The sequence below is a fragment of the Ylistrum balloti genome, unplaced genomic scaffold (genome assembly GCF_031769215.1).
Source record: "Ylistrum balloti isolate Yb309-2 unplaced genomic scaffold, AGI_CSIRO_Ybal_v1 Utg369720, whole genome shotgun sequence".
Classification (NCBI taxonomy): domain Eukaryota; kingdom Metazoa; phylum Mollusca; class Bivalvia; order Pectinida; family Pectinidae; genus Ylistrum; species Ylistrum balloti.
In genome coordinates, this window is record NW_026781940.1 from 215,295 (window position 1) to 359,473 (window position 144,179).

Below are 144,179 nucleotides of genomic sequence, written 5' to 3' on the forward strand. Positions count from 1 at the left end.
TAGAATTGTAAGAATGATATTAATGTTTGAATAGCTTTATTAGCTAGAAACATTAACACTCAAAGAAATATCTACCCCATATTTTTTTTCCTTATCTGCCTAGATCTTGCTTGAGGACGGTTTTCCAAACCATCACTTGAAAACTGATATAGTTATGTTGCCATGGAAACAAGGTCACAGATATACTAGAAATTATACCATTGGCATTTGAACATGAAACAGATATGTTTGTCATGACATTATATGGCTTTCACAGGTGCCTGTTGAGATAGATCATATATAGAAGAAAGGAATGAGGTGACTTAATAAATGTTTTAATATCTCATTCAGAAAAAGCAATTTATTGTTAGACAAGAAGATATCCATAAGAAATGATATAACTGATTACTTGTTAAATTTTGTTTGATATCATAAAATATTCATTTTTCAAAAAAAAATAAAGAATTTTTGTGCAAGACGTATTAAATTCTACTGTTACTATGTTGAAGATATACATACATTTAGGTGTAGACTATGGACTTTTGTAGGTGTAGCTCCCGTGATAGATTTCATAAATACACATAATTGGATGTAAATTGTAACTGTGTGTCAATAAATATAGGCAACAATGTATAATGGGAATTTATGATGCAAGGTGATCATAAAAGGAAATTTAACCTGCTTGAATTTGATTGGATATAACTGATTTAGAGCAGCCTTTCGATTGGTCGATGAATGAGACTTCTTATCTTGTATTTTCTGATTGGATATTTGCTACATGAGGTTTGATGTTTGATTTTTGAATTAATTTTTGTGGATGTTTTTTCTGCATATTGTTTAAAAAACAAGTGAACTTATTTTTTAATAATGATCTGTGTTTGGAAAAATTTTGAGAGCAGATATATAGTTCTTCAGGAATGGTTGAATGTGTGGTTCATTAGCAACTTGACATAGTAAATATGAATTTTGCTCAAAAACTAATCATATCACAGTGTTGTGTGTAAGTTCTACAGTCTTAATTAAGGATCTTGTGAAATTTTTGTAAAATTCTTATTTTCAATTAACAGTAAACAAACTCACAAAAAATAGATACATTTCAATGGATAACATATTTTTTTGGAGAATTGTTTTTGAATCTTTGAAATGTAGCTATGATATGATGTAAATATAACAAGAATAAATGTATTATGTTTCTGGCAATAGTTTGAATAAACAATTTTTCTTAGATTTATTTACCCACAAAAATATTGCTGCCTTTGATGAAAAAGAATATTTAATGGGCAAAATGATATTCATTCTTTGTGGTGTTTCTGCATTTTTTTAAGAGAATGTTGCTTTTGTAAACGTTTTTTGTTGTGTGCAGTTTAAGGAGAACATGTCTGAAAATATATTTTCTATTGTTTATTATTGTTGCTGTTAAATTCCTCAGTTTTCACTGTTGAATTGAAATTTAAAAAATACTTTTAATGTATTTTTGTATATGATTTTTTAAAAGTGAAATTTAGTTTTTGATTATGGAGAGAATCAGTGGATTCATATTTTTTTGATTCCTGTTTTGTAAAATTTGACATTTTTATACAACGAAAGGATTTTTTTTATCAAAACAGTAGATTTGATTTTTTAAGTGAAATTTTTGGTAAGAAATCATTGTGATAATGTTTCGAGCATTTAGTAATCACGGACCTGTGAGTTCGCAGGGCACGGTTGTTAGTCATACCTCAATGATTTCAACTGCGGATGCATCAATAAGCACGAACAGGGCGGTTTTTTGCTCCACACACCCCGGCCCACCCCAGGCTGTTATGGGGATGTACCCTGCCCTTGGAAATAGTAACCAAAGGGCCATCAAACCTGGAAACAGTGTTGTAGTTCTTGGACCACGACTAGATGCTCCCAAACCTGTTATCGATGCTAAAACTCCACAAAATGTTTTTGTGCCTTCATATTCAAATGCTCGAAGTCCGTCCATGCTTTCCACTGCCAATCACAGTGTCCGATGTTCAACAACAGGGGTCATCACAGGTCAAGGTCAGGGGTCGTTGAGTGGATCCCATCAGCATATGTCCAGATATTGGAACATGCAAACTTACTCTAATTTTTGGAAGAGGCTCAGGTACTTGTTTTGGATTTCAAGTCTTGATGTTGTTTGTGAGAAGTCAAAGTATTGTATTGTGTTGATTTGTAAATCATCAGCTTTGATATTCCTAAAAATTGTTGTGTGTTGCTGGAGAAAATTGAGATTTTGATATAACGACATACACAAAATGTTATACTGCCAAAATCAGAAAGTTGTGACATAACAGGAGACTAAAGTACTGATAAAGATTCAAGCGGATAGCAATGTAAATTCTATGGAACTTTCTCTAAATCTAAATGGGAGGTAACAGAGGATTTGCTGAAGTGAGCAAAGTTGACTGACAAAACTCGCATATAATTGATCACTTTCCATTCTGTTCATTGCATTAGTATAACCATTCTGTTACTTTGAGCATTTACTCAGATACATTGAGCATTTTCTCTGATACTTTGAGCAATTACTCAGATACATTGAGCATTTTCTCTGATACATTGAGCATTTTCTCTGATGCTTTGAGCATTTTCTCTGATACATTGAGCATTTTCTTTGATATGTTGAGCATTTACTCTGTGCTTGTTTTTATCATAATGCAGAAAGCAGCTCCATAGAGTAAAAGTATTGTGGTAAAGTGAGAGAGAGTAAAAAAAAATAAAACAACAATATGTCTACACAATATATTTTTCGCTTGGAAAGAAGTTTCGCATTGTCGGCACTCGGTACTTACGGAATACACAAGAGAATCCCTATTCCCAGTCAGTCAGTTTGTCTATTTTAAGAACTATTGTTTTTGTTGATCTGCATAATGAAATAAGGATTTTAAATAACACTCCATTAAAATTTTTCCATTTTATGTACATTTTGAAATAACTCACAAATAAGACCAGGAACTACTGCTTTCTAGCTCTGCATATTGTGTATAATGCCTAGACCCACTGACGACACATAATGTACCCAAGGCAGAAGCCTTTCACGGTCCGCAGATCAGAACTCAGGTCTTTATCCTTCAGGTAAGGCCTGAATTTTCAAAAGTAATTTAGGACATGAATCGGTTCAGTATCGAAAATTGAGAAGAATTGGAATCAGAAAGCTTTTCATTACTACAATGACAAGGTTATCATTCCATACATCCCTGTTTTGTTTGGTTTCAAGAGGTAATTTATTTTTAGAAGGATCAGTTGAGGCATGTTGCATTCTGCAAATGTGATATCGGATACAATATTTTTGAATAATCTTCTGGGACATAGCATCAATGTATGTAGTTAACTTGTGGAAATCTAGAAGTTGATTAAGCATAGGAAATAATTAAAATTTCAAAATTATGAAAAAACCAATCGGTAAGTCCAATAGATAAAATTATAACAAAAAATACAAAAGAAAATGAAATATGGAAAAATAAAATTATTGTAGCATGCATAAATTGTTAATTATATGTATGTGAATTTAATGTAAACTAACCTCATGATTTGAAGCATTTTCAGTTAATTTCATGTTTGAATGCTGTTAAAATATGTTGAGTATTGGTCTAATGTTTCCCATCATATCTAATCATTCATATGACTGAGGTCCACCAGGTGTCGACTGATGACTGCAGTATCAAAGGATTACTAGCACCTTTCATTACAAATTTAGTACAGAATATTGACAAATAGTGAATCAAACTACATCATATTATTGACCAGCTGTTTTTTATTTTCGGGGACTAGTCAGTGATGCGAGGGGACTAATTAGGAAACAGTTTAGAAAAATCAAAGTTACCCTTATTAGTTGTTGAAATAAAGATGATACAGGGCTATTATGACTTACCTTTGACCTTTTAAGAAGTCTGATCACAAATCGGAAACATAGGACAAAATTTATATGAAATAAACATATTCCTTGAAACTCAAAAATCAAAGTTTATTTTTCGGAGTCCAAAGAAATAGATAAGTATACTAGATAGGTCTACTGAGAGCTGTTATTATACATATATATAAAGTGCAGAAAAATGATTTTGAAATCTGTTGTGTTGGTTAAAAACCTTTTTTTGATTTGATTTGCTGTTAGTCCAAATAATTTAGTGAAGAGTTGGAATAGAATGTTCCATTTTGATTAAAGTTCTTTAAATCTGTCTGGTTTTTTTTTCAGATTTTTTAAAAAATTTTAAGAAAGAGGCATTAATTAAATGACAAAGCCATTGCATGATGGGACTGTCCTTTTAAGCTCTAATCAGTTCAGATACTCTAAACGTACAAATCTTTTAGCGATGATCCTATTTTATCACACTAAAATGTGACAATGCGACTTGCAGTTTCTATGAGCTGCCTAATAGTAATCATAGTGGATGCATGAATTTATCATTGTGCTAATTTGCCAAAAAGTGATGGTTCATTGAAATATAATTGCACCAAATTTAGTCCAGATTTTTGTACTGTATAAACATATTGGACTGACTTTTTGTAAAATGTCATGTTTTCAATTTCAGTCCGGTTTAAAAAAACAATCTTGACAGAAAGATTGCTGCAATAGTTGATTTTTATCAGGTTTTAAGAAACAGTGTCATTGTTGTGTAGATATTATATACATGTAGTGGTCTGGGAATAGGAGAATATGCAGGATTATTTTGAGATTAGTCTAAAACCTTGCCAATTTGATCTGAACATTGGTACATTAAGTATAGAATATTTGACTGTTGTCCAGTGTAATTAGATATTTTATTAATGATCTGTGATTTTCTCAGCTCAAGTGTCTATGCTAACAAAATTCCTATCCTTATAAACACACCCTGTTATTGTTCTGGTCACAACTTTTACATTCTTTTCTTTGATCATATAATTCATATATATTGTAACTGTAGACTTTTTGTCATTATGTATTTTTTGGAGGAAGAGGGTGGGTGGGTGGGTTGGGGGGGGGGATATATGTGCCTTCATCCTAGATTATCATAATTGTTCAGTGTCTATGATACTTCCAGCTTTCTGTGATAATTCTGTGGTAATTTTGTTCTGTTGAATTTGAAGATGATCATATGAAGTTTTATTGAAGTGGCAAGAGAAGTTTTGTCCATTTAAGAAAAAAAAAAAATCTCTTAAGAGTTATTAAGAGATTTTTTGATCTTGAAATATTTTTTGAATTCATTTAAATTTCAGTTGTGAATTCTTCAAAGAGTTCGTATATGACATTTGGTCATGTGAATGAATCTGTTCTCCCGGTAAAACTCCCAACAATCGCTGTCACCAGATTTAGACTGCAATCAGGTTTTTAGTAATACACATGTATTAGAGATCATGCTTTAAACAGGTGACTTAAACTAATTCAAAATAACCTTTGTGCAATGGGGCCAGAAGTACCACTGGTACGTGTTTGTGATCATGTGACTGCATGTGAACATGTGTTGTGTTTCGCTGATGGAAAGACTTGTAATATGCATTAAATTCTTTCAACAGAGTTCCAGAATTAGCTGATTGGCCGGTATTTATTGTGTGTCAATTTTCTCTGGGATATCTGATTATTACTTTTTTCAATTTCACATGTGTGTATACCTACAGGGATGGTGGTGTGTTGTGTGTAACATAGAGAGTTATGTCCCTTTGTACATTGCCACACTTCAACTTTTTCTTGTTTGTAGTTTCATTGTAAATATATGATCAACTTTAGCTGTTCTTTTTATTGACATAGGGGGCCTCCTGGTGCACAACATGATGTCAGCTCCCCATATAAAAGGGGACGTCCCCAGAGCCCTCCTCAGGTTCAGCGTTCTGGGTACCCTTATGGTCAAGAACCTCAATCCCATCCACGGTTCAGTGTCGCCCCAGGATATTATCCCCATTACCAACAGGTAAGTTGGACATTCATATTGATACAAAAATTGACAAAGATGTGACCTGTATATTAAAGAATATCATGTATTTCCAGTTTTATTTTAAATATAATCCTGAATCTATTTTTGTTTTCGTGAAATTTCCGTTTTGTCTGCATGTGAACAATTGACATTTCGACTTGTCTTCTCAAACATCCCTGAACCCATTTTCTTGCAATTTTGTGGAAATGTTCCATGGCCAAAGATACACCAAAATTGTGATTAATGTGAATTATAGGCAGGCTAAAATGGGTCAAATTGATTGAAATTTCAAAAACATTCTTTTCAAGACTTATAGTAGAACCAAATACTCTTCTTGACTGAAAAGTTATAAGGCGCTTTACCAAAATGATGAATTTCAAGACCCCAGGGTCTTACATTAACCCCTGGGAAGGGGTTAAGTTTACTGTGAATTTCAATACTATAGTTTACATGGGAATATGATTTTTTTTAGCATTACTTGTTTAAGTTTCAGTTGGAAATAATTCAAACTTCAGCATTCGTATTGCATTTTTGTTAAGAAAATTATTATGACACAGCAGCAAACCCACATTTGTTGTAGAATTCAGTAACCTTAAAAGCCCTGTGGGCCTCTTGTTTTTTTTTATATCAAATTTAGATTATTTCGTCACAGTGTAATTTAGTTTTGGTGTCAGGTCAACAAATATTTGTGATTTTTCTTATCAAATCAAGATTGCCAGGGAGCCAGTACACTGCATGTGTGTATGGGGTTTCTTCAGAGGTCACTGCAGTGTACCAAGCCTGTCTATAGTCTGTTTCAGAAATCTAAAAACTTGGCCTACTTTCGAGAGGTCATAGTTCTCCCAGTGGCCTTTGTTTGCTATCCCTGTCATGCATTACACTCAAGACAGTGACCTGTTTCTAAAATCTCTGTTTGGCTAGCTTTTGTTAATGAGAGTAATAGGGTGATTATAAAATGATTCTGAACGGGAATCGCCAAGACAGAAGGATGCCAGAGTTATTGGTTCAGAATGTCAAATCTGGTTAGTTATTGGTTTAGAATGGCATGTATGGTTAGCTTTCTTAAGATATTTTGTGGGAGAAAAATGGTGTTTCATGAAGTTTGAGAAAAATGAGAATGCCTTGTTACTTTTTTTCATTTTGTACTAAAACAAATACTAGAAAGAAAATGTGAATAAAAAAAAAACAAGAAAGGAAAGTTGGGTAATAGTTTTAAAATAATTGGTAGAATTAATAGAATCTTACACAAGTATGGTGTAAGAGTTTGGCTGGTTAGAAGGAGGCATGCTGAGCCAAACTCTTACATGGGGTTGAGATATCCCAGTCCACTGAACAGAACCATGGCAGATTACTTTTCTCACATAACATAAAACGGTAAATAATTCCAAGTTGTTGGGAAACCTTATTCATCAAGTCATCATCATTTTCCCATGAAATGTGAATGAAAAGTAATTCTGTATCTACAAGTGTGGTTAACTTTTGACTTTTTTAACTGACTAGAAATTTAGATTAAGCTTTTTAAGAGGATGTGTGTTCAGTCATGATAAAAACTAGTTTTGCTAGGTTAATCCTCCCACCAACAGCCAGGGCTATTTTTGAGTCTGGTCTCCAGTAGTAGAAGATGGCTATCGCACTGAACAACATAAGAGGCTCTTCAATTTTCAATCCAGAGCACTTAGGATAGAATTATTGCTTAATGACAAAACCACTACAATAATGGATGGTTCGTTTCTTCACACTCTGAGAAATGGATTATCAAACTGAATAATGCTGGTTTTTGTACGAGGTTTCCAATTGGACAAAATTTGCAAGAAATGCATAAAAAAAATTAATGGTATCAGATGAAGAAAAGGAAAACATGTTTAATGATAAGTAGGATGAGGATGATAGGGATGCTGAGGAGGATGATGGTGACATTTAAATTTGAGACTCATGCATGACTCTGCTGTATGAAAATCTTGAAAAATAAAAAAAAATTACGTAAAAAGAAAAAGAAAACTCTGGACTGTGGAATAGTCAAACCTGCATTTATAGACGAATATCTTTAGGATGTTACTTATAATTAATTTGCCATCAAAAAGTGACACAAAAAAAAGGGGGAGGGGAACATGATTAAAGATGAGATGATTAATGGGATTTATATTTTTGGAAATTTTGAAGGAGAAAAAAAAAAGACTTTTCAACTTTGATTTGTCGCGAGATTTCTGCAATTAAAATCAGCTGTAATATTGCAGTAAACATATATAAGCCACTAGCTAGTTGTTTATGAGTTAGCAGTATTACATTAGATACAATTATTTTATCCTAAAATTTCCAGTTTATAGAAAATACATGTACAAATTCAGTTTCGATACAAATTTTATGCAGTTCAATTTTGGTGGGTTTTTTCTTTCTTTCAAAAATAGATTTTTCATAGACACGTGATTTTGTGGATAAAAATAGCTCAATAAATCTACTTATACTGATTGGACGTTAATGACATATATATGGATTTAAAGTATCTACATAACCAATAAAAATAAATCCCAAATGAAAAGTAATGACTTTACTGTGATGCGTCTGTATGGTATGTGGCTGGCCTCCCTGATGTTGTTCAGTAAGGTAAGCACCAGCTACTACAACAAGATACCTCTGTATGGTATGTGGCAGGCCTCCCATATGTTGTTCAGTAAGGTAAGCACCAGCTACCACAACAAGATACCTCTGTATGGTATGTGGCAGGCCTCCCATATGTTGTTCAGTAAGGTAAGCACCAGCTACCACAACAAGATACCTCTGTTTGGTATGTGGCAGGACTCCCATATGTTGTTCAGTAAGGTAAGCACCAGCTACTACAACTAGAATCTGCCTCAAAATGATCCTGGCTGTTTATAGGGAAATAAACCAAGCAAACATTTTATATTAATATGTACATTCATAAAATTCATAAAAAAAATTCTACCTACAGGGAAAAATTGACTGTTGTTAAGTGGTGATTAGATATTCTTATTTTACAATCATTTAATTGATTGATTGATCGGAATATCATTTCCAGATGTTCAGTTTGGAGGTAAAATTGATATTGAACTCAAAAGTTTCATGTGTGCACTTGATTCACAGTTACATGAACAAGTATGCCAATACATATGTACCACAAGGGTGTGTGCTGCATAAATTTCAGACATTTTTTAAATCAACATGTTTACAAAACAACACCGAGGAACAAAGTAATTATGAAGGCAATGACCTGAATAAATAGAATTATTATACTATGAACGCTAGTCACAGATGACCTCTATCTCACTACTAGACATTCTTTCCCTCCCCCCACCTCTTGATCAAAATAGATATGACTGTGAGCATTGTTTAGGTCAAGGCCATAACTTTCTATGTGTGTGACTGAGTTCTGACGAGGTCTGACTTATACACTGACACAGGGAAGTGGATTTACTCCTTACACTATATACCCAGCCAAGGCACTCTGGACCCCTTTAAGGGCTTGTTTTTATCAGGTACTGATCCTCCACTTCCAGCGGGGAAGTTTGTGTTTGATGGAAATACACCTATGATACTCTCTTTTATAGTCTCATTCATGTAAACAGTGTTATGTAGTATACTATAATCTGTTTCAGAAAAGTGTTATTTATTTATTTCTTGCTCTATTTTTCTCATGTGATATTCATATGTTGTATCAATATTTTTGGACGAATTTAAGGGTTGAATTTTGAGATTATGAAAAATTATTAAAGATACTATTTATTTCATTTTGTGTAATTTTGACCAAGGACCATGATTTTCTTTCTTGGCAGTTTGAGTTTTTAACTTTACTGAACTTTTCACTCATGTGTATCTTATAAATAAACTGTGTAGTCAACATCTTAATTCAATAATCAAACCTTATTTGACATTGTGTCAAATACTAATTAATCATTGAATGTTTGACATGTCCCATGTCAGTACTATTTATCAAAATAAGTAGAAATTTGTCCCTGAGTTAGCTAACCTGGTTCGAAGGACTGATGAGCTTATACCATGTCTCTGTGTCTGTTGTCTTGCTGGTGTTTGTTATCCAACAACTTTTTACTAGAAATGCACATGAACGACTGAACGAATATTGAACAGATTTGGTCAGAGGCATAAGTTTCTTCTGTTGTAGAAATGATTGGATTTTACTCAAATTAGGTCTGAAGCATTCTTGTGGGAATGGGAGTCAATTTTAGACAATGGGTCTCGACCAACTTGGGGTGGGAGGGGCAGGGCACAAAACAGGAAATAAAGCAAATTCTTTAAAATCCATGAGGGTGTAGACCCAATGCTGTACTTCTCACAGTGGTGGTTGTTTAAAATCCATGAGGGTGTAGACCCAATGCTGTACATCTCACAGTGGTTGTTTAAAATCCATGAGGGTATAGACCCAATGCTGTACTTCTCACAGTGGTGGTGGTGTAAATTCCATGAGGGTGTAGACCCAATGCTGTAATTCTCACAGTGGTGGTGGTGTAAAATCCATGAGGGTATAGACCCAATGCTGTACTTCTCACAGTGGTGGTTGTTTAAAATCCATGAGGGTATAGACCCAATGCTGTACTTCTCACAGTGGTTGTTTAAAATCCATGAGGGTATAGACCCAATGCGGTACTTCTCACAGTGGTGGTGGTGTAAAATCCATGAGGGTATAGACCCAATGCTGTACTTCTCACAGTGGTGGTGGTGTAAAATCCATGAGGGTGTAGACCCAATGTCATACTTCTCACAGTGGTTTTGGTGTGGGTTCTGTTATCCCTTACTTGGATACCTCCAGGTATGCTGAGCGATTGAAAAGTAGTGGGAACTAAAAGATAAAAATCCTTCTTTAAAATCCTTTTTCTTGTGTAGGAATAGCAAGATTCTGTCTATTTGGTCTGATGATTAATGGTTTGGTTGACTCCTTTTTGGACAGAGGGTTGGGCTACAATAAGAAAATAAGTTGTGTTTTGTGTTTGGATATTTTGAATCCATTTTCATTTAGTTTTGATGAAGCAATTACAGCCAAGCAAAGCCAGGAGAGTGTTACAGGCCCTACACATTTATCTTTGCTATTGAATTTGAGAAAAGAATTAAAACTCAACTAATTTTCACATGTTACAGTATGATGGCAGTACCTACTGACACACTGACCACATAGAGACACATGAACATAGCAAATGCTATTTGACGCAATATAAAATAATCGGACGAGAAAAATTGCCTGCCTAAAGCTGAAACATGTCAGCAACCAGCTTCAGAATAACGTCGAATATACTAATAGGAAATCCAGAGGAGTTTCTCCTTTTTTTTCTCTCCCTCAAAAATACAAAAAATGAAATATCTTGATTGTAAATGTGTTTGTTGTCCCTATATGGCTTTCTTCTGCCTGTTGTATCTGAAGGGTAGAATGGTTTATGAAACGTCTTAAGCCAGTAAATATTGACAAATTACGGAAATGCATATTGGACTATGTAATTAGAGTATAAGGAAATGCAAGAATACTTCATGGCCGGTAATGATGACATAATTAATGGAGCTATTTTAAGCCATTTTTTCACAAGAATTTTCTTCAAAAGACATTGTGGCTTTTGTTAGTAATTTTCTTTGTCTTTAACCTCTGTACTTAATGAAGCACAGGGTATTGACAGAAGTTTAGATTATTTTGTTTCTACTGATGGTGTGTCTTAGCCTAAAAATTCTCAATATGCTACAGGGCGATCAACAGTCACAGGACCGTTACAGAGAAGCAGAGTATTTACATATCAGACGACGCCCATCCCTGCTGCCAGACTACCACGGGAGTCATGCTGCAGCCAATATAGAGCGACTGGAGAGATACAGGTAGGTATGGAAACCAAGCTGCAACCATGGAGCATGGAGAGATACAGGTAGGTATGGAAACCAAGCTGAAACCATGGAGCATGGAGAGATACAGGTAGGTATGGAAACCAAGCTGAAACCATGGAGCATGGAGAGGTACAGGTAGGTATGGAAACCAAGCTGAAACCATGGAGCATGGAGAGATACAGGTAGGTATTGAAACCAAGCTGATACCATGGAGAATGGAGAGATACAGGTAGGTATGGAAACCATGCTGAAACCATGGAGAATGGAAAGATACAGGTAGGTATGGAAACCAAGCTGATACCATGGAGAGATACAGGTAGGTATGGAAACCAAGCTGAAACCATGGAGAGATACAGGTGGATATGGAAACAAAGCTGAAACCATGGAGCATGGAGAGATACAGGTGGGTATGGAAACCAGACTGAAACCATGAGCATGGAGAGATACAGGTAGGTCTGGAAACCAAGCTGATACCATGAGCATGGAGAGATACAGGTAGGTATGGAAACCAAGCTGATACCATGAGCATGGCGAGATACAGGTAGGTATGGAAACCAAGCTGAAACCATGAAGAGATACAGGTGGGTATGGAAACCAAGCTGAAACCATGGAGCATGGAGAGATACAGGTGGGTATGGAAACCAGACTGAAACCATGAGCATGGAGAGATACAGGTAGGTTTGGAAACCAAGCTGATACCATGAGCATGGAGAGATACAGGTAGGTATGGAAACCAAGCTGAAACCATATGCACGGAGAGATACAGATAGGTTTTGAAATCTGCTGAAAGCGGTATTTAGAAATATAGTTAGGTATGGAAGCCATGCTGAAACCAGGGAGCATGGCGAGATACAGGTAGGTATGGAAACCAAGCTGAAACCATGAATAGATACAGGTGGGTATGGAAACCAAGCTGAAACCATGAAGCACGGAGAGATACAGGTAGGTTTGGAAATTCTGCTGAAAGCGGTATTTAGAAATATAGTTAGGTATGGAAACCATGCTGAAGTCATGGAGCACGGAGAGATACAGGTAGGTATGGAAACCAGACTGAAACCATGAGCACAGAGAGATACAGGTAGGTTTAGAAACCAAGTGAGACCAGCATTGTAACATAACTGACTGTTAAGGCCAGTTGGCTGCTTATGAAAGTGTCTTGTGTACCAGATATCTCAAGAATCCCTATAGAAATTTTGATTATCCTCAACACAGTAGATGTATTACGACATCAGGTTTTACATTTAACTAGATTTTCAAATTCATAGATCAAGGTTAAGATTGAAAAGGTCATACTTGGTCATTTTTGAAAAAAAAAATTTTTTAATGATTATCACATGAAGCCCCTCAACAGATTTAATTTCTATTCATAACCTCAATAAGACCCCAGTGCTAACTCATTTTTTTTAATCTACAAATGCTAATATGATGAAGTTTTTGTGTAAATTTAGATAAATTTTCATCTTAATCCTCCATTTTCTAAACATTGAATTTATTCTCAGCACAGAATTGTTTTCAATGTTGGGAAAAATGAAAAAATAAAACAAAAAAGTTGATCCCATATCAGTAGGGAAAAGGATGATACACAGTAATCTATTGTAATCCTAGGACAATGTTTATAAATACCAGGTTTGTAGGACAGATGAGTGGCTGATGTAGTAAGTAGGTCAAGTGGTAGATTATGTGAAGTTACACTGAATGTGTACACATTATACATGTTGTGTTTGGATGATGGAGGTAAGCTTGTTAAAGTCAAAACTTTGAAATATAGATATGCAGGTTTTTTTTCTCTCTAATTTATTTCTTTTTTCACCCTTTTAATTTTTTTCATTTTGAATAGGACCTTTTTGTCTCATTTTGGAAATTGAATAATTTGGAATCAGATTTTTAAGAGTAAGTCACAAATTTTGGGAAATATACAAAAAAATACGAAGGAGAGGTGTACTTCCCCATAACTCAATAAATTTTGTAATTTGTATATTGAGATATTTAGATTGGTGTCATTTTGTTATGTCATGTTTGATTTACCAATGAGGACGGGTAAGACCTGATTTACCAATGAGGAAGGGTAAGAAATGATTTACCAATGTGGACGGGTAAGAAATGATTTACCAATGAGGAAGGGTAAGAAATGATTTACCAATGAGGAAGGGTAAGAAATGATTTACCAATGAGGAAGGGTAAGAAATGATTTACCAATGAGGAAGGGTCAGAAATGATTTACCAATGAGGAAGGGTAAGAAATGATTTACCAATGAGGAAGGGTAAGAAATGATTTACCAATGAGGAAGGGTAAGAAATGATTTACCAATGAGGAAGGGTCAGAAATGATTTACCAATGAGGAAGGGTCAGAAATGATTTACCAATGAGGAAGGATAAGAAATGATTTACCAATGAGGAAGGATAAGAAATGATTTACCAATGAGGAAGGGTCAGAAATGATTTACCAATGAGGAAGGATAAGAAATGATTTACCAATGAGGACAGGTAAGAAATGATTTACCAATGAGGAAGGGTAAGAAATGATTTACCAATGAGGAAGGGTAAGAAATGATTTACCAATGAGGAAGGATAAGAAACAATCAAGAGAAACAGTCCATCATACATATCAAAAATATAGCATATATTGCAATTAACACATTAATCCTGGCTTTACTAATTTTTAATGTTTCTACTTTGTGGTTGATTAAGAGTACATTCAGGTTTCTGTTTTATCTATCAATTAATTAATTAATTAATATATATTAAGTAATTGGCCTGAATAGACCATGTAGATGTGATATGTAGCCTTAACATGTGGAATTCATAACACAAATGCAGTTGTATATATTTACTGTTGATAGACGAGGGGCTGCCGACGTTTTGCCATATGGACAGGAAAATATGGGTAACCTTCAGGCCCAAGCCCAAGCACAAGCCCAGGCCCAAGCTCAAGCCCAGGTTCAGGTCCAGGTGCCAGTGGGAGAGCCTGGACCAAGTCCTGGTCAGTCTCAGCACTCGCACCCTGGACCTCAGATGCCAAAGAGACCACGTTTGGCTATAGACCGACCAGAGCTACAGCAACCTCTTCATATTGATGTCAAAAAGGTCAGTAATGGCACACGTTGGTTTTAAGTATCAAAAATATTGAAAGAGATGTCAGTATTATTGGCCGGTGTGGAAATGTTTAAATCTACAACCTTAATACACTGTACTTATCCTCAAATAAGCCCACTCCCCGACTGTGAAAGTTTACTATTAAAGTTTCAGGAGACTTATTTTTGAACCAGCTTCAGCTCACAATTTTAGATTTGATCATTATGCAAAAATAAAGAAGGGAATTTTTTGCAGATAAGTAACACCCTGGCTGGTAGTTTGTGTAAAAGGGTAAAGAGTTTACTGGTAGTTTGTGTAAAAGGGTAAAAAGTTTACTGGTAGTTTGTGTAAAAGGGTAAAAAGTTTACTGGTAGTTTGTGTAAAAGGGTAAAAAGTTTACTGGTAGTTTGTGTAAAAGGGTAAAAAGTTTACCAATGGTAGTTTGTTTAAAAGGGTAAAAAGTTTACTGGTAGTTTGTGTAAAAGGGTAAAAAGTTTACTGGTATATTGTGTACAAAGGGTAAAAAGTTTACTGGTAGTTTGTGTAAAAGGGTAAAAAGTTTACTTAATATTATGTAAAAGGGTAAAAAGTTTACTGGTAGTTTGTGTAAAAGGGTAAAAAGTTTACTGGTAGTTTGTGTAAAAGGGTAAAAAGTTTACTGGTAGTTTGTGTGGGAGAAAAGGGTAAAAAGTTTACTGGTAGTTTGTGTAAAAGGGTAAAAAGTTTACTGGTAGTTTGTGTAAAAGCGGTGTGGAAATGTTTAAATCTACAACCTTAAAAGTTTACTCCCCGGTGAAAGTTTACTATTAAAGTTTGACTTATTTTTAACCAAGATTTGGCAAAAATAAAAAGTTTAACACCCTGGCTGGTAGTTTGTGTAAAAGGGTAAAAAGTTTACTGGTAGTTTGTGTAAAAGGGTAAAATGTTTACTGGTAGTTTGTGTAAAAGGGTAAAAAGTTTACTGGTAGTTTGTGTAAAAGGGTAAAAAGTTTACTGGTAGTTTGTGTAAAAGGGTAAAAAGTTTACTGGTAGTTTGTGTAAAAGGGTAAAAAGTTCACTGGTAGTTTATGTAAAAGGGTAAAAAGTTTACTGGTAGTGTGTGTAAAAGGGTAAAAAGTTTAGTGAAGTAAATTAGTTCATCTTTTCGTTTTATACTACTTCATACACAACATCAAATGCATAAGTCCTTCCTGTTATAACAATTGATATGTTTCTTGTTGGGAAAATGCTCTTTGTTGTTTTAGTGTAATATCTTACCTTCTTTTAAGGTTAAACATATTAAATGTGTGTTAATGTGAAGAATTTTTAAAGTCCATGGTAGATGTTTCGTCAGAGTAAATTGTATCATTGTCCTGTAATAAGCCCACCTCTGTGGAGTTTAAGTTGAAGTTAAATTAATCATTGACTTGTAATCCCAGCTATTGAATAGGAGTTAACTGTATCTTTGTCTCTTTCTAATCTCACCTCTTGAATTGAGTTGGTGTTAAGATGTAAATCTTCCTGAGTCAGAGTAAAGATGTTGGTGTACGTGGTTTGTTTACGGAAAAATACATGTATGATCTATAGAAATTGATCTCCACACAGTAAGTTTCAAAAAGGCATAATCTAGACTTTTGTGGAGTTCTCTTACATATTAAAAAGATGTATACAATAAGAAAGGTATGTTTGTGTTTTTTTAACAGGAGCCAACATACAACCCCCAAGTTGAGGCGATATCCCCAACACTGCCAGCCGATGAGAGTAACAGCCGCTCATCTAAAGATGAGCTGTTACAGGCCATTAGTCGTGTAGACAGGGAGATCTCTAAAGTGGAACAACAGATATTGAAACTGCAGAAAAAGCAGGTACTGACTAGGGTAAAAAATTGTCTAGATAGAGAAAAAACGGGTACTGACTAGGGTAAAAAATTAGTCTAGATAGTGAAAAAACCAGTACAGACCAGGGTAAAAGATTGACTAGATACAGAAAAAACCGGTACAGACCAGGGTAAAAGATTGACTAGATACAGAAAAAACCGGTACAGACCAGAGTAAAAGATCGACTAGATAGAGAAAAAACCGGTACAGACCAGGGTAAAAGATTGACTAGATACAGAAAAAACCGGTACAGACCAGAGTAAAAGATCGACTAGATAGAGAAAAAACCGGTACAGACCAGGGTAAAAGATTGACTAGATAGAGAAAAAATGAGTACCGACAGGCAGATACAGAGCATACAGAAAAAGCCGGTACAGACCAGGGTACAGACAGATACAGAGCATACAGAATAAACAGGTACAGACAGATACAGAGCGTACAGAATAAACAGGTACAGGCAGATACAGAGCGTTCAGAATAAACAGGTACAGACAGATACAGAGCATACAGAATAAACAGGTACAGGCAGATACATAGCATACAGAATAAATAGGTACAGACAGATACAGAGCGTACAGAATAAACAGGTACAGACAGATACAGAGCATACAGAATAAACAGGTACAGACAGATACATAGCATACAGAATAAACAGGTACAGACAGATACATAGCATACAGAATAAACAGGTACAGGCAGATACAGAGCATACAGAATAAACAGGTACAGACAGATACATAGCATACAGAATAAATAGGTACAGGCAGATACAGAGCATACAGAATAAACAGGTACAGACAGATACATAGCATACAGAATAAATAGGTACAGACAGATACAGAGCATACAGAATAAGTAGCAGTTGTCAACTCTGAATTATGTAGTTGAAGAAAACACAAAAGAAAAAGAAATATTGATCATTTGTAAAAGTTTGAGGCAGAAACTGCAGTAAAAAATTTTCATCACAAAAGAAATAGTCATCTCTCAACGTAGAGGAAAAAGAATACATAACATACACATCTTAACGATCACATTGATCAGTTGTTAGATCACCCTGATAAAATTTATACATAAGTTATCTGCAAGAATGGAATACTTACATATTTCTTTGTATTACTTCATTTTCCCTTTTATGTGTGTCCTTTTTTGGGTTTGTAAGATTAGGGTGTTATCTGATATCAAGCCATTGTGATTGTTAGTATGTGTTGCTATTGTCTGTCCTATTCTGGCCCATAGTAATACTGCAATGTAATTTGTTTTTTTCAGCATCAGATTGAAGAAGAAACATCTAAACCTCCAAGGGAGAAATCAGAGGCTCCAGAAATATCTTCTTCTGAAACGAAACACCAAAGCATTGCACAAATAATCTACGCTGAAAATAGGGTAATGTATTCAGACCATAGTTTGTAACAATAAGGAAAATGAGTCACTGATAACATGTTTGATTTAAATTTAATTTCAGTATATTTTTATTGTATCAAAAATATACAATAGGGATCACACACAAGTTTTTCAACTTTTATCAAGCCCTCTCCTAAAAATACAATTAAACACCTAGATATTTACACTAGATGACATAAATCTATTTGTATAAGGAGAGTAAAAATGTGAAGGTCTCCTTTATTCTCATTAAGATTCCTCTATGCCATATTTTTGACTTATCACAGTTCATAGTTCTTGCCTTGGTTTGTTTTCTCCTAATATCTGATGTAAATGTAGGTGACAAATTGACATGCCTTGCGGAATTGGCACATGTCAACATGTGTCGACAGTAGGTCTCGGCACTCGGAGTGGTCAACCAACAGAAACAGGCGTGTTTTTACGTTGTTATATATAGTCTTGATTGTACATGTCACCTGCGGTTCCAATACTTGTACTGTTATTTATGAATTACAGTGTGATTTATAAAACAATGTACAGTAGCAATGTGAAAAGTATAGTACTTAACTGTTATTTGTATATTTGGAAAAAAAAATGTTAAATTTACGGTAGTTTTTTTTGTGTACAAACATGATTTTATACCTTTAAAGGAAATGATACTCAAAGCAGAAATACACACTGAAATTCATAGTTTGTTTTCTGGATATTTCATAGAAAAAGGCAGAAGAAGCACATTCATTGTTTAGTAAACTTGGACCAAAGATTGAGCTGGTAAGTATACCTCATCACAATTGTTTACAGTAAACTATCCTTTTATCAAATTTATAAAAAAAATATACTTTACATTCTCGAGGAGAATACACAATTATTTTGTTGTAGATAGTCATCCCCTCCCAACCCCACTCGAAAAAAAAAAAAAAAAAAAAACTGAGGGGGAAAGAGTACTGCAAGAACCAGCTAGAAAGTGTACACTAGTGTCTTTAAAAAGTTTTATAACTTTTTAACTTATCAATAAAATTTTCTGCATTATGTTTGTTTCAAAACTTTCTGATTTAATGTGCTAAAAGTTCCATTTCATCAACTGAAAAAAATTGCTTTTGTTACAGCCCCTGTACAATCAGCCATCAGATACTTTAGTGTATCATGAGAACAAAAGAAAGTAAGTAGACATTGTACAAATCCTTATCGGAGAACATCTCAAAATATTCTCTTGAAGTTGTGTATTATAATTTTTTGGAAGCTTTACAAACTTTGTGATCAATTGTCAAATTTTTTCAAATGATTAATTCATCAATTTTGCATTTGAATGAAAATGTAAAGATAGTCATATTTTATTCCTTTCACTGAAATATGCAAAATGCAGTGTTTATTTCTTTAAAATGTCAAGCTGTCTTCAGTTTATTTTGTGTTCAATTAATTTGCAGGTCTGTTGTAAATCTCGGTAACAACACCTGTATGGTACTTAATTTCATATTGCAAGTTGATTGACGATACACAGGCTTACTCTTAAAATGTTAACTTTAACCAGATGTAACCCTGGTAAAATACTAGCCGTAATATACCACTTGGCTAGGGAGAACTTCTCTTTAGCTTGATTGGTTGGACGTCAGACTAGTAACTCAGGGGACCCGGGTTCGATTCCTAGTGGAAACATTGAAATAAAAAATGACCTCTGTTACACAGGGATAGTTGTTTAACCAGGATTAGTGATAGAAAATGATAAATGACTTGTTATACATATATAAGGCAAACACATCAAGCATTGATTGAATTGTAGATTGTGATTGAATTGATTTATGAAAACGACATTAAGGTATTTACTTTTCAGTTTTACAATGTCTGCTGTTGATTTCCTTTTTTTTTTCTAAACCTGGAATACTTATTCAATTGTTTGTTTTTCTAGACATGCTCTTTTCAAGAGTCGACTTATACTGCACTTCAAGAAGCGACACCAAGCTCGCAGGATCAGGGTATGCTTTCACTGATATGTATATTTACACTAAATTTGAGGTCATTTACATGGTAAAATCAGCTGTTTATAAAAACATTTTCAGTAAGTTTTAAATCTATTTCAGTATCAGAGGTTAAATGTTGAATAGTAAGTTTTCCTGAAAATGTTTTAGAATTTCTGTATTAAATCAATATTTGGATTTGTATTACCTTGATGGGTTCATGTTTCTCATCTTTTACCTGAAGGACTTCAGCCTGTAGTTGAACATTTTTTCTCTGTTTTTACCTGAAGGAACGTTACCTGACAGACAGATATGATCAGCTGATGCAGGTATGGCTGAAAAAGATGGAACGGGTGGAAAACAATGCTAAACGCAAGTAAGTACAGTAGTCCCTTCCCTCTAATTAAAAACAGTAGCTGTAATGATTATCAGGTGCCCTGTCATAGATGTAAAGTCAAAAGGATTTAGAGACTGGCTTGAACAAACTATCAAGACTTGTGTTGATACTCAGCCTGTAACTGACCTTTATTTATTTATTCAATTGGTTTTATTATGTCAACTATTACAGACTTACGACCTTTCAGCGAATTACTTGACTAGTCTTACATGTAGTCAGTTTTTATATGACTTAGTCAAGTTTGACAATGCTATGGAATACTGATGAAGTCTGTCTGTCCTTTGGTTTGTTTATGTCTTTTGATGTGTCATTAGAAAGACTAAAAAGATCCTATCAGGGCTTTTTAAAAAAATTCTGGGTTAAAGTGTACCCTGAGAGTAATTTTATATTTAGATATAATGTTAAGAATACCGTAAAAATAATAATAATGAAAACCCCGTCAAAATCCGTCGCCCCAGTGTCGAGTTATTAAAGCTCAAAGTTGTCGATTTTCACCTGTCCGCCCAGACCTTATCAGCCGAATCGTCATTTCCGCGGAATCGAGGCTCTTCTACTCGTGACGTCATAAGTTCAACAGAAATGGCAGTCAACATGACTGACAGTGACAACGACACGGCAACTGAGAGCGATTTGAGCATGAGTTTTGAGGAGTCTGATCATGGTGTGAATGATATGTCTGAAGACGGAATCCAGCCCTACCGATTTGAACTGGAATTACAAGACGATGTATCCAGTGAGGAGGAAAATGACCCTTCGAAAAGTGACGATCGCTTGGGCAACATAGATTGGCACGTACTTCACTGGGTCTCACCAGTAGTCGTGAAAGTAGTCGAACAGTGAATCGTTGTTTCAAAGAAACAAAATAAAACTGGGTGTGTTTTTGGACTAATTTTACTATCTTCAAGTCTCGATCAACAATTTCTGACGTCAGGAAATCGCGTTTGTGCAAGACTATGCATACATTCACGAGGTGACGGGAATTTTCTTACCGAAGAAGTTTCGTCCGAGGGGAATTTTTCTTTCCAGGGAATTTTCGTAGCACTATGGATATATATAGATAGGGTGTCAACAACCAATTATAACACCCTCCGCTGTGTTAATAATAAAAATTTGATGTTTTAGAAGTTTAAACAATTATTTGACTGGTTTTTATCCTAGCACTGGTACGCGTCTGTTGTTAGCCGACAGGCGTGTCGCCTCACAGGTGTCACAATTGTTTTTTCCATCCACAGAGGTACTAATTACCTAACCTGGCACAGGTGTGATTATGAGTTTAGATGACATCTCTACACTGTGAACTGTGTTTTCAAATCAAGATTGGTGATCTTATTGTTATTTTTACGATCGCAAAATTAATAACTAAACAACATCGTCTGCTGGAAGATCTAAAAACCAAATACACCTTATACAAACAACATACACACATAACCTATTCTATGAATTCTAATAATTCTATTCTATACTGTATAATAGTAGTATGAAAATTCTCGGGGTGAAAATTCCCGTGACCCATTCACGACTAGGCCTTCTCCGAGTATTAGGCGTTCACGATTACGAAGGAATAATATTCCTATGACCGCCCAAGTCATAGGCTAGCCTATCAATTTAAAATGTTTAGTAGTAGAATTAATAACAAAATATCAACCTAAGAAATATACTTTTATTTAATCAACAATCAGTTTTATTTATCGACGTCATGCATTGACACCCCATCCGTGTTAGTGTTAGGACAACCATACACACTGCTTCCCTCCTCGATAGGAAGCCATTTTAGCGGATTTAAGCGCTAATTCACCGACCCCTCGTTCACTACCTTAGATATTGCGAAGATGTGAAGTACTTTCACGTAAATAAACAAAGAAATTACCACGGAAAATCCCAAAATAGCTCACAATCACATGTAGCACAGTAAAGACAATATGGCTGCATGAACAAAAGCGTTGATCTTATGACGTCACAGGTTTGGGTGCCCGAAAACGAGGTCAACACCTCTCAGCCAAAGGTGTGTTTTTCAGAAAAGTCGCAATTTCTCAGTAACGGAACATTCCATGGCAATCGCGTTTTCGGCATAGTGTATTTTATGTGCAGAACTATTTTTCAAGGTCAACATAGCTGACCTCTCAGGGTACACTTAAAGAATAGAAAGATATTCTCTGATACAAATAGAGAAAAAAAATTCTGTTTTGAAAAATAGTTTTTCTTAGTAAGGTAATCCAGTGCTAGAGATGGACTGAATTACATTGAAATATCATCCATAAAATCATACTATTTAGTTGATTTCACATTTTTACTTTACAAAAAATGATTATTTTGAAATCTTTTTCATTTGCAGGGCCAAAGACGCAAAGATGAGGGAATATTATGAGAAAATTTTCCCAGAAATTAAAAAGTCCCGCGAAGACAAGGAGAGATTTTCCAGGTGTGTTTTTCTGTGTCAACCAGTCATTTTGGGATTCAGAGATAAATTCTTGGGTTCAGATTTAAAAGAAAGCAAATTTAATTTTGATCTTTTTGAATATACTGGGGTCTATCATTCTCATAGAGGTTTTCACTATAAATGGTTCTGATGGTTTGATGCAGGGCTGGTACAAGAAGTGGAAATATTGGCCCGTACGCCCGCAGTGAGGCAGAGTTTGAACAAATTGTTGATGGACTGCATGAACAAGAGGTATGTTGTGTTGTGAGATCCCAGCTGAGGTCTGCCATGAGATTTGAAAAAAAAAGATGCATTAATCTGATGTGACCAGTGCTGAATTAATTTTACAAAAAGTACACAAAAATGGCTGCATTTTCAGATGTTCGTTGATTTTGAAGTTAGTTTTGATATTGTGCTTACAGAATACAAGAGATATAACTGTAGTCGGTGTCATAGATATATTTGTATAAGCTGTGATACAGCCTTAACTCAATTTTAAAAATGTTGATTAAAGGCTTCTCTATAGAAGACATTAGGTCTCTATAGACCTTATTGTCAGTCCAGGCTAAGAAGGATATCGGTTCTGTCTTCTGACTGAGACTACCTACTCTGTACTGTTCAGCTGAAAATGAGTTAGTGGTAGGTACTGACTGGCCAGTTGTGAGACCTGGCAGGGTGTCATTTTATCATTTCCAAATTATGACATTAAAGTGCCATGGCACTTACACAGGATCAAAGTATCCATGGATACAGTCTTCTTATGACATATGCTGTTCTGAGGATGTCAAACAAACAAACAAACAAGCAAATGAAAACAAACAAACCAATGAACGACTGACTTATGACTATACTATAAACTTTTGTTTTCTTTCTTTGTTTACTAGGAGGATGACAAGAAGATGCGTAGCTACGCAGTCATCCCACCCATGATGCTGGATGCACGTCAAAGGAGTCTGCGTTACCTTAATAACAATGGACTGATCTTGGACGCTATGGAGGAGTGTAAGGAGCGTTCTAACATCAATGTGTGGACGCCCCAGGAGAAACAGATCTTTAAGGAGAAATATCTACAGCATCCTAAAAATTTCACCGTCATACAACAGTACTTAGAGCGCAAGGTAGACAAAAATCTTGTTATATTGCATATTTTGTAAATGCATCAATAGTCTTGAGATGTTCAAATGATTTTTGGAAATTGTGTGAGTTATGTGGAGAAAAATTGTTAGTCTGTTATTAAATGAAGTAAAATTTAGGAAGAATGTAACTAAAAAAAAAGGCATTATCTTGCTGAATAAAGTAAGATAAAGAAAATAAATTTTGTGAAGAAAAAAAAAAGGTATCATCTAGTTAAATAAATGAAATTGTGGGCAAAAATAGGTTGAGCTGGAAAAGGTGATATAATTACTTTTGACCACAAACAAATTCCTTCCCTGAGTGAAAATTTTCAGTCATATTTTGTATGTGATCATCATTGTGAACACGTTTCAATATCATTACCTCTGTTATATTGGATAGTCCCCTCTGATATTTGTCCGCCAAAAGTAAGATTTCACACGTAAATAAATCTTCCCATTTAAAAAATATTTATCAGAATACAGAAACTTGAATGGCAGAATTAGATACACTTGGGTTATACTCTAAAAATCATTGTTTCAGACTGTGGCTGACTGTGTGCAGTATTACTATCAGACCAAACGTAGTGAAAATTACAAACAACTGCTTCGTAAACAAACTGTGAAGAAAACAAAACGGCTTCAGAAACAGCAGGTGAGAAGCATTTCACACAAAAACAATACATTATTTCTTTTGTAATAGCTTATATTTCGAAGAGTATTACAAAGTTTTTTTCTGTTTTTGTCTGGCATGAAAATTAAATTTTTTCATCAAATATTCTTTGGAATTTAGCATTTCTTCTGTTTTTATTGTTTCATATCCTAAGGTATATGTTTAAACTGTTATTGAGCAATTTAAAATCATCTGCACATCTGAACCTATGTAAACTGACTCCTGAGTTATTCAACAGCTTCTCTAATCCAACATAATCCCATACTTTCAATGCAACTGATAACTACTTATTCTGTTGAATAGGTCAATGAACAGAAACAACTACAATATACACAGAGACAGATTTTAGAGTGGGTTATCATTAAAACTGATACTTTCTGCATGAAAAAGCCTGAAAAGTGGGTGTTTGATGGCAGTTATTTGGTTCTGTATGGCCTCGCTACTGTTTTGTGTCTTTGTTTAGCCGGCTGCTGCGATTAAGGAGGAACCTAAAGAGGAATTGGAGGAGCCAGCGTCTTCTGTACTGTCTATCACTGGTACAGCCATACCACCTCCCCCAGAACCTGCTGTTATCAAAAAAGAGGAAGAGAAGGTTGAAGATGATGACTCATCCGATGACAATGAGGTCTCTACTTCTGGTGCTGGTGAAGGTAAATACCGTTGGTGAAGAGAAAAAGAGAAAATCGCTAACAATCTATTAATTTTTTTTTTCTCCCCTTCAAATAATTTCTATTAAGGTTTTTTATTCTGGTCGTTCTATTAATTGATGATAATTAGGGTCAAAAGTCAAATAAGTATGAATTTTAGGGTCAAATAAGTATGAATATTTCAGTAAAAAGTTGTCTGGAAAATGAATTTTAACCATTACAGATAACTTAATAAAAGTTGCTGTACGCCTTATATCACCTAAAGCTGATGTACAGTGCACTGCTGTTAAGTCACACTGTGACCTTGACTCAAGATCAAAGGTCAAAATGGTGTGAATTTTTTCCATATATTCTTGTATTACAAACAACATTTAAACCATTTAAGATATCTTATGGAAAGTTACTGTACACATTTACCGCCTAAAGCTGATGAGCGGGTGTTATAGTTGTTTTATGGTCTTTTAATCTAACTATAATATGGTTGCTTAGTCAAAGATTTGATGTATGCGTGACTTTCACTCACTCACACGTGGGTATGTTTGTTTACTATTTTAGCACTATTACCTCTGATAACTTGCCTTGTTGTGAAGATCTGTGATGTAATAATTCTGTAACTGGTTCATAATGATAATACTGTACAGATAAATCTGTCTGGGGTTGAAGTGACAAAAAAAAAAAAAAAAAATACAAAAGCCGAATATCAAGACGTCTCAGAATTGATAAACTTTTTGTCAAATTTCATGATTTAATTGGAAAAAATTCAAAAACTCCTGTGAACCTCTTAGATTAAGTTTTGATAAAAACATTGATAAATTATCATTTATTTTCATAATTCTGCGGAATGTAAACATATTATTGATTATTTTTCAGGTGGAATACATCAGTGTGCGATATGCTCACAACAGTTGGAACACTATGGTCTGAGCCGACCCTTGACTCGTGCTAACTGTGAGCTGTATGGCATGACAGAGACTGATCTCAAACTAGACATGAGAGTGTGTAGTAGTTGTCGATGTAAATCTGTACGCCGTCGTTATACACAGTACGTATTTTATAAGATTTTCATCTCCATGTTCTGCTGCTTCATCAATTTATCAAAAGTTAGGAACATCTTTATATACTCCATGTGTAACCTGAGGTAAAGACCCTTAGTATGTGGTTTAACACTCCTTATCTGTGGTGGGTTGTGTTTCTCAGGAAGCTGAGAAACAGACTGGTCTATGCTGATATGGCTGTGTCTATGAGCAACACACCTTATCCTAATTGCTCTGTATGGTATATACAAGGCCTCCTGTATGTTGTTCAGTGAGGTAGCCACCAGCTACTACTAGGAATCCTCCTGTAAAATGACCTAAGCTGTTCATGGGACGAAAAAAACAAAATATCCCAAAAACATAGTTTACATCAATACATCAAAATTTATCAGCATTTGTCGTTGAATTATCAGAAGAATGTGAAAACAAAAATATTAAAAATTGGAAACAAGAGGTAGATAATGGTGATTATGAACTTAGAACTTTTCATATTGGGAACAATTTTCAAATTCAATATGGTGCGTGAGTACATTAGAAGAAGAACGATTGTATATCTGGCTGTAATCGTAGTTTTGTTGCTTGAAACTAGCTTAAATGAATTAAACCAATCAAATTTAAGATTCACTTTATAACTGCTTTACAACTTGAAGGTGTCCTGTTCCAACTTGTAAGACGCCCAAGAGAAAAGTTAAGCGGCTTCGACCGTTGCCTCCAAAATGGGCCGATCTGTCTGCAGATGTGAGGGAACCCATCATTAAAGATCTTCGTAAGTCTCGGCCTCTGTGATACAATAGAATAAGTAACACATTAAGATTTTTTTATAATTCTTTGGGATGCTAAGATATATTTTTAAGCAGTGAATATTACATTTTAGTCCTATGATACACAATTAATTTTTTGCTAATAAGTTTAATAGAGAGTGCTAGAGGTTTATGAGAGTTTGACAGCAGGAGCACTGAGGTTTACAGGATCATAACATTTTTTCATAAAATATTCATATGACGAGGTAACATTCAGAGATAATACTAACATATCATTATCGGGTTATTTCTCTCCTAGAACTCCAGTTTGTTAAATTCTAGGAACAGCAAAATAACAAGATGTATGCTATTATAATTTGAATTGTTTACAGCGAAAATAAAGTTTCACAATCTAATGATACAAATCTTCTCAAATTTACAGAGTTGACCGAAGAGATTACCAAGTGTTGTTCAGCTTGTTTCAACAGGATTGCGAGAAGACTTGGCACTAATCCACAGACTAACGAACCAATCGTTCCACTTGTACCAGAGTCAAATGATGGTAACTACCAGTAGATATTGATTTTTGATATAGCTATTGATTTATTGCCTATAATGTGTCGTCAGATTTCAATAAGTGATCAGTTTATGATTTGACTTATTTCTTTTCATTAAATGACGCTTGTACCAGCTTTGTCGTCCTGGTTCACCTTTGTTTATACATCCAGTTTGTCAAAAATGTAACTTTTCAGGTAAAAACCAAAATGAATATGCAAATATTAAAGCAGGCTGTTAGTTAATAAGTTAATAGATCAGTTTATATTTCATAAACAAGCTGGTTAAATTGGTAAACAAAACGGCATATGCACTATAGTTTTAGTGAGCAAAATTCTACAAAGCAAAAAGTTAGTGTCTCAGTAACGGATCAGCTTATAGTTTTGTTATCTTTATGAGTCTGACTAGAGATATGAGTTTGATCAGTGTTTATTTGCTCCAAAAATTAAGAAATGAAAGATGACAATAAGGAAAAGTGATTATGCAGTGTTTTTACAACAGCCTGTGTCTGTTTAAGTTGGGATAGTAAAGTTATCTTTATATTCAAGTTGGAAGATATTATTTTTTTGTTTTTTTTCTCTCTGGTTGTGGTTTTTGGTAGGGAAAAAATAGATAAAAAAAAGAGAAAGAAAAAGAAAATAGAAAATAAAAGAAAAAAAATCAGTGTTGTAACTGTTGTTATTGTTGACTTTTCTTTTATTTACAGCAGAAGTAGTGGAAACATCCAGATGGACAGAGGAAGAAATGGAAGTAGCCAAACAAGGCATGTCACATATTTTTTGAAGATTTTTAAGTGAGAAATCTGAAAAATAGAATTTCCTAAAATACTGCAAATCAATTTCAGATTTATATTTTTTAAACAATTTTTGGGGTTTTTTTTGGGTTGCTGTTGATAATTTTTACAATTGACTCATTTTTCAAGGAGAAAGTACAACAGGTGATAAGAAACTTGAACATACACTCATTTCATTTACAATAAGTTACATTACATATTTATCAAAAATTTCAGACTTTATCTGTGAAATAGAGATATAGAAGTTTTTAGCTCATTTATATCATTAATATTTTTTTCTAATTTATCAAAGTTTTTGAATTTAAAACTTTCAAATAATTGTTGTATTCAGGTCTGAGACAACATGGCCGAGACTGGGCAGCCATTGCCTCCATGGTGGCCACAAAAACTGAAGCTCAGTGTAAAAACTTCTACTTCAACTACAAGAAGAAGTTTAACCTAGAATCTATCATACAGGAACACAAAGAGAGGGTGAGTCAGACCTGGGTATCATCATTTTAAGGTTTCAAGTCTTGGATATCATAATAAGTTTTGTGGGATATTTGTGTGTCGTTAGTGGAGGGGATAATTTAATTCAGGGATATGTTCGTGATCGGGTAGTGTTTAGTCTGCAATTAGCTTTGAGGGTCAACACATAGCTTAAAATAAAGGGGCGGGCTTATTACAGGATATTTGTTGTCATACCTTGAAAACCTTTTTGTGGATTTGGTTACAGTTTACCCCATAGTATCATCATATTACATGTTATCTCTTTAAAAGGTTATTGGTCAAGGTTAAATGGTCTTCAAATAATGTTACATAGCAGCATGAGAGCGAGGATGTCCCTGTCTTACAGATATTTGTTATTACTTCCACCTCTCTGTAAAGGCCACCCCTCAAGAAAATGAAACCTCACTGTGAAGGTTACCTTTCTGTTAAGGCCACCTCTCAATAAATGAAACCTCTATGTAAAGGTCACCTCTCTGGTAAGGTCACCTCTCAATAAATGAAACCTCTATGTAAAGGTCACCTCTCTGGTAAGGCCACCTCTCAATAAATGAAACCTCTTTGTAAAGGTCACCTCTCTGTTAAATTAAACCATTTTGAATAGGTCATCTCTCTGTTCAGGTCACTTCTTTTGTTTCCTGTTATAATACAGTTCACATTAATTTAACCTCTATATAAAGGCCACCTGTCTATAGAGACCATTATTAAACAGATTTGACTGTATAACCATGTCCTAATGTCACCTTTTTCACAAACCATCGGATAAGACCTGTGTATTCTGACTACCTGTCCAATCAGAATCACATGAATTAAAGAGGTTTTAGTCCACTGACATTTATTTTAGTTTCAGTGGAAATGCCTTCTATACTACACCATATCCCTGTAATAAGCCCAGTGCCCTGACTTGTCTTCCCCGCCCTCCATTTTTTATTTGCATGGAGGTTCTTTGTTGGTCTAACATTGGTACATTGTTGTTAGAGGAATTCTATTGTGTGTGTGTTGAGGGAAGGGTGGTTTCAAAATTTACAAGACAAAAAAGAATTGATAGTTAGATCCATCTTAAAAATATTTCATAAATATTTCCAAGTTCAAGGAAATGGTTTGTTCTTTTGTTATGAATCTATGTATGTAGATTTACTTTGATAAGAAAATGGAAGTGAAAGTGATTTGTGTTGTGTGTGGTTACTTATCTTTGTTTTGCATTATAGAAGGAATATTTGTGGATTTGAATTTTCTAATTCACTTCTATTAAAATGTTTTTGGGGCATTTCATAATCATGTTTTTACTTGGAACCAATATCATTTTTGCATTTAACATTTCTCATATAATCATTCTTAAAATACAGTTTGTTTGTCCTTGAAAAATGTTTGTCCTTTACCCACTCTTACTATGACAGATTAGTAGAAAGAAGGATTTGACTTTTCATCTAAATGTCTAATTATCGTATATAGTAAATTCCGTAAATCTAAATATGAATTTTTTAAAATATAGTGTAAGTTCGTCAACATACCAAAGTGAAGTACAAGTATCAATTTTCCTCTTAAAAAATTGCACGAAAATCTGCACTAGATCTGCCACTGGGGGTAGCAGTTTTGAGGCCAAACAAATTGTATTTTGTGTTTGTTGGTAAATCCTGATATTTCAGATCTCCCTTTGTTTTCATTTATCATCATAATTACATTGATCATCTTCATTTTCTCTCCCTGTTTTGCCCCTCTATAGCAAGAAGATGCTAAGCTGAAGGTAAGGCCTCTACTATGTTGATATAGTGTTGTATCATTGTGATCTTAGATTAGTATATTTAGTTATGACTGTAGTTAAACATTTAGTGTATTAATGTGACTAATAACATGTTTTGTACTTAGTGTAGAACATTCTACTATTACTCTCAAAGCTACAACAATGAAAACATAACCAAAATCAGCAAAATTTAATAATAAAGTTTAGAATGAATCTTAGGATTATAAAAAGTATCTCATGAGCTAGCTGCTGTACTTTCCATTGTAACTGCTCCAAAATTTACCTTTAGAATATTTAAATTACATACAGATATGTTAGAATTACTTGTAAAGATTTCTTTACTGCTTTGATAGAATTATCTTTTTGGAAAGCAATAATTAACTTTAAAATTTAACAGTTAAATTTTCATTACTGTCAAATCATACTTTTTCATGGGGCTAAATTTTTTAGGTTTTTCTCAATAAAAAAGTACTACTTCATGGACACTTGATTCTGTAGATTAATATAGCTCAGTAAATCTACTTATATTTATTTTAACAGTTTGTGTACATATGAATTTGTTGATTAATAGTACTGATAGGATCTATGAAAATAAATCCTCCTCAAAAATTCATGCTTTCACAGCATGTAAGTTATTTAAGACACTGAAAATTCATACATGATAATAAAATCCTGTAAATGATGGTATATTGCAAAAGAAGAAAACATTAACATGTGGAGATAAAGGTTTCTCCAAATCCAAGAACAGGAAATCTTTTTAATTGTGATCTTGATGTCATATGTTTCTACTCTTGTAAAAATTGTCCTGATGATGGCTGAATAGTGGTTGAAACATGTTAATAAATCTCGATCACAATGGAGAAGATGATTGATCTTGGATGTCGAGAGGCTTACTTTATGTTCACTACATAGGATGAGGGCTTCTGTTGAATACAGTAACGTATCCATTCATGAAGATACTGCTATTTATAACAATTTGAGTGTTGGTTCTCTTATTTCTAAACTTCCAAAAAAAGAAAAGAAAAAAAAAAATTGTGTCGTTTTGGTTGTAATTTTGATTCTTGCAAATGGTAAGCTTGAAAATGATTTGAGGTATGAAGTAACAGTACAGTTGGATTTCATTTCATTAACAATGGAGATTTTCTGACAAATTTATTACAAAATACGGAGGCAACTGTTGAAATGAACGATAATTACATTAGTCAGTATATCTCTGCACCATTTAATATCTGCAACTTCAAAATGTGCATGCAATCGTATGCTCTGCTTCAATTAACATTATATTAAGATCTTTAACATTTAATTTTCTTTCACATGCTCAGCTCAATTAAGGTCACAATTTAGGACTAACATTTTCACAAAGAACATTTTAATTCAAAATCTCAGACAAAATCTTTTAAGAAAAGTATTGAGAAAATCCCAGGCAAATATTGACTTACTCAGATGGGCTCATATGAAATCCAATGATGAGAATGTAAGTATAGAACAATAGTGTTCTGATTGTCATCCACGGATTAATATTTGTGTAGGTCTCTCGTGAAACTGTGTCACTGCTGCATGCACGAGGCTTTGCAATTAGTTGGTAAATGGCATATCTGTTGGTGAAATTACTATGACAACCAAACAAGTGATGTTTACCAGCAGAAACATTTAGAATATAGTGATGGCAAGTAGATTGGTTTTCTGTGGGAATGGTTTCTATAATCTGAGGTTTCCGTGGGAATGATTTCTATAATCTGAGGTTTTCTGTGCGAATGGTTTCTATAATCTGAGGTTTTCTGTGGGAATGGTTTCTATAATCTGAGGTTTTCCGTGGGAATGGTTTCTATAATCTGAGGCTTTCCGTGGGAATGGTTTCTATAATCTGAGGTTTCCGTGGGAATGGTTTCTATAATCTGAGGTTTTCCGTGGGAATGGTTTCTATAATCAGGTTTTCTGTGGTAATGGTTTTCTATAATCTGAGGTTTTCTGTGGGAATGGTTTCTATAATCTGAGGTTTCCGTGGGAATGGTTTCTATAATCTGAGGTTTCCATGGGAATGGTTTCTATAATCTGAGGTTTCCGTGGGAATGGTTTCTATAATCTGAGGTTTTCTGTGGGAATGGTTTCTATAATCTGAGGTTTTCTGTGGGAATGGTTCTATAATCTGAGGCTTTCTGTGGGAATGGTTTCTGTAATCTGAGGTTTTCCGTGGGAATGGTTTCTATAATCTGAGGTTTTCTGTGGGAATGGTTCTATAATCTGAGGCTTTCTGTGGGAATGGTTTCTGTAATCTGAGGTTTTCCGTGGGAATGGTTTCTATAATCAGGTTTTCTGTGGGAGTGGTTTTCTATAATCTGAGGTTTTCTGTGGGAATGGTTTCTATAATCTTGGAACTGAATAGCTTTGCCTTTGTAACCACTGTAGAAAAGATTTCCATTCTAATGTGAAACTCTTAAGTTACAAATGGAAACAAAACTAGACAACCTTTCCCTGGTAACCTGTTTGTAAACTCAACCATGTTGATGGTAATCTCTCTAAAGGCATTCTGAGTTACCAGATGGATAGTGTCTTATTTTCCAAAGGTAACGGTTACCATGATATTTGTTTTGATGTGGAAGTAAGCAATATTATAGTGATTTTGTTAGTAGTAACCATGGAGATGTTGTTTCCCATAGTAACAGTTGTCATCGATATACTGTTTCTTTTAAAAAAAGTTGCCATGGAGAAAATTTTCCATGGTAAAAATTACCATGAAACACATATTAAGACGTGGTACTGTTCCCATAATTGTCTGGAAATACTGTTTGCCGTAATATAAGATGTCATGGAGATGTAGTTTGCTGTAGTAACAGTTGTCATTAAGACACTGTTTGCCATAGTAACAGTTGTCTAGGAGACACAGACTGCCATTAACAGTTGTAAAAGCAACACAGTTTGCATTAGTTATAGTTGTAATGGAGGCACTGCCATAATGATAGTTGTCATGGAGACAGTGTTTGTTGTAGTTGTAGTTACTTTGGTGAAAATGTTTCCTATAATAACAGTTGTACAGTTGTCAAAAAGACCCTATTTGCTGTAGTAACAGTTGTCATGGACACACTGTTTGCTGTAGTAACAGTTGTCATGGACACACTGTTTGCTGTAGTAACAGTTGTCATGGGTTACCAGAGTAGCAACAAGCTCCATCACCAGTTGTCATATTGATCACCCACACTAAGATTCTAGCCATTTCATTGACCAAAGATGGTTAAAATTTCTGATGATTTCAAATTTATTTCTTTAAACTTGATGTTATTCGTTCTAAAGTAGATCTTTGTATGTGCCTCTCTATCATTAGGAAGGTGACAAACGCACTGTTTCCATCTGTGAGAGCATGGCATCGACGGTGACTGCAGAGTCTGGGGGAGAAGAGGACATATCGTCCGATATTGACTCTGATACTGCAAGCGCACCCAGTCCAACTCCTGGTGCGGAGGAAGGTAAGGTCAACTTCGCAACTCTTTTCAATGGAATATCCTAGTTACCAACTTTCCCTTAATCAGTTAGCACTTGTAGCAGTGCTAAATTTGAGAAACATCTGGATATATGTTAGGTAGATGTAATGAAACTGGACCTGTGTTGTGGTGGTACAAGTTCACCTTGTCCAGGCATCTTGCTGATCATGGCCTATTTTCAGATCTAATGATAACAAATTTAGATACTGAACTTAAAGATTCAAGTCTCTCATGATAAGTTTTAGCTAGATATCAGACGTAATTTCCAATGTGTAATGGCCTGTATATTAGCAGTTGTCAGTCTGCTGTAACAGTAGCAGCTACTCAGTATATGGACTATTAGAGAACTCTTAGCTGTCATTCTATCGTAATTTTGTTTCTGTTTATTTACTCTGTAATGGACATAGATATAGAATTTTCAGTATGTATAATGATAATATGTAGGTTTAGTTCTGATTTGGTTATGATCAATCTGTATTTCCATGAGATTGGCCAGATAATTTCACAAATTTTATTGAAATATTCACAAAAACAAATTAGCAAAAATTTGATAACCTTGCCTTATTCCAGTGGGATTTAAAAAAAAAAAAAATTCTGTAGGCAGAACTTAAGTTTCATGTAATATTCTTAACCATAGATTCTGCAGGCAGGACTTCAGTTTTATTTGATAAGTCATGAGAGAACATCTTTGAATGAGGCCAATAAAACTAAACATTTTCAAACTTCTTGTTGTCCAGCATGGCATTCGTGTCACTCCAATGTGTAGTTTGAGTGGTGAAGCAAAATGAGAGATATTCCTAGATTTGAAAATTTCTTGATTTTTTTTTTGTCAGCAGGTACCATGAAGGACAGGATAGTGAAACCTGATGTGAACATGGAGACGACCAACGAGGCCCAACCGTCACAGCCCTTGAGTCTGTCCCAGAATAACCTGACCTCAATCAAACCTCTCAGCACCTCCCAAGGCAGTCTACGCAGCATTGATAATGACAGCAGTGCCACAATGAGTGCTGATGAGGCACCACCCACCTCTGGAAGTGGGACCAGTCACGGGGTGTCCAGTGAGGCCAGGGACACATTTAGTCCGCGAACATCTGGTATTCCAGCAACAAGATTAAACTTGACACACCAACATCCCACAGCTTCATCCCACCTGCCACATTCCACTGGCTTGCATCCAGCGGTGATGACATCACATGCAGCTTCACAGCAGCCTCAACACCAGGTGGCGCCACATTCACAAGCTGGCATATCTGGAACGCAAATGCTTGCATCAATGGGCCATGCACAGGGTCCTGCTGGTATCCCGTTCTCACAAGGTGGAGTTGCGCCGTATCACTATTCAGCTAAGGGTGGTTCCATAACCCAAGGTCGCCCAGTCACTCAGCTTTCATCATCCATGGCAGGAGCTGGGGACAACGATAGGCGTCCTCAAGATGTTCCTATTATCAAAGAATCCCCTCCATCGGGGCCTCCTCAACCCTCATCTGGGGCCCAACAAATGATGCCAGATTTTACAAATAGAAACAAACAGTTTCTCCAGAATTTGCTGATGCCGCAGGATCAGGGTCGCCCGTCCAGTACATTGTCGGAGCCAGGCCTGATGCCACCCTCAGCCCCTGCCCATCGAAGTCTGTCACCAAGTGGGGACAGACGTGGCCACAAACCTGCATGTGTCCGTGACCTTATCAACTCGGCTATTGAGAGGAACCTAGGACATCCACGCACTTCTCATCAGGACTCTCCTCATCCTGAGAAACGTATGTAGCTCTATCATGATATATATATTATATTTTCTGTGTTATCAGCTGAATTGGTATATAAGCTGCAGAGCCAATTTTTACTGATTTTTTCGGTTTTAACTGATTTTTTCGATTTGATCCGCATATAAGCCGCACCTTTCTTACAAAATGGTATTCGTTATGTTGACCAAAGTTTGTTGATATAACGGACAACGGAGGACAATTTATCAAGATTGTCATTTAAACATTAAATAAAGTTTGCAAATGAATTATACACAGAAAATCCTTCATTTTATTGAGGTATTTAAAAAACCATAAAATAGTAAATATTGAACTTGTTGGCTTGGGTGCCTTCACAGATTGTTTACCCACAGATATAGCGTTTGACGTTACGTACTCAGTACTGTTGTACACTGGTACGCTTTCTGGTGTTTTTCTTTTCATCCTTCCAATTTATTTTTTATAAGCTGCACGCCTGACTCAAAAGGAAAAAAATGTGGGGCTTATAATGCGGAAAATATTGTATATAGAATGGTGTATTATTCTTTGATACTATGTGCTATTATTTTCATTTTCATTATTCCTTGACAGCTGTTTTCTTTCAGGCAATACTTATAACCATTCTTGAACTATGAATGACGAGGGGAAAAAAAAATAAATCTGATAAACTACATTTAAGTAAAATTATTACAAACACAAATTTCAGACTTTAATCAGCCAGAACAATTGAAATTTGCACAATACAAATACACACAAGGGTCAAGTGTAGATCACTAATCCAGATTGAAAAGAAATTGAAAAGTTTTCTATCATTATATGTTTGGTTTATGTTTACAGGCCCAGCGTCGTCTGAACCAGTGTACAGTCCACAACTTCTCAACACCATGCAGCCGCAGTACATAATACAGGACCTCCGCAAGGACAAGCCAGAGCAATCTGTGTCGCCGGCTTATTCTGGTCGTAATTCTCTCTCTCCATATCAAACCATGGCACGACAACTTGAAAAGGAGGCTGACATGCGTGAGGCAAGAGATATGCCACAAGACTTATCTAAAGGGCCCCATGGCTACCGTGGCAACCCGAGAGATATGGATCCACGTTCTGGAGGACATTCTGAATTTCGGCGACATGGTGAAGATGCATCTAGACAACCAGTAGCACCACCTCCCGCACATTCACAGCGTCCTGTGTTGTATCCTCCAACAGAAATTCCTGGGCGACAGTCTGCAGAGGGACACAAATCACCTAGTCCCTACCCTCATGATAGACAGAGCTCTCCTGCTTTGAGGCATCTTTCGCCCAGCACATCCCCCTATGCCCATGTGCCCCCGGGGCTGGACCCCCACCGAGCTGCCCAGCCAAATAGACAGGGAGTCATTCCACCTCCACCTCCATTAATCAATAAAGGCCCATCTCCAAAACTTCCCAAGTCTCCGCCTACTAGTGCTCATCCTTCAGCCATTGTTGGCATGCACCATGGTTCTATCACACATGGAACTCCTGGTTCTATCACTCGTGGCACTCCAGTGGTGTCCATGCCACAGGGGATGCCCCCCACAAGCCACCCTAATAGTAGTGGAGGGATGGCCGCTAGTCGGTCTTCACACATTGATAGTCGTCACCAGCAGCAGGTACGAGCAGTTGGATCCATCACTTCAGGTACTCCTATCAACAGGGAATCTGCTTCAGGACGAGGGGGTCCACAGGGAGGGGATCCCAGAATGTATGACCCCAGATTCCCTCAGAACATGTATGACCCAAGGATGATGCTTTCAGAGCGAATGCGAATGTTCCCACAGGGAATTCCATATCCTTATCAACAGCCAGGAGAGCAGCAAACAATGAGCAAACAGATCAATGTTGATTTCATGACCGCTCAACAGATGCAGCAACAGCGTCATGCTCCTGGCAAAGAGAGAGAGGGTCCAGTATCTCCCCGAGGGGGCCCCAAGGAATCAGGACGCCAGCATCAACCTCTCATGCCAGTGCATCCAGGGTACCAGGCAGGACTCATGTATGCTCACCAGCCTCCGACATCAATGTCAGAACGTGGAGGTAATACAAGGTCCTCACCTCACCCTTCCTCACATGGTACGCCATCCCCTCATGAAGAAAATCTCTCACCTGGCTGGCCCCGTCCACAGATGGCAGGGCACAGTCACAGTCCCAATGTTACACCAACAAATCGTAGCATCACTGCTGGAACAGGACGACCAAGTGTCATAACTGATATTACTAATCGACAGGAAGCATATACAGGAGAAGGGCCAGCTTTGATGAGGTCGCAGGCCATGTCACCGCGACAGTATCCAGACGGCCATTTCCAAAACCATCCAGCCATGATGGGTCATCGACGTGTACCATCTGCTCAGTCGGAATATAGTAGACGTCAGTATCAAGAAGAAAGACATGATCTGACGCAGGAACACGAACGCATGGAGCAAGAGAAGAGACGCAAGAGTGATGAGATGCAGCAAAGAGTCCGTGATGTGCATGAGCGGTCACGTGGGTTAAGTATGGAAGAACAGATTCGTAAGGAAATCATGGAGAGCCAACGGAATGATGAGAAAAACGACGATGTTGTTATGAAGCCTAAGCCAGAAACATCTCGCAGTCCAGCTGGTATGCAGCCACAGTCTTCAAAGCTGAAGGATCCTACAGACCTGTTCAAGGCCTTTGTGTCTGACCAGTCCCCGTCAACAGCAACACGTGACAGCCCACGAGGAGCATCAGCTCTCACAGCTGCTAATCTCATTGATGCCATCATCATTCACCAGATCAACCAGTCAAAAGATGAACCCGACAACATCATTCCGAAACAGGAAGTGCAACCAGTAGGTGCTGCCCCCTCTAGTCAACTTGTACCAGAGGCAGTAGAGACAACACAAGCAATGGCCCCTCTTCAAGACCAGAAATCTCCTACTCAGTTGCACGGAAAAAAGAAATGGATCAATGAATCTCAGTCAGGCTCAACCCCACGGGCAACTCCCCCCACTCCAACTAGTAGTACAGGCAGTGCCCCTCAGATGCCAACCCCACCAGAACGGCGTGCGCAAGGGCTATCAACGTCCCCTGGTGTTGCAGATGTTAATCGGGTGCAGGACAAATCCCCTTCTAGCTTGCCTGGTGGGAGCAAACCGGGAATGACCCTTGGGGAACACATTAATTCAATCATACTTAGCGACTACAATACACGGCCACCTGGTAGCAAGAATGGTGTACTTAGTCAGCTTGGAGGTGAGTATTATCATGTCATGTTAGCCCGTTACACTTCTATATAAATTCGATTTAGATTGAGATAAAAAAGAAGGAAGCAGCCTTGAAGTGTTTTGATGTTGTGAGAAAACTGGTGTGACCACATAAATGAAGTTTCATGTGTCGAGATAATGTTGTTTTATACTCACATTTACTCTTTCTGTAAACTCTTCTGGCAATCTGCCTTGTAATAAGCCCATCTGTGTTTGTAGAATTGTAGGTCACCATCTCATTTCGGGTCTTGAGTTTGTGTATCAGCCTGATGGCTTATTGCAGGATAAGTACAGCTGTGGTTTTCTTGTTTGTGTCTTGATTGACATTCACAAAATCCTCGAATTCATGATTATTTTTTACTATGAATATGACAGGTGTTCCTTTTTGTATTTCAGCCCTCCCCAATAACAGTCCCCCTGACAGTCAACAGGAGCGCAACAACCCCTCGCCAATGTCAACACACTCGCAGTCAGATACTTCGTCTACAGTTTCTGCAGATTCCACTCGCTCCCGAAGCTTCTCCCATGGAACAACACCCCCACAGAGTGGGTACGGGAGTCACGGGACCACCCCTCCACAAGGAGGCTATGGGGGACATGGACTGAAGTGGAAAAAGGCCCAAATCCAGGTAATGGTACCTGTATTTGGAACTATTTCTTACGATAAAATAAAATGTGAAAATAAAACATAAAAAACATATCAATGGATATCTTATGATGTTTTATGTAAAGTCAAACCTGTCTCTAAAGACCACCTGTATACATGTATAGCATAAACCTGTCTGTAAAGGTCACTAGTTTCTGTCCCAATGCAATCAAATTTGATTTAATCTGTGCAAAGGTCACCTGCCAGTAAAGGCCACTTTTCTCTCTTGGTTAGCCATTATTAGAGACAAATTTGACTTTATTTCTCCTCTTAAAAGTTCTGCTCCATCATTATCCAATCATTTACTTCTACAGGAAGCTGAGAGAGAGATGGCAAGCAGCTCTGGACAAACCGAATCCTCCCAATCCATATCCAGTGTAGCTCCTCATGGGGAAGATTGGTCGTCACATCCACCGGATGGTGCCACGGAATCAGCAGAACGGAAGCATCACACACCTGATCAATCACATTCACCTAGACTGCGTTCTCCACATATCAGTAGTCTGTCTGACTCAAAATCACCAATGGGTGAGTTTAACAAAAATGCAAAACTACTGTTTGTCATTGTTGTAGACTGTTAAAGTGAATGCATGTGTTGTATACGGGTTTTATCTCAGAAATAATGGTGTGTAGATAATGCAGGTTCACCCAGCAGGACTGTCAAGGTTGCTTTATCATTGATGCTGTAAATTCTCTCCATTTTACCAAAAGGAAGCAAAAAAAAAAAAAAAAAATAAAATGCATTCTTCATGGAATTCATGAAATGGGCTGGGTTCTCTTATCGAATATAAAATCTCAAGTGACCCGTTGCGATTGCCTTTTGTTCATCATTTTCATTCATGCACAATTTTTGTCCTCTTCTTAAAACCCCTGTATCTTTCTAAATGAAATTATGCAGATACTTTCCTCGAAGTTGTGGATTTCCTAGTCCTCAATCCCAAAGGATCTGAGAGACAGTTGAAAAATTTTAAAGATCTTCTTTGAAAATGAAGATATGGTAGAATAAAATATTCTTCATAGACAGAACTGTCTTAAGGTTCCAAAATTGTGAATTCCGTTACCCCAGGGTCTCACATAACCCACTCTGGAGAGGGTGACATTTATTACAGTTAATATGGTATATGAAAATTAAGTTTTTAAACATGTTTGTTTAATTTCAATTGGAAATCTTTTAATCCTGATTAGAATTATAAGTATAGGATGACATTTTGACGGTTTGCATATATTGACCTTTGCTGACCCCCAGAGCTGATCACTGGAGCAAAGGGAGTCAGATATCCAAACAAAAATCTTCTTATCAGGACCTAGATATGGTAAAATCAAATACTTGTCATGGTACTTTACAGAAAATGTAAATTTCTGGACCACAGGATCTCACATTTCTTCCTGGAAAGGTGGTTAAATTTTTCTTTGGTTTAAACAGGAAATCACATATTGGGTATAATTTGTTGAATTTCCAAAGAAAATAATTAAAACTCTGATAGAAATATTATGAGAGTTATCTTACTATGTTAATGAGACAATTTCTTTGACATTGTGACCATAAACAAAAAAATGTTACTTTTCATAGAACTCCGATGACCGTTAAGGCCATTGGGGCCCTTGTTCCTTGTTTCTATTCCATCCATGAAAATACCACTTTTTACAGTTCATCACATCTCTGTCACTAGTAATTAAACTTAAAATTTACGATAAAAATTACTGGAAGTTGACTTAATGCTATCAAGTCATTTTTTGACAGAAAGAAAGCTCCCATCTTATAAATGTATGACGGTGGTAGTTAAAAGTGATGTAAATTTGACAGGAAAAGGACATAGTTTTCTGTAGAGTATTGATAACACTTCATTAACAACTGCATGTTTGATTGTTTTTCAAACACAGACACAGAAATGCATGAAATTGTAAACTGTATACAGTATATCCCTTATCACCATGCATCTTCAGCAATAATTATGTTAAGGTACTAAAACCATGATCTACAAACTCTGGGTTTAAAAATGTTTAAAAGTGTTACAGTAAAGGACAGAAACATGTTATTATCTGTGCTACAGTTAGCCTAAAAGTATGATAAATTTTATCCCTTTTACAACAATTGTGAAACAAGTTCTTCCAACATATACTAATCACTCTTGTTGGCTCAGATTGTTGGGGATGCGCGAGGGGTCTTACTGGATTACCTGGGGAAAACCCACGTGGTCGGGCAGGTGACCCAATACCTTTTCACATTCATTCCGGGAATCAAACCTCAGACAGCTAGGTGAAAGGCGAGTGTGTTACAACTGGACCACCCTAGCCTAGAGGGGTAAGGGGATGGGGGGATGTTACCACTGGACCACCATAGCCTAGAGGGGTGAGGGGATAGGGGGATGTTACCACTGGACCACCATAGTCTGGAGGGGTGAGGGTATGGGGGGATGTTACCACTGGACCACCATAGCCTAGAGTGGTGAGGGGATGGGGGGATGTTACCACTGGACCATCTTGGCCTAGAGGGATGAGGGGAAAGGGGGATGTTACCACTGGACCACCCTGGCCTAGAGTGGTGAGGGGATGGGGGGATGTTACCACTGGACCACCCTGGCCTAGAGTGGTGAGGGGATGGGGGTATGTTGATATCAGAAAGGAAGGAACAAATCAACATGCAGTCTGTGACTTACATATTACAAGACATTATATGATATTTGTTGGCATTCATGATAAACCTGTTCTGGATGGGCTTATTCTTATTACGAGACATGAATTGGAATGGTTTGAGAAGTTAAAGTTGCAATGTTAGAACAGAACATCATTCATGTATATATAGGTTTTGGGCTATTTTTTGTTGATTCCTCAAAGATTAGAAATTCTTTTTATTTGTTTTGGTGTGTAGTGAAACCCATGATAATTTGAAGACACACATGATGGCGTTTTTGAGGTAGGCGGGTGGCGCAGTGGTAACACACTCACCTTTCACCTAGCTGTCAGAGGTTTGATTCCCCGAACAGATAACTGGTGTCTGCCTCGATAATAACACAGAAAAATGTAATGTTTTAACGACCTTAATATGAGGATCGGACTTATTTTCTATTGAGTGTTGTTGTCATGGTTGATGCTCCCATCACCACCTAACTTTAGGTTGGTTGTGTGGTGGCTCCTTTACGTTGGATTATGAATGACTCTGTTTCAATCCCATTAAAGTTATATATTACTTGTGTTGTCATCCTGTCCCACTAAAGTATTGATAAATTGTGTTGTCATCCTGCCCCACTAAAGTATTGATAAATTGTGTTGTCATCCTGCCTCGCTAAAATATTGATAAATTGTGTTGTCATCCTGCCCCACTAAAGTATTGATAAATTGTGTTGTCATCCTTCCCCACTAAAGTATTGATAAACTGTGTTGTCATCCAGCCTCGCTAAAGTATTTATAAATTGTGTTGTCATCCTGCCCCACTAAAGTATTGATAAATTGTATTGTCATCCTGCCTCGCTAAAATAGTGATAAATTGTGTTGTCATCTGGCCTCGCTAAAATATTGTTGACTGTGTGTTGTAGCTCCACCCCAATTTAATTAAGTAGTTGATAGGGTAGTAGCTGTGTTGTAGCTCCACCCCCACATAACTAAGTAGTTGATATGGTAGTAGCTGTGTTGTAGCTCCACCCCCACTTAACTAAGTAGTTGATAGGGTAGTACCTGTGTTGTAGTCCCACCCCCACTTAACTAAGTAGTTGATAGGGTAGTAGCTGTGTTGTAGCTCCACCCCACTTAACTAAGTAGTTGATAGGGTAGTAGCTGTGTTGTAGCTCCACCCCCACTTAACTAAGTAGTTGATAGGGTAGTACCTGTGTTGTAGTCCCACCCCCACTTAACTAAGTAGTTGATAGGGTAGTAGCTGTGTTGTAGCTCCACCCCCACTTAACTAAGTAGTTGATAGGGTAGTAGCTGTGTTGTAGCTCCACCCCCACTTAACTAAGTAGTTGATAGGGTAGTACCTGTGTTGTATCTCCACCCCCACTTAACTAAGTAGTTGATATGGCAGTAGCTGTGTTGTAGCCCCACCCCACTTAACTAAGTAGTTGATAGGGTAGTAGCTGTGTTGTAGCTCCATCCCCACTTAAATAAGTAGTTGATATGGCAGTTGCTGTGTTTAAGCTCCACCCCCACTTAACTAAGTAGTTGATAGTGTAGTAGCTGTGTTTAAGCTCCACCCCCACTTAACTAAGTAGTTGATATGGTAGTTGCTGTTTTTTAGCTCCGCCCCCACTTAACTTAGTAGTTGATATTGCAGTGGCATATCCCACTAAAGTATTTGTTGATTGCATTGTAACCACTTCCCCCACAAAAATATTGCCTGACTGTGTAGTAGCTTTGCCTCCAGATCTGTTATTGATTGATTGTGTTGTAGCCCCGCCCTCACCAAAGTATTGATTGTGTTGTAGCCCCGCCCTCACCAAAGTATTGATTGATTGTGTTGTAGCCACTTCCCCAGTGACATTGTTGTATATTCGTGTATTTGTTTTGTGTTCTGTGTAGCCTCTACTGATAGCAGCGATGTCCTGCCAACCAAGATTTCACCGCCCCGATCCCCGCGTTCTCGATCGGGATCTGTGACAGCCAGTCACCAGCACATCACCAGTCTTCTGTCACGCCCACAGATGAGTATGTGTTGTCATTATTTGTCTGTCTGTGTCAGTCACATGTCAATCTCTTGTAAAGCCCTGCCCCATCTGTGTTGTCTCATCTCTTAAAAGTGTCTTATTATTTACATACATATTTATATTGTAGGTCATTGGAAATTATACCACAATATTTTAGATGTGACATGCAATCTGTATGATTATGTTTTATTATCATACATTATATATTTGTTATGTAATGAAAATATATATGATGCAATTATAATTGTGTGTAAATGCCTTATTTGATATTGAAGATTGCATGTGGTGTGAAGTCGTTTCAAAGTGAATACTTCTATACATCCTATTACACCCATCAATGAGTGTTTTTCACTATGACCACAGCATATATGTTGTACACATTTTCACCTCAACTGACCAAATTTGCATGTGGTTTATCTTTGGATGGCAGATTTGAAAGAAGTTAAATTGTGTCACTCCACAATAATTTAATTGCCTTTTGTTTCACATTCAATTTTGTACAGCCTTGTGGCTCTTCATGGTATTCTCTTGATCCAAAATATGATATATATCTAGAGTTATGGCCCTTTACTGGTTCTCTCAATCCACTTTTTGGTCTATATCTAGAGTTAAGGCCCTTTACTGGTTCTCTCAATCCACTTTATGGTCTATATCTAGAGTTAAGGCCCTTTACTGGTTCTCTCAATACACTTTATGATTTATATCTAGAGTTAAGGCCCTTTACTGGTTCTCTCAATACACTTTATGATTTATATCTAGAGTTAAGGCCCTTTACTGGTTCTCCACCCACTATACGGTCTTTATCCAGAGTTATGGCCCTTTGCTGGTTCTCTCAACCCACTCTTTAATATCTTACGGGAGTTATTGCCGCTTCTTGATTCTCTGGACCCACTGTGAGATTATTTAGAGTTATAACCCTCTTTTAGTTCTCTCGATCCACTATGAGATGTAAGTGTAGGGTATTTTTCTAAAAGCGAATGTTTCATGACATGTGGTATTAATGTCTTGCAGGTTATCCACCACACAGTGAGAGTACAGGTAATTCTCCTCCATCTACAGAGTCCTCCACTGGCCAAAAATCAGTCAGCGTTCCTGCTGATATCTCTCCACTTGACTATGTCAAGAACAAAATTGCTGAGGTGCTACGTGACGACAGCATTAATGACATGCCCAAACCTCCAGGCCCACCACGGGGATCACTTTCTTCCCCTCAGCAGTCTGGCTCTCCCAGAGGTAATGGTATAGGAAAGCTTCTGCAGGCTCCTGGTCTACAGGGATATACTGCTCAGCAGGGGCGGGCCTTGTCACCTATGACAACTATACAGGGTGACCACATCAAGGGGCACCAAAGAGAAATGCAGGGGTCACAAGTGGGGCACCAAAGGGATACACCAGGATCTTCTATTGGGCATCAGAGGGAAATAAGTGGAGCTCCATTGGTGCACCAAAGGGAGAGGGAAATGCAAGGATCACAGATGGGGCACCAAAGGGAGAGGGAAATGCAAGGATCACAGATGGGGCACCAAAGGGAAAGAGATATGCAAGGATCACAGATGGGGCACCAAAGGGAGAGGGAAATGCAAGGATCGCAGATGGGGCACCAAAGGGAAAGAGATATGCAAGGATCACAGATGGGGCACCAAAGGGAGAGGGAAATGCAAGGATCACAGATGGGGCACCAAAGGGAGAGGGAAATGCAAGGATCGCAGATGGGGCACCAAAGGGATATACCTGGATCTCAGATGGGGCACCAAAGGGAAAATATGTCAGCACTCCAAATAGGGCATCAGAGGGATAGAGAAAATATGACAGGGCCTGCAATGGCAAGTCAACGAGATAGAGCAAATTTGTCTGGGTCCCAAATAAGTCATCAGCGAGAAAATGTGTCGGGGACGCAAATAGGTCATCAACAGGAAGTTCCAAGGCCTTTGTCTGGACATCAAAGGGAATCTTCAGAAACATCAGGGGGACATCTTGATTCCACACACCAACAGAATACCCAGCCACACCTTGGTCACCAGAGAGAGGCTACCCATCACTCTGGAGGTCAGCGTGAATCACAAGACTGGGAACCAACAAGTCAGTCAGATTCAAATAACTATCCCACCAGCTCAACACAGTCTGGGGGAGAGGGACAGAGTGTTGAAAAAGAGGGAAAGCCAGGTGGTGGAGCTGGGGACAAAATATCATCAATGCACCACCCGCTTAGAAAACGTGGCATGTTCAGTCGGTCACGTGTTGTGCGAGATGAAGCTGGTGGGAAGTTCACAGTCACTGCTTCCGGGCGTGATCACACAAAGTCTAGCCCAACATCAGCCTCTGATATGCAGAGGCCAGCCCCTGAAAAGAAAGGTCCACGATCAGAGTATGACTTTCCTGACAGCCCTGATGACGATCAGTTGGTTGCTAAAAAGCCAAGCAGCTACATGGCTCTTTCTGGGTCCACACGAAGTCCTCGTCGTGGAGTTGTTGATAGCTCAGATGGGCGTTCGAGCTCCCAGGGGTCATCAGAAAGTGGGCGGGGTTCAGAAAGTCATGTGCAGAGCTCCAGCGACAGTCGGTCTGGTGAAGGACAGGACTCGGGAAGCCATGATAGCTATAGAGGTGGAATTGAAACAAGCTTTGGACGCCCAGACCAAGGTCCAGGGGAAGCCAAGGTATCCCGACGTTCATCCAAACATGATTCAGAAGGTGATGACAGTTCAAACATTTCCCATCCAAGCGTGGATAGCACTCACACCGACAGAATGGTCATCGACGAAATGGCTGGAGTGGACAGTTCATCTACAGGTGACGTGACTTCTGCTTCAGCAATGCCAGAACGTCCAAGGTCATCGCGATCATCTCGGGACAGCGACAACAGTCCACGTAGCACCTCAGAGAACCTGGAGAGTGGAGAATTTGTTTCATCCCAAGGCCGAAGTCAGGACAATATAAGTGGATCTCTGAGCTTTCCACATAGGTCACGAAGTCCTCGCGGAGGTGGAATAGGTGGGGACATACACTACCAAAGCTCCGAGGCTCATCCGAATGTGGAGCCGACATCTTCAAGTATTGGATCAGGCTCAACAGGTTCTGTGTCATTTCCCAGCGGTCAACATTCTGAAGCAGACAGATCGGGTTATAATCCACGGTTAGGTGAACAAGTTCTTCTTAGGTCCTCTAAATATGATGATCTGTCTGATGACGACGATTGAACGTCATGTGAGATTTTAATGAATAATGTTTAGTGACAGGATCTAGCTTAGATGTTGTGCTACAAGAGATTTTTTTAAGTGTTTTAGCAAAATATGATTCTGGCTTTTTTAGGGTCACTATTGAAAGTCGTCAGAAAAGATAGAAATGAAATGTGTAGATACAAATGGAGGATGCTTGGGAAGAGTCAAACATGACAAGAAATTGTGTTTACTGCACATATTGACACACACCTATTGAGAAATTAGTGCTATGTACCATATTTTCCGGATTAAAAGGCGCAGATTTTTTTCTCAGCGGTCAGGTGTGCAGCTTATATGTGGTGTAGTAAATTTAGTCCCCTTATTGTAAGAAATTGATAGTCATAATGACATCAAAATTTTTATGTTCATTATGTTTTCAAATGTATTCATAAACCCAGGAATTCAGTAACAGAAGTTTAACATTTCTAATAATTAAGTGCTATCTGAATTTATAAGCTTTTTGATCTGCTTCCTAGTCCTTCTAATAGAATGCTTGTGCATTCCTCCTATCTGTGTTGAATACAGGTAATAAGTATAGAAAGCCAATACAGTTTCAAAACAAACTACAGGGACACCAAGAGTTCACCTGCTGTATACAGGAACAAATCTTAGCCACAAATTTGACTCATGTCTGTTTCGCCTTTTTTTGCCAAATAAGCCAAAAATGAAACGTGGGCTGAAGTTTTGTGTTGAAGCAGAAAAATATGGTTCTTATATTTTGAATTGAATCTAAAACTGATAAGCTTTCTTTGATGGCAAGAAAGTTTCCTTGTTAAGAGAGTACCATGTGAATCTCCCTGAAATAACATCAGAATAAAAATAGAAAGTCCAAAATACACTGATAAAAGCGTTCTGGTTTATTAGCATCTGATCAGAACAGCAAATTCACAAGGCCTTTAGTCAGTAGAAAAGTGATTGGGCTCTCTACCTTATTTGAACAGCAAAATAAAAAAAAACCTGTAGTTAGTACAAAAGTGGAAAGGCACTTTATTTCATTAAATCAGTAAAATAACTAGGCCAGTAGTCGGTAGAATATTGCTGGGGCTCTTTATCTTACACATCAATTTTTTTTGTCTCTTCAAGTTTCCTTATTGTCATAAAACTATCCTACTAACGGAGGATATTTTGATGTGCTGTGAGATAACCTGCACTTGTACATAGTTACCTGTTGTAATACTAGCCAGTAAAAGTTTAGTATTGTATGAGCTGTAAAATTCAAAGAAAGAAATTCCGTATGGTTTGACTTTGTAACAGTTTTGATGTTTTTCAATGAATATTATGTCTCTGCATTTCTTTGTTAACCCTGCGATACATGTGTTCTAAAGTTTTAGCTTTTTGAAAAATTTAAATCCAGATGGTTTTTATGCCCATTATTTCCTCCATTTTTTTTTTGTTAGTAAATTTTGTTTCTGAAGGAATATATTTGTCGTTTATTGTTAATGTATAAAGAGAACTGTTTTGAAAGATGAGGCTGTTCATATCATTTGTTTAAGATGAACATTTGTTATAAATCATATCAGAAAAAAATTCAAAACAAGTCTCCATCATCAAGATTTTTTTTTTGTATTGATAATGTGATTGAATCATGACATGATCATTAGTTCATTTGATTACATAAATTTATATAGGAATCAAGATCACTTTCTCAGAGATTTTATAGCTTCTATTTTCATCCTTCGTTTTACGTTAATCATTTAAGGTCTGACATCAATCTTAGCCATTATTGCTTACTAGATGGCAACTCGTTTAGTTGTAAAATGAAAACATTTTGAAACAGATTTCCTTTTATTTGATATTTCATTGTCTTTCACATAGAAAGAACACTGATTAATACCAACGTGTAAATTATTTTACATTCTTGTCTGTTTTGATGAAAATTCAAGCAAATTTAACAGAAACATCCCTACAGTAATTGTATTATTTTTATAATTATGTAAATTTTTTTTTAATGGGTTTCTTGGTCAATAATTTTCAACCTGCTGTGATGTTAAATATATGGTTTTTACCATATGTTGCTCAAATCTTGGGGAGAGAAAACTCCAAAAAATACAATAATTCAACATTTTGGTTCAAGTACTCTCCTCCTGCATGCATTAAATCAGTTTTAGGTTCCAATTATAGATATTCATGGAGGCACTGCTGAATGATATTGATCAAACTGAAAAGTGAAACCATCTTCTATCCATCATGAAAAATAGCATTGCCATGGAAACCACAGATATTAATTTTGAAGCATTCAAACATGTAGAAAATATTTACATTTTTCAAAATGCAGAAAGTTAGCATGAAAACCAAATTTAAAAAGCAGAATATTTTCTGTTGGGTTTGTGTTTAATCTGTAAGACTGTATTCTGTATATCTGTATTCATTAATGGTTTATGAAACCAAATTATTATTAAATATCATGATCACCTGGAGTTTTAGCAGTGTTACCATATTTGGTCGTTATGCCCATATATGGTGTTTCCATGGTCTGAAGTGTCTGTCCTTTAACCCCTTGCATTAATTAGTATGTAAAACTGGTTTCACTAATTTTGTGATTATTGTGTATCATGAAACATTTCTCAACATTAGCACAATAAAAAATGTGTGTAAACATTAACTGGGTCTTTGTTATCAATATTTTTTGGTAATGATCCGATATCATAAAAGCATACATGAGCTGCATTTTCATTTTGTTTTTTTTAATTTTTGGTTTCTTTTATTTATTTGCTATTTTGAATTGCTTTCCGCATTACGTTTTCAATGTTGGTGCTCAATTACAAATAATTTTGACTCCACCTTTATTCTTTCACTTTTTATGACATTGTTATGGTGAAATTGCCATGCAGCTGTGGAATCCTTGTTATTTCTTGAGAAGTTTTAGAGGGATATTTCTCAAACTTCATTTGTCTGTTCCTCTCCTCACTGGCCCTGGTTGTGCCTATTCAATTCTTAGACAGATCAGCCTTACAAAATGGCCAACAGGCAGCCATCTTGGATTATGTTAGTTGAAGTTTGTTGTTGCTAATTCTTAAGAAGTCCTAGAGGATAATTCTTGACCTTGAAGCATATGTTTCTAATGGTCCATAATTGAAGCAATTTTATTTTGAGACTGAATCAAGAAAAAGAAATAGTTGACAGAACATCTTTGATTTCAATAGTTCAAATTTGTTATTGCTATTTCTTCAAAAGTTCTTGTTAGATCTTTCTAATTTTATAGATAGGATTCCCTTGTTACCAAATGATTATGAGGAAATGGGGGAAAAAGGAAAAAGATCAGGACTGCGTAGAACCAACAAGAGATCTCCGAGGGATCCAGTGCCCACCATTGTTTGATCTTTATATGCTTTTTGGAAGTTGGATCTTTTCACTTCTCTGTTTTCGTTCTTAATGATAAGACATTTGAACATTCCTTCAGAAATGGCGATGATAATCTTTACCTGCCAAATCAAAACTGGCCTCCTGCAAGCCATTTTTAGTCTTCTGATCAATCCCAAAATCTAACAAGCACAAGGAGATACCAAAGGGAACTTACCTATGAAATTTGAGAGATATCCATTCAGTACTTTTTAAGAAACAGCAATAATACCTTTACTAGCCAAAATCCAAGATGGCTGTTTGTTGGCCATTTAGTTTTTCTGATCATTGCCTAACTCAAACTGGCAAAACAAGGGACCTAAAGGAACCTATACAAGAAATTGGAGAAAGATCTAGAGTAGTTCTCATGAAATGGTGATAACAAACTTTTGACGTAAAAATTCAAGATGGCCACTTCTGGGCCATTTTATTTTTTTCTGATCAGTACCAAAATCAAAGAGGCAAAACTAGGGATCAACAAAAGCATACACAAGGAATTTGCGAAAGATCTATGCTGCAGTTCTTAAAAAATAGCGATAAAAAACTTTCAAAGTTAAAATCTAAGATGTCTGTCTGGCAACAATTTTTGTTTTTCTGATCAGCCCCAAATTCACATTGGCACAACTAGGGACTGAGAGGAACCTATGTATGAGTTTAAGAAAGATCTATGAAGTATTTCTCAAGAAATAGCAACAACAAACTTTCAAATTCAGAATCCAAGATGGCCGCCTTTCGGCCATTTTTGTTTTTCTGATCAAACCCTAAATCTGATGGGCATAACTAGGGACTAAGGGGAACCTACCCATGAAATTAAAGAAAGTTCCATCCAATACTTCCATAGAAATAGCTGTAACAAAAATTGTTTAGGCACAGATTGATGACAGACCATAAAGGCAGAGCGATTTGAATAGCTCACCATCATGTTGACTAAAAAAAAGCTGGTAACAACAGTTGCACAATCAGAAAAATTTCACAATAAGACAAACAATAATATTTTTTGACATTTATTTGTCACTCTCATTCATGTTTTCTTTACATAAAAAAATGTGTGTACAAAAATATCTTTGGTATCGCTACCATTTTGAAGACCATGTGATAGAAAAACTCATTTCAAAACAACCTTTCGATTGCTGCTGTCAATGTAGCTTGCACCTAAATGAGGTGAGTACTCAAAATTGGACCATTTCTGTACTAGAATGATCCTCATAGCTATGGGGAATCAAAAAGTGTCAATTTCCATTGCCCCATCATGTATATATTTCTTACAATGTCTAGATGTTAATACCTCATAATGGTAGGCAATCACAATATCTGCATGGTACATACCTCATAATGGTAGGCAATCACAATATCTGCATGGTACATACCTCATAATGGTAGGCAATAACAATGTCATCTTGATGGTACATACCTCATTATGGTAGGCAATAACAATGTCACCTTGATGGTACATACCTCACAATGGAAGGCAATCAAAATATCAAAATGAGCCAATTTCCAACCAATGCATATCCAATGCATATACTAGTATGAACTTTACAGTGGAAGGCAAATGACAATTTTTAAATAGTGTGGTATTATACCTTTCAGATGCTTCGATATGGAAAGCAACCTATGTTTTCAATAAATATTAAAAAAAAAAAGAAAAAAAAAAGAACAAAACAAAGTAGTCTGAACAGTACAAAAAATACTATCCTATTCTGTGATAGGAATTTCTTATTAATTTCTCATTTCCAAATTTACACTATAAACAAAGAAATGTACATGCTGACCATATAAGGATGTTTTATACAAAGTACAATTGGACTGGGCTTGTAAAATGTAAACGCTGAATATTCAACAGCTCAACTCTGCAAGTTCAATTTCACGTCTTGACCAATCAGAAACTTAAATGTTTTAGCTTTAACAGACAAAATGCTGAGTGGGAAAAGTTCTAGATTTCTGAAGTGAGCATGATGACACTAAGTATTCATCAGCTGTAAAGTACATGGTTAAGTTTAGTCTACACAATAAATAAAGATTACACTTTTCTTCTTGAAATGGAATATCTTTCAATGCTTTTGTATTTAACTGTTCATTTGAAAACTCACTTTCACTCGCTTAGAAACTGCGAGGTTTTTGCTTGAAAAAAATCTGATTCAAACAATGTATTTTAATACACATTCATTCATCCATACAATTTCATGAAGGCAACACGGACACATACAAAACAGCATACAATCTTACAACAGATATACATGTATGTATTGCAAATTCTTGTTCATCAGAACCAAATGCTGTTTCTGTCTACAGCAAACTTTTTCAACAGACTGTGCATGGTTTGTCATAAATTGTATTTTTCCTGAAGAGCAAGTGATTTGTAACAACAAAATCTCAAAACAGGCCAATCCTTAATTTCTAGAATAAATGGGATTCCCGCACCATTTACACCAGTTAATTATGTTGTAACATTTCTGCCACCGTAAACAACTTCTGGAAGAAAACCATCAATCAAGACACAAACATTATTACAATCTATAAGCACTTAATTTTCGATAATGCTTATTTAGCAGTTAACATGTAGAAAGAATTGTAACTGTCATAAGGAATTGAATTCTACCATTATAAATTGAAGAAACCATCAACAAATGACAGAGTTTACATCACATTAAACAGCTATAATAAGGCAGTCTCTTAGTACAAGTAGTAACTTGTGGCTACCACACTGCACAACATGGAGGAGGACCACCACATACTTTCCAGAACATTTGGAGTAAAGTATCATGCCCTGAGCACAGCACAGGACAAACAGTGTCACACAAACCGATGCCAGTAGGAGGGAACCTCAGCTTTACATGGACGAAGCTAATATGGCCCCTCATCACTACATTGCTATAAAGCATTGTGCCTGGTCATGCAGTAGAAGTATACACAATTGATATGTGGGAGAGATGTGGTTTAAATGGTTTACCAATATTAATGCACCATATAGGATTTTATATTTTGGCGTTACAGTGACAAGACGTATTTACATTGTGAGATCATGATCAAGATGTCATTGTGTAAAGTCTGTTTAAAAAAACACATGATTTGTTGATACAACAGAGCAGAAACAAGAACAGAAATTTCCTTTGTAACTGTAGACCATACATGATTAACACATAATATGCATCAGAAATTGAAACAAACTTTATACACCAGTAACATAAATATTGAAGTAATTTTAGCCTAAAATTCGAAATTGAAAAAAAAAAAAGAAAAAAAAATTACATCTACCAATGCCATCATATTTTAAAAGCCATTTCCCGCCTTAATTATTACGATTTAACCAACTGAAGTATCACTCCTTACACCATCTTTACATTATACTCACATCTTTTTCAAAATAAACCTCCTTCTCATTTCAATTTTTGTAAAAATGTAACAAAAATAAATTAAAGAATGGGTTTTTTTTTGGTATGTTTTTTCTTTTTTGAAGTTTGTAACTGGTAATTCTATTAAAAAAGAAATTCCAGGTCAAAAAAAAAAGGTCAAGAACTTGTATTACAATAACAGCTAAATATCCAGGCATACTTCTGTACATTTCTTCTTGTATCATAGAATCAAGACAAGAACACTTTTGCATCTGGAAGAGCTTTTGGCATAACACAGAAATATGTCAAAACCATGACTTGATACAAATTCTAAGTTCTGTGCATTGCATCTGGTGCTGTTTCTTCCAAATGTGTACAGTTCCCTCTCATATAATATATACCTTCAGGACGACTGTTTACAACTTTCAGTTTGGTACAAATTTGTCATAATTTGTCATTATTTGCACAACTTGGAAAGTATAGATTTGCATACAATCAGCACGTGCAGCAAAGTACTGCTTTTCTAGTCAAGTACAAAACAAATAATTTGAATTTGTACCACGCTGTGTCAGTACAGCATATATATCATGACTTTCACTTGACAGTGATCTCTCATCGCTCGTCAATAAGAGGCGTTGAGTCGCCCTGTTCCATCGGACTGGCTCGTACTGCTGGACTCTGTCCAGAACGAGGTGTGCTAGGTTTTTGTCTTCCTTTGGCCCACATAGCAGCAGCTTTGGCCCAATCTGTACCAGGTTTAGCCCATTCTTGGGTGGTGCTTGGGGCAGGCCTCTGTGACTGCTGGGAGGGGTGAGATGGTGTTCCCATACTGCGTGGTGTCGCCCGAGGAGTAGCACCAGGCCACACTGGAGTAGCAGCAGCACGAGGTGTTGGTTGGTAGGAAGGCGTGTTCAATACTTGTGGCGTAGTTATATGGTGTTGTGGGGTCATCATTGGGGTCATAAGTGGGGTAGTACCGAGAGGCTGAAATGAAAAAGTGACACTTAGCAAGGTATGCTTTAAATCTTCCAAAAAGTTATCCAGCAATGAGCCTGGGGATCTAGTACTTTAGTTCTGGATCAAACGCTGGGCTTTTCACACGAGGAGGATTAGTGTTGTAGGAAGTGCTAATGAACAACAAGACAGGTTGGTGTATTACCAGATTGAGGTGGCAATACATGTCATTTAGTTACATCTTCGTATAGCAACGACAGCTGGTTTTGTCTTCGAGACACCTGAGTTACAATATGCATCTATGGGCTAACCTTTCACATGAAACTGTCAGTTTTGATGAGTTATACTTCTTCAAATTTCTTTTACAATTAAATAATAAACTAAACTTAAACATGAAAATTTACAAATATGATTTAGGATATTTGACAAAACTTGGATTGAGTGAATTTAATGTGTTTACAATTTTGCTAATTTCAAACTGAAATTGATTATTTAAACTAGGAATAATTCTTTGTGAAACAGTCATGAAATGAAGAGCCATTGTGACCAGTTATGTATACTGACTATGTTGAATCCTGTGCCATGAAGAGTGGAACCAAACTGTGGTGTGGCACCAGGTGTGGTTCTCGGAATTCGTGGCGTGGCTGCACCTGCAACTTGGGCGAGTGTGTTGTAGATATTGCTGGGCAATCCTGCGGCTGCTCTCTGGATAGTTGCAGCATCAACACCTGAAAATAAATACCAGTTTTAAGTACAGCAGTAAGATTTAACATCATGTACTCATGCAGCAGGTTTGTGCCAGTTACCAGTAATTACCTCCTTTGAAAGAACAAATTCAATGAAGTGCGACTAACATCATTTTTCTTTCATATAAGGAATCTCCTTTTAGGGTTGAAAATAACTTGTAGGTCAATACTTGGCATGGCGTAGTGACACTTACATTGTAAGTCAATACTTGGCATGGCATAGTGACACTTACATTGTAGGTCAATACCTGGCTTGGCATAGTGACACTTACCTTGTAGGTCAATACTTGGCATGGCGTAGTGACACTTACATTGTAGGTCAATACCTGGCTTGGCATAGTGACACTTACCTTGTAGGTCAATACTTGGCATGGCGTAGTGACACTTACATTGTAGGTCAATATCAGGTGTGGCTTAATGACACTTACCTTGCAGGTTGATACTTGGTGTGGCGTAGTTGGATGACACCATGGGGGTCCTGGCACTAGCAGGAGTACCTAGGAGGATAAAATGAGAGTCAGCAAGACTACAATAATCAACTAACAACCCGAATTTTGATACATGTATAAAGTGACATACATTTTAGGTTCCATGTAGGGACACCTTAAGTCTCTCTGGTGTGTGATCCTGACACTTACGTTTCAGGTAAGCTGCATATCTATGTACATGTAACTCACCTGGTATTGGGTCTCTGAAATGTTCCTTAAACCAGCGTATTAATGAGTTCAGAGAATGGAAGTTTTGTTGTCTGTAGCGTAGACCGTCTGGCGTTAGTGTTATAAATTCATGGCGGGCCTTTGTTCGTGGCATGTACGATATTGTGTACTTTCCAGGATACTGTTTTGACAGACTCAGGTAATAGGGAATCCTGGAAAGAAGAACAATATATCAATCGTATTTCGAAATAATGTTTTATCTTATAATGTAACTTAACATAACTATCCGACAATAAGGTGATGTCTGGTAATAAGCCCACACTCCCACTCTGTATAAGTAGAGTGTTTGTGTTGGCCCTCTGGGCTTAGTGCAACGTAAATCTGTGTCATAAAATACCTATCACCGATTTCACTACAGACAGTTGGTGGCATAAATACTCCTGAAAATAGATTAGATTAGGTCTTAGTTGTAGCCTTGTTTTAAAGAGATGACAAAAAAATATTAAAGTATTCTACAATCTGTTCATCAAGTCAGTTCAGGCAGTTTAATCACCTGAAAACACCAAAGCTTTGTACCAGTGCCACGGGATACCTGTTTTCACCAGAAATGAAGCACATATTTTACCTTGAAGGACCTTTCTTTTTCTCTTCTAACAGAATTTTATCTATGACTTCTCGTTTTCCGCTCTCAAACTCTTTGTAGTATTTAAAGTTCATGATGTCCCTGGCAAGGGCTGCCATTGGCTGGACATGTCGGGCGAGGATTTCGTCAAGATCCTCAAATTCCTGAAAAACATGATGAAAGAAAATTAAAAAGAAAAGCAAAACGAGATAACTTCTAGTGGCCTTAATAATATTTCATGATCTCTATGATGGTGGTGGAGATTTGATTAAGTTTGTATATCTCTAAACAGGTGGATAGGTTTCAATCATCACCTCACCTCGTTACCAATGACTAGAGTGCTCCCCAGACTGAAAGCGTTCTCTTTACCCCGTTCTTTAACATCTATATGCTGCATGGCTCCATCTCCAACTTTCCAAGTAACTGTCAGATGATCTGAACCCTAGAAAGACAAAAAATATATGTGTTTATTATCCAAAGAACCGTCTTTATGGAAACATAAATCTTTCTCCTTAATTTAAAGTTGTTCATAAGAAATTACACCTGACTTGCTTGATATGTTAAGTTTTACAAAAGGAGGAAGTATGAACACTCATCTGCTGAAATAAAATATGAAATCACATCTAAAGCTTTTTGGTATTTACCAGATTTTTGACTAAAGGAGACAATTAAAGGGAGATAATTACTTTGCTGCTAGGTCTGATGACGGCCTCCCCTTGATCCATCTCACTCAGGAGCTTCTCGCATTCCTTATAGCCAATGTTATGGAATGAGGGGTGGGCAATAACCCTCTTTGTGTATGCTGTAAGTGAAAAAGTAAAATTTGCATTATTTGTTAAACTCAATATAAGACTTTTAACTAAACCAATGGCAAGGCAGTGTGATCTTGACAGAAAAACAAATTCAGCTCAAACAAATGAACACAGAAGTAAGTATAGAGCACCACATTTTGATAAAATAATGAATATATTGTTTGAGGCATTTATGAGAAAAACAGTTTATTTAATATAAATAAATAATAACACAATAATTCTTCTGTTATAAACAATGAAAATCTCAATCTTTGTATCAGACAGGTTGAAACAAGAAGCTTACTCTGCCGAGCCTGCTGTTTACGCTTTTCTTCCTCTTTGTCAGCACTTTCCTTCTCTAGATCCTGATCATAATACAGATCTTTGGGTGGCCTACAAAACAGGTAAAAGACCAAGTTTTTCAATACCATATTTATCCTTGATACTTTTTTGTAACTTTTGATGAAGAATGTTACAATTTTATAAATGGTTTCTCTCAGTACATTCTTTCTAACTTTTACTTCTAATCTGACTCCGAAGGTTTACTCTGTTTTTTCATCCAAGTTTCTCATGTCTTGATTTCATGGTAAATATATAATTTATGCAAATTTATTGATGGATTCGTTTCATGAAAGTTTCATTTTATATACTTCTTCACTTTATTTGGCAACTATTCACAATTTAGAATTTGAAAGAGGCTTCAAAACTGACCAGAAGTGACCAGAACTGACCAACATCTGCAATGATTGAGACTTACTTCCAATGTCCTTCCTTATCCATCAGATCTGAAGATTTACAAGTCAGATCTACCTGGAAACGGTCAATATCAATTTTGGTGATTCTGCAATGAATGGTCATTCCAACTTTAACCCGATCTTCAGGATTCTTGACCACTTTGTCACTTATGTTCTTAGTGTGGATAAAACCAGTCACACCATTGTCGAGTCTTGTTCTCACACCAACAGCTGAGCCTGGACAACTGCCTGCATCAAAGTGACTCCATACCTGTTTTTGTGAACACAAGACTCAGTTTTACTTTATTGAAACACGGAAGTTGTCTCCATGCATTGTTTTCCTACTTTTTCAGCATTTATGTATTCAAAATGAGACTGGACAGTAAAAAGTACTTGTAGTTGGTTTAATTTCACTCTTTCACTCAAATTCATTAATGACAGCATGACATTACATACCCAGGAAACATTTTAAGAGTAAAAATATAAGAAAATGTCTGTGAGATGCTCATTTGTATGGACACTAATGGATAGACACATGCAAAATCATATCCCAATAAACCAGTTAAAACAGTGAAACATTAGCTCCATTTCATTAAACAAATATACAGTAAGTTGATACTCCCTACCCAAACAGGCAACTCAGTAAAAAGCATGCCAGGAATTACAGTATAAGAGTCACTATACTTTTACACTCGACTTTAATAAATGGTTTTCTTTGGTTTATTCTGCACAGTAACCATTAGTCAATGATAAATTCGTGGTGGCCAGCCTGAGCAACAGACTGACATCAAAACCATTTGGTTTCTTCCATATTTGGTGAAATTTCAATTAAAAAAAAGTATCATTCTGGAAATACTAGAAAAAGCTGGTAAGATATGAATGCTTCATAGTCTGATTAACATTTTAACCTTGACAGATGACTGATAACAAGGTGTAGAATGTCATGTTATAACAATTACATAGAGTAAAATATGAACCAAACTTGAATTGAGAGGTTGTTCAGATACAATATTGATTGAGAACTGGACATGATAAGACAGATATAATTCACACTAAATATATGCTCCCTCCTAAAATGGGGTTTACATGTGGTTAACAAAGGTATCTTCCTCATATCAAAGATTTCCTACATTGCGCTTCGCCTTATGCACCCTGAAAGATTTACCGTAGCAATATAACATAAGTGTACATCTAGATGCCCACCTCACTTAGTTCTGGAAAGTCATCTTTATTACAGAAGGGACACTTCCAAAGCCCCGTTTCCTGGTCTCGGACAGGGTTTGCCTGGTCCAGCTGATCCCCTCGGGGCCGTCGATGAGCTATTCCTGTCACTGTTGTTAATATCAGTTTACCTGTCAATAGATTTATCAATTCATTTAGATTTACTCTGGAAAATAGGTGTTAAGGTTCCTAATAAAGCTTTTATGTCTTCAGCAGATAAGTAAGTAATAGATGAGATCAAGATATTTTATTATGGTATAAAAATACTGTATAATCACACACTTTCAAGGAGTAAAATTCAATTTTACAAAATATACATTTACATTGGCACTTGATTTTAGAGGTAAATCTTGCTCACAAAATCCACTAGTACCATAATCCATGCTAATTATGGTCTTTTCATCATGTTGTCGACATATAAATTTGCTAATTAAAAGTAACTACAAATTCAATATAAAAAAAATTAAAACATTAAATTTTTGTTCAGTATTTAAAATTAGAAGTCAGTATTAGGGAATAATACTTTATTGTATACAAAAATAAACAGCTCAATCTCATTTACACAAAAATACTTCCAGACTTTTTTTCCCCCTCTAAGATACATCTATATTGTCACATGAACACTGTGTAGATATTGTCACATGAATGTAATGTTGTTACTTACCAACATAGAATGTCTCTGGTGTTTCCTTGGTGATCATGTTGAAGCGCTCCTCGTTCAGTGGAGATCTGTATGGTGTCCTCAGATCCTTGTACCGGTGATTTAACTCAGCCCTGATATCATACAGTGTGATGTGTTTGTCTCCATAACCCTGCAAGTGTTAAATTCATCCAGAAATCATAATTTTTTATTCAAATAATTGATTTTTTCATAAAATTATCAAATGTGATCGATGATTTATGAAGTTGAGATTTAATGAATGACCTTAATACTCGTAGAAAGAAAGCTTTGCAAGTTAAAAAAATAAAGAGAGAGAGAGAAAAAAAGTTCTGCTGCTGTAATCAAATGTTTCACTTTTGGATTTATCATATAACCAGTTATTTTTGCAGGGTCCAAATTTTAGATGCTTTTATTTTGAAAAACAGAATTCAATTTTAATGAATTAATGCTTTGTGACCTCAACGTAAAAGTACATTGAATTTTTGTGAATATTGCTCCTGATGTCAAAATTGCTGATTAACAAGTCACTCACCAGTGAATTAAAAAATAGCTGGCTATACAGTATTTGTATATGTAAAGCCTTTCAAGGAGGTCAATAACACATTTTTGCTCTGATAATTACTTCCCCCTACAAACCTGTCTTTCAAGTTCCTCAGCAAACGCATCAAGATCAAGGTCCTTGAGACGTTCTGGAGATTCCAGAATTTCTTCCAGAGCCCCGGCAGGATTAGCATCCTCTGCTGTATCATCATATTCGAGTGCGTCAACAGCCATCTTTCTTGCCCATTCATAGTTCTCCGGGTGAACACGTGAGCCGTCCAACACTTCAACGTATGCATCCGTGCTTTAAAAATCAACCAATCACATGTGAGACTAGCTATTGTATATATGCACACTATTAAGAAGCTCATTACAAAGTACTGAGTTTAAAAACTGAATCATTAACAATCTCGACTTGTCAACCATTATCACTCAAACTGTTTACGAAATCCTTGATTAAGCCCAAGCTCCCACTGTTGGCTTGGGTGAAAAAAATTGGGAGGGTTGGAGAATGCAACTAATATGATGTAAATTTCCTCTCTGAAGCACGGCGATTTTTTCTTATCAGTTTGACAACTTGGACCACGGATGTTGATTTATGAAATTAATTTATGAAGTAAGTGCAGACCTACTGATCTTGTCTTACTTTCTGACCAACTCTGATTAAACCTTTAAAGGTTTGTATTAAAATTTGCAGTCTGACCTAATTTATGCCTGATATGTGTCTGTACTTCTGCATAAAAGAAAAGGCTCCCGATCACCTTAGTGTCTATGGCCACAGTACTATTTCATTTTGAAATTAATGTCTGGTATTAATAAATAATTGATCATTATCTAGATGTGTCAATCTTTACCTGTCACCTAAGCTGTTGGTGTCTATCTTTATAAAACCAGCACAATTGATGAAAACATTAGGGCCCATGTGACAAACTTCCACGAGCTGTGTTCTGTTTTCTAGTCGGATGTTAGCCTGTTTCAGTATCTGTAGGGACAACAAGGTTCAATCTTTTACGATAGGCAATTGAGTTCCAAAGGTATCGACTTTTAAACATGAAATGTAAAACATTTACTGTACACCAACTATTATTTGAACACAACTTACATCAGCAGAATTTAATGATGGAAAAAGATAAAAAAGTTCTGAAGGTCAATTCAAAAAAGCTTTCCTTCTCTCCTGATTTACTGTTGTAAATTTTGTAATTGAAGCAAATTCACAAAGTTTAGCTTTAAATATTGTATAATATACAGTCAAACCTGTCTGAAGGCCACTTAAAGGAGCAGAGAAAAGTGTCCTTTATACACAATTGGCCTTTATATAGAGGTTCAATTACTATGAATTGCATTATAGAGGGAACAAAGGAATTGGTCTTTATAGACAGGCAGCCTTTGTATAAAGATGGCCTTTATGACTGATTAGGTTAGACTGTAGTCTGTTTGCAAACAGTTTGTGACAGCAACAAACCCATCAATTTCAAAACTGTAATCATAAAGCAGGTGATTACCTTGAGAAGTTGTGATGATTTCCTTGGCCCGAGTCCACACACAAACTGTACAAGGGGTGCTGTGTGACTGTTAGCTATGGCTCGATTGATGTCCACTCCAACCTCATTGACTCGGTTCACAAATTCAAGTGAAAGAGCATTTAACAGTTCATCTTTAGGAATTTGGTCCTAAAACAGAAGATGGAACACGAATAGTCAAAATCTCACGTAAATCATTCAACCATATACATTATCAATCAAGGTATTTCCTTGTCATCAAGATCATCTAAATTGGAACTCCATGCTTCTATCTTATACATGTTGCTACCAGATATAGCATCTTTTGCACCCCACAATGTCTAATGTATCAAAATCAGTGTTTTAGTAAGTAAAGATAAAGGTCACTATTACACAAGACCTTTTATTAATGGTAACCAATACAACTAACTCCACCTCCTACAGGCTGATAACATCAGGCTACCACATACATACTCAGGGCAACCATCTCCAACAGACTGGCATTAAGGGTAACCACTTTCATTTTGCTGGTTACTCAGGGCAACAACATCTCCCATAGACTGGCATTAAAGGTAACCACTATAACTAACTCCACCTCCTACAGGTTGATAACACCAGGCTACCACATACATACTCAGGGCAACCATCTCCCACAGACTGGCATTAAGGGTAACCACTTACATTTTGCTGGTTTCCCAGGACAACCATTTCCCATAGACTGGCATTAAGGGTAACCACTTACATTTTGCTGGTTTCCCAGGACAACCATTTCCCATAGACTGGTAAATAAAGGTAAATAATTATATTTGGCTGGTTAGTACTAGTAACCACTAACCTGCATGGGATGGTATTTAAGACATAGGATGTCCTCATCAACATTGCACAGCTGGGCAAATTCTATAAGAGGATCCTGTAGCCTCCTAGCAATAGAAACAGCGTGTCGCAACACAACGGGATATTCTCGGAACTCGCTCTGTAACAAAAACAACAAAGAAACACTGGAAAATCAGGCTGAATAATTTTAACGACAACTTCAGTAAAAACTCCATAATTGGTAATCCATTAAAATACTGAATTCCTCCCCTTGGGGTTCAACATCAACAATTTCATTACTGTTTTGATATCTATTTCTGCATTTAGAACAACTATTCTATATGATCTCAACAAGGAAATCAGAATAAGTATGTAATTAGGTGAAAATATGAAGGTTACAAGGTCATGTGGCATATGTTAACTTGAGGAATAAAAAGTCTCTAACATAATTTGATTTTTGCAGTAAAATTTGAATAAAAATATGCCAAAAACAGCAACAAGACAATAAATGTTTTATTAATTTTTGGAAAAAAAAAAAAAAAAGAAAAAAGCATCCTAAAAAGATAGATCTAAATTTCCACAGTGAACAACCTGTCTCAGCAGGAGAGATTCTTTGTACACAAAATAGAATTGTTTTGATATAAAGAGTTCCACATATATTCTATTTCTGATATGTATCCCACCTGTGCCTTGGCACTGTTTTCATAGACCATGGCTAGTTCATTGTCCACCAGTTCAACAGATATTGGAGCCATCGGTTGCTCCTGACACAGATCATCTATCACAGACTTAACATCTTCAATCACCATGAGTGCATCCCTGCAACATGAAACAGTACATAATACAGTTTTGTAGGGCATTCCATTTATATGGTACACACCAGCTAATTACCTGTAAACAAGACAATGTGACAAATTATAGTCTCCTAACAACTGTGCAACTATATACTAAAAATGTTTTCCTTTGATGAAGATCAAAGATCATAATTACCTAATTTTGACACATGACATACTGCCCTACTAAGGTGGACCGATACCCTCGGAATACAGTTCCACAGACTTTTTATTTAACATAAGTCAAAGGTCAGAGTGACATACATTTGTATGAAGTTTCAATGACAAGAAGTCTAGGAAACATAGATCAACTCAATTCAAAACTATTCACCCCTTCCATCCCCCTCCAGTTGGGGAGTGAAAAGAAGAGACCATCTGCCTTACAATTCTGCAGGGCTTTCCATGAAGTGGATATAAATCGTGTGATCTACTGAATGGAAATGAATGACCAACCAAAATGAGCTAGACTGACAACCAACAAACCTGAGGATACCAAGTATGTCTAAATAGTCAGTATTCCCTGTTCCCACTCTGTAGAAGCAATGAATTCACCGATATTCTTATAGTTTGACAAATCACTGAATCTAATTATTTCTTTCACTCCAAAGATCATTTCAAGTTAGAAATTTGAGATTCAATACTGAAAACAAAATTCTATCGGTCACTTTAAAATGTTATTTAATGTAACAAATTCTTGTATCACTTCCACTGAATTCCCATCGCATTTTTATTTTATTGTCAAAATCATGAAATCCTCTTGTATCATTCTACCTTGATTCTGCGGAGACAGCTACCACATGGGGCTTCTTGGTGGCAATGAAATCTTTGAGCTTTTCCAGATCCTGTTCCTGTACATCAAATGTATGACATTGATAAAGAAAGTTTTCTTTTTTCTTCAGTGATTATTTAATGATAGTCTTTTCCAAATTGCAGCCTTTATAATATCTCAATGAGATTTTTCCATTTTAATTGAACGTAATTTCAATTTCTGAATTAAACTTGAACTTATTTTTCCTAATATCAATTACACAGTGCATAATGAATGGGATTTTTTTCCCTATATTCTCATGATGATTTGATTTCAAAAATTGTTTTATGATAAATCTGTTACCTTGCCCTCTTTATCTTGTTGCCTCCAAGCATTCCTTCGCTTGGTGAGGTATGGCATCCGTAAAAAGTCTGTAACCTGACCTTCCCCATCAATCAGAGCCCCAAAACCAGGTGTGTCTCTGTTACAACCAAAATAATGACAAATTGATTTGTGAAAGGCCAGCATTGAGTAATAGGAATCACACTACTAACATCTGCTGTACTACCCCACTTTCCTACATTCCCAAACAGGCAATGGTATAAATAGGAACAAACCTTGTGGTGACGAAGGAAAGACCTAACACACGCAGACCCTCCTTCTCGTCATAATCATAGTCATCCTCAAGTTGTTGGTCAGCCTGATACGGTGCCACCTTCAGCCAGTTATATAGCTTACGACAGCAAGCCTGGTGGGAAGAAACATCAGGGATCAAATTCAAGTGAGAGCTTATATACAACAAGTGAGAGCTTATAAACAAGTGAGAGCTTATAAACAAGTGAGAGCTTATATACAACAAGTAAGAGCTTATAAACAAGTGAGAGCTTATAAACAAGTGATAACTTATATACAAGTGAGAGCTTATATACAACAAGAGAGCTTATATACAAGTGAGAGCTTATATCCAACAAGTGAGAACTTATATACAACAAGTAAGAGCTTATATACAACAAGTGAGAGCTTATAAACAAGTAAGAGCTTATAAACAAGTGAGAGCTTATATACAAGTGAGAGCTTATAAACAAGTGAGAGCTTATATACAACAAGTGAGAGCTTATATCCAACAAGTGAGAGGTTATAAACAAGTGAGAGCTTATATCCAACAAGTGAGAGCTTACATACAACAAGTGAGAGTTTATATACAACAAGTGAGAGCTTATATACAACAAGTGAGAGCTTATATACACCAAGTGAGAGCTTATATCCAACAAGTGAGAGCTTATATACACCAAGTGAGAGCTTATATCCAACAAGTGAGAGCTTATATCCAACAAGTGAGAGCTTATATAGAACAAGTGAGAGCTTATATACAAGTGAGAGCTTATATACAACAAGTGAGAGCTTATATACACCAAGTGAGAGCTTATATCCAACAAGTGAGAGCTTATATCCAACAAGTGAGAGCTTATATAGAACAAGTGAGAGCTTATATACACCAAGTGAGAGCTTATATACACCAAGTGAGAGCTTATATCCAACAAGTGAGAGCTTATATCCAACAAGTGAGAGCTTATATAGAACAAGTGAGAGCTTATATACAAGTGAGAGCTTATATACAACAAGTGAGAGCTTATATACAATAAGTGAGAGCTTATATCCAACAAGTGAAAGCTTATATACAACAAGTGAGAGCTTATATCCAACACGTGAGAGCTTATATCCAACAAGTGAGAGCTTATAAACAAGTGAGAGCTTATATACAAGTGAGAGCTTATATCCAACAAGTGAGAGCTTATATACAACAAGTGAGAGCTTATATACAACAAGTGAGAGCTTATATCCAACAAGTGAGAGCTTATATACAAACAAGTGAGAGCTTATATACAAGTGATAGCTTATATACAAGTGATAGCTTATATACAACAAGTGAGATCTTATATTCAACAAGTGAGAGCTTATATACAACAAGTGAGAGCTTATATACACCAAGTGAGAGCTTATATCCAACAAGTGAGAGCTTATATACACCAAGTGAGAGCTTATATCCAACAAGTGAGAGCTTATATACAACAAGTGAGAGCTTATATACAACAAGTGAGAGCTTATATACAAGTGAGAGCTTATATACAAGTGAGAGCTTATATACAATAAGTGAGAGCTTATATCCAACAAGTGAGAGCTTATATACAACAATTGAGAGCTTATATCCAACAAGTGAGAGCTTATATACAAGTGAGAACTTTATACAAACAGATTTGTCTACTTCTAAATTTTCGGCATGAATTCTGAAGGAGTGGCATATGCTAATTACAATTTCAAGGCTTCCGATCAGATCATTATCGGGAAGATCAATCCTTACTTATCAACAAAGATCACTTGTCCTTGACCTGCTTATCCAACCTTCTGACCTTGGATAAATGAAAATGGCCCAAATTTCTTTCCAAACTTGAAAAATCACACTATCAATTTTTGAGAACAGACTACTATATATGCAATAAGGCCCATCCTCAAAATTCTATTCAAAATTCCACATCATTTATGACCCCTATTGTAACCCCTGGAATTCCATGGAAGAAGGAATCCAGGCTTAACTAACAAGATCACTCAGGTATACTACCGTCTAGTGAAATTTTAAATCAATGCTATTTCAGAGTTCTTTAATAAGCCCACCCTAATGACATTTTCTTAGAAGTAGTGTGTTTGCCCCATAGGGTTATTAAAGAATTAATACAGTAAATTTTCTGCTTGAACTTAACTGAACACTTGAGTTATTTTCATTAAATGGTTTGACCAGTTGGATCAGAGTTATTCCTTTATGAAAAAAATTTGAACATATTGTTCTAAATTTGCTTTCTAACAAGTTTCAATTAAGCCTTTGGAGGCTTGTACAAATATTTACAGGCCTGTCCTGATTTATGGCTAAAATGTTAAAACTAAGGTGCTGATGAACCGGTTCACATAAATGAACAAGTCTCTGGTGTAGATAATCGTTCACTATGTGGGATAGGTTCATAATGATACCAAATTACGTGTTGATTTTACCTTGAGGATTCCTTCCTTGGCTTCAGCAATGAGCTTGGCTCTGAGCTCTTTCTCCATTTGTGGGTAAAGAAGCTTGGTAAGAGCTCGCTCCATGGCTTGACTTCTTTGAAGATTCCACTGTTGTACCAGGTGGCTAAATTCATCCTGAAAAGTCGATGAAAAACTTCTGAATTACAACTGAAAACGTCAAAGCCTGGTTAACAGGTGTTCCAATTTTACAAACATGTGTTTGGATTATAAAGTTCTATTTTTATTTCATTTACTTAACCAAAAGATAGATTTGAAAAATCTAAAAAATTCTGCTGACTCGGGCATATATTTTCTTCCTCAGGCAACCAATGGACACATCCCTTATATATAAGAGGATATTGGTTGCTTTGATGCCAAGAACTGATTTAAAGATGTTTACAAGCACCACAGTGTTTAAATGCTTGTTAATGTGTTAGAACTCATGACCAAGCAGAACTAGATCAGATAATTTAACCTCAATGTGCTTGTGAAATTTAATTCATGGTCTACAGTTTATCCCACATAGTAACCAAGTAAAACCAAGTAAATAAACTGTTGAACTTCTCCCAAGTAGGTCTGGGCACTTTCCAGGTTACTTACCCTGTAGAACAGCTGGCGGACTTCCTCAAAATAGGTCTGGGCACTTTCTGACACATCATCAATAAACATACTAATAGTCAAAAGTCCATCATCTTCTCCCTGTAATGATCAAATGAAAACATATGACAGTCCTGCTAAAGCCAAACACGAAGTGAAATCAATTGGTAAAAATTTCTTTATTGTTGTAATGCATTTTTATTACAAATGAAAATGAAAGACCCTGTAAAACTGAAATTAAATACAGTGCCAAAATGTTTCAATACTTGTTTAAGTGAATATTAATTTTTCTTATTATACTTCAAAGGGAAGGAGCCAATGCAAGGTGTGAATGAGGTGGTATTAGGTGGGTACTTCGCTGTGAGTATGGATACCATCGATATGCAGGGCAATTAAACAAGGACTAATACTATGTTTAATGAAAATAGCAATCAAAACATACTCACGTGTTACCAGTTTAAGTATGGTTTACATTTTGTCTACAAGCAGACAGAATAATAACTATACTTAACTGGTAACACATAGGTTGTGAGTGATATCTTCATCTACAAGAGTATCGAAAAGCGGAACAAAATACGCCCGTGAATATCCAAAACAGCAAAGGGGCATAACTCTTATTCACATCGTCTAATCAAAACCCCGTTCGGGAAAACACGACTTCATATCATGGTGATTAAGCCTACCAAATTTCATAAAGATCGGCTGAAAAATGTAGGAGGAGATCTCCGAACAAATAAAAGTTTACGATGGACTCGGACGGACGGACAGCGCCATACCATAATACGTCCGTCTTTCGACGGGTGTATAAAAATTATTTAATTTGTAACATATCGTGTTAAGTCTATATTTATCTGGTGATAATACATACAGGGGACAACATATCGGGGTAGAGTTAAGTATAAAACCATGCATAGCATTTGTTGGAATATCTGCTGAAGACAACAGTGGGATTTTTATCAGGTACAGGCTTAGCACTGGATAATGACAATTTGAAACACATGATGCAGTCAATACAAAAATAAGTTCAACTTATTTCTAAGAAGCACATTGTAAGTCCTACTTAATTCTGAAAAAGCACATTAACCACTTAAATTGGACATCTCTGCTGTTTTCTTCATATTGGAATGTAAAATAAACTAAATACAATATGAAATATTTCATTCATAATTATTATTTTCTACAATGTATCTAACAATTTAACGGTGATAACCTTTCATTCATTGATTTCCTTAATGTGATAATAAAATGATATTCATGAATAAACTTTAGTGGTATCTGCAATCTACTATCTTCAAATATTGACTCTATTCTTACTTATATCAGTCATATTTTTCTGACCTGACAGTTCTCTCATGCCTGCTATCAATGTTTCCAGTTATAAAATTTGGAAAAAAAAAAAGGTATTCTTTTATAGAACAGATTTTACTATAGTCTTCTAAAACACTATAATGCAGACAGAATTTTGATGAAATTTTTTCATGAAAGTGGGGAAGAAGTTCTTTGACTTGTATGCTAGTGTATAAAGACAATCGCTCATACTTGAGAAAGCTTGAGGAATATTTCGTCCTTCAGGTCCTTGACTGGTTTATTCTTCAGATACTTCATGGCATAACACGGATGTGCTTCATCAATTTCCTGATACACAAAGGAACAAATTATTCACACAGTTATCACACTGTCTCCATGTCTTCAATGTGGACAAATGTTTATAAGATAGTTCATTCATCACATAATACTGCCCAACAGATGTGGTGACAATTTGTATATCAGCTTTGAATGTATTAGATTTACACAAAAATCAGAAAGATAATGGAAGTTTATTCATTCTAAAGCACCACGATACTTGTCTTGGAAAATATTTAATAAAAAGTCCTCAAATTTTGAAACAAAAGTAAACAGATATGCTACCTGCAGACATTATAACTATCCACAATAAATGATTATTTTTTTAAACAATTATTTTAGTTTTTGTTTTCTTTTCCAATATTTGTATCCCATGCAGTTTTATGAGCAACTGAAACACTGTCTTTTTACCTTTATGCCTTTTTTGGTTGGGACCACATTGATTTTTGCACGTTCAAAATATGTCTGTCGCACACACTGCCTTACAAGAGGATCATGACAAATTTGCATAGCAACCATATGGCGTGCTCCAAGTAAGACTTCTTCATCTGTTGGAAATTGACTGAAATAGGACAAAAAAGTATAATTGTTTAAATGATATGTTAGTTGAAAGCTTAATGCAACTAGTCATTGCAGATTTTAACATACACAAGGGTTGTTCCCATTTTTTCTACTCATTTTATTCCATAAAATGTGATATCAAAAAGGAGGGAACCTTTTATATAAAAAAAAATATTTTATAAAACTAACCTGCAAATGTAATCCTTGGCTACCTCAAGGGGCTCCAATGGGTATTGTTCAACATCATGACGTTGATAGTTGTCTCGTAGATTTTCCCCGAATTGTTCAGGTGACAGACCAAACTTCTGGGCAATGTCATCTGCAAGCCAAACACAATTAATAATGCAAGGAATATTGCAAAATAAAAAAATACATAAAACAATATTTACTTTTTTTCCTCATTTTTGGAAAAAAAATCTATCTAAAATGTTTGAATAAATCAATATTTCATTAATTAAGTGACTTATGAATAAATGTTTAGGTAATGTATTCCAAGTGATTAGCACCAATAACAACAAGACATCATCAATGAGAACTCTTTGTTTTAAGATGTCAAATACTTAAAGAAAAATCTCCATTTCCTTACTTCAGCCCCTAAAACTCTAAAAATATCTTTCAGGCAAAATAATTTGACAAAAATCTGGCATCCTGGGATAAAGTCCTCTCTATAATTAGTACCTAGTTTATTTTGTTGGCAGATGGTGTAGCCACTTTTCCGTGAGGCCTGTTTTATCATGTCCTGTTGTTCAGGGGGATCTTCATTCTCTGGACGTTCGGCATCCTCTTCATTTCGGGATTTCACTTTCTCTGCATTCCTCATTTTCGGTATATCGGGCCCGTAATACAAGAGGAAGTGCTGATAGACATCCCTCAACTCCTCAATTGTTTGAACCTGTTTGATTCTACAGACAAACCAAATGTATTAGAAATGATTAAGCTAAATGGTCACCATCACAAAAAGGGTCTATATCAAAGTGTCAAAAATTCCCAACTTATTTTAAGACAATATAAGTTACATATTACTGTGTATCTACTAAATAAATTGAAAATTAAGTTAGCAAAACCCTGTCCATTTTCATAGAAGCTAAAAATGAATACACATTCAGGAAAAACAAGATAAGACATGAATACTCCACTTCTGTGCAATCAAAATACGATAAGGTGTAGAACTTGATGTTATAATACTATGGAAAAAATATGAACCAAATCTGTTGAAAGGTTCTCAAAGATCTAACACTGATTCTGAATGATACAGAACATGATTATAAAGGATGAAACAGGCCAGGCAAGCATATGTAATACATGTACTTCCATGCTCGATACTCCTGGGGTTGTGAGCACTTTCGCTCTCTGCACTCCTAAAACATGTGATGGCAATAGTGAAGGTTCCATATGCGGCACTTTGTGGACATGACGAAAAGACAAGTTTGATCTTTTGATGTACATCAAACTAATCTTAGAGTCACATAACAGTATTTGCAATAGCTTTGAAGTAGAGTATCGCTCCTCTGTAATCTTCAAAAGGAGTGTAACTGTCTGTGATTAGTCTTTTTTTTTTTCTCATGGAACCATGCAAATTACTTCCCTTGTTCCTTCAATTTTGCCATGACATGTTTCAGAGGTGCAGAGAGCAAAAGTGAACGTAACCCCTGGAGTATCAAGGATGAAGACTTCCCGAAAAATTAAAGAGACATGAGAGTCTGAATGAAATGAAATTGATCTTTATCATAGGGTATCTTACTGTTGAATCTAATTTCTTCCTACCTGTCAATATCTTCCTCTGTTAGAGCTCTCACGTTTGATTCCAGGACTTTGTCTGGGTCAGCATTTTCCTCAAACTGGTAATTCTGCATCTTCTCAAACAGACGAACCATGTTGGTTTTTCTTGTCCTTAGCTGTGTCCACTGATTAAACAAAAATAATTCTTATCTATATCAGTGCTGCATGTTTTAAAATTTCATTTTCAGTTTGTTTTATATTTTTACTTTTGAAACAGGGCAAGGTCTTTCGATTTTAGACACAGTTACAGCATATTTTATTCAGAAGCACCATCAACAGAGGGGACAAGTTTGATGAAACTTTCCCTTATTTGGTTGCCCAGATTTTCCAGTGTCAGAGAAATTTCAGAATAACTCTCTTTGGCTCTTTTAACTGTTTAAAAATTATTCAGGAATCTCAACATCTTTGGAGGATTTATACAATTCTACCAGATCATACATATTACCAACATCATAACATGCATTTCTTAGTTCTGCAATTTTTTTATTCTGGAAATAACCTGTAATTTGTTATCTAACCCGCAAACAATGTTATACTGTTACCTTTTCATCAAACTGCCAGATCTTCCACAGGTCATTGATGTTGAGATCCGACTCTACATATTCTTTACGGTAGAAGGCAATGAAGGGCACCTGTAAATTGTAATTATACCTCAGAATTAAATATAAAAGAAAGCATATGAAAATGCAGAAATCCAATGCAGAATTCTGTGTAACATGGTTTTGGTTTCGTTAAGTATCTCCATCAGTATGTTTTTTCAAACTTTCAGGCAATATAATCCCCAAAAAGCAAAACAAACAATTCAAAATTTAAATATTTTTAGATCTCATTTCATTAATGAATATTTATTGATGAAAAAATAATATATGTATATATATGAATATATGTAAAACTGGATTAAATATTTTTTCATAAGATGTCACATAAATCATCAGATGTAGACTAGTTGGACATTCCCTCACTTTATTTTGATATCTCTGTGTTCTTAAAAATTTTTATCTTCATATTTGTTGGGGCTGATCCAAAAATACATTTGTTCAATTTCATGACTCCAGAATTCATTAAAGAGAAAGTGTCTATAGAATTTCAAATGAATATATGGGTTATGTTTTGTTTACACCATTTCCCACATGAATTACAAAAGAATATACAGTGTTGTATTCTTGTGTACCTCTAGATGCTGGTCTCGCATGAAATTGATAGCCTCTCGGATTTTGCTGACCATGCTTGGTGGGCGTCGACCAAAATTTCCATGGCTCTCCTGTTCCAGCAGGTTCTGAAATATTGATTTCATTTTTAATCAACATAAAAGAAATCATCTGGTCTTTTTATGTAACACAAAAGAGACTATTAAATTGAAAAGTTATATTCACAATTTTGTACAGATATTTCAGATACCCCCCCCCCCCCACCAACTCTAAAACAAGAAATGAAATTTGTGTTTCTTAACGCAAAACCTCTAAACCAAGTTCTGCTGCAAATCGAAGCAATTCAGATGTTACCATAACACACGTATCTAAGACTGATCAAGCACCTGCTAAAAGTAAAAAAGGAAATTCTGTAAACTTTATAAATCAGAATGGCAAGAGTACTAGAAAACTTGTGTTACCTGTTGTGACATGGTGGGAGTGGTGAAGGCCTGCTTATATATCCACTCAGCTTCTTCATCTAACTCTCCTTCCTCCAGGGGTCGGACAGGAATCTGACGCAATTGGAATCGTTCAGGCATGTCCTTGGTTCGTATTTCTTGATCTTTATCTGTGAAAAATCCACGCTCCAATTCTGTTGGCTCATACACCTGTAGGCAAATTAAGTTCAACGAGAAAAATTAGGATTTTCATCAATTTCATCTTTTTTTTTAAATAATTAAAAAAAAAAAAAAAAACTGGTAATGATGACTTCAGCGAAATAGAACATTTTTTTTTACAAACATCAAGGTCGCAATAGCTTCTTTTGGAAACAAAATCAATTTGCAAATAACAATAGCAACCTGATAGCATACTATCTACCTTAACACCACATCTTGTGAAGTAGTACTACCAAAATAATCAAATCAACAATTTTCATACCCTTAATGTTTACTTATTTTGAACTTCTCGTTTGTTTTGTGATTTCACTTGAAATGGTCCTAATAGCATTAAAACAATTACCTTTAAACCTGAATTAATTAAAAAAAATTATTTGGATGAAACAAGTGGTAGCAATAATTTTCTACTTAGCCAGACCACGAATTTCAGTTCATATCTGGTATGGCTTGCACCTGGAGCTTCTCATTTCAAATTGTCTTGGAGGCATATTTTCTTTCTTTCTTTTTTGATTTATAATCTAAAAATTACTTTTGTGGTAAATAAATTAAAAACTGTAGAAAAATATCTGACTTATTTGATTACTACGTTTTACTCACATCAAAAATTCCTTTCTTTTTCCCTTTCTTTCGTCCGACTTTTTTTGTCCTTGGCCGAGCAACTCCATCTTCGTCCTCTTCCATATACTAAGACGAAACAAACACTTAAAACTTATTTCATGGTAAATCAAAATGTTACAAACATGAAAATATTTTACTTTCAGAATTTTTTTTCCCTAATCACAATTCTGTTTCAAAAACTGACTCAATTCCGTCAATTAAATTATCTTGATAGACTTTTAGCCATATTCAAAACCAATTGTTAAAGGGCTATTACCTACCTCATCATCCTCAAACTCTTCTTCTTCTTCTTCCTCCTCTCCCTCAGCATACTCGTCAAACTCTTCAAAATCAAAGTCCACTCCAAAGATATCCTGTGCTTCTTGTAAGGCTCTTCACAAAAATAAATCATGAATATATAATGAATACCTGAATATTTCAGCATCAGTTACAGGAAATAAACAATAGCATATTTTAATGGGTTTTATAAAAAGATTTTAAAAAATTCTTTTGGAGATCATTAACTAAAAAAATGTTATGCAAAAGATATCGGTGTCACATTTTTAATAAGAATTTTTTTTTATCAAATTTAGTTTCTGTCAGAAATTTACATAGGGATTATAAATTACACTGTCCAAATATATAATGAAATCAATCAATAGATTGTATTATGGATTTCTATTACTGATCTGTCATACATACGCATCTGAGTGGATGATGTGTCGCTTTTTCTTTGCCTTTTTCACAGGTTCTCCATCCTCATTCACAATGAAATTATCCATGTCTGTTTCGATAACAAAAACACATCAAATACATCCAACAAAATTTTCTTCAAACTTTTACTCTTTCTCGTAAACCTTATAAAGTTGTAGAATACCACAAAAAATAATAATAATAGAAAAACAAAGTGATATTGAACAGGTAGGTAAAGGCAACTTTTCAAATAGTTCAGTATATAAACCTACATGAATTTTTCTTCTTATTAAATAGTGAAGAATTTCTATTTTGAATGCTCACGTGACTGGTTTTCCTATTTTACAGAATTCAATGCTACCGTTTGAATTATAAATCCTCCTACATGAAAGAGTAATGAATCTGGCCATTATAGAATGCCTAACTGATATTTAAATAAATGCACAAAGAGTAAAAATTCCGTTGAATTTTTGGATGTTAAAATGAGATAATGGCAGCAGACTACATTAAAAAACGAAAAAAAATAAAGGAAATCTTACCATCTTCATCTTCTGATTCTTCAAGATCTTGGTATTCTGTGGTTTCTGGTCGTTCTGGTGCTTCCTCCATTTCCTCTCCTTCTTCTCCCTCACCATGCTCAAACAGTTCCTCTGCAATAGCATCGCGATCTTTCTCTTCTTCTTTGTCACTTTCCTCATCATCAGACATCATCCGAATACGCTTTAGTTTTTTCGTCTGACAAAAACCAACCGAAAAATCAAAATGTATTTCCATTGTTATCAAACAACCAAATAACGCAATACGTCTGGGCTTTTTCATCTGACTCCCTCCCCCATCGCTCAAAAAAAATTCTTCAAACATATTTCTATTGCTAGGAAGCATTTTTTTCAAAGAATTTCAATACTTTTGTATTAAAGAATAGAAATTTAAACAATGTTAGCATCAATAATTTTATCAATTTGATCAAGTTGGAGTCTTTGAACAACAAACAAGGAAAAGACAATAGATAGCTTATACAGTGTGGTGATATTTCATAATCAAACAGGTAGGATATCTCAAAATCTACAACAGCAACCAAGAAGTGCTGTGATACAGTAAAATATTTAGCCGTGACAGTCAGATTTTAAGTCTTATCAAAGTTTTAAAGAATTTCTATTGCTTTAAGCAACAAAAATTGCACTGCCTATTGACCAATCTGAACAAATTCCATTAATGTTATGAAAACAATAAAACTTATGTATTTCTTTTTCTCTTTTAGTTGATTTTTCTTCTTAATCCATGAATTCATATGTCTCCAATTTATTTAAATGTTGAAAATTTGATGTATTTATTTTCTATTTTAATGGATCTCCTTCATACAATTTGTCAACAAAATCAAGAGCCGATGAAAAGGTATTTTTACAAAAACCTTAAAACTTAAATCCTACAAGAATATATGGTTTTACGATATTGAATTAAAATATTACATTTTAAAAATGTTAGATTCCTTTTTCCTATCCAATCATTAAAAACTGCTGGCATTGTACACTAGCAACACTTTAAATTAAACACATTAAATAATGAAGCCTACCTTTTTGATACGAATTCCCAAGTTCTCTTGAATAAGATCAAGATCATCATCGTCCAGCTGGTCGTCAATTTCAGAGTCATCTTCATGTTTTCTTTTGCCACTTTCGCTTTCGTCCCCACTTTCGTCTTCTTCTTCAATTTCATCATTAATCAGGTCTTTCATTTCTTCTCGTATTCTTTCCTCATCTTAAACAAACAGTATCAGTTTGGTTTTGGTTGTGAAAATCAATGTGAAGTCATTTGAAATATTAGTCTATAATGTCTTAATTCTTTGTGATGTAAAAAACAAAAATAATAATAAAAAAAAAAATAAAAATCAGAAAAGACTTTCATCGCCCTTTTCACAGCTTCCCCTATTTTTGTTTACTTGTATGAATTGAATGAAGTCTTACCATCTTCCTCCTCTTCGTCGTCATCATCATCATCATCTATTGTGATTTGTTTACTCTTCTTCTTTTTTAATTTCTTTTCTTTCTTTTTCTTCTTTTTCTTTGGTTGTTCTATGTCTGAGCCAGAACCAGATCCAGACCTTGCAGGCGACCCTGATCCTGATCTTGCTGGTGAACCTGAACCTGATCTAGATCCTGACCTGGACCTGGATCTTGAACCTGATCCTGACCTGGATCCTGACATTGATCTTGAGCCTGACCTTGACCTTGAGCCAGATCTTGACCTGGAACCTGACCTAGACCTGGAGCCTGAACCGGACCTTGAGCCTGACCCAGATCTTGATCCTGACCTAGATCTTGACCTTGATCGAGACCCCGATCCTGATCTTGATCCTGACCATGACCTTGAACGGGACCTTGATCTTGATCCTGACCTTGATCTCACTGATCCGGACACTGACCCTCCACTACCACTAGCATTTCCATCTTCCGAGCTAACATCTGACACATCTGCTTCATCATCCACAAAACCAGACATCTTGTATTGGAAGCTCTGTAAACAGAAAAACAGTTTATTTGAAATTTCAAACAGATTGCATAAATATGTCTACAATATAATTACTATTGCAGGATGTATTTTACATATTCAGAATGTTTTTGATGCCCAAGTCTATGACTTCTGAGAATCATTCACCAAGATATACCTTTCCTGAACCCACTCTACCTCTTTGTAACTCATCAACATTCTGGTAATCATATTTAGGACCTGTCTCTACAAAATATTTTGTCATTCATTTCAAACAGAATTTCATGTGTTTTTGCATACACCTGATTTGAAATCTGCTACAAATCAATAATTAGTCAACATTTTAACGGATTTCAGCTAATCGTCTTCAATATTCATAGAAAGTGAACATATTACTGAGGCATACGTGTAGTCCAACATCCAACCACTCTAACCACCTTCTTTGATCATAGTCAGTAGGTAATGAACTCACCTAGACAAGCCCTGTGGCCAAGATGGTCCCAATAGCAAGAGGGGAACAGCTTGTTTGTACTTTTAGCTTAAAAAGGTCTTATAATGGATTTTCCTCTTACATCTTGCGAGTATGCTCATGGTGCAGTAATGTGGTGGTAACATTGTTAACAATTAGGTTGATGCATAGTTCACAATGTATACTTTGTTATGCAGAATAAAGGGTTAGGTATTTCTCCTTCATCCTTTGAGATATTTTATGAATCCTTGCTGTAAATCTCTAAAACTTCCTGTTGCAATAGTCTATTTCTTTTTACCAGCCTTCCAATTTGATTTTGGCTGGAACTTTCAGTTAAAGATCATGGATGGTATATACCACCAAAAAGTAACTGATGGATTCTTTGCCAAAACAAAAATTACATCCACAAGGGGACACAGTCTTAAAGTACATAAACAGTGCTGCAACACAAATGTGAAGAAGTTCAGCTCCACTTACAGAACAGTGGGCAAGTCGAATAATCTACCAGAATCAGTGGTGCAAGCAAAAACTATTAAATGTTTTGAAATAAGATTTGATAAATTTTGGAAAGACCAGGACATAAAATACAACCACAACTCGACCATAGACAACACCGGAAGATGTCACGTAAACAGTACAAATGACGAAACTGATAAATTAGATGCGGACATAGTGGTTTAATAAACAATGTCCACAGATCATAAGATATCTTCATGTAAAAACAAATTCCAGATACTCAATGGAAATATCTATCGGCAACGTTAACAGATCACTAGACTATAAAAAAAAAAAAAAAAAAAATAGAAAGAGCCGTCACAACGACATGCTTTCATACAGCTTCAAAATCGCAAAGCATGACGTACTTTCGAATTTCTGATATCACACACATGTGGCCGAATACAAAATCAAAACAAGACCACTTATTTACCGATTATCCAACGGCGCTCTGGTTAAATGACGTTACTGTCAACAGTAGAATGGTCACATTGCTTCATCAACTTCGACTTTTATTCAAACAATCTCCTTTCTATTATTTTTAAATAGTATTGCGATGGTTATTTCTGCATCTCTCTTTTCATAAACAAGATGGCCGGCATCGGAAGTTGAGTAGGTGCTTTTCTATCGAGCTTTTTGATTGGTCAGAGATATTTTCCGACAAGGGAGAACACTCTAGATCTAGATAGTACGAAAACAAAATGCAGCGTTTTTGCTCAAGGAATAATTTGCTTCTTGCAAATCTTGGAACAAGGGGAATACTTAGAAATGTCACAGCAGCTACATCGTCGGAAACATATTTGAAAATAAGTGATAATCAAAAGAATGTGGAACCAGAATCATACGTTGTTCCGTTCGCCAAAGCCAGGATAGGAAACTTCTTCCAAGAGAAACCTTCTCTTGGAAATCATTATCGAGAAGATCACGCGCTGCAGTCATATTTAAAGAGGCACATACCCTCTGATGTAAGGCAAATTAGTTTCTTAGTTTTCCTTTCATTTTAAAGGACCCTTGTAGCAATAAGCAACTCTGTGGCTTTCATTGTCAATCCTAGGTAATGGGTACATACCATGCTTTTGGTAAATTATGTGATTAATACATATCAACTGCCTAGTGCTATAATTTTTGTGCTCCACGAACGGAGAGCATATAGTTACTGCTTTGTCCGTTCATCTGTCTGTCTGTCAATATCTTGTTCGGAGCATAACACAAAAACTATAGAGGTATCAACATAAAACTTCATAGGTAGATAAATCTCAGCAAGGAGAAGTGCAGTACACAAGAACCATCACTCTCTTTAGCATAATTTAGGAGTTATTGCCCCCCCTTTTTTTTATATCTTTCATACTTAAATTTTGTTCAGAGCATTACACTCCCGGAACAGATGTGAAAAGGTAAGGGATCACCTGCCCCAGGTACTCTGATTTCCTCCCACAATAAGACCCCTCACACGCTTACATTCGGGCCAACTAGAGTGATTATTATAAGTTGAAATAACTTGTTACAGTATATTTGCATACTTACGTCATTTATTCAGACACCAGGGAGCCTAATTAATGACAATGAAATTAGGAAATGGTTAGGAACATACAAAACATGACACCAATGGTGAAAGGTTTTAGTGATTACGAATGAAAACTAGTGAAGTTAGTTTTGTTTTGTCACAAGTGCCAGAGCAATCAGTAAATTGCAGAGTTTTCATAGAAAAGTTTGAAAACTTCATTGTTTGTAAGTTATCATAAATGCAACAGTTGTTTGGATATTTGAATTTATGTTACTATATCCATGAGTTAAATAAAGGTTGATCCAAAACTCCTAATGTAGAACTTTGAGGTAGTGTCTTTTGTTGGATTCGCATGGGATTCAATTACTTACTAAGACAATATAATATAGGAAAACTCAACAACATGAAGACTTTTATCCATGAGTGTACAATGTATTTATATATATCTTGGATATATGTATTTACACTATAAAACGACTCTTAGTAGTGTAATATAAATGTCACATCCTCCATACTCAAGGAGTTACAATAACTTCTGCCCTCTTCACTCCTGGAACACTTCATGATTCTAAGTGCAACATGTGTATAAGACCAGGAGACTAGTTTGATCCTATGAAGTACAACAAACGAATCTCAAGGTTGTATAACAGTATGTTGTACTGGATTTGAAGTTGCGTTGCTCCTTAGTTATCTTCAAAGGAGCATATCGTCCTGTCATTGGTCAGTTTTTTTCACATGAAAACTGCTTTAGACCTTTCAAATTACTTTGCTTGTGCCTTCAGTTTGCCAGGAAATGTTTGGGGGGTGCAGAGAGTGAAAGTAATTGTAATCTCTGGAATACTGGGAATGTAAATAACAAAGAAAAACTTGAATTTGACTGTAGTTTAAAAATGATTTGCTACTCTAGAATTAAAAGTTTAAAAAATTGATGCAATGAAAATTGATTCATGAATTGTTTTTCTGCAGATTTTCACTTCTAAAGTGGAACCTGACTTACACAAATTTGGCCAGAGAGTAACATCTGAAATTGTTGACCTTGGTCAACAATGTGACACAGAGTTGCCGTATGTCGAACACTTTGACCCTTGGGGCCAACGGATTGATCGCCTTGTCACATGTCCAGCGTGGAATAAGTTGCATGACATCTCTGCAGAAGAAGGGATCATCTCTATAGCCTACAACAGGGAAATCAAGGAGTACAGGTAATGTTGTTAATTCTGAAGGGAATATATATTCTATTCTAAGGGCAATATATACCACAAATGAAAATAAAGTCGAAAATTGTTGCTGTGAAATTCAAGGTACAGTGAAAAATAATTTTTTTTGACTCAAACAAAGTGTCCAGATACGGTTAATGATGTCTGTTTGCTGACATTAATTACAGTTGAAGGATGTAGAGGTATGATAGCATGGTATACCATGGTACAAGCTGCATGATTTAATCAGTAAACAAATAAATTTCTACTTTCTATTGTTTATTCATCCAAACAACAAAACATGGTATAACAACACTGATCAAATACATTTGAACTCACATTGTTCACTGCACATTTGTTAAAAAAAAAAACAAAAATAAAGTTTTCTTTTGATACTCTACTAGACATGACATATGCAGCTACAGATCATATTTATATGATTTTATTGGGACTTGGAAATTGTTTTGTAGGTAATATACTCATGAAGGGAATAGTCTATTGATAACATATACATAAAGGTAATATTGTCTATTGATAACATAAACATGAAGGTAATATTGTCTTTTGATAACATATACATATAGGTAATATTGTCTATTGATAACATATACATAAAGGTAATATTGTCTGTTGATAACATATACATATAGGTAATATTGTCTATTGATAACATATACATACAGGTAATATTGTCTATTGATAACATATACATATAGGTAATATTGTCTATTGATAACATATACATAAAGGTAATATTGTCTATTGATAACATATACATATAGGTAATATTGTCTATTGATAACATATACATGAAGGTAATATTGTCTATTGATAACATATACATGGAGGTAATATTGTCTATTGATAACATATACATGAAGGTAATATTGTCTATTGATAACATATACATAAAGGTAATATTGTCTATTCTATAGATGATATACACCTGAAGGGAATATTGTCTATTCTATAGATGATATACACCTGAAGGGAATATTGTCTATGCTGTAGGTAATATAATCTACTTTACAGAGTGTGCTGTACAATCAATTATATATTCCACTCTTTTTTTATAGATCATAGTTTTTTCTATTTACAGATATCATAATATGATTTTATAGGGAATATATATATATATATATATTGTAATAAAAACTGATTTTATAGGGAATATATATATATATATATATATATATAGATATATTATGATATAAACTGATTTTATAGGGAATATATATATATAATATATATAATATATAGATATATTATGATATAAACTGATCTTATAGGGAATATATATATATATATATATTATGATATAATCTATAATAATAATATTATGTCTATTATATAAGAAAACAATGTTTTTCTCACTATATGTATATAGTTTTGATTTTTTATGATTTGATTTCTTTATTGTTTATCAAACTATTAATGAAACATTATTTTTTTTAAACATGAAGAACCTTTTTCAGCCATTATTTCCTTTTGTCTTGATTCCTAGTTATACTGTATATTGTATTCATTTTAATAAGAATTATTACAAATATTGTGAGAACTGTTCATTGCTTGGATTTATTGACAGTCGTCTCCACCAGATGGCGAAAGTGTACCTGTTTGCCTCATTTTCGGGTTTATATTCATGTCCCATAGCTATGACAGATGGGGCAGCTAAAATAGTAGAGGTAAGATATATGGGAACACTGATGTGGTGTGGAGAGCAATGGAAATCATTGTTGATAATTTCTACTGCTTTGTTTTACTTATTGACTTTTCCGATTCAAATTTCAAATCTTTGATTATCAGATATTGTTGAAGTGTATGAGTAGAAAAAAAGAAAATTACTGAAATTTTTCGGTTTTATTATTAGAACTAATTATTTTGTTAAATTCACAGGATATGGTCCTTGGTGATGGATGACACATAAAAGCAACTGACTGCTAGTTTTTTATATAAAAGTGACAAAACCATATTTGACTTGGATAAGTCATCATTTCTTCACATGTATCATGGATATCGGTATTTCTTTTCATTGTTTAACATTATTAAGACTAAGACATATACTTTTTTTTTTACACATTTTAAACCAAATATTAACTAACATTTCACATCTTACATATACATGTATTTACTGATGCCCTCTGGTTGAGATGACTGTCAACTAAAAAAAATAAATCTTTTGTTAAAAATTTCCCAAATTTCATTTTGAAGTCATGTTTTTGTCGTGTAATGTTCATATATGCCATTTGAAATATGCAATATGTTCCAGAAGATTAAAAAAGAGAGAAAGCAGAAAAATATTATGTAAATATTGGGAAAAATGCTGGATGTTGAAATTAGACAACCAATAATGCAGTGTAAGATATGAATTCAAAGGGAGATAACTCTTAAATAAAACCAAATTGTGAAGAAATTGTAATCCATTAACAAATAAGCCATTCCAACAATAATCATATGTATAGAATGAAAAGTGTTTACACTCTTACAGGAAAATTGCTTAAACAGAAGTCACATGTGTAATTCATGTGGTATAATTGCTAATGTGTATCATTAAGGGAGATAACTCTGTCAAGATTTCCAATCATAATGTGTTAGTTAGCATCCTTAACAGAGATATTACAACACAAAGGGTCCAACTTAACAATGCAGCAGATGTCTTAATGGAAGAAATGTAACAGAATTTGACTTTGTTGATTTTCAAAGATCTTATTACCATGGCTTTCCCTCCTGTTGTGACCACTGCATTTTCATTTTCTTTCTCAATTACAGAAATATCCTCAAAAATGAAAACTGTTGAAAATTATACATTGTATGTATACATTGTTCTGCAATTTTCATTGCCAGTCGTCTCCACCAGATGGCGAAGGTGTACCTTATGGCCGCAGCTAGTGGTCTGTATTGGTGTCCTCTTGCCATGACTGATGGTGCCACCTATATTGTGGAGGTATCAGAAACTAAGAAAACATAACTCTAGCATATTTTCATTTTTTCCCCTATCTTACACTGATTATCCTAGATGGTTAGTTTTCCTTTTGTTCATCTGTCCATCCTACTGTCCCTCCATCATTTAATGTTATTGTAATAGGTTGCTACAGCTAATTTTCACACATCATCAAACATTAAAAGCATCCTCACTACGGGTCCTGGTTGTAAATGTCACTATATTTTTTCAGATTAATCAGGTTTCCAAGGTGACCAAAAAGAGAAAAATCGCAATATGAACACCATTTCTATTGTAAAAAAGTTTTAACATGAGTTCAAAAGTCAAATTCCCGGACTGTCATGCAAACTCTTAAGTTTTTTTATGCCGCAGGAATGTTTATTAGAAATATGGTTTCTTTACTTGTCTGATTCCTGACCCTAAAGGATTGAAGATACTGAATAGATTTGGTAATCAGGATGTTTTCATTGGAAATAAAACAGAACAACATATTGTGGGAGTATACAAGAATACTCTGTGGATAGAGTAAAAAAATTCAATTTATTACGGAGTCCATTGAAAGTTTAAAAGATGTCATCAGTATTTTTAAATACAGATGAATATGAATGTCTATTTTTGCTCTCAGAATTTAACAACAGAGTACCCATGGTTGAAGGAGAGGGCCTTTGGACATTTGACCAGTCGCCAGCCTGGTCAGTTCTGGACCTCAGGACAATGGATGACGGAGAGAAAGGGTGGATCTGATGTAGGTGGGTAAATTAAAATGAGAGGAATAAGAATGAATTAATAAAGGGATGGTTTGATTAATTATTGACAGATTCATGAATGAATATTCAGTGAATTAGAGGCACAGTGTTAAAGTGATAGGACGTTGGGCTGTGGGTCGTATGATTGCTGGATGTTGGACTGTGGGTCGTAGGGTCGCTGGTTTGACTCCTGGCACAAACGCAGTATTGTATCCTTGAATGAGATACTGTGCTCTGCCTGTTTCTGTCAACTTAGCTGTGAATGGTTGTTCCGTACCAGACATTTTCTTTAGGCTACAAGTTGTTAGTGTCAAGTTGTACGCTCCCGAGGAAGTTCAAAGCTGGTTCATGTACATGTAACAAAACTACAGACATTAATTTGTGAACCTCCTAGAGACAGTTATGTTGTGGTGATAAAGCTGTATAAAAGAACTTCAAATCATTGATTAATGACGGTTCACAGAAAATAATTTGAAAGCAAATGATTCTGTAACTGACTTTGGAAATAATTTGAATTTTTTGTCAAATATGTAAACTCTCAACGGAATAAATGGTATATAGTTCTCAGCAAATAATGAATTAATGTTTTAATAGTGGATGAATAGATACGAATATTCATGTTACTGTGAAATCATAAACTATGAAAATCCTTGTTTATCCAGTTTACCAATTTCTAGGAATAAGCCCACCTATATCTATATTAATACCATATTTTTGGACAAATAAGCCCAAATCTGAAAATAAGCACACCTCTTTCTGCTAGATCTAACTAACAATAAGCTTACCTGTTTTCTTGATAAGAAAATATTTAATGCATTGTTTGATTATCATTGTAGATCTTGAACAAAATCAATTTATATTTTCTGTATACAGCTAATGGTACAGAGACAATTGCCATACCACAAGACGATGGAAGCTTCCGTCTCCATGGTTACAAATGGTTTTCCTCTGCAACTGATGCTGACATCACATTCACATTAGCTAGAGTTGTCGGGAAGGATGGACAAACTACAAAGGTAGCTACTGATTGGTCTAAAATGAAAAATATGATATTACAAAATGTCATGTTACTTATTAACCATAGATAGATTTCAGTTATATATGATAGATGTCGGATTTGACAGGATGTCGGAAAAGTCAGGTGTCAGATTAGACAGGTTTCACTGTACATGATAGTTAACAGAAAATATTTTATTTGATAATTTATTTTTTATATAGCAGTGTGAAAGTGCAAAACCCTGGTAATTTGGAGATATTTGATTGTCCTACTTGTTACTGATACTAGCTGTAGTTGTAATGCATCTGCCGCATATATTTTTGCTGTATTCGGTAATGATGGAAAACAGCTGTATTTTAGCTGTATTTTAGACAGAGTTACTCTCTAAATATACATTAATAATTATGTTTAGAATTATAAATAGTTGTTGAAAGAAGTGATTTTACATGTTGTAATGGACATGTTGATTTATAAAAATTCATAAAATCACTGTTATACCAGATGAAGTTTGGAACTATGTTTTCGCACATTTTTGGCGCCTGTCATCAGGCAACACTCAGTGTAACGTCAACAAAAGGTAAACACAGGTTAAACACCAAAACTGTTTAAGTTTCAATGGTCTGATTATCAGTCAATGTTTTAGGAAGAAGTTTGCCAGAGGCTTGCCACTTGTGTCTTTCTTCTCCTTGCCAAAATATAGATTTTATTTTAAGACACTGACCACGTATATCAAACCTGACAGAAATCAGTAATTGTTACAGGGGACACGTGGATTATCACTATTTTATGTAGAAGTTCACAATGTTGATGGAAGTCTAAACAACATACAGATACAGAAATTGAAGAATAAGCTGGGGACAAAACAAGTTCCCACAGCCGAGCTTCTCCTTGATGGCACTGTTGCTCATAAGGTTTGTGTTTTCATAAACATTAATTCAATGAAATTCAAGAAAAAAGTGACAGCAAAAAAAAAAAATAAATAAAAAAATAAATAGTTAAATAAAAGAAAATAAACAAAGAAACACAGCTTCATTGTTAATTTCAGTTGAACTTAAAGCATTATTTAGTTTAAGGTATTATTTGACCTGCAATTTATTTTGGTTGTCAGTTGACCTGTAAACATTACAAAAATAGACACAAATCATCAGTTATGCATAGCTGAATAATAAATTGCATGAAAGGGCCAATATTTATAAACATTTAAGAAGTATTTTCTTTTTTTTTCATATTGTATTGAAAGTAGGAAAAAACATGTTTGAAAGTATTGTGGAGTTGTTTTTTGCAAATCTAGAAATTATTCTTTGATTAAACTTAAGTTGTAGAATCTGCTTCATGTTTTATCATTCACAGGTGTCAGATGAAGGTCGAGGTGTGGCATCCATTTCAAGTATGTTGACGTTGTCAAGGATACACAATGCTTTGGCATCAGCTTCATCAATGAGAAGGTAGGTCATGGTCACAAATTCAAGGTCACAAGGTCAAGGTTGCTTGGTTTGTCTGTGATATCTTAACATTTGTTTAAATGTTTTCCATACTTTTTGTTCCTAATTTTGATGAAAATCTATGATAAAAAAAATATGATATAATGATGCTATGGCAGTGATTATGACCAATATTATACATTTGTTGACTGTCATTGAGGTCAACATGTATTATGTGGACTGAACTCTTCCATTGAAGGCCCGTGGTCCGTCCATGGTCCATCCATCATCTGTCCATAAACAATTTTTTTTATCCCTATTTCTTGAGAAGTCCTGGATGGATCTTCCTCAAATTGCATATATAGGTTCTCCTTGGTCCCTTATTGTACCCCTTTGATTTTGGGACTGATAAAAAAAAAAAAAAATGGCCGACAGGCGGCCATCTTGGATTTTGACTTTAAAAGTTTGTTATTGCTATTTCTTGAGAAGTACTGAATGGATTTTTCTTAAATTGCATATGTAGGCTCCCCTTGGTCCCTAGTTGTGCCCATTTAATTTTGGGTGTGATCAGATAGTCAAAATGGCTGACAGACTGACATCTTAGATTTTGACTTCGAAAGTTTGTTAACACTATTTCTTGAGAACTACTGTAAAGATTTTTCTCAAATTTCATGTATAGGATTCTTTAGGTCCCTAGTTGTGTCTATTTGAGTTTGAGACTGATTAAAAAAAACAAAATGGTTGACAGGCAGCCATCTTGGATTTTGCCTAGTTAAGATTGTTATTACTCTTTCTGAAGAAGTCACTGAATATCTCTCAAATTTCATACGTATGTTCCCTTTGATCTCTATTTGTGCTCATTTGCTCTTGGTATTGATCAGGAGAAATAAAATGGCTTCGAGGTGGCCATTTTGGATTTGGCAGGTAAAGATTATCATTTATTTCTGCAAAGGAATGTTCAAATGTCTTATCATCAAGAGCAAAAACAGAGAAGGGAAGAGAAAAGAAGGGAAAAGATCCAATTTTAAAAGAGCATATAAAGATTAAACAATGGTGGGATCTCTTGTTTAAAGTCTGGATTCAGCCATTCGTCAGATCAAAAATCTGTACAAACCATTATAGTTCACTTTCAGCTCCATCTTATGTTGTAGAATGGTCAACACAGCAAGAGATTACAGCACTCGTCGGTCAGCCTTTGGAAATGTTCTGAAGAGTTATCCTCTACATATACAGACTCTGGCTAGACTGGAGGTTTGTTAATGACGAGACTAGTTACTTCATGATACCGGCTCCATCGATTTCCAACTTTTTTGTCACAATATCAAGGGAGGCCAGTATGAAGAATTTGCTTTTATAAAAAGAACCTTCTCATGATATTTTGTCACACAAATTGAACTTGAACTCAAAGAATTTGTTGGATTTATCTATGGCTTAATGATGTTTCCCCTTTTATTTTGGTGTGTGCTGATTTCCTGGGTTCTTTTTAAAATGATAAATTGTCAGACTTGTTGACACTTTAGTCAGTCTATTTTGATTTTTAGCATTTGTGTAATTTTGCAAACAATGTTTGACTCGGGTCTTATTTGCTAATTTGTTAGAAAGTTATTCATTTTTGTTTAATCTTTTAAAAAACATTTTCTAATTGTTCATTATAATATGTCTCATATTCATCAAGAAAATTATAGTTGTATCGCATACTTTGACTCTGGAAATGAAAATTATAAAAATATCTGGTTTTTTTCAGTCTTCATTATTGACATTATTAAGATTTTTTGAAAATTGATTTAAAATATTTCCACACTTTCATGAATACCATTTTTTGTTAAGAAAATAACCACTAGTTTGTATTCTAACCCCAATTTCTGATCCATACTTATCTTAAAGGTTGAAGTTAGAGGTGCCTTATTACTTACTCTTGAAGCAGCCAGGTTGTTAGGGAGGGAGGATGTTGGAATAGCCACTGAGCATGAGCAGATGTTATTAAGGCTTTTGACTCCTTTGGCCAAACTTTACACAGCAAAGCAGGTATTGGTTTTATTCACATGAAATCACTTTGTTACCTTGATTACCTTCTCTGGGGTGTTTCTCTCAGGTGTATAGGATATGTTTGTACAAAACATAAAAAAGCATACCATATTTTCTCGCATTATAAGACTTGTATGCAACTTATATATTTGGGCAACAAAAAATAGAATGAGAAAAAAAGAGATCAAGGTAGAATGAAAAAAAACGTCGTAATGCAACATACACAGACAATAAATACAATTTTAAAAAAAGTATCATACTGGTTCTGCGTTTCTCATGAGTACAGGATGATCTGAAAATTGTAATAGCCTTTTAATAGGAATCCCAATCTCCTTGACTTTCTTTGTCACTTCCCAGCAATTACAAGAAAGCATGTTTACAATAGACAAATGCACCCTGGGATTGATAGGTCATCAGGTGATAAGGTCAAATTTTAGAACAGCCACCATGTCTGTTTACAATATAAATGGCTTGTATGCAACTGACAGGAATAAATGTTATGGGATTATAGGAACTAGTTAGCATAAAAGGATCTCTGTTATTGTTTCACAGTACAGACACTAGTGGAGAGATTGTTCAGCAAAACGTGCTTACCTACATCACATCAAGTACTACATCTTAGCATAGACAATTTTCAAAAGCCCCTAAACAATTTGATATTCCATGTATTATAGATGACCAGGATGATTAGAAAAATATGTAAATAAAGGATTATTTGTGCGTAATTTATTTGTATCCTTTAATAAAGATTTCGCTGACAATCGTAATAAATGGCCTTCCGTTTTGTCCCGTAATATCGACTGATTGCGCATGCTTTTTTAGGAAATCACTGAAAAGACATATTGAAGCTTGTTGCTTCTTTTCTTACTTTTTTAAAGCGAAAATAGATTATGAATATCAATGAAATTTCTGTAAAATCAAATTTTGCGGTTTTCTGGTGATATTGATCTTCATTGGCACTTGATTTTGAGGATAATCACAATTTGCAGTAGTACTATAAGCTACATATCATTTTGTTAACATATATATTTGTGGAATTAGTGTACCCATGAAATCACCAAAAAAATTCCTCGTGAATATTTATGATTTTATAGTATGCTGGTTCAGTACAACTACTAATTAGGTTTGTATTTTTTTACAAGGCGATGTCAGTCGTTTCTGAAGGCCTGGAAAGCTTTGGAGGGCAGGGCTACATTGAGGATACAGGGTTACCTGGCTTACTAAGAGATTCTCAGGTAAGATAACGAGGTTAGAGATGAGATTTAGAAGGTTCAGGTGAGGTAAGGAGGGTAGAGGTGAGATTTAGAAAGTTCAGGTGAGGTAAGGAGGGTAGAGGTGAGATTTAGAAAGTTCAGGTGAGGTAAGGAGGGTAGAGGTGAGATTTAGAAAGTTCAGGTGAGGTAAGGAGGGTAGAGGTGAGATTTAGAAAGTTCAGGTGAGGTAAGGAGGGTAGAGGTGAGATTTAGAAAGCTCAGGTGAGGTAAGGAGGGTAGAGGTGAGACTTTGAAAGTTCAGGTGAGGTAAGGAGGGTAGAGGTGAGATTTAGAAAGTTCAGGTGAGGTAAGGAGGATAGAGGTGAGACTTAGAAAGTTCAGATGACGTAAGGAGGGTAGAAGTGAGATTTAGAAAGTTCAGGTAAGGTAAGGAGGGTAGAGATGAGATTTAGAAAGTTCAGGTGAGGTAAGGAGGGTAGAGATGAGATTTAGAAAGTTCAGGTGAGGTAAGGAGGGTAGAGATGAGATTTAGAAAGTTCAGGTGAGGTAAGGAGGATAGAGGTGAGATTTAGAACGTTCAGGTGAGGTAAGGAGGGTAGAGGTGAGATTTAGAAAGTTCAGGTGAGGTAAGGAGGGTAGAGATGAGATTTAGAAAGTTCAGGTGAGGTAAGGAGGATAGAGGTGAGATTTAGAAAGTTCAGGTGAGGTAAGGAGGGTAGAGGTGAGACTTAGAAAGCTCAGGTGAGGTAAGGAGTGTAGAGGTGAGATTTAGAAAGTTCAGATGAGGTAAGGAGGGTAGAGGTAAGACTTAGAAAGCTCAGGTGAGGTAAGGAGTGTAGAGGTGAGATTTAGAAAGTTCAGGTGAGGTAAGGAGGGTAAAGGTGAGATTTAGAAAGCTCAGGTGAGGTAAGGAGGGTAGAGATGAGATTTAGAAAGTTCAGGTGAGGTAAGGAGGGTAGAGGTGAGACTTAGAAAGTTCAGGTGAGGTAAGGAGGGTAGAGGTGAGATTTAGAAAGTTCAGGTGAGGTAACGAGGTTAGATCTGAGATTTAGAAAGGGGTTGGGGTTTCTTAAATGTTAATATTCTATCTTGTTCATATATGTCAGTTTATAAGCTCAGTACATTGGTATTTAGTTAAGGATGCCAGAGGGTCAATATTTCTATTTTTTTTTCGTATTTCATATGTAAACTGTAGATATACAAAATGTTTTATTTCTGGGTAAATCAAATATTTTCAAAATGGCTGTGGGAAGTTATCATAAAATCATATTCCTGTTTGGCATAAAGCTGAGCTTTTGCTGGTTTGTCGGTGTTCTGTTTTCTTCGGAAGTTTATGGCGGAGTTGGTCAGGGCTAATTTGCTTCAAGTTGTAGTTTGAAAGTTTATAATGCACATGATATAGAAACAAATAACTAAAAAAGTTCTTTTTTCTATGGTAGTAAAATTTGCTGTGAAGTATGACTGTTAAACAGATAAATGAATTTCCATAAACATTCTCAAAAAGATATGATAACGAACGTCTGATTTCTTACAATAAATATTTTGTCTGCAATATAAAACTTTAATGCAAGGTCCTTGAATCAAATGGTATAATAAACAAAATCACTCCGTTTTTTTATCATAGTAGTTTAATGAGATGTTGTATTTAGAGAAATTGAATCAGACATCAGTATTGGCCTAAAATTCCTGTATAAATTCATCATACTTGAACTTACTTTTCAGATAATAAGTTTACAATTTGTGTTAAAATTATCATCCTTCATTTTCCTGTTTAATATTTAAGGGTTTTGCTCATAGTATTTTTAAGGAAAACTTAGTGGTATTCTTTTAAATGTAACCAGTTCGTTTATGCAGACAAACTGGTTCATTAGCATTTCAAAGAAACATTTCAGGCACAGATAGGGACGAACCTGCAAACATTGATACAGGTCTTGAAAAGCTCACTTGACGCTTGTCAAAAATGAAAATATGATTAGTAGGTCAGTCCTTATTGTACAGTTAGTTATATTAGTGAGAAATTTATATTCACGATTTTCGTAGTCATTGAAGGTAGCATGAAATTACATACCCAGCGAACAGTGCTGCAGTGAATAAAGTATCTGTTATGCTTGTATATATAGATGGACAGACATCAGTTCATATACATTTGTGAAATTAAATACCCATTGGCTAGTTCAAACTTGGACAACCGCAAAATATTACCCGCACAAAATTAAACAAGTGTACAGTATTTCATTAACAAACAGCCCAAGTCTAACTGGTCAGACCAATAGGGAAAACTTGCGTATTCCTAAGCAGACTATTAGCTCCTGAAAGGAAGGTGATATCTATGAAGGATATTGATTATGATAACGGCAAAGAATTAAATATGTAACTGTTTATTATAAATATGGATATTTAAGAGGTGTATGTTTATTTTAGTTCAGTGTACTGAGTATAGCCTCAAGGTCAAAAGGTTATTGAACAATTAAGAACCGATTGGTGCAACTTTCATAGTTAAACGTACCAGGTGCAGTTGTATTTTTATTACCTGTAGGTACTGCATTTGCAATGTCTAAATTTTGGCTCGCATAGATACTCTACCTTTGAATGGATCTTAATTGAAATTGAGGGTATTGTCACATACACCCTTAATACCGTTGTATTTTTATTACCTGCAGGTACTGCCTATATGGGAAGGTACGACCAACGTCCTTTCGCTTGATGTACTTAGAGCTCTTATGAAGACCAATGGTGGAGTACTCAAGGTCTGGCATGATAATATAATTTACAGAATTGAATCTGCTGGTCAACACCAGGAACTCTCACATGCAGCAGAAAAGGTCACCAAGTGCGCCTCATCTGTTGTTGACTTTGCTAAAACACATTCAGATGTATTGGACAATGCAGCTCGAGATTTTGCCTACAGTTTGTCAAGGACGTTTATAGGTAAACTTTAGTTTGAATGTTTATTTTGCAACCTTACACAGAATATAGAGCAAACTAGCTCTTACAGCTTGGAGGCATAAAATCTTAATGAAAGATTTCTGTGGAACAAAATTCTTATTTGAAAAGAAATAAATGGAAAATAAATATTCAAAATTTTTGAAGTGAAAATTCCCTCGTCAATGTAATGAGAACCGTAAATATGGGTGTCACATTAAATGTGGGTGTCACATTAGATATGGGTGTCACATTAGATATGAGTGTCACATTAAATATGGGTGTCACATTAAATATGAGTGTCACATTAAATATGGGTGTCACATTAGATATGGGGGTCACATTAGATATGAGTGTAACGTTGAAATATGAGTGTAACATTGAAATATGAGTGTTGCACCGTGAACACAAATTTAAAACAATAAACATTGTTTGTTGTAAATGCAAGTGTCGTTCATGTATTGATGTTTCTACTGTACAGGTGCCTTGCTGGTACAGCACGCTGTAGAAGCTGGATCGGACCCAACAGACATCTACGCAGCACAAAGGTACAGTGATTATAGAAATCAGAGTGTATACCTCAAACATGCGCCTTCAGTAACCAGGTTTCATTCATGTGTCTATGAAGTATCATACAGAAATGGGGTCTTGTATCTTTTTATTGTGACCCTTTCTTAACCATAAGTCTTTTTGGGGCAAATCGCATATATCCACCAATAAGCCCATGCTAGATATTAAGCACATTCATATCTATTGCTGTAGCTTTGCCTACAAACACCATTTCCTTACCCAGTAATTATAAGCTACCCCAGGAGTATTGAGTCAGAATTAATATGTTGGCCTTGTATGCATATGCTTACTACAAATACATTTTAATATTGGCGTCATCTTCTTTGTCTGTCTGTCCGTACGTCCGGCAGTACGTTCATTTCTTGTGAACGCAACTCCTCCTAAACTAATCATCAGATTTTCACGAAACTTGCTCAATGTCACTACTACAATGGGTAGATGTGCATGAAGGGGTGATTTTTAGGTACTTTAATTTTTGTAAGATTTATGCCATTTTCAACTTTGTGTCTGTAGCTTGCTCGTAGTGGAGCTTTGTGAACGCAACTCCTCCTAAACTAATGATCAGATTTTCATAAAACTTGCTCAGTGTCACTAATTCAATGGTTCGATGTACATGAAGGGGCAATTTTACGGTTCATTGATTTTTGTAAGATTTCTGCCAATTTATCTTGATCTTTATATTTTGTGGCGGTGTATATTGTGTCCACGGCACTCTTGTTTTCTTTTATAACATGTAAGTAATAATTCTATTGAAGTCATAAATTTTTAATTCCTTTTTATCAGATGGTGCGAGAAAGATTTGACTCCAGTGATTACGAACCAGAACAGACGACATTTTTCCTCTGAGAGCACTGATCTTGACTTCCAACTGCTGTTCAAAAATTACCACGATAGAAGTCGACTATAAATCACGGTCACTTGTAGACGACAATGATTCTGAAGGCAGAGTTGAAAAATTTGATTTCATAAGGACAATCATTGGAATTACGTTAAACATATAGGGCAAAATTGAATTTTTGATTAGATTTTTAAAATTACTGAAACATTTTGCCTGAAATATCTATTAACATGTAGTGTGTGTTTATTTTGTGGTTTTGTTTGATGCAATGAATAATTTCTGAAACAAAGGTATTTATGGTGTAAAAAGAACATAAGCGGTTCTTGTGTTCAAATGCACCACCAGAACATGAAGGTTTGTATTGATGAAAACAATGGTGAGCTAAAAAAAACCGAAGATGATGTCATGATGAACACGTGGAATATATTTGGGCCTCCTTTGCAGAACAATATACCTGACACAGACTTTTGTAAACAGATAAAATTCTCACGTACAGATGACCCAAAATCCGGATAAGCCAGTTTTTGTAGATGTGTAGTCAAGGGTAATGTACATATTTAGTTTAGTTGAGTGTTTCTCAGCAGAAATATCAGTCAGTTACATATCTGAGACCTGCTATTGTATTGTAATTTATCAATCTGACCAGTTGAACCAAGAATGTTCCATCCCGAAATATGGACAAACCTACTGATTTCATTTTGCTCTTTGATGAGCCTCGAAAAAAAGCTTTTCAAAGCCTTTCAAATATCTTTCAGGTCTGTTCCAATTAAAGGCTGAAGGATTATATTTGAATTGATGAAGAAGCAGGTTTTCCTTGTGAAACAAATCAGCCCAGAACAATGGGAAACTGACTTTTTACTAGACAAATGTAAAATACATGAAGTGGAAACTGACTTTTTACTAGACAAATGTAAAATACATGAAGTGAAAACTGACTTTTTACTAGACAGATGTAAAATACATGAAGTGAAAACTGACTTTTTACTAGACAAATGTAAAATACATGAAGTGAAAACTGACTTTTTACTAGACAAATGTAAGATACATGATGTGATTGAATACCTGGTACGAAAATATATTAATGAGTGAACATTTAAAACAAATTTTTATATGCTGTGTGCCTTAATCGTGTGATTTTTATTTGTTTTGTTTTGACAGCGAAGTTGGAATAAGAATTTGACATATTTTTGTGACAAAGTGCTTCCCAATTTTCATTCACGAGACAATAGATTGATCTACTGTATTAAGTTTATGCATCATATTGCAAATTTAGAGATTGAGTGATAAATTTTGTTGTGTAATTGATGTATTTGCATACTTCCCTGATAATAACAATAGGAAGATTTTATGTACCTCTTCCATTTTATTTTACGATGAGGATGGGACATTGGTAACGGCCATCTGGTGTCCACCCATTCTGTCCCTTTGTGCTGGGATCAGGTTCTGAATCAAATCAACCTTCAGAAGTTGCTCAACAGATTTGATACACATTTATTTTATGGTATCGTAACATCAGGTTCTGCACCATATTGTAGTCAGGTGGTCATTGGTTAAGGTTAATGGGTCAAAGGTCACTTTTGACAACTTTTGCAAACTAATTCATTAATAATGCATGGGAGAAGGGACATTCATGTCTTAATGACATATTTTCTAGTTTAATTGTATTTTAATTGCCAAACTTCAGACCTAGATACACAGATAAACTATCTTTCTGAGACCAGTTTGCTAGCCCTTTAGCCATTTTTAATGGAACTTTAGTACCATTTCTCTGTCATCTAAACATAGGGTGTTTATCATTAAACTATATTTGGTAATGAACTTACCATTGTTTATCATAGTATTGGCCGTGTCTGGTAATAAGCCCACCCTTGGCAAGTTTATCTGTTATTATTTGGTAATAATCTTTCCATTATCAAATACCTTTTAGCTGGCCTATGTTTTTCTGATAATACGACCGTGTCTGGTAATAAGCCCACCCTTGGCAAGTTTATCTGTTATTATTTGGTAATAATCTTTCCATTATCAAATACCTTTTAGCTGGCCTTTGTTTTTCCGATAATACGACCGTGTCTGGTAATAAGCCCACCCTTGGCGAGTTTATCTATTATTATTTGGTGATAATCCTTTCATTATCTAATACTTTTTAGCCCTCCTATGTTTTTCTGATAATATGACTGTCTGGTAATAAGACCACCCTTGGCTGTTTCTGGTACATCGTTATATTTATCATTGTACTATGTTCATACATAATTATCCTTGAGCCCATATATCTTTGTTACATGCCTGGTAATACAAATACTCCACTTATCTGTAGATCCTTGTATACTACGTTCTGTAATAAGCCCATGTCCTAGAGTTGGACAGTGTGTATTGGTCTGCTATGATGATTATATGATAAAAAAGTCTGGCCAATTAATGCAGCTTGTAACATATGGAATGTGAGTAGAACTTGGAACCTTTTTTAACTTATTTAGTCTGCGATAATTTGATAGTTTAGAAGCAAGTTATTAAAAGATCTGGCTCCGATGAATACTTTCAGGTCTATTTAGAAAAAGATATATGGACTTCGTATATTCCAATCAGAGTAACTTGCTACATTAAAAATCAAATTAAATATTCATTTTGGGCTTTTTCATTTATTGTCATGTAATTCCCAAAGCCGTGTTGTCTATTTCATTTGTACAATTCTTGTTACTGTTTTTGTGTTTGTTTTCATATTGCACATAGGAATACTCACTTGCCTGTGATCAGTATGGTAATGAGAGGTGGATATGTCAAGTCATTCTTGTAATACCATTTTCGAGCCAATCACAAATATGTACTGTAAAAGAATGAATTTTCTTGCTTAATCAGTTTTTGTTGATTTCCTAAGTACTTTCAGTCCACGAATTCATATGTCCACAAACTGTTAAATTTTGTATAAGAAGCTTTATTTGGTTTTATTTATCCAAGAAATCATGTGTCCACAAAATAGTGATTTTTTGGAAAACCACGAAAATTGAATCCCACAAAAATAAATGATTTCGCAGTAATATCCTCCTTGCCCTGTCCACATATAGAATAACCCTTATTCCTGACATGTTTCATAACAAATGTATATACCTGCATTTCTGAAGTATGTTACATTCTTCAATTGGCTGAAACAAATTTACATACGAATATTATTTTTACTTAATCATATATTGTAGCAATATCTGTGATTCATACATTTTCAATATACTTGTTATTATAGAGTAAAACACTTATGATGAATTCAAGGAAACTTCCAAATTTTGGATGCTAGTCTGTTAATATCGTAGAGAATTGTATTTATGTCTCATTGTAGATTATAATGTCATACGTTATAATTAAAGTATTATATTTACCTGTACTCAGAATGTCAAAGTTTTTAAGTCCCATTTACAACAAAAACTTGATGAATCGTTTGAGTTGAGTTCTGTTTAATTCAATGTTTTCCATTTCAAATCAATTTCATTTTTTTTTAAATACATGTACTGTATAGTCAATTATTTTCATGGATATAATTATTTTAATATCTTGTGGTATTTAAACATGATTGCAAAAATTTTATTTTTGAAATAATGAAACATGTGTGAAAGAGATGTCATTTTACATCCAGATTGCGATATTTTAGGTCAGTGAAATATAATTTAAAAAGAAAATTGCGAAAAATTTTGACCCATTAAAATGACCAGCTATACCTTACAGAAATTAATATTCATAATGATTCTAAGTTACAAGATGTGGTTTTGTATTGACAGTATATTCAAGTTTTTGATCATTGTTTTAAAATGATTCCAATTGTTAAAAAAAATGAATTCCTTTTGTCTTTCTTAATCACAATGTCCAAGATGAAAAAAAGACTTTCTAGAAATCTGGTTTACTCGATAAATGTGAATAAAGACATTGATGCACACATCAAGGTGTTTTTCTGTATGTTATTTAAGAAGAAATACCTATTTATAATTTTCTTGTATTTCTGTCTATCACAGCCAGAGTATATACTAACTTGAAAAATAATATATACATAAAATTGACCATAGAGTCTAACAGCCATCAGCTTTGTGAAAATCTCAGAAGTAGATTTGACATAAGTACTATAGCAGTATATAAAATATAGGTCACAGTTACCCGGATTTATTTTTGCCAACATACCAGTGTAGTTAACTACATTCCTTTGATTATACTTATATTCAGATTTTATCAAGATATGTTTCTAAGTAAGTAAGTAAGATAAGTATATAGTTCAAGAATTTAAAAATGGTGATCACAAACTTCCATCCAGAAAATTTACGATACTTATAAATAATTCGCATTCGAAGTTCAACAACAACCCCAAACCCTCCAAGACCTTTTAATATGGATCAAGATATCAAGGTCATGTTTTTCTTGAACTTTTGATGGGCTTTTATCCTTGTAGCCTTTTTCTTATAACCTAGCTAAATGTCATGGTCCTATGCCATTTAGTTTTTGAGTAGAAGTTATTTAATAGTAAAAGTGGACACTGGATGAATGATGGAAGTCTTACTACGAAACAAGATTACATTGCAAGGTCAAAGGTCTTCTTATAAGTATAACTTAGCATACCCCTCAGAAGTAACATTGTCATTACTAAAAATGGGACTTAATATTAAAAAATGCCTTGGGGGGAAACTATAAGCAAATAATCATTTTTATCATGAACTTGGATAAATCCACATCTAAATGTGTGGTTTTATGAAAGTTCTGAAATCTCTTCACTGTTAAAACTGACCAAATCATTTCTTGATTGAAATGAAAATTTCCACACATAATGATATCAAAGAAAATCCCAATATAGAGTTTTTTCATAGCCTTAAAGCAAATTTTTATTGTGATTAATCTTCTCTGCAGTAAATCCCTATCAAAAATAAAAAAAAGATATAGAAAAAAACCAAGACAAGGTTGAAAATATTTATATCACATTTATTGTGTTTTGTCATGACATTGGTACATACATTATAATGATATTGATCAACTTGACTACAAACAAGCATTTGATATTGACTGAATTACAGGACAACAGTAACTACGCTGTATGATATTTACGTTGTACACGAGGAGTATAGGCACAATAGATATTGTTTTTTTTTGGCCCCCAAAAATAAAGATAAAAAGAACACAAACATAATTTGTTCAATCAAAAAATAATAAAATGATTTATCATACCAAGCATGATTATTGTTTTGGTAACAAAAAAGCGTAAGATTTGTATGAAAGACAAGAAAAAAAAAAATTTGAAAGTGAAAAAAAACCCCAAAATCCATAATTCTACTATGACAAAATAACATGAAGATGAACACTTTTTTGAAATATATATAAGCGAACTGTAATTTTTAACAATACTTACGCTAGTTCATACTTTCACCCTTTATCAAGTCAATCACAACAGCGTCAGAGTGAGTTCTTTAGATTTATAACTAACCCTCAACTGCTTTCGTCCTCTCTGGGCTTCATCAGGACCCTGATCATTTCCTGATGAAGTCAGAGAGGGTGAAACTAGTTGTCGGTTAGTACTGAATTTAAAGAACTGACTCTGATGCTGTTGTGATTGATATTCCTCACTTGATTTTCCTGACAGTTCAATCACCCTGCACACTCTCGTGTATTCAGCTGTAGAGTAAAGAACTTACAACACAACCAACCAGCAGTAACTATGCTGGTTCTATTAGTAAATCGCTCCAAACACTTCTAATTATATTACAAACCAATGGGAAACAAATATTTTTAATTTCTGTCAGCAAATAAGGGTGGATGGGTGTGTGGGGCGGGGTGTGTGGAAGTGCATTATGAAGAAGAATAATAAATGCACTTTAATGACCGAAAATGTCATTTGACTAAAATATATTGATTTTGGCACATTTTGAGACACAAATTATAGATAACTTACTATAAATCATGATAAAAATCTGAACAATTTACTTTTGTTATTAGGCAGTTTCCACATTTCAGCTAAATCGGTCGAGCAGCTGAATGGGAACCGGACAGTTTGATCCTGGTTTTATTGTTCAAAGTTACAGAATTTTTTTTTTCAGATGGCAGTGTTAAGGTATATACATGTATGTCTTGTCATTAGCAAGCATATTTCCCTGGAATACTAGAAGTTTTCTACATCCATAATGCCCATATTTATGCAATACTAAACAATTAGTCAAGGAAACCAGGAAAAACCTGTTAATATTTCATAATTTAGTTTTTGATTTTCAATATTGAACTTGATTATATACCATATATAGGAAATAAATTTCAAAATCATAACTATTCAACCTATCAGTATCTACTCAGTGTGATGTATTTCTGGAATATTACTTTGTATACGTAGCATATCATTTGCAACCATTCAAATGTCTTCACAACCAATACAGTTACATATGTATTATAAAAATATCTTATTCTTGAATCATTTCGATTTATGACATTTTCCAAACGAATTCGACCAAAAAGTCCAAAATAATCTAACAAAATTTACAGTCTGTCCACAAAATTATACAGAGATAAACAGAAAACATAAAAGATCAAAAATTAGTCCAAAGTTCATTATGCAAAATGGTTTTGGTTAATATTGAGTTCACATAACACTAATTTTTCATATTTAGTCTTTTCAAATTCAATCTGTTTTTGATTGAGTGGTAGGGTGGCGCAGTGGTAACGCACTCGCCTTTCACCCAGCCGACCGGGGTTCGATTCCCGGAACGGACATGAAAAGGTAAGGGGTCACATGCCCGACCACATGGGTTTTCCCTGGGTTCTCCGGTTTCCTCCCACAATAAGACCCCTTGCGGCTTACATCCGGTCCAACAAGAGTGATTAGTATAAGTTAACGTAACTTGTTTCGCAATTGTTATAAAATAAATAAAGTTTATATATAATCTGTTTTTGACTGCGTGCAGTGAAGACATATATAACCCTTTAAGGTATCTTTTGAGAGTTTTCTCCCCTTGTGGTTTAACATGAAATCTTGTTCATTTTTATAGTAAATGATACCTTTTTCTATTCTATAGATATCAATATTGATGAAAATACAACAATGGTCAGATACAAAGTAGTGTTAATCCTTAGAGGAAAAACAACATTATATGAATTGGAATCTGTCTCTGGACAATATAAGGACAGCAATTGTTAAACCCTAATAATTTGTAGACAGACATATTACATATTCAATTGTAAACACTGATCCGTCTTTGGAATCTAATATTCAGGTATTTGCAATTTTATCATAATGAATAACAATTAGGTAATATTTCAATATTTTAAATATTTTTATCTCATTTCATACAACACATTTCCAACTGAAAAGTGTATTTAAACTTCAATAAGCAAACATTTGGAAATAAGTCAAATACCTAGAGCAGGTTCAACAGAAAATCTCAAAATTGTTTCATCACTGCCTTGCAATAAGGCCAACTTCTTCGTTCAGAGTCAGAGGTTCTGTGCTGCCCTACCGATCTTATTTTCAGATAATTGCATTAAACTGCTGTACAATATACAATATTTCATGTTTGTTTGGCAAAATAGAGGCATTAAAAGGACTTCAGCAATAGTTAGGGTGTCGTTAATGAAAGCATTCAGAATTGACATAAAGAAAGATTTAAAGACTAGTAAGGTTTTAGTAGATTTTGTAACATATGGCAGATAGTAGTCCATAGGGTTCGTCCTTTTTATCTGTGACAGAGAAAATATAGATCAGAGCTAAACAGTCATTCCAGCTTATAAGCTCCTTTCATTTAGAACACATTTAAAACAAAGGCAAGAAAATGTGTGCAACAGTGTTGATATTCAGTAACCTCATCATATATATATCATATATATATCATATTGTATATTTGGTAAATATATTATAGATATTTTGGTCAAATACTAGAGCATCATGAAGGCATAAGCTTCTTTCAAAATGAAATGAAGATTTTTGATGTGTAAACAAAATTTGGATCTGATAAACAACAATTTATCTAAAAAAATAATTAAAGATTTTTGATATGTCAGCAAAGTTTGGATCAGAACAAACAACAATTTGCCTAAAAACTTTAATTAAGATCTTTGATATGTCAGCAAAATTTGGATGATAATTAACAATAATTTATCCAAGACAAAAAAGCAATGATAAATAAAGATCTGAAAAATGAAGAAAAGAAAAAATAAATATTCACAAAAAAGACTTGAATTAAAAAGGAAAATATACTGGTACTGTACTGACCCAAAACTTTTTGTTAAATGTTCTAAACATTTTTGATGAAGTAAAGCATATTGATTAATGAAATGACACAAGACAATGGAGGATTTTATGAACTTCAATGTATAATGGACAATGACCTGAAGAAATGAACATGGAAGGCTGCTGTTTTGGTGAAGCCATTCAAATTATGAAAATTTGATATTACAATATCTGTTGTAGACACTTGACAATTTTCACAAATCACTCACTCCTAAGGCTGTGTTTATAAAACAATAGAACTATATCTGAGTCTCGATGTAAAATTTCAAGCTTATACCCAACTTGGTGTCCACGTAAATAACAGATCACATCACCATCGACTACCACAAAATAAAGTAAACATTCCAAAAAAGAAATTAGAGTTTTTAAAATCATCTGTATCAGGAAAAACTGTCATTCTAAAGTTGTGTGCTGACAATCATTCATGTGTCACCATTTTTCATTATAATGCTTTTAACAATTCATACTGAACTGAATTACTCAGTCCTTTTCTTAAAACAAGGACAAAACAACAAGCTGTTGGCAGAAACATTATTTCAATAGAATGTCTTGCAACACAGAACTTAAACTTCCACCATTATGATAAAACACATCTTTTCATTCCAGGTAACATTGACCTTTGACCTTGTACATACAAATTTTGTATCTTGCCTTAAACTTTGTGACAACCAGGTTTTTGATACTGGTACAATGACCTTTGGTATCTGAACTTTGACCTATGACACGTGAAATGGAAACAAGAGGTTTACTTAATTTGCATTTGTTTAGTTTTAATGGGTTTTTAATGAGAGAGAAACTCTAAAGTTTATTAATTTGAGTTCTATTTTTCTATATTCTCACAGATGGAATAGAATAAGACAAAAAAAACCCAAAATTCTCTTGAAAATACAATTATTCATCTGCACCTGAGATAAAGCCATAGCTAATTCTAAAATCAAAGAGAACATTACATTCTTGATATAATTCCTTGGAAAAAAAATTTGAACAATTATAATATAAAACAATAGTCCCTTGGGCCTTAATGGTCCTCTGACTATAAAGACCTATATATGAAAGAGGCAAAATAGGCCTAAAATAAATTGCTTAACTACTTAACAACTGACAGAGAAGACATTGTTGGTTCATCAAGACATTTTCAGCAAACTTGAAATCATATTCTTTACAATTGCACTTCACAATTGCCATTACTCCAGACATATTCTTGTTAAAAAAAAAAGCTACAGGCCCTATATCAAGACCCTTGGCTTTTTGGTTATTGAGAAGAAGTTGCTTAATCATTTCAACACATTGGTCCCCAGTGACCTTGAAAGTTGGTCCAATATCAGCACCCTGGTCCTCTTAAGTTATTGAGAAGTCATTCTAACACATTTGATACCTGTGATCTTGAAAGTGGGTCAATGTCATTCATATTAACAAAGTTGGTAGCCCTTCACTCCTAGCATGCTACAGACATAACATCATCATCTTTGGTCTTTTGGTTATTGAGAAGTCATTGAAAGATTATGACATATTTGATTTCTGTGACCTTTCAAGCAGATCAAAGTCATTCCTATTAACCTGGGGTCAAATCAATTTTCTGAATTTAAGAAATAACTCCCAAATCTCCATGATGTTTTAGACTAAATTTTGTTGAAACCCATTCAGAATTAAAAACTTCCCCTTTTGGTTGAAATCCATTCAAGCATTAAGAAAGAGTAGCATTTTGAAGCAAAATATTCCAAACTTCCCCCTTTGGGGACCCGCCCCAAAGTCCCTAGGGTTGAATCAACTTTTTGAATTGAAGAAATGATTCCCCACTATCAAAGACGTTTCAGACCAAATTTGGTTGCAATCCATTCAAGCATTAAAAAGGATTAGCGTTTTGAAGCAAAGTATTGTCTTATTTTCCCTTCTGGGGCCCCGCCCCCAAGTCTCTAGGGGTCAAATCCTATTACTAAATTTCAGAAATAATTGCCAACTCTAACTGATAAATCAGGTGAAAGCTTGTTAAAATCCACCCAGGCAGAAAGGAAAAGTAGAGTTTTAAATGTAAATTCAGCACCTCCCCTTTTTGGGCCCCTTCCCTTGACCCTTAAGGGTCGAATCAAAATTCTGAATTTAAGAAATGATTATCCTTACCCAATGAAGCATCAGACTATATATATGAAAGAGAAGTAGGGTTTAAAAAAAAAGTTTATGCCTGATGCATGACGACAAATGATGCATGATGGATATAGATCATCTCGACTCTTTGGGTCAAAAGGCTGAATAGAAAGGTGAAATGAGACAGTAGTCCAATTACTATATGCTTTTACATCATATTCAATTTTTGAACAAAGCATATCTACATAGCAGTATTGAAACTAAGCAAATCCATAATATACAACACATTATGTAACTGTGACAAATTTTCACATCTATTCTAAAAAGAAATTCTTAAAGACACAGGCTGTTACTGTCTCATAACAAAGAATAATACTTTATTTTTTCTTTTCACTTTCATCCAAAGGATCACAGATCTGATAATTTTTTGTGTGAAAATTTCAATTAACAGTTAATTTCCTCTTGGATTAATTGAACGATCAATATTCAAATAACGTTTAATCCTTCGTGACACAAACTAAATTAAAATCTACGTTTGAACATTATTTAGTACCATGTAATCACAGAATATCAGACGAATAATGCTGAAATATCAATCACATACATCAATATACATTTTATAAATTGATGACATCCGTCTCTTTTTGAGAAGATCACTTTAAAAAGCATTTCAGATCCTTTAGTTCAATATATATAATAATACTAACATTTTCCTCTAGAGAAATGATTCTACTGCACATTATAGATACAACATCACATGTAAAATATCCTGATTGAGGTTTGTGTTGGACAGTAAATAAAGGATGGGGTGGGGATTTAACGCCCTTCCTATCTATACAAGTATAAAGTAACAGAGATATAATTAACATATTTCCACATACCTTAACAATTCAAGAACTATTATTTAACGCAAGTCACCAACAATTACAAAGCTACACAGCAGTAGGCATCTCTTTGTATACATTTTGAACAGATTTCCTTCTTTTCTTTAAAAATTGACCAGTAATACAGACCATTGTCATCCACATTTAGCGATGAAAAAATCTGACAAGATTTAGCAATAATCAAATTTTTTCCCAGTTTTACATTATACATGTATATCTAAACTTTGGTTTTTTGGAAACATGGTACTTTACACAGGACACGTCAACCTGATTTAACCTGAACTTTGATTCCTACTTAAAAAAACTGACCTATGACCTCAGACAATCAGGATGTTGGTTCTCTCCCACTCCATCAGGAGTCCTATTTTTTTAATCTGATTATTCTTCCAATATAATCTGAAAAGACTGCGATTTTAGCCAAACTGGTTTATCGATAATTTGAATATATCTTTTTTGTCTTTTATTTACAAAATATTTATCACGTAAAAAGATTTGAAATATTAAAATACATTCATTGCAAATCTGAAAAGAAAATCAGAATAATACAAAATCTACAGCTTGTGAAAATTTATCAACCCAAATATATCCAGGTTAACAGGAAAAAAAGAAGATGAAATGTTAAGACTCTCAGATGTGCTGATACAGAAAAATCTCAACCTTACTTTGAGATTTTTTCTAACCTTAATATAGGACATCTATATCCAGGTCTTTTACCAGTGTTTTAGATTTCCTGGTCTCACCTTAGGGTTGAGATATGAGGGGGCTCCCCTTGTCAGGACAATGGTATGACGTCACAGTCATGTTTTGTATATATGATGTCACGACAACAATGAGAAGCTCTGACAAAAAAAAAAAAAAAAAAAAAAAAAAATATTCCTTTATCTCAATAACAACTTGGCAAATGTTTTTCTTTTACCCTGCAAGAATTCTTAGGTATGTATTTTTGTTGATCCAGCATTTTGCAATAGTAATGCGACATTATAGTCATGAAAGCAAAAATATGAGATAATTCTTTCTCCTACCCTTTTACTGGTGTGAGATTTTACTGGTGTGAGATTTTTTTGTCTCACCTTCAGATCAAGATGGGGAAATTCTTATGTCAGGACAATGATATAACATCATAGTAACCATTCAGGGATGTCAATTCAATAATTAAATCACATCAATGATGTGAAGCATTGAGACAACAAAATTTGATAAGAGTACATAATAAAGCCAGCAAGGTAAGCAAAAAGTAATTGGTAAAATGGGTGATCTCAACCCTCCAGTACAGATGAGGCAAGCTTTGTGTTTGCTAACTTAATCACCTTTCCTCTCGTGTTGAAATACAACTATCTCATCTCCATAGGAGTGAATTAAGTATTCTATTAAACTCACATCAGTAAAATTGTGGCTACACCTATCCTGGGTAAGAGTAAGGGAAATCTCAACCTATGGGGTAAGATTATTAAGTTGATGAACACAAGGCTTGTTTTATATGGTATATAGTTATAATGATATATATATATCTTCAACAAGGAAAAACCATTTACTAAAATCTGAAACTGATTGTGAACACTTTCATGGTTTGGTAAGTTAGAATTATAACAATATAACAAATGTTTGAAAATATATCATCTGCAATTGAAGGATACATAATTAACGACCATCAGCTTGGCGGCTCACTGTCCATACTAGATTTTCTTCTCTGATGCAGCTTTTCTGAGGTCATGATTTCAAGTTCACGATTTTTCCAAAAATCAAAGTTCTGTTTTATGTGCATGGTATTGTCTGCAACTCTTGGGTCAGGTTTTCCGTAGTCTGGCGGGTTGGCAAAGGGATCGTATCCTAGAGTTTTTAACATGGGAGCTATGGTTGCCATATCAGTCTTATCTTGTTGCGGTATATGGGCCACCCAGCGACTTAGAGCTTCTACATTCACCGGACGAATCACTTGGTCAGAGGATTTCTCTGTTCTGTTGACAATAAAATCATGAATTAAGAAACAGGTTTAAATACAAACCAGAAAATACCTATACGACATATATGCCCTCTCTCCTATGCAAACCAGAATCTGATCAGGTGTCGAACTTAATATTTTATAAAATACTATAGGGATAGTATGAAGTTTTTAAAAGAGATTTTCACAATAAATATAAACTTGATCTCACAACAATCATTTTAAGATGCACAAAGACAAGACAGATATGCTTAATTAACATTAATTGCCTCCCACGAAATGGCAAGAGTACAAATAGGACTACCATGTATGTACAGGTATGTCTTGTGTTTTGACATCGGAATAAGAGAGAAGGCCAGACGCAAAATCACAAATGACAAAGTCAGACAGTTGGAAACACAAATTTATATCATTTCTTGAAGAATAACAAAATAATAGGTATGAAAAAGTTTTATGAAATTTAAAACTCCAAGTCCAAAATGAGTGAAAGAATATTGGAAAAACAAGATGATAAAAGCATAAGTACAGCATATCTGTCAACTCAATGTTACCTCAACCAGAATTTCATAAGAAGGTGTCGTCCTGACAAGTACCTGAGGTATAAAGAATCTAATACCATTACCAAACAGGAATGAAGAATTCATCAATAGATATTTTACATTCTACAAAAAACAGCAAGCTCACGAAAAATTACAATGGAAACTCCTCAAGTTCTTACACATCAAGAAATAAATGTTTCTGTTCGACTCATATTCAACTTATGGTTAAAAGGACTAAAAAAATTTGATGAGATCATCTGAAAACTTAGAGAAATTAAGAGATTTCTGGCCAATGTTAGGATCCATAAAAAAAGGGGACACAACTCTTCATAAAAACAAAATCAAAAATGCCATGTCGGGAAACACAATGTTATAACACAGAATTTACATTTAAGTTAATCTCATAGCCTTTAGAAGCATAGAAATTGAAAAATGACTCCACTTATGTATACAGAAGGACTCTATTTAACTTAAAAATGACCTATTTCTAAAGTATTCAATTGTAAACTATGAAATTTAACATCATTGTATCAATATTAATTGAAATTTTTATGTAAAAAAAAATTACCTTTTGTATCCATAAAATAAAATTAAGTAAATCAAAATTACTGTACAATTTTTTCTTTACATGTACTTATCATATTTCTTCAAAATATGAATTGATTTCATAACAAACAGATTAAGTGCAATAAGTCAGTTACTAATTATCGATATATAAGTAAATTAAACTCTAAAAGGTTGTTTGCCCATTTTTTCGACTTTTTTTTTCAATATCAAAGACTGAATCAATAAAATCAAAGTCCTAAACGATAATTTTTTATCAATATATTTTGCTGAATTTATTTTCCATCTTCTTTTGTTATGAATTCTTTTCAAAACAATATCATGTGTATCCCTCCCATCCCAGCCCCACCCATTCCCATACATTTTTTTCCACATGCATTGAATTTTTTCAGAACAATTACCATCAGAAAAAAAAACCATATAAATCCATATACTGTACAGTACTATATCTGCCCTGGTCTAGAATCCTGATATTCCTGGAATCAATATTTCTGATCAATTTTCAGAACATAGTTGCTACATTGACCAAACAATTAGCTCAATGAATTACTGCTAACAATTAATCAACACACACCACTACATACACAAACAGGTAAATAATGCTGTTTGACTGTGGATTTGAACATCCTATGAAATGAAGGCCTCTCATAACTATAGGCTCACTAAAGAATCAATACTAACATAGAATTCATACTGAGATCAATTTTTTCATCAGTATGTTGGTTACCCATTTTTCTATTAATCAGAGGTATGAGCTGTTTTTTTTTTAACCTTGCATGTGTCTTTTAGCAGTAGCGGAGTTTTTTTTATTGCATAAGGGATGTGATGTTTTTTGTAAAACTTTGAATTGAAGATAATATTTAATATTTAAGAGTAGATAGGTATACATGAAATAGATAGGTATATATGAGGTGAGTATGGGGAACTACGGTAATAATAAGCTACCAAACAGATGACAAAATGATTGTTACATAATAAATTAACCATGGTTTTTGTCATACAAACCCAGATGTTGTCTTATTCATTTCACAGAATGTCAAAATCAAAAGTTTTCAGACACCTGATTTGTTTACAGGATTTAAAATGGAATTATATGTATAATGACGTTCATTTATAATTCCTTTCAGTTTTGATGATTTTTGAAAAATTAATGTATCAAATTTGATCAATTCAGTCATTTTCCTGAAATTTTGAAGTGCAGTTGCAAATTCAATAAAACATGCAAAATAGGATCAAAGAAATTGAATGAGAATGGATTTTGCACCCCGACGAAGATTGTTCTAATGAAGTGTTTTACTAAACAATGGCAATATTACTATCATCATCTGTTGAAATATGCGTGAAAATATTTTACAATTGCACATCGTACAGACTAATTTTCTTTTAAAAAAAAAATGTACACATCCAAAACATTAATTAATCACTTTTCCGTGACAAGCACCATTTCAAAATTAAACATAAACTTGTCATTGAAATTTGAAATATCATACACGTATGAAAAAGATCTGAGTTCATTTTAAAATGTCAATAAAAGAAGCTCTCAAAGGTCTGCTAAAAGCCTTGAATACAACTAAATGCAACAAGATCGCAACATATCAGACATTTTGTCTGAATCCAAAGACAAGTCAATAAGTCAGAGTCATAGGTTCTCACCATAATCGTAAGTAAGTGAATAGTTTCTCACAATAATCCTAAATAAATGAATGGTTTCTCACCATTATCCTAAATAGATGAATAGTTTATCACCATAATCCTAAACAGATGAATAGTTTCTCACCATTATCCTAAATAGATGAATAGTTTCTCACCATAATCCTAAATAAATGAATGGTTTCTCACCATTATCCTAAATAAATGAATGGTTTCTCACCATTATCCTAAATAAATGAATGGTTTCTCACCATTATCCTAAATAAATGAATGGTTTATCACCATAATCCTAAATAAATGAATGGTTTCTCACCATTATCCTAAATAGATGAATAGTTTCTCACCATAATCCTAAATAAATGAATGGTTTCTCACCATTATCCTAAATAGATGAATAGTTTCTCACCATTATCCTAAATAGATGAATAGGTTCTCACCATAATCCTAAATAGATGAATAGTTTCTCACCATTATCCTAAATAGATGAATAGTTTCTCACCATAATCCTAAATAGATGAATAGTTTCTCACCATTATCCTAAATATGGTTTCTCACCATTATCCTAAATAAATGAATGGAATATCCTAAATAAATGAATGGTTTCTCACCATTATCCTAAATAAATGAATGGTTTCTCACCATTATCCTAAATAAATGAATGGTTTCTCACCATTATCCTAAATAAATGAATGGTTTCTCACCGTAATCCTAAATAAATGAATGGTTTCTCACCATTATCCTAAATAAATGAATGGTTTCTCACCATTATCCTAAATAAATGAATGGTTTCTCACCATTATCCTAAATAAATGAATGGTTTCTCACCATTATCCTAAATAAATGAATGGTTTCTCACCATTATCCTAAATAAATGAATGGTTTCTCACCATTATCCTAAATAAATGAATGGTTTCTCACCATTATCCTAAATAAATGAATGGTTTCTCACCATTATCCTAAATAAATGAATGGTTTCTCACCATTATCCTAAATAAATGAATAGTTTATCACCATTATCCTAAATAAATGAATAGTTTCTCACCATTATCCTAAATAAATGAATGGTTTCTCACCATTATCCTAAATAAATGAATGGTTTCTCACCATTATCCTAAATAAATGAATGGTTTCTCACCATTATCCTAAATAAATGAATGGTTTCTCACCATTATCCTAAATAAATGAATGGTTTCTCACCATTATCCTAAATAAATGAATGGTTTCTCACCATTATCCTAAATAAATGAATGGTTTCTCACCATTATCCTAAATAAATGAATGGTTTCTCACCATTATCCTAAATAAATGAATAGTTTCTCACCATAATCCTAAATAAATGAATGGTTTCTCACCATTATCCTAAATAAATGAATGGTTTCTCACCATTATCCTAAATAAATGAATGGTTTCTCACCATTATCCTAAATAAATGAATGGTTTCTCACCATTATCCTAAATAGATGAATGGTTTCTCACCATTATCCTAAATAAATGAATGGTTTCTCACCATTATCCTAAATAAATGAATGGTTTCTCATCCTAAATAAATGAATGGTTTCTTATCCTAAATAAATGAATCACCATAATCCAACATGGAATTTTACCATTATCCTAAATAAATGAATGGTACATTATCCTGGTTTCTCACCATTATCCTATCCTAAAAATGAATAATGAATGGTTTCTCACCATTATCCTAAATAAAAATGAATGGTTTCTCACCATTATCCTAAATAAATGAATGGTTTCTCACCATTATCCTAAATAAATGATGGTTTCTCACCATTATCCTAAATAAATGAATGGTTTCTTATCCTAAATAAATGAATGGTTTCTCACCATTATCCTAAATAAATGAATGGTTTCTCACCATTACTAAATAAATGAATCACCATTATCCTAAATAAATGAATGGTTTCTCACCATACTGTTAATTCTCTCAAATTTTTCCTTGTATAACTTACTTTGACAATGAGATTCCTCCAGGTTTTCCAACAAAATCCTCGTGATGAAGAACAGAATTATTCCAAGGCAGATCAAGAAATTCTAGAATCCGTTTCATCCACAATTCTGGATGTAATGAGAGCTGTTCGTAGTAAACCGGCATACAATGTCCTGATCCCACATGTAAACACTGAGCATACATAGATTCCATAGCTTGGTTCCATTTTTTAAGACAATTTCGATAACTAGAAAGATCAAATCCAGTTATTGTAACCTTTCGTGATATTATTGAATGCACAACAGCTCGGCCGTCACGTATCATAAACAAGAATTTGGAGTTAGGAAATAATTTAGATAGATAAAGACTAGATTTCAATGTGAATGGATCTTTGTTACAAAGTCTTGGGGCTGCTTCACCATGCTTGGCAATCACTTCCAGCATGAATGCCGTTATCGCTGAATCTATGACATCATCTGTAATTCCAGCCTCGTTCAGACGACGTTTCTCAGTCTCAGATCGTTGCCAGTGTGTCCTCATTCCAAGAATTCTTGGAATCACTCGCGTTTCCTCTCCACATCGAACTTCTGGATGTGCATCGAGCATGACACGCATTAATGTCGTGCCACTTCGTGGCATACCACCAATGAAGATTATCGGCATATTTTTGTCATAAGGTATGGCTTTCTGATTATGATCATATATGTACTTGATCTGTTCTTTTGGAACCATGTAAGCCTTGGGTCCATTCTCACAGGGGAGAAAATTGTATAAGAAAAACACAAAACACATGCACGAGAGACCTCCAAATATTGTTTTTCGTCTCATTTTCATCGACATGGGAAATTTTAGTCATGAAACCAAAACAATTTGTCACTTGATTCTTGCACAAATTTTTTGACCAATTTTTGTTCATTGACAGTGTTCTTCAAAACCTTCTTTCACTTTCTGATTAATATCTTTGGCAAACTTTTATGTTCCCTTAAATAAATAGAATATTACACAACACACAGTGATATCTTCTTCTAGCTGAAGATTTCACAAGGTTGACCAGTAACACTTAAAGCCTAGGCAGAACTTCATCACTGACAACAAACTGTCATCATATCAACAACGATGCTGTCAATATGACATAGACTGTAGAGTTTGCTTTCATAGACCTCGTCAGTAACACAGCTGCTCTGGATCTTCACTTTTTCTCTCAAATTCAGTCAACTGCAAAAGTAGAAAAACCAAATTTAAAATCACACATAAAATTTGCCAGGAAAATGGTTAACAGATAACAAGGTGAAGTTTGTGACCTTATGGATGCTTCATATTATGCAAGTTTCAAGGATGAAATGAAATTTTAAAAAATAGCTAAATTTACAGTAAAATGATAAAAAAAACATCTTTTTTCATGATATTTATGAAAATTTCATCCCCTAATCCTTTAGTAAAAAATGAAAACTTGAGAAATCAAGAAAAAGTAAAAAAAAAAAAAAAAAAAAAAATATATATATATATATATATACATGTACAACTGCATATATGTCTTCCAGATATCATTTTCTGACTGACAGAACTTTTAACCGAGTCATGATAGTTGTTCAAATATGTCACAAGAAACAAACACGTCCATTATAATGCCAGTAATGGTTTAAACATATTGATCTTCCCTAACAAAAAAAAATTATTTGAATCTACAGATCAGTATTATTGTATGAATTAGGCTTATGTATGTGACAGCGGTCATGCAGCTTTCAAGGAACAAAATGTCAACAGCTTTGCATGCGTTGTCATAGCAACAATCAACAAACCTGTTGATCAGTTTTAAGCTTTAGATCTATTACAAATATGATATTTAACATTTACATTTTAAAAGTTGCAGTACTTACACACGTAATCTACAACTCTACGGATTTAATTACCATTTATATCAGATATATGAAAATCACAAAATTAACTGAATTATGGAACCAGTGCACCTCCCCATCTACATTTTGACTCTTATTTCGATCACTCTGAATTTTCCTTAGTCGCCTCCTTGGTTTTAAATTTTACTTTGCATAAAAAACCCAAACAAGTGAACAGTTTACCTAATTATTACTTTAAGTGGAACTTAACATTAAAACGTGGAAAAACAATCCAACACTCTGGTATATTAGAGGCTTCAAACTTCAACTACAAGCTACGTACACACAGAAAAAAGTATGTATCAATGGACGAAGTCTAACCAAGTAATTTCCCTTTAAGTCTGTACAGATATATTCCTGAAACTGGAACCTATCAGTGAATTATTGTATATACCCATGTATTTTTCTAAACTTCATATTCATTTCATTTCAATATTGTTAAAAAACAAAATGAAACAAATCATCCAGTGAAAACAAAACAACCCAAAAAACCTCAACAACAAAAATAACCAACCCACAACAAATAAACGACATTTTGTATATTTTCTAGAAAATATTTTGCATTATTTATCACTATAATTTTTTTAGAAAAATATTAGATTGATGAAAACGATTAACTGGTATCCCTATTTCAGTATATTTACATAATCTTTCACCTCGAGCTTAATTTGATCCTCCGTCTTCTGTGCTCAAAATCCAACAAAATTGCTGAATGTGAGTTGAACATATCCATTATCTCCACATATTGCATGCACAAGTGTTACAACAATGTGTGTCTGTTTTTTTCATTGTAGTTCGATGTCATTTATAATTATCCTCAGGAGATCAGATCAATCGTGACAGCGATGACCTTATTTTAAGTCTATCTATAGGTCTGCAGTAATTCATTTACTTTCAGATCAATACAGCATTCCCTTAGTACACATACAATCAACATAAAGATTTTGACTAAATATTACCATCTCCATTAAAGGAGACTTCTCTCATTGTTTCAAACCTTTATTTCTATTTTCATGGAAATAATCTTATCATCTAGGATATTACAAAGTTTAATATTTTTTTCTTCGAAGCTTTTTAGAAAGAAAAAAATAGCACCTTATGAAGCCAAAGCAAAGTAGATGCACAACATCATACAAATATTAACTGAAATTTACTTCTCTGAGAATTTTTCTAAAAATGGAGCTTTGTTTATCTTGTAACCTTTCATAACATACACAAGATTTTTTTATGTCAGTCATTAAAATTGTATGAAATTTTCTCCCAACAAGTAACTTTTTTCAATCCCTTTTAAAACATTGTGTAATTTTAAGCCTTTCAAAACAGGAGATCTAACAAAAGTAGCATTGGACTTCATATTTTTCTTTTTAAAGGCAAAATCTTACAAAATAAATAAATAAATAAATAAATAAATCTAAAACATTAAAATTAAATTAGCAGTTCTACGATTATGTATTCTTACTTAATTGAAGAAATTAAAAGTATTGTAAAGCGAAAAATTGTCCAAATAAAAAAGAAAAAAAAATAATGAAATAAAAAAACTGAAGTGCTCAGGAGAGGTGTTCTTTACTTATTTATATACTTCACATATATTGAAAGCTTACTGGTAGGTGCTGATTTATGTGACAATGGAAAATCATGTAGTATACGTATTTTACATACTGGTACACTGTAACCTACGTCATCGAGGTTTACCTGCAATACATACTAATATTGTCCAGCAAATGATTTCAATGACATGTTTTGACCTGAGAATCATTAATTACAATGATAATGTCATATCAACTATCAGTCACTAAGAGAAAGTACAAAACCTCCTTTGAACTAGATATGGAGTTTGCCTATGATGGATCAGGTCTGATCTACCAGGCACCAGCTCTCACACATTTGACCAGCAACACGAGACATTGACCGGTCAACTTTGAAGTAATCAGCTGTCGGTCAAAACTTCTGATGTATCACACACATTGACCAGACACTTTACAAATATATAGTGGCACATGTATATAAACCAATGTTTCCCTAGTGATCTGAACTACTGCATCTCTACTAGTGTAAACCAATGTATCTCTACTGGTCTGAACCAGTATATCTAAACTGGTCTGAACCAATTGTTTCTCTACTGTTGTGAACCAATGTATCTCTACTGGTCTGAACCAGTGTATATCTACTGGTCTGAACCAATGTATCTCTACTGGTCTGAACCAATTGTTTCTCTACTGGTGTGAACCAATGTATCTCTACTGGTCTGAACCAATGTACCTGTACTGGTCTGAACCAGTATATCTCTACTTGTCTAAACCAATTGTTTCTCTACTGGTGTGAACCACTGTATCTCTACTGGTCTGAACCAGTATATCTAAACTGGTGTGAACCAATGTATCTCTACTGGTGTGAACCAATTGTTTCTCTACTGGTGTGAACCAATGTATCTCTACTGGTCTGAACCAATGTATCTCTACTGGTCTGAACCAGTATATCTATACTGGTCTAAACCAATTGTTTCTCTACTGGTGTGAACCACTGTATCTCTACTGGTGTGAACCAGTGTATCTCTACTGGTCTGAACCAATGTATCTCTACTGGTTTGAACCAATATATCTCTACTGTTCTGAACCAGTATATCTCTACTGGTGTGAACCAATTGTTTCTCTACTGGTGTGAACCAGTATATCTCTACTGGTCTGAACCAATTGTTTCTCTACTGGTCTGAACCAATGTATCTCTACTGGTCTGAACCAATTGTTTCTCCGGTCTGAACCACTGTATCTCTACTGGTCTGAACCACAGTATCTCTACTGGTCTGAACCAATTGTGTCTCTGGTGTGAACCACTGTATCTCTACTGGTCTGAACCACAGTATCTCTACTGGTCTGAACCAATGTATCCCTACTGGTCTGAACCAATTGTTTCTCTAGTCTGAACCACAGTATCTCTACTGGTCTGAACCAGTATATCTCTACTGGTCTGAACCAATTGTTTCTCTACTGGTCTGAACCACTGTATCTCTACTGGTCTGAACCACTGTATCTCTACTGGTCTGAACCAGTATATCGTTACTGGTCTGAACCAGTATATCGTTACTGGTCTGAACCACTGTATCTCTACTGGTCTGAACCACTGTATCTCCATTTATGATCTATTAACAATATATTTGACAGGGCTCATTACCAGGCAAGAGGTTGCTGATGGTTACCATTGGATGAAATAGATCTCCTGGATATGACATAATATATCATTCATTTCGCTTTAATTCACACAAGTTCTAGCTCTGAGACACCAAATATTTTTATGATATATTACCTTTATATCAACTTTAATGACTGAAGTCGTGTGACATAGCAGTTTACAGAATCCATACATAATCTAGATGTGAAGTAAAAGATCAATATATGTTCCAGATATATTTATTTGTATTCAAGAACAAATCCCTGGAAAGCAGACTTTTATGATGGCTTGCATTGTGTATCAATATCCCGGATGATATAGAATTATGAACTGTCGTGTGGTTCACCCGAACCTCTAACTTTTTACTAATAACTGTTACCGATTGATGGACGACAAAATAATACATTACCACTAAACACAATACTGGCCCAGCAACACATCAATCACTGAGATTTCTTGATAAAGCATTTTTCTTGATCACTGATCTATGTTGACTAAACTTTTATGTAATCTAGAAATGGTGACTGATGGTATCTGTCAAATACAACCCCTGAACATGCACTACTGGCTGGTTTTTTTAGATCAAAATCACAACAGAATAGGTAGCTTTAAAAGCAAAACTGATGGGGAGAACAGAATTGGATGTTGTTCATGAAAAATTCATCCATTTTTCATCAAAAAAAAAAAAAAAAACAAAAAACAAAAAAATTTTCCAACTATGGTTGCAGGGCTTTTTTCTGAGCATTTTTGGATTTTAATGATGAACCACATGACCGTTACACATTGAAATTGTTTCATATCAAAGTCAAATTCCCCATATCTGCAATTTACTCTTGAAAATTTCATTCCCAGAAAAAGTCTTGAAAAGCTAACAAAAATTTAAACCACAAAACATCATGCCTATTTACACTTTTGTCCGTATCCTTGTTTGTGACTGGACACTGCTTCTGTTTTAGGTCAGAGGTTATCCATTCTACATGTCAAACAAGACCCATACTCTAACCATATGCTACCTTAAGCCACTATGTGCCACCTTATGTTGTAATGTGCCACTTAACATCATCTTGCCCTTCCTTACTTTGTCTTATGCCACTCTAAACCATTTTTTGCCACATAACATCACTTCACGCCATTTTGAACGACCTTATGTCACCCTTCACAGTATTCGTGCCTCCTTACAACTCCCCATTTTCTGTCATCTTGCTCCATTTTATGCCACCATGAGCAAATTTACCCATTCATACATATATATTAACTCATCTCTGGTGAGTTACTATTAAGGAGCGAGACTGTTCAGGTTTAACAGTATAGTTCTGACACTTTACACAAAGCATGGTACAGACAGCATGGTACGGACAGCATGGTACGGACAGCATGGCTACTGCTCAGGTTTAACGGTATAGTTCTGACACTTTACACAAAGCATGGTACAGACAGCATGGTACGGACAGCATGGTACAGACAGCATGGTATGGACAGCATGATACAGATAGCATGGCTACTGTTCAGGTTTAACAGTATAGTTCTGACACTTTACACAAAGCATGGTACAGACAGCATGGTACGGACAGCATGGTACGGACAGCATGGCTACTGCTCAGGTTTAACGGTATAGTTCTGACACTTTTCACAAAGCATGGTACAGACAGCATGGTATGGACAGCATGGCTACTGTTCAGGTTTAACGGTATAGTTCTGAAACTTTACACAAAACATGGTACAGACAGCATGGTGCGGACAGCATGGTACAGACAGCATGGTATGGACAGCATGATACAGATAGCATGGCTACTGTTCAGGTTTAACAGTATAGTTCTGACACTTTACACAAAACATGGTACAGACAGCATGGTATGGACAGCATGGTATGGACAGCATGGTACGGACAGCATGGTACGGACAGCATGGTACGGACAGCATGGTAAAGACAGCATGGTATGGACAGCATGGTACGGACAGCATGGTACAGACAGCATTGTTTACTGCTTTTGTTCACACACATTACCTTGACTAGATATTACTCCATGACACACAGCTTGGTGTATAATCATTTAAACATTTGTAATAACCACTTCCGATTATGAAAACTAATAATTGAGACAGATGACAGGGTTATATCCTGATTTTCATTTATCAGTAAAATTCTTTAAGAATTCATAATTTCAGATTTCCACTATTCCACCAAATTGGAGAGCTTACCAGTCCCTTGACTATTTAAACAGGCGCCGTTCATGTTTACTCAAAATCTGTGCCTGTAATATATATTGCACACAACTGCTGTATATACATAAGGCATTTATTTTGTTTTAAAATTTAAATCATCTGCATTTATTCTCATTAGTCAGACACATAATACATGCATACCTGCAATTAAGAAAAACACACATATATTATCATTAGTCAAAACGTATGCTGTGTCTTTTAATCATTTCTTTATCTTCTCAAGGTAAATTTAAACAGTTGTCTAGTTACACAAAACAAATATATTATGGAGAAATTTTTTTTTTTTTTCTTCAAATTTGTCTCCAAATAACATGAATTACTTTACAGGGAAAAAGCAGATAAGGATTCCTCAAAGTAGGTCACAATGGCTGACTATTAACTTTGATATAACAGAAGGAAACAAGTAAAAACTGCTGGGATATCACCCACTTTAAGTGACCTCAATTTATCATGCACTGCCAAAATAATCATTCCCATTCTGATATGGCCATTTAAGTATGTGCGAGATTTGGAAGAAAAGCGGGGTTCTCTGTATCCTGCAGCCAGGACTGTCCCACATAAGCTTTCACCCCTGTGAAGGGCTAGTGATAGACAGTCAGACGTCTTAACCACTTTGTCCCATTCAAAATGAACCTACAGCACAGTGTTATGAAAACATACAATGATCAGAAGCAGAAAATCTGAAATCATAAAGAAATATTACAGAAAAGTGATGTTGGAGCTTTTAATTACAGAAACTACACAAAATACACCAGCAGTAGACAGAGCTTATACAACAGTGATGTAATGAACGATGCCATCCGCGAAAAATTAAACACGTTTCACTTGTTCATATGTCATATTCTACCTGGTATAAGCTCAAGTGGGCTAGTGCACTAAAAATGAGGTTTAAACGAGGGAAGAGCTTATCCCCTGCTAATCAATACTCTATGTCAGAGGGGAAATAGTGACTGCCATGTTGGATTATAATAAGGGTGTTGATTGGCAGTATATATATTTCATAAAAACTAATGCAATATATTCTTTATTTCATAATCAAATGTTGATATGTGTATTAAATATAACAGGTAAAATTTTAAGTTACCAAGTAAGAAAAATGTGTCATTCAAACTTCAATTAAAACATAACTTGCAGAGACAAACAGATACTATATATATATATATATATATATATGAAATTTTCTCTAATTTTGTTTCTCAAGTTAATGAGGAGATTTGAGGTGTATTTTGGAACACTTTAAAAGTCTGTGTGAATCCATTTTCACTTTTCACATCGAAGCCTCATTTTTAAATTGACTTTTACAAAGTAAGTCTTTCAATATCTAGACCTCATACGACTGTGATGAATTCTGTGCAACATAGTTAATCAGGAATCTAGATAAAATAAATGCTGCGAGTCTGGTGCTCTGGGTGTACAAAATCAAGAATGAAAAACCACAGGCATGTCTGAATACTTTGATATAGGACTAATCTATTGAGATAACAGCAATGAAAGCAAAGTATCATTTCACACGAGAAAACACAGTTTTTGTGTGTAAAAAAAAAATCATCACAAAACATTGCTTTTTAGTGAGAAAAGAATGTTTTTTGTCCAAACATATGATTTTTTAGAAAAAAGATGGTTTTTCATCAGAAAACATTATTCTTCATCAGTTTTTAAACAAAATGAATGTTTTTTTCATCATAATTTTATTCCCGAGCATGGACTTAAACCTGGTAAAATATGGTAGTACAAGTTTTAGAGAAAATTGAAGTTGTTGCTACAAATATCAAATTTAAAACAACAAAAAAAATGCCTTCTGAAAGTAACAAGAACGGGCCTATTTTCTATTTTGTCTAAAAATTACACTCATATATATATTTTTAAACTTTAAAGCTTTAAATCTATGCTGAAAGAAATGGCTGCCATATTGAACTTAAGAAAATTGGCTTCCCTTCCTCAAAATTCCTAAAAAATTTCTGTTTTATAGCACCTGTGGAACTTTAAGAAGTTTAAAACTTGTTTTCAAGATGGCAGCCAGATTGGAATTTCCTACGACCTGAAAAATAACTACACTTGGTCAGCACCATCTCAGGTTTCATCAAGTTTCATCTCAATGCTTTTGATGGAACTTGAGAAAATGTTTGAAATGTAAAAAAGGTTACACAGGAAGGGGAGGGGGATGACATATGAAGATATGCAAAACATGATGACTATAGTCCAACCTGAAAATAATCTCAATTTATCAAAATGTCTGAAAAGGTACATATATGTACAATAAAACAGTTTTTGAAAACAATACTGCAATGTTGTATGGTTGCAATGAGAATTTCAATATTTCACTAATTCACAAACATAACCAACATTGTTGATCTATACAAAAGCATAGTATTATGATAACAAATTATCAAATAAGATTGAAAAATTAAATTGCGAAATTTGAAGTTTTACTGAATTTTTGAAAATATTTGTCCAAATGAGTCAAGGTATTTGTATGAAAGGCAGTGTGTATCTTCATCTTAATGACTTAACAAGCTATCTATAAATCACTTGACACAACTTCCTACCGTCATGACTGTCTGCACAGATTCATTCTCCAGGAAACAGGTGACAGATGATAATAATAATGAAATTAACACCTCCGTTATGACGAACCTTCCTTGCTTAGGGGCCTCTACCTGTACAGATGTTCAAACTAATCAATTTTCACAGCAGTTTGGTTTGTGTCTTCGGAATAACACAGATTCAGTTCTTCAGGTACAGTATATCCCAGTGACGTAACGACTCCATGTTGTCAGGTGTCAACAATGCCATACACTGTAAATTTGCTAATCCTCTGCTGTAGGATAATCTGTTCTGTCTGCTGCCTAAAAGGGAAATTAAAAAAAGAATATTAACCATCATATGCACTGTGAAACCTCAACATGACGTCAACAGTCTCTCATCATGCCAGATTTGTCAGGCTGTATTACCGTAACATCTTCTCAAAATGCCATACCTATAATGATATGCGAAAATAAACAATTATTATTGTAACAAAGAAAATAAAAAGGAAACATTTGATATCCTAATATGGTCATATGTCCAATGTAAATTTATTTGAATGTAAACCTTGCCCTAGTTGCTCAGAGATTGATTACAGTTCATTAGTAATCAATGAACAATTAAAAACTATCACCACCGAAAAATATGAGGAGTTTCAAAGCAAAATTGATAATAAACATGTAAATCTGACCTGTGTAAGCAAACCTTCAGCTGTGAGATGATCAAGAATGTTCCCAATTTTGTTACATTCTTATTTGAATTTTTTCACTTATTACTGGATAACATTCAATCAAACCTTGAGCAATTGATGTCTGTTGGTTGTCATGACAGCTCTTGTCAAGTATGTGAAGTCTTTGAAATAACTTAACAACAATTATAACCTAATGGCCCACATCATGCAAAAACAGGTGTACGTAGTGTTCAGTAAAATAATTATGCTTTTTTTTTTTACATCATTAAGAAGGTCAACCAATTTGATAATAGTTAATAGGTTCTAATATCAGCCTGACATACAAATCTGACCTTGATTTCATGTATATTCTGACACCATGTCTAATCTGACCCCTCAATATTCTGACACCATGTCTATAATCTGATCCCTCAATATTCTGACACCATATCTATAACCTGACCCCTCAATATTCTGACACCATGTCTATAATCTGACCCCTCAATATTCTGACACCATGTCTATAATCTGACCCCTCAATATTCTGACACCATATCTTTAACCTGACCCCTTAATATTCTGACACCATATTTATAACCTGACCCCTCAATATTTTGACACCATGTCTATAACCTGACCCCTCAATATTCTGACACAATGTCTATAACCTGACCCCTCAATATTCTGACACTATATCTATAATCTGACCCCTCAATATTCTGACACCATATCTATAACCTGACCCCTCAATATTCTGACACAATGTCTATAATCTGACCCCTCAATATTCTGACACCATATCTATAACCTGACCCCTCAATATTTTGACACCATATCTATAATCTGACCCCTCAATATTCTAACACAATGTCTATAACCTGACCCCTCAATATTCTAACACTATGTCTATAATCTGACCCCTCAATATTCTGACACCATATCTAATCTGACCCCTCAATATTCTGACACCATGTCTATAATCTGACCCCTCAATATTCTGACACCATATCTAATCTGACCCCTCAATATTCTGACACCATGTCTCAATATTCTGACACCATGTCTATATTCTGACACCATGTCTATAATCTGACCTCTCAATATTCTGACACTATGTCTATAATCTGACCCCTCAATATTCAGACACTGTCTATAATCTGAACCCTCAATATTCTGACACTATGTCTATAATATGACCCCTCAATATTCTGACACCATGTCTATAATCTGACCCCTCAATATTCTAACACTATGTCTAACCTGACCCCTCAATATTCTGACACTATGTCTTTAATCTGACCCCTCAATATTCTGACACTATGTCTATAACCTGACCCCTCAATATTCTGACACCATGTCTATAATATGACCCCTCAATATTCTGTCACTATGTCTATAATCTGACCCCTCAATATTCTGACACCATGTCTATAATCTGACCCCTCAATATTCTGACACCATGTCTATAATCTGACCCCTCAATATTCTGACACCATATCTATAATCTGACCCCTCAATATTCTGACACCATGTCTATAATCTGACCCCTCAATATTCTGACACCATGTCTATAATCTTACCCCTCAATATTCTGACACTATGTCTATAACCTGACCCCTCAATATTCTGACACCATATTTATAACCTGACCCCTCAATATTCTGACACCATGTCTATAACCTGAACCCTCAATATTCTGACACAATGTCTAAAACCTGACCCCTCAATATTCTGACACCATATCTATAATCTGACCCCTCAATATTCTCACACCATATCTTTAACCTGACCCCTCAATATTCTGACACCATGTCTATAATCTGACCCCTCAATATTCTGACACCATATCTATAATCTGACCCCTCAATATTCTAACACTATGTCTATAATCTGATCCCTCAATATTCTGACACCATGTCTATAATCTGACCCCTCAATATTCTGACACTATGTCTATAACCTGACCCCTCAATATTCTGACACCATATTTATAACCTGACCCCTCAATATTCTGACACCATGTCTATAATCTGACCCCTCAATATTCTGACACCATGTCTATAATCTGACTCCTCAATATTCTGACATAACATCTTCAATCTGATCCTTCAAAATTCTGATGCATGAAGAATATTTTTAAATCTGTTATTAATTAGTCCACAAGTAGTGCTTAAATGGATGTACAGTCCTATTATGGTTCCAATCATAGCTTATTAAGTTTCAGCATAATAATACAGAAAAGATTTTTTTCAAACTCTGAATGTAGATATTTACTATAAAATGTAGGTAAAAAAGAATGTTAGTCAGAACCATGCCAACTTCTCATGGAAAAACATGGAAAGAAAGTTGTCATGATCGGCTCATAGAAATATTTATTATATAGATACACACCCTGAAGAGCATTACAAAGTGTTTGTCAGGTATACCCAACATGACTTCGATTAATCTTAAGCAAAATATCTCGAAAATCATATACAGAGTGACATTTAACGAAGACAGTGAATTGGTGTTGTGTATCTATCTAGCAATATGTAAGAGATATAATTGGCTTCAGAATTCTATTTTTAAATGAGTGATAATACAGAGCATGTTATGGTTATCTGTTCTACCACTGTTTCTGATAGATCAATAAATAGATGTATTAGGACAAATCCAGACCTCTGCTACAATCACACACCAAATATCCACAGCCTTTACATGACAATTCATGTTGACGTCAAAAAAAAGTAAGGATCAACGTCTAGGTCTGAGGAAAAATGTCTACTTGACATACATGCATGTTTTGATCATTCAGATTCTGATAATGTTAAAGGGTCAGTTGAAAGCATTGATTTATTTTCCTTGACACTTTGACTTTTTAGATTGAGAAACATAAAACACATTACTGATAATACAATTGGTGCCCTTCTTTCCTTTTTCATTCTAAAATAACAAACACGTGTCACTGATACAAAGCTGCAGCACAGCTACACTATGTATTTCCCTTTGTAATTTTTCTTATCTGTCCTAAGTAATTATATATACACTTCGGTTTTAAATTTCACATTCTAATCTCGAACCTATTGACATTTGTGTGCTGACAGATTTCATATTGTTTTCTGGCCCTTTTTTCAAAAGTGTCTTTCTCATGTTGGAATTTCCTGGTATAAAATCATAGATCCTTTTTATTTATTTATCACTTTTTTTTAGTAAACATTTAGAAGGAATCTTTGATTTTGTTTTATACTGAGTACATATTGGCTATAAAAAAATTGTGTCTATTAGTTCCACTATTATGGAGGCTGATAAGAGCAAATCTTTTTACAGTTAAGACTTTTGATATTCCAATTAAAATTAGTTTTGTATTTCATGTCTGTGTATATAATGGACTGTAGAACAATAGTAACAATCATGAAGGACTGAATATTTCTATCTTATTTCAACAAATAGAACATGTTTTACCTTTCTTAAATCATTTAACACACTTTTACAAAAAGGATGATTTGATGACATATCTATCAATGAGAGACATTTTAAAATCAAACTTTTTCTAGACTTTTAGAATATCTTTTTGAGAACTTGTTTTTAAAATGACAAAGCATATCCAGTTCTGTAATTTTTTCCTATCGACTGTGTATATTTTCATTAGACATCTAAAAACCAAACCTCTATGTCCTGTTCAGATGGCTTTCATTTTTGTCTTAAATACAGCATACAAAAATAGGTCTAAATTATGTTATGGCGGTGTCTGAATTATGACGAAGTGTTGATGTACAACCATCAGCTATTTTCCAGCATTGTCATGAAATCTTGACCTGTTTTATTAAAAGTCTGTTGAAATCCTAATTGTGTTCAATCTATTTTCTGATAACTCCATCAACTGTTCATGGTCTTAACTGTATCTACTTCACTCACTGGCCTGTATGAATTATATTTGAGTTTGATAAATATATGGCCACTTCAATCAACTGGCCCCTGGCTTTTTAAAAAAAGTAGTATTGTCTCAAAAACCCTGCACTTGTGGCATAATTCACAGACTCTAATGAAAAATAGACTCAATTAGTGAATCAACAGATAAAGTTTTCATAAATTACAGATTATTACAACACGTTTAATTGTGAAGGGGTATAGTGCATATGTGGCTGTGCTCTGTCTATTACCTTTTCTTCACTGTTGATGGTTATCTAAGGACGGCTAATTCTGACGTAATTCATACTGATAATTCACTGTTATTGGGTTGCACCTTATAAAAACTTGCAGATACCAGCTCCGCCATTCCAGATTAAAGTAAATGTGACACACTTCTGGACTTGTAGCCAGTGTAGTAGGCAAACCAAAAGAACGTTGGAATACTTTATCATAGCATGACATGGATGAACTCACATTTACTTTTCATCATCAACATTTATTGACACTGTCATCCCTATGACGGCCAGCCTAGCTGGTCTCAACGCATCAATGATACCTTTAGAACATCTAATTTACATTTGAAAATCAATACAGAACATTTAAATTACTTTATAAACAGCATCCCTGTACCATTTTTGTATTTTATACAAGAGGCCCAGAGGACCTGTATCGCTCACCTGAATCTTTATGACCAACAGTACTATATCTGTGCATATGTTCCACAGTAGATGCTTAAAGCAATATGACAAATTTCTCCATATGGGTTGTGTGCCTTAGTAGTCAGCCCCCTCATCTGTGCAATGTTGAATTGAGACTTTCTTATCATGTTTCCAGTTAAATATAATTGATAACTTTCTTTAAAATCAAGGAAAGAAGATGGTCAAGCAATATAGCAGAAAAACTCTTAGTTATAGCTGGATGGATGACCCAGGACAGCAGAAGCTTACTTGCCCTTTAGATCATTGTTTACAACACGGATACAACATATTTGAGACTTGCACAAGTCAACAATATATAGCAACAATTAAATATAAAGACAGGAAAAATTAAGGTACATGTGATTATAAACCATAATCCTAACTCAAAACCAATAATAAAATGTTTCATGCATATCATTAGTGATGTCACCATGGTCAGTTAAGCCCTGGTTACTGGAGATAATTGATAACAGTTTACTGTAGGCCTATAAACAATGTATAGCAAATGGGATCAACTTTGAATTTCTTATTTATTTATGTTATAATTATGAAGAATCTTATATCAAAATGAAGCTCTTGCAATTCTCTTTCCGTTCATATTTTCTATATTTCAATGCTGTGAACAGAACATTAGTAATTGGCTAACATGTAGTTTTTCACATTACTTAAGCTCAAGCCCCTCAGACCTCCAGGGGGCTTGGCCTAATCTATTTTTTGGAACAGTGTGACATCACTGTGAAAGGTCTTTATAATTTATTCCAAATTACACCAAGAAAAGTCCAAGCCAAATATATTCCTTTAATAAGTCATTGGAAGGTTCTACATATTTGTATATAAGCCTTTGTGAAACTTTTACAGGCCAAATATGATAGCCAGGTCAATCAGAAGTTGTTAATGATTTAACCCCAGTGACCTTAAATATTTTTATGGGTAAAGCTATTTTTTCACATACTATGTGGGCACCATAAAGGGAACCTTTTGGGCAAGTTATGATTTTAGGCCTTTTGGTTAAGCAGAATTGTTCAAAGGTTTAAGCATTTGACCGTTGTGACCTTGAACATGGATCAAGGTCATTTCTTTTTGCAAACTTTGTTGGGCTTCATCAAAGGAACCTTCCAGCCAAATATGATAACTATACGCCTTTTGGTATTTCAAAAGAAGTTGTTTAAATGATAATTTGACAGACGCAGGAAGGACGGATGGATGACGGATACCATGCTATGAGATAAGCTAATAATCTATAGCTATCTTTGTTCCTTTACTTTGTAAAGTGTAACAAACTATATTGTTATCATCACGTGATCTAGACAATGCATTATTACTTCACGGCTGAACCGTAATTTTAAGCTGAACTATGCTGATACTTGTACCGTTGTTCTGACGACGGCTACTCTAGCTAGCCGAAACATGTCAACTTAATAAAACTACCGATCACGGAATCCTTGGTGTTGATGCTCCATCCATTGTTTAGTGGTTATTAAAACTAGAGTAAAACTTAAACAGTATGTTTAATTGTGATTTAGTGCATATTTAAAATATCATTTTCGCTATTGTGAACAGATAGAAAAACCTTAATTTTCTTCTTTTTTTTTTTTTTTTTTTTGGTAATAGACTCAAATTTAGCCATCATGTCAGACTGGTTTACATTTTTTGGTGTCTAAGGTCATCTTTCAGTCAGTTGTCCAACGGATGATGCTAATGATACATGTTTGCCCATGTGATTCTGATGGGCTGCTACTACTTCTAAAGAGATTTTAAACATCAACAAAAAGTTTCATTACACTAAGATGAATATATCAAGGAGGACTTTAATGTAAAACATTACAAAAACAGGACCTAATACACTATCCTGGGGGAACACCACTTGTTACTTCAGCCAGACTAGATATCGCACCATCAAATTAAATAGGAAATCCCCTAACCACTCTTAGACCTTCCCAGTAATACCAATTTAAAAAAAAAAAATTTGTGTGTAACTTTGTCGAGATGATTTACTAAAATCCACATAAGTACCATCCACATTTGCTCCTGAGACCTCATCCTCAGCCAAGTGTTCAAGGACTTTGAGTAAATTTGTTTAATATGACTTGTTTGACCTTATGGCATTTTAATGTTCAGGAAACAAGTTGTTGGCCTTCATATGTTTCCTTATTTTGCCTCTAACAATGTGTTGTAGTAGTTTACCTGGAGTAGATGGTTACCACTATTATAGATTATTGGTGTCGCACGAGTGCTACGCCAGCTGTTAGGTATTTTCCCTTCCTCAAATAATTTTTAAATATGTTCTCCAATGGTTCCATTACTTGTTTTGGTCCTATCTTACCAATTTGGGATGAGAAATATCAGGGCCTGGTGATTGTTTGGATTATCTCTATTTTTATTGTATTTTCAATTTTTTCTTTGTTGATCTCTACATGTAGCTTCTCAGTCTGATATGGCCTTGTTGTTAAGTCTCTAGAATCGCCATTATCTGGTGTTTTGAAAGTAGTTATTTAACTGTTTGGTAGATTTCTTGGTGTGAGCTGGTCATTGTACTGTCCACTTTCTCCAGGTTGGTTGCAGACAAGCCTGTTCATGTTTTTTCTCATACATACTTCCAGAAATGGCATGGTATTGGTCTGGAACTGGAGACATGACAGTTAGCAACTGTATCTTTTTAGGAGTGGTGAACAAGTCTACGAGAGGCCTGCCCACACATGATAAATTCCCTTGAAAATCGAGGAACACAGCTGCCACTCCATCAGTTAGTGGTGCCTGGAGAGAGTGCCTGTAAGCACATTCAATCTGCTCGGAAGATGCTTTACCAAAATAGTCAACTGCATCTCTTGGCAGAAAAGAAGAATGCAGATGGCAAAGGCACACACAAAGTGAGACCTGGTGCCCCCTTGTCTCTCCAGACACGCAACAACTGTAGAGTTGTCCATAGCCACATAAATCACCATGGAATGCATAATCCTTCGAAAGGACTGCAGAGCCAACAGAATAGACCTCATCTTGAGCACCTTGATGTGCTGCGAGAGCTGTTCCCAAGATCACTCCCACAAGTGGCATTGGCCGTAAAGGTAAGCTTCCCATCCTGTCATGGAAGCATCCATGAACAGGGTCATAGAGGGAAGTGGCATGGACAAAGGAACCCCTGGAGCATGTTCTCCTGAAAGGTCCATCACCGAGTGAACTCCTTGACCGACTGAGTGAGAGGAATCCATGCTTCCCAATCCCTGAACGTTGGCCAGGAGAAACATCTGGAGAGGTCTGATGTGAAGTCTCCCTAAGGGAACCACATCTGTCAGGGAGTTGAGATAATCCATAAAACAGAAACCAATGCACCTCAAGAGCTCTGGCCTTCTCAAAATTCTCCAAAGGCAAAAGGGCTATTCCCTGAACCATGTTTAAATGATTCATGAGGAAAATGAAGTCCTGTGACTAGGAGACCTCTGACTTCCCTCTGGAAGAATGAAGCCGACCTTGAGTAGGAGTTTCAGGACCAAACTGGTGTCCCTCACTAAAGATTCCCTCAATAGGTGAAGCTTGAGGGAATAATTGAAACAGATGTGAACATCTATTCTGTGCGAGTGGAGGAATCCCATGACCACCTGCAGCAGCTTGGTGATAACCAAAGGTGCAGTCGTGAGCCCGAATGGCATGTCCTAGAACTGGGAGATATTTCCATTGCAGATAAATCGGAGGAATTTCCATGTTGACTTTTTGATGAGGATGTAGAAATAGGCATTCTTCAGATCTACCAACGTGGCCCCAATTCCACCTCTCACGGAGGCAATAATGCCTCAAAGAGTCTCCGTCTTGAAGTGAAAAGAATCTACATGCCTGTTGAAGGCATTTAGATGGATGATAACGCCAAGCACGGGACTTCTTCCGAATCAGAAACATTCTGGAGTAGAAGTCAGGATTGTAGTCTGCCATAGGAACCCCCTCTACCATGGCCTTTGCAAGCATGGTCCCTGCTTCTTGCTGGAGCGCCCGGGCCTTTTCTGGATCCTCCAGAGGAGCAAAACAATCGGCTGAGAAGCCAAAGGCGGAACTAAAAGAAGTGGAATTCCTAGACACTCCCTGACTACAGACAGTTCCCAAGCATTCTCCTTCATCTCCATCTATCCTGGAAGGAACGCAGAGTGATGTCTGCCCTGAAGAAGCTCCAGACAGGGTAGGTGGAGACCCTTCCATGCAGGAGAATCATCAAAACATTAAAAGCCTGATCCTGCGAAAGAAGGACATGAGCTTGAGCCAAGAGGATTGCCATTTTCCCAGACAAGCTTGTCATCCTAAACAGCCAAGGAGATGCCCCCAGGAAGGTTCTCACCCTTCCCCTTGTTGCCTTTGAAGTGAGGCTCTGACTTAGGCCGCACAGTAGATGTGGAAGCCAAAGGTTTAACCTTTTCAGGAGGCGCTGATCCCTGCGAAGCACTGGCCTTCTCACCCTGAAACCTCTTCACCAAAAGTGATGAGGCGACTGAGTCCTCCTTCATATTCATCTGTATAAAAGGAAGAGACCCTCCAAATAGAGTAGGGCCCAAGAAAGGGACAGTCAACAGGTGGAAGGGTAAGGATCTTTGACTGGGTGATTTTTCAAAACCAAAAAAACGCCTAGCCAACACAACATTGACAAGCAATGCAACCTGCGAAGGGGCCAGAGCTCTCAATGCTGCATTCAGGGCAGAAGTGGCTCTGTCCTAGATGTCGACCTGTTCTGCCTCTGTGATGCGACCCTCAGGCAAATCAGGAACTCGATATAGACATACTGTACAGAAATCTAAATATGACTGAATCTGGTTAGAGATGCAGCAGTCTCTCCATCTTGTGGTGTTCCTTATAAATGAACACCACATGGTTCACAGACTACCCAAGCCAGACTGCCAGCCCTCTAGATTCCAGCCTAACTGTTTGAGAGGCAAGCTGTCCCTTCATGCATAGCATAGTCATTGGAGTTAACCTCTGACCAGAGACTGGGCATTGGCCATTGCTGAAGACACAATAGTGCCTTCTGGCAGAGATTGGTCTGACTGAACAGTTGTCCGAGAAGCCACCAAAGAAACCAGAAGGGCACTGGGATTGGATGGTGCTGAAAACATTGGGTAAAACTCAATCTGGTGAATCAGGGAAACATCGGCTCTAAGGGCCCGCATCCTAGAAAGCCTCCTACGATTATCAATGAGAGAGCTTAATAATATCGTCCTGCTGTACCTGCGAACTCATAGTGTATATCCTCCAACTCGTTGGGGCCAGAAGTCCCAGGAAGAGGAAAAGAGCCAGTCAAAGGGGCCAACTCAAGAGAATTATCTCCTTTCACATCCCCAAGATGGCATTTAGGCACAGAATGCCTAACATTTGTTAGGTCTTTTCAGGAACTTCTGACATGCCACCATACAGCATACCATTGGGGGGTTCTAAAAGGCTTCCATCTCCTGTGTACTAGGCAGGAAAAATATTGCTGAGAAGGCTGGAAAGCCTTGACTTGAGACTCTCTATGAGAACAAAGTTCACACAGAGCAGACTCACTGCAAGGATGACAAAACAGGACAAGCATCATGGGGGTCCCGTTTTCCATAAAAATGGGAACACCCATGAGCCTTACCCAGACGTAAACCTGCAGAGACATACTTATAACAAAAACTGAAAAATTGTTTATAAGTATGTACAGATTCGAACAAAATAACTCAAAACTACGAAACAACAAGGCTGATAAAACTATGCAAAACAATGTAAATAAAGCTAGCAAATGGCAAAAAGCCGAAAACAATGCAGAGAAACAAACACATGTGGAGGCAGCAAACGGCCGAAAATTGGCGCGAAAACAAAAAAGTAAGCCTAAACAAGCGTAAATAAAGGCCAGATGGTGATAAAAATGCAAACTGAATACACAGTAATACTCAGAAACTAAGTCAACGGCTGAAATGGAGAAATATGAGAGCACTCATCTGACACACGTCATCCACAGTGGCGCCATAATGAAAAGAGGGAGGGAGACAACTCTATGTGTCTGTCGTAATGGCTCATGGGAATGTAGGGAGCGCGGGATTTTTTAATCTTTTGTTTTTTTGGGCTGCAAAGATAGGTGCAGGTCCTGTAATTGCATACTAAAATTATGGTAAGTATTGCTGAAATGAAAAAGGCAAGCTAGGTGAATACACTGTCCAATTATCTAATCAGTGTCACCTCGTCAGATGCAATTTCATGATCGCTCATCTGATCATCTGAGCAGTTAGATGATGGACTAATAATCCAATATGGGAAGGACATACACTTTCATTTTTCCATAACTTGATAACATCAAACATAAATAAAGAAGAATTAAAAAAATCAGAGTGTTATGTACTGCGTGATTTCTTGCCCAGAAACACATGGAGTTAGGCTCTGCCATTTGGATTAAATTTGTCCCCTACACATTGGAAAATATGCACTTAATGGATAAAATTTGTCTCACTCTACCAAACCCTTGATCACTTCATAATGTTTCTTGCCAGGATTCAGATTTGAAACTTTTTATTGGTAAAGATAGGGAAAAATGAATGTCACAAAGATGCAAAGATGGTGCTGGGAATTCTTCCCTGGCCAGTCACTTTTTATTTTACTGTCGATCATGAAAGATTGTGATCAATTTATTTATTTATTGCCATAAACAACCAATAAAAGTTGATTAATCGGAATAAATTAAAAAAAAGCACTTCACTTACTGAAAAGTTGATGAAAATCACAAATACAATATATGAGGTTCTCCTCCAAAAAACATGATGATGAGCAAATAGGAAGTAGTTACAGAACATATACGAATTATACAAAATAAGAACATATCCTGACAAACATTCTGAATTTAAATGTCTACATTTATTTCACAAATATTAATTTTACAATGAAAACAAAATTTCACTTCAATGCATGCATGTGTTAGTATATTAACACACAAGTTGTTGGACTGTACTTACTGGAAGAAGAATAAGAATATCGTCTTTATAGGAAGATTCTTACATTATTTGTTTTGAATTAATATCCACGCATTTCAATTCGCTGTCAGTTTAGTACCGAGTTTCACCATTGAACTGATGCAAATGTAAACGCCACATTTAAAAATATATCTTAAACGTAACGTTAATTGGGTGTGAAAATAAAACCAATTTAGAATCTGAATATATGTTGAGGGCTTTGGGAAGAAAATGGGTTGTTTATAAAATTCCAATGCAGCGTTTTTTTTTTTAAATTTTCGGACATTTTTATTAGGATATCTTCAACATATTTTATCTACATGTACACTTCTCTTACGTTACACGACCGTATTTTACGAAACCAATTCAGTTTTCTGTTCATAATACTTAAAACGAATTGAGTATGTTTGAAATGGAATCATAGTTACCATGTAGTAGCTGTCTAAAATTTTGTTCAGTCGGAGCTATCACCAAGTAGATCTACTTTGCTTCTCTGTGGCATCTTGCCCTCTCCAGTTTCAACAGCTGAATAATGATTGAAAAGTTCAAACGAAGGGAGAATACTCTTTGGCGAGCAGACAGATTCGAAAGGTTCCACAAAGGAGAAACATAACATTTCCACTTTCACTTTGATAAACTTTTGCGAATTCTTTATTTTGACAGGAAGTCTGGCATGGTATTAAATAATAATTACATACGATATTTTCCAAATACATGCGCATAAAAAATAAACGAAAATGATCTCAACTGGAATAAATATATTTCTCAAACTGAGCATTACCCCTGATGTACCCCATCCACAACTTTCTCGCTGTCTCCGGTATTCCACGAGATAAAATGAACATCGGCTTCCGTAGCAGCAACATGGGATGCTGAACAAACATAAAGGTGAGGCATTGAATTCCTGTTTGCATAGTGTTTTATAATTAATGAAAGTCACATGGAACTGCGTTTGTAATAACTTTGTGATTGTTGGAAGCGAGTGAGAAACAGCATGGTAGATTTCTTAGTAAACAGGTAGAAACAATCTGTCAGAATATTTCTCGAGAGCACCTGCTGAGGAAAACTACAGTAATATTTGACATTATAATTATCTACAATGCTATCATTTATTATTCATCGAATACCATAATGATTTGAAAATAAATTCATACAAAATCGTATTCTGACCAATATTTGCATATTTTCATTAAAATGTACTGGGAAAGTTAGACTTATCATTACAAATATATGTAAATATATATCCAGTTACGCATATTTAATGAACATCCAATTTCATTTTTTTTTTTTGACTTTTCAAATTAAAAAATCCATTCAACGGTTAACTTTATTGCACAATGTAGCATATAACATCCTATATACACTTGCATTCCACATTTTTTTCCCAGAGGAAAAAAAAAGATAAGGTTGGATGCTGATATTATTACTAGATATTGTAAAATGGTTGCTGATATTGGCTGAAATTCGCCATTTTTTATTCCAAAGTAGCAAACAAATGTTTTCTTAATTTTGGCTTTCCAAATTGGATGTCTTCATCATCATTGATGATCTCATTCATGTCAGTTTTCAGGAATTCTGTGAACCATATAATGATGCATTGTTTAATTCCTACATAAATTTAAAAATGGAGGGAGAAAAAAAATCAGATATTCAAAAGGAAACAGGCTTTTTTGAAGAGTCATTTTTTAAAATGGCAAATCAATAAAAAGTTACTTGAAAGTTTGTAACAATAATTTTTTATGGAATGGACAAAATAGGCAGCTAAATCATAGTTATTTCCCTTTCCTTTGAAGTTGAGGACGATAACTGGTGGGTGGTCACTGACTGCAAAGCCTAAAAAAACATAAACTTCTTTCTATTTGCTTACAATGAAATTTGGTGGAATGTCATACCACATACCTCGCATTTTCACCAGATGTTATGTAGGCCAACACTTACTAATGGTTCGTAGGGGATTGTGATTGTGTATAAATATGACATAAAAAATTCACTGGAGGTAAAATTTAAAGCAAAAGGATTGTTAGCTAATTTGTTCTTACAATTTTGAGAAGTCAGTGTTTGAAAATTTGTTCTGTGTTTTATGGGAAAAATTCACATGTCAGTCATAAGCTGTTAATTCTTACTCATTATTAAAGCAGTAATGCATATACTATATGTATGTGAGACCATAAAAGAGTCAACAAGGCAAAGAAAGACAATCAGATACATAAAGAAAATCCCCACATGAACAATGTCTTATATTTTCGTGCAAGAAATCGTCAACTTATGGACAAACTTGTAACACAGGCTTTCAAAACGTAAAGGTTGAAGAAAATTATGGAGAAGTTTTACAGTCGTCATAGTGATCTCATTTAGAAATATTCTATTTCTTTGTGCAATATGAAGCTAGATGTGTTTGATGTTCATTAGTTTGCCAGTTGATTCTGTTGTTTTATACCTAGTTCTCATGTGAGAACATGACATTACTTACTTGGATTGACCAAGATTTACCTGGCGGGTGCCATCGCTGTAGCAGAAAATATTTACTCTTCTGGATCTCTTAGTGATATTCTCCGTATACTTTTACAGGGGTCTCCATCTTTCTTTTGTTCATATTTTGCTTTAGTTTGATCTGCTTTGAGTTTAAAATTTGATGATGTTCTATATTGTTATTTTCTTGCTGTTTTTTGAGAGTGAAAGTACTGGCTCATGAGGTTAGGGCCCTTGCTGCCTCTTGGGCCCTCCTCAATGGGTCCTCTTTTCAGGAGGTCATGTCCGTTGCCTTCTGGCAGGGCAGGAATACCTTCACAGATTTCTGTCTGAGGTCCTAGGCCTCTCACTCTGAGGGTTTGTATTCCTTAGGACCTTTTGTGGTGGTGCAGTCTGAGACTGTGCCCCCTCAGTAGCCTTGGGTATTTCTGTTTGGTTAGGCACCATGTTGGTGCACCTATTCCTACATGGGGAGATATTCTTCTAATTCTGGCATCTGGCACTCCTTGGGGGTTCCTCCAACCCTTTCCCTTCCTACTTGGAATTTTTTTCTCCGGATGCTGCTTTGCCATGATGGGCTGCCTGGTTTTGAAGTCTCCACTATGGTAAGACAAATTTGCATATTAAAATTATTTCTGAAATGAAATTGATTTTTTTTTTATGTAAAACCATTTTCATGATGTAATACTTACCATAACTTTATGGAGTCCCACTTTATCCTTCCCTTTCCTTCACTGCCTGGCTGCCCCTTTAGTTGAACTCCATAAAGGTTTTTTGAGGAAGGGAGATCACTCTGTCTCTGCCGCGATGGCTAATGGGACTGTAAAGAGGGTGGGATTTTTTAATCTTGTTTTTGGGATACAAAGACAGGTGCAGGTACCATATATGCATACAAAAGTTATGAAAATTGGTTTTATATGAAAAACCTCAAATTACAATTGATTTCTCATTGGCACAGCCAATGAAAACATTTTTCCAGATTTTATTGCGCAATGAACATATTATGCAAAAACATTACATTTGCAAATCACTGGGTAATAGACAGATTTTTGGATAAATATCTTTCAGTTTGAACATTAAATTTTGTCCACCTATTATTTTTGACCATATGACAAAAGGACAGAATGGGAGAAAGTAAAAACTGTTGCAAACATCTTCCTGTATATATTATCTATATATGTAAACACTGATTTTCTTTTCCTTTCAGGTTTTTGATAAATTTGAATTGGAACTGTCATCACTTTAAGGAATGGATAATTTAGAATCCCACTGGCTTGTTAGGCTCAAATTTGCTGGAAAACAAATATATAAATTTTACCTGTCATTGAAGAATACGGATTACATTGTATGACATCATCGACGCCCTAGAATGGGGAATGGTAAGAGAGAAGGATATTTTTCTCAAGATTTTCAAAATGCTATTTTGAAATAACTTTTTTATGTCATAGTAAATTTATTTGCCATAGTGAAACTTTTAGAAGTACATATAAAATATTTGTTTTTAGATTTACTAAAAAAAATACAGGTGTTAGTTATGATCTTATTTCGATCTTTACGGGAAAAAGCCTCTTGCAGAAATAAAGGGAAAATGGCCTTAGCAATTGAGCAATCAAGTGGAAATACCAAGCCAAGGTACAGAGAGCTAGCAGAGACTACACAGGGAGTGTAAGCTGAGAGCAAACCTGATTGAATTTAATTTTTTTAGAAATAGATACAAAATGCTGTATTCTTGAAGTGGTATAATTTGTATTATTGAATGACTGTTAAAGTGATTGAGTTTATTAGAATAAAAAGATCAAAATTATCGTAAGTCATGTTGTAAATTTATGATAGATGAAAAGGGAAATTTTATGTTTGAAAAATGGAGAATGTTAGTCCATTTTTATAGAGGAGAAACTAACCATATAATATCGCAAAAATGAACCTAGATTTGGCCCAGATATTTTAGCATTTTTTTTTCGCACTTTTGGTGCCAAAAGTATTTTGCTAAAATATGTTTGTGCAAATTGCAGTTTCTGTATGCTGCTTATACATATATAGCTGTTATTCAGGATGCTCATATTCCCCACATCTGATAATGTGTTTAGATTTAATTACGCTCAATTAGGTCCATTTACAGTAATTGTTTATTATCAAAACAATAGAAAGAAAGCAGAAACATAGTTTACATAGTAATTTACAGTATGAATATATGTTACAATTATCATCTTTTATTTTCAAAAGAGACATAAAACACATAATTTGAGGAGAAGGCTGTCATAAGCTTTGTTTGTTTTTTAATTCAAATTTGTCTGTAATATGGTTTCAGTAAAATAATTGTAAGTGGAAAACATCATTTTCTTCATTTGGCCTCATGGTTGGTTTCAAAATAAAATATTTTTTAAAAGTTAAAGAAATAGATTGCAGATGAAATGAAAATACAATGAAAAGAATGATGAAATGAATTGAAATGAAAAAGTCACAAAGCTTAAAGGGATTGTCTCCCTTTGACTATATGATGTGGCTATGTCTTTTGCCTTGTATCATTGCCGCAAAAAAATAGACTATACAGTACTAATGAAACTATGGAAGGAGTTGAAAACTTATTAGTTAAACATTTCTGTCACTATGATAGTTTCATTATCTTTACAAAATTCATAAAATTTATACAAAACAACAAAGTCCAATGTCAATAGCTTGGTTTATTACTGAACCGAATCTACATTATATAATTTGGCAAAACTCAGGGGCTACTCTGTATTGTCCTATTATAAGCTACCATCATAATGAGCCTGTTAGTAATGTACTCTCAGAAGGCCCATGCTAGGTGATAAAACCTGGGGATAGCCTTGCAGGTGAACTGTGAAAGAAGTTATAAACTAGTTTATAACTCAAATAACAGAAAATCAGCCCAAAGTATGAATTGGGGGTAAAAAATTCAACTCGCCTTGAATTGATAAGGCCAAATTGATTGAAAGCAAGATAATAATCATCATGTTTGAAAGAGAGCCCCCTAAAATTAGGCTATACGGTACTAATGAAACTATGGAAGGAGTTGAAAACTTATTAGTTAAACATTTCTGTCACTATGATAGTTTTATTATCTTTACAAAATTCATAAAACATAAACAGCAACTTTTTCAAACTGTACTGAAACATTGTGTTACTGAAGAATCTGCCTTGGAAATGGACTACAGGCACTTTCATTTGTTTGTCACGATAATCATCAAAAGTTGTATGTATGTAAATCACTTTTTGGTGAAAATTTCATTGTTTTCACATGCTTATACTTTCTGCATCGTGCTCGAGACATTGAGAATATACTTTTGTATTTATTTTGAATTAAGTCTGTGAATAAACAAAAATCTCTTATTGAGCATTTACAGATGGGGTTATTACTTAGCAGTGATGTATTGTTTCTGATTTCATTTTCGAACATTTTTAACAAAATCGAAATAAATATATTTAGGCTTATTAGTATGTTGTAAATGAACGTTGAGATTATCTCCCCTGTCTGTGCCCTGTATATAACTTTACAACAATGGTGACTGTTACCAGGTGTTGGCACCATGTGTTCAGATGTGGCAAGTCAGCCTACAACTATTATTCTACGACCATCACGACGAAAACGTCCGCCAAAGATTGGAGATATCAGGTAGGTGATTTTAAAATTTTAAATAATGTTTTATTTTGATAAATTGTGAAAAAGAACCCTTTCAGAGACCATGTCGGACTTAATCATCACAAACCATCAAGGATTTTGTGCTGAAAACCTCCAAACTTTGATTTGTGTGTTGCTTGAAGGAAATGCTGTAAACCTTCTTGAAGTTAACATTCTTGTCCTATTTACAAGAAGAAAAAGAAGTCAAAAATATTAGAAAAAAAATCATACAACTTCTTCTAAAGAACCATGATGCAAATTGCCAGTAGTGTTTATATTATGCAAGTTGCTTGGTTCAGTGAGAGATTTTTGTGTTTGTTCCAAGGATTGACCATGAAATACATTTCAGTGATATTATGAATCTCATATTATGTAGCCTTGGATTGACTTCTGTTGAAGAATCGGAGAATTGGGGGTCATTGTATTCTAACTTTCAGGGGACCATAGATACACGATGATCATTTCTTTTTCTCTGATAACATTTTAGACTTTTAAAAGACCATCAATCTCAGATATTTTGTGTATTTTTCACATTCTATTAAGATTAATTTGAAAATGTTTTTATTATTAGAATTGAAAACTTCGAGAAAAACAATACCATTTCCTGATTTTACCATAAAATGTCACAAAGTTTCAGTTTATTATCAGAATTACATGCCCCCCCCTCCACGAAAAAAAATGTATCCTCATTTTGTCCCAAGGGTAACAGCAATGCTTGTGGAGTATGGTTAATGATTTTCATCAGTATATTTTGGGTCCTTAATGGATGGCGATATAGCAGAGATCACTGTGTACTTAATTTGCCTGGCAATAAGCCCATTTGTTTTGAGAAATGCACTTAGATCTGTTCAAGAGTTCAAAAGATACATGCCTTTTTCATTTTTATTCAAAGAGGCCACTTGTGGCATCAACTTTTAAATCAGGAATTTTATTTTGTCTAAAAACTTAGCTAAGAACATTTCACACTGATTAATCAAAGCATTGTTTGTAAAAAAATTAAAAGAAAAACAAGGCTTTTGTAACTGATGATATTATCTTTAATAAAAATACATGATTACAAAGAAATTGTCGCAAATAATTCTGGCCACGCATGACTGAGCAGCTTGTGAGTTATTGAAGCGTATTGATGTAAAAAAAGCCTTTCTCTAATCCATGTAATACAAACTGGTCCCCAGTCTTCTGATGTGACTGATGTTCAGTTGTTTGAAGGTTGAGCTGATAAAACCTTGGAATAGTATAGAAAGAAACAGACTTTACAGACAAGGTCAGACAAGGTCAAAGTAATGATTTCATTTCCTAATTGAAGTCACTGTTGTGTTGTAGCTTGATGTGTCATTCCTTGCAACTTTCTCATAGCAGTGTGGCACATACTGCTGATTCTGGGACTTTCGGGAATTTTAAAATCTTTCTTTTTTTTTTTTTTTTTTTTTTTTTTTTTTTTTTTTTTCTTTTTGGCTTTTTAGCCAGAATATTGAATAATTAAAATCAAATAATAATGTATTGTACAATATTTGTAAGATAAGTTGTGAGTTAAGTCTTAGTTTAGTGTTGACTAAACACATGAAAATGCACATGAAGTACTGTTAGACTTTGTTAATTTGAACTTAGAAAACTTGAATAACCCACTTCATCAAAAAACTTTGTTGGTCCTCCCTTTTTACAAGACTAAGGCTCAGAAAACTCCAATTTGAAGTTTAAGTTTGAAGAAAAAATTTGGTCTCAGAAATATTAATATCCTGTTAAAAGTACTTCTTTTTTACATGAATTCCTAACAAATCTAAGCAATCAATTACATTGAACAAATAAATTCAACTTTTGACAGTTACGACAGATTGTCAGTATATTATTATAATAGAACACCCTATACTCTTAATTGCTGTTAAATTTTCTGAATGGATATGTTTGACTATTGTCACAATAAAAACACATTCATATTACAGGGATATTCTGCCTTAAATAGGATTTCATATGATGCTTTCTAAGAAAACTGCACAAAATCATATACTTATTTTCTTTTGGAAATTGTACACCTCGATTTACAATTTAAGCAAACACATGATATTCGATTTGCAGAAATTCTTTATAGATGTAGATAGATTTGTGTTAATTACAGAATTAACAGAAATTAAGCCTGATGAAGTATTACAATTATAATCCCAGAAGTTAGTGAACAGCATACACACTTGTGTATTTACCTAATACTCTTCATAAAATCTTTGATCCAGTCGACTTTTAGTTCTGTATTTCACAATGCACTATATTTGGATGGTTTTGCTGGGAGCTTTCCCACCAATTTCGCCTGTCCAAACAGACCAAAGTCGAGATTTTCATTCAGTGATAATTACCATAACTTTAGTATGCATATCTTCGACTAATTCCCATTCCTTTTTATATGATATAGACAGAAAAGGGAGCCCAATAAACCCTCTGTTGTACCTACTCACCACCAGAAATACGTTGAGCTGGATGGCAGTTTTCAACTAGTCTTAGCGACATTCCACACATACACAGGCGGTATTCCTGCTTTTGGTTCATATTTAAAGAGTGTTTACTACTTTCATTCCCGTTTGCTTTCTGTTGCGTTGGCCGTGTGTTTTTGGCCCCTTTTCCTCTGTCCTTGTTCAGACACAAAGCAGTTTACGTTGCCTTTTTTGTTTTTTTCTTTGTGTTTTTCACTGATTTGCTATTTGCTTGTGC

At 35.0% G+C, this 144,179-nt stretch overlaps 4 protein-coding genes across 4 annotated transcripts; 2 read left to right on the forward strand and 2 right to left on the reverse strand.

The window, feature by feature from the left end:
- The first annotated feature begins 1,781 nt into the window (after nt 1-1,781).
- LOC132565372 (uncharacterized) lies at nt 1,782-50,129 on the forward strand. Its single transcript, XM_060230010.1, has 28 exons — nt 1,782-2,092; nt 5,711-5,870; nt 11,572-11,699; nt 14,547-14,790; nt 16,461-16,622; nt 17,901-18,017; nt 18,729-18,785; nt 19,121-19,173; nt 19,918-19,984; nt 20,257-20,342; nt 22,696-22,782; nt 22,944-23,031; nt 23,664-23,897; nt 24,436-24,546; nt 25,028-25,214; nt 26,082-26,253; nt 26,896-27,011; nt 27,428-27,547; nt 28,247-28,303; nt 28,665-28,804; nt 30,543-30,563; nt 33,880-34,021; nt 34,873-35,796; nt 36,616-39,015; nt 39,423-39,655; nt 39,987-40,200; nt 44,185-44,310; nt 45,321-50,129. The coding sequence occupies exons 1-28, from the start codon at nt 1,782-1,784 to the stop codon at nt 47,504-47,506; spliced, it is 8,943 nt and encodes a 2,980-aa protein (XP_060085993.1). The 3' UTR covers nt 47,507-50,129.
- Nucleotides 50,130-51,854: 1,725 nt separating this feature from the next.
- On the reverse strand, nt 51,855-79,751 carry LOC132565376 (transcription elongation factor SPT6-like). The gene is made up of 36 exons (XM_060230013.1): nt 79,606-79,751; nt 77,686-78,235; nt 77,295-77,479; nt 76,264-76,459; nt 75,734-75,815; nt 75,313-75,424; nt 75,032-75,118; nt 74,237-74,425; nt 73,799-73,903; nt 73,170-73,259; nt 72,613-72,752; nt 71,527-71,750; nt 71,038-71,167; nt 70,699-70,849; nt 70,204-70,299; nt 68,668-68,766; nt 68,059-68,202; nt 65,634-65,764; nt 65,380-65,497; nt 65,040-65,116; nt 64,119-64,254; nt 63,458-63,595; nt 62,626-62,793; nt 61,978-62,105; nt 61,220-61,427; nt 60,587-60,734; nt 59,905-60,053; nt 58,725-58,972; nt 58,272-58,360; nt 57,863-57,978; nt 57,496-57,618; nt 57,180-57,340; nt 56,576-56,766; nt 56,327-56,395; nt 55,717-55,880; nt 51,855-55,182 (listed from the first exon to the last, which is right to left on the reverse strand). The coding sequence occupies exons 2-36, from the start codon at nt 78,218-78,220 to the stop codon at nt 54,811-54,813; spliced, it is 5,499 nt and encodes a 1,832-aa protein (XP_060085996.1). The 5' UTR covers nt 78,221-78,235; nt 79,606-79,751; the 3' UTR covers nt 51,855-54,810.
- Nucleotides 79,752-79,869: 118 nt separating this feature from the next.
- Nucleotides 79,870-99,455, forward strand: LOC132565374 (acyl-CoA dehydrogenase family member 11-like). The gene is made up of 13 exons (XM_060230012.1): nt 79,870-80,137; nt 81,643-81,878; nt 83,458-83,557; nt 85,439-85,562; nt 86,433-86,575; nt 87,318-87,467; nt 87,907-88,001; nt 89,129-89,228; nt 89,862-90,002; nt 91,145-91,237; nt 93,877-94,144; nt 94,620-94,686; nt 95,492-99,455. Exons 1-13 carry the CDS (start codon nt 79,874-79,876, stop codon nt 95,613-95,615), a joined length of 1,905 nt encoding a protein of 634 aa, XP_060085995.1. The 5' UTR covers nt 79,870-79,873; the 3' UTR covers nt 95,616-99,455.
- An 8,935-nt stretch (nt 99,456-108,390) lies between these two features.
- On the reverse strand, nt 108,391-114,210 carry LOC132565389 (protein-tyrosine sulfotransferase 1-like). The gene is made up of 2 exons (XM_060230028.1): nt 113,399-114,210; nt 108,391-108,697 (listed from the first exon to the last, which is right to left on the reverse strand). The coding sequence occupies exons 1-2, from the start codon at nt 114,208-114,210 to the stop codon at nt 108,391-108,393; spliced, it is 1,119 nt and encodes a 372-aa protein (XP_060086011.1).
- Nucleotides 114,211-144,179: the final 29,969 nt, after the last annotated feature.

Coding starts and splice junctions, on each gene's coding strand:
- LOC132565372 (XM_060230010.1), top strand. CDS start 1,782: ATGGGGATGTACCCTGCCCTTGGAAATAGTAACCAAAGGGCCATCAAA. Junction 26,254..26,895: donor GTACGCCGTCGTTATACACA/GTACGTATTTTA, acceptor TACAACTTGAAG/GTGTCCTGTTCCAACTTGTA. Junction 39,016..39,422: donor TGTACTTAGTCAGCTTGGAG/GTGAGTATTATC, acceptor TTTGTATTTCAG/CCCTCCCCAATAACAGTCCC.
- LOC132565376 (XM_060230013.1), bottom strand. CDS start 78,220: ATGTCTGGTTTTGTGGATGATGAAGCAGATGTGTCAGATGTTAGCTCG. Junction 63,596..64,118: donor AAAACAGTGCCAAGGCACAG/GTGGGATACATA, acceptor TTTTTGTTACAG/AGCGAGTTCCGAGAATATCC. Junction 61,428..61,977: donor ACCAACAGCTTAGGTGACAG/GTAAAGATTGAC, acceptor TGATTTTTAAAG/CACGGATGCATACGTTGAAG.
- LOC132565389 (XM_060230028.1), bottom strand. CDS start 114,210: ATGAAAATGAGACGAAAAACAATATTTGGAGGTCTCTCGTGCATGTGT. Junction 108,698..113,398: donor GGAGGAATCTCATTGTCAAA/GTAAGTTATACA, acceptor TATTGTCAACAG/AACAGAGAAATCCTCTGACC.
- LOC132565374 (XM_060230012.1), top strand. CDS start 79,874: ATGCAGCGTTTTTGCTCAAGGAATAATTTGCTTCTTGCAAATCTTGGA. Junction 88,002..89,128: donor TCAGCTTCATCAATGAGAAG/GTAGGTCATGGT, acceptor CTTATGTTGTAG/AATGGTCAACACAGCAAGAG. Junction 94,145..94,619: donor TTTGTCAAGGACGTTTATAG/GTAAACTTTAGT, acceptor TCTACTGTACAG/GTGCCTTGCTGGTACAGCAC.